Source organism: Podarcis cretensis (assembly GCF_951804945.1).
Source record: "Podarcis cretensis genome assembly, chromosome: 3".
NCBI classification, from domain to species: Eukaryota; Metazoa; Chordata; class Lepidosauria; order Squamata; family Lacertidae; genus Podarcis; species Podarcis cretensis.
The window spans coordinates 71132961-71251621 of record NC_137172.1 but is presented as its reverse complement, the minus strand read 5'-3'; the positions used below and the strand labels follow the sequence as shown (position 1 = coordinate 71251621).

Here is a 118661-nt window from a genome sequence, read left to right as displayed (position 1 = left end):
AACAACTATTTCACTTTTAAAAGTCAACTGAATGCAGCCCCTTTTAGGGAAGTTTTTTTTTTAAAAAAATAATAATAATAACAACAACAACTTTATTATTGCATTAGCCGTGTGGCCATAGCATAATATACATAGAAATAACAGCATAAAATAGGGGGGGAGGTAAAGGTAGATATCGTCCAAGGCGAATACGAGGATAACAAAAGTGACAGGGGATTTAAAACATTGAGTGACAGAGAATGCAAAAACAGGTTCGATTGTGCGGCATATCGACTACGGCTGTGGTGTTAAAGAAGAAGTTGGTGCCGCTTTCCTCTTCATCACACTAAGCAGGAAGTTAGCTGTCATCTCGGTAATCCAACAGTCAGAATCCTGCAGAAGAAGGGACACTATCCAGGGCTGGATTGGGAGATGAAGCTTGTTCACGAGAGGAATTAGAAATATTTATTACTTTGAAAGCTTACAAAAAAGAAAAAAGAGGGGAAAAACAAAAACAAAAAACAAAAAGCAATACAATACAATATACAAAACACAACCTTAACACAATAAACTAAACAGTACAAAACAAAAACGATTTAAAAACATACATCATACCTTTTCCATATTCTATCTTTCATTCCCTTGTTTCATCGACCTCCTCTCACTTCCCTCTTTGTATTCCACTTCCATTAATTGTTTCAGCAATTCCTTTCCATCTTTCTCTATTTTCTATCATATTTTCTATCATATTCTATCTATTTTCTAACATATTTTTGATCTTATTTCCATTAAAATTAATATACGTATTTAATTTTAACTCCTTATAGCATTTCTACTAAGGCCATAAAATTTCATTCCAACATTTTTCTATCACTCATTAATTTTAGAATATTTCTATATATAGACTAAGTTTTCCAATCTTCTTCCACCATCTCCTCTCCCCGGTCTCGGACTCTGCCAGTCACTTCCGTCAACTCCATACAGTCCATCAACCTGGAGATCTTATGTCCGAGGCTCTTAACTCTTTTCCAAGTCCCTTCTGCAGGTCTTCTTCATATTCTTTGATGCTATAGAGCAGATCTCGGGGAAACTCCGACCTATCAATACTTTTGTTCCTTCTCGACAGGTCAGCCAAATTTCCATAGTTGAAGCTAACGTCCATGAAGTATTTCAGAGCATGTTTCAAAATTCCTCCAAATCTAAAGGCCCCCAGAACTCCAGTCTCCTCCTGACCCAGATCCCTGTCCCAAAAGTCAGTTAATCCCTGCATGGGGGGATCTTTCCAACTTTCCTTCTCCAACCCAGGCTGGGCTTCGATCCTCAAAATCTGACTTTTTCTGGATTCACTCATAAAAGGCCTCAACTTATAGTCCTCAATTTGCCTCTGTAAGGCTACAACAACTTTCTCCTTCTCCTTTTCCACATTTTGTTCTGCTAAAGTAGATTCCTGCAGCAAGTCCTGAATAATTTCTGTATTGGTGCTCACTTTTTGTCCCAAATTAATCACTTTTTGTCCCAAATTATCAGTTTTAGTAGCCATAACGTCCGTCTTTTTGTGAAGCTGTTCCAACGAATAGCTTATCTTGCATAATGCAATCACTAAGGCTTCTCCTGTCGACATTCTTAAATGGTCCAAGGTCAATCCTTGATTCTCACAGCTCTTATCCTGCAGCTGGAGATTCCCCAGCTCCACTCTTGTAACAGTTTCAAAAGTTCCCTCTAGAGGGAAACAGTCTCCACTTGTATCAATCCTTTCAAGCACAGTTCCAAAAGTAAAGTTAGTTTCAATTTTAAGTTACTTTTCCTCCTTTTTAAACACAGAAGAGGACAATGGAAACAATATATTTCTCTTATTTAACTAACTGTCAACATACGTTTTATTCACAGTTAATGAACTCTCCCAAAACGTCAATCTACTGGCAGCCCGTTCCAGGTTCAGAGCAGTGGTAATTTAATTTTTATCACTCTCTCCTGCAGGTTTACACGATCCAAAATTTCTCCCCTCTTCTCCTGCTTCCAAGGGGGGTTTAATGATTTTAATTTGATGGAGGTTTAATCCTTTACATAAGGCTTTCCAAGACCTTAGCTTGCAGCTTCTTTGCTTCAATCTATTTACAAAAGGGGAAGGCGGACTTCCTGTTTGAAACCTTCCCGTTTCGGTACCAAATTACCAAATTAAGACATTTGTAAAATCCAATTTTCCGTTCTACTCATGGGTAGTTGTTTAGAGTCAAATTGTCCACAGGAAAAAGTCAGGGCTCTCCAGCAACAGCAATGCGCCTTCCCTCCATGAAAAAAGCAGTCAATTCGAAGCACCGCGCCACTCACCCCATGTCGCTCCAGATCCCCGAAACCGGGTCTCCCCGCAAGTAGGGGAGGTGCAAAAGGTGCCAGCCGAATCCCACGTTCAGAGGCTTCTCCCGCCTGTGATTTTACTGGGTCTCCGCCTTCGCCATGGTGGTCAGACCCTGATTTCCACGGAGCAAATTCCTCCCAATCGGAGGAACTCCGCCATTGGCGGAGGCGCCAACCCGGAAGTCCTTTTTAGGGAAGTTTTTAATGTCTGATGCTGTATTATTTTTAATATTCGTTTGGAAGCCGCCCAGAGTGGCTGGGGAAACCCAGCCAGATGGGCAGGATATAAATAAATTATTATTATTATTATTATTATTATTATTATTATTATTATTATTACTATTAGTATAAAACATACTAAATAATTAGCACTGGTTGTTTTAGAAATCTGTCCAAGAAAAGTAGCAACCTTTTTCATTTGCACACAGCATATCTGAGATCAAATATGACTCAAGCCCAAGAATAAACTTTCAAATCCAATATATTGGCAGCAATAATTCCCACCCTTCAAAGATTTTGAAGGATTTTCAGAGTCCACATCAAGATGGACAGCTCCCAGTCATTTTAGTCAGAAGTCCATGAAAGCTATGTCCCAGTAAACAATGCCTCACGCAGAAATGGCTCATTTTGTTTTTGTTTATCATCTAAAGCTAATGTTTTCAGGAATATCTTTGCATAGAAAATGCACTTGATGGCTTCCTATGTTCTCCTTGCTAAGCTGTCCAAATTTATTCTGCAAACCGCTTTCAATGTCTTGGGCTTGGGCAGCTCCACAATTTTGTCTACTTCCCATATCTCAGCTTTCCCCCCACAAACTCACAGGGTGGTTTTTTTATACAACACCCCTGAGGTTCTGAAAGTGCTGGGCTCTGTTAGGGGTGCCATGGAAGATGGCCGACAATACCATCTCTCCAGCTCACATGAGGTAATTAAGGGGCTGAGATGGGAGTCATCAGCCTCCCAGGTTTCTTCCCGGTGGAAGGGAAGATGCAGCCTCATCCGCAGCTGCCCACAAACCACCCCCGAGTTCGAAAAGAAGGAGGGGGTGAGGGCACTGGATGGAAAGCCCTTGAGTGAGCTCGGATCTCCTGGACACTGTCTCCTTGAGCGCTCCAAGTTCCATCTCTTAAGATAAAAGATTGGATAAGATTTATGGACATGCTTCGAGTGAAGAAAGGGTATTTTATCTGCTAATTAAGCCAGCCACTGAGATGCTAAGAGTGACGGATTGGAAGAAAGATAACATCAAAGAACAACAGCTAAGCCGGTATGTTGAAACGGAAAGGAAAGGAGGGGGAATAAAACTTTTTGTTTTCTTACTACAGTGGTGCCTCGCAAGACGAAATTAATCCGTTCCGCGAGTCTCTTCGTCTAGCGGTTTTTTCGTCTTGCGAAGCAAGCCCATTGACGGCTTAGCGGCTTAGCGCTATTAGCACTATTAGCGGCTTTTAGCGGCTTTTAGCGGCTTTTAGTGGCTTATCGGCTTATCAGATAAGCAGATAAGTGGCTTAGCGGCTTAGAAAAAGGGGGGGAAGAAAAAAAACCCGCAGGAACGCGCAAGACATTTTTGTCTTGCGAAGCAAGCCCATAGGAAATTCATTTTGCGAAGCACCTCCAAAACGGAAAACCCTTTCGTCTAGCGGGTTTTCCGTCTTGCGAGGCATTCGTCTTGCGGGGCACCACTGTACGATACTACCTAACAACCCCCCCCCCCCGAAGAACCGTCTTTTACTACTTATAGCAAGTGAGATTGGAAAACATAAACTGTGTGGAAATAATAATATTAAGTAAAGCCTTTGTTTTTTGAAATATTTGGAAGAAGATAAAAGACTTTCTTGTGACGCAGAACTTAATCGAGATCTGCCATTACGAGACAGACTGCGCTGCAGAGATTAATAGTCATAGGGGGAGGCGAGCTCTTACTTTGTTATTATATCTGCGTCTCAAGTTCGATTTGGCAAATCTTCCCTGGAAAGACTAATGTTTGCTGCAACCTGTCTGAGAAAATTAATAAGCAAACGCCTACATTCTATTTCATCAGAACTGAGATAAGATGGCGTCTGCCACCCGAGAAGGACTTTTGGATGGATTCGGCATAAATACTAGCACGTGAGGACATACTGCAAATAAAAGACTTACCAGCTGCAAAAAAAAAAAGGGGGTGGAGAGTCATACAAAGTTCACACAGAAGTATAATATTGATCATTTCAGCTCGCCTGTGGAAACAACTCAGAGGCTATGAAAGAAGAAGGATAATAACAAGAAGATTTAAAGAAGGGACTAGTGGACACTCAAAGAAGTAGAAATATGAGATGATTGGACCCTACTGAACTTGAAGCATGGGAACCCCCAACAAAAAAAATATAATTTGGCAAAATATTTGGACTTTATGATATATATTTGTATAATTTGGAATATTTAATGTGATTTGATTGGATTGTTAAAATGGAAAACTTAATAAAAATTTTTTTTTAAAAAAAGAGAGATTGTGAAAGTGCAGTTTATTTTATGGTTGCAGGGTTTTTTATTTGAAATGATGGCAAATCTCAGCTGTGTTTCCTGATAAATGATACTGACTTCATATGTTGGAGTGATAGATGTTTCAAAGCCCATAAAAACATTCCTGGCCGATAGATATTGGTTTCCTGATGTCCTTTATCCATCAGCTTTAGTTGCCAGGCAGACTGTAATAATACTCCAGAGCAGGCATGGGGAGTAATCTGCTTAATGCTTTCAGGCAAGTCCACCTAATTTCAACTTCCTGAAACGGTATGTGAACAGAAACACAGCTGCAGTTCATCCATCAAAATTCACACATCTTCAGATTACGTGATACACCTTTCCAACCAAATAATATGTGTATTTTATGGTAAACTGTTTATGATATTATGCCGATAATAGAATGTATATTTTACTGAAAATATCATGCAAAATTTAGTATATTAACAAAAATATTGTGTGTATATATTAATCTTTGTATTAAGCATTATTTGTATATCAACAGAAATGTACACTAAAATGCAGACAATTTTTCATGATTTTTTTCTCTTCTTCTGCACAAACTGGTACAGAAATATGGTGAACCAAAAAGAACACTGGAAATGTGAGAAACTAAGCGGAAACCCAAACGGATAAGATTCACTCATCCACACTCTTAAACATAGAAGAGGCAGAGACAGTTTTTATATTTCAAAGCGGAGATGGATCCTCCCACGCCTACTGCAGGGAAATTACTTCTTGCCTGATCACGAATGATCACGAATTCATATTGATTTTGTAGGACCATTACAAGGAAATTACTTCTTGCCTGTTGTTCTTCCACTCAGAATGCCTTCAAATAATCACAAACATCTGTTCCAACAATCACAGCTCTCAACCAATTATTTGCAACGCATGTGTCAGGGGCTCAGGAGCAGAGGCACAGGGAAGAGAGGAGATGGAGAGCGAAGGGGAAGAATCCGAGGGGAGCGTAGGAGAAGAGGACAGTGGACCGAGGGATTCCATGAGCCTCTCCAGCGAATCGGAAGATTCACAGAAGGGGGCGCCAGTGGCCGGGGGTAGGGGGTTCCCAAGGGGAACGCCCAGGAGCAAGGGGGCAGCAGGGACTCCCAGAGCAATAGTTGGAAATCAGGACCAGCTTCCCCACCAGAGCAGAGTGGGGGGGAAGAGTCCCAAGGATCGGGGCCAGTGCATTCCCCACCAGGGAGAGAAGATAAGGCAGGGCTGACCACACCTCCATCGGAGAGTCAGACAATGGAGGGGAGGTCAGATCCGGCCAGTATCCCGGAAGAGGGAAGCAGTGACAGAAGTAGTGTAACGGTCAGGAGGAAGGTCACTGGGTTGGCGCGAGAGGCAAGTTCAAATGTACAGGAGCGCGGGACAGCAGAGAATGAGGATTGGGAACCGGGTCCTAAAGCCCGCCGGAGGGAGGGGGAGGAGCTAAGCGACTCAGCGTCGGAAGAGTCCAGAAAGGGCAATGCCCCAGCGGGCAGGAGGACCCAGAGGAGGAGAGAGCAGCGTAAAAGGTGGAGCAGGGCTAGGATCTTAAACTGGTGTCATAGGGGAGGAGACTCAGACGGGACCGCCGGTCTAGGGTTTAAGACGTAGAGCTGCGCGCTGCGGCTTTGAAATGGAAACTGAACCTCAATAAAGACTTTTGTACATAACGACAGCCTCGCGTTGGTCCTCTGTGAGCTGGGACCTAGGGGCAGCTCTGACAGCATGGATTGACAGATACTACAACAAGTACAGTACAAATGTAATTTTATTGTGTGTGTTTTTTTAAAAAAATATTGCTCATATTCAAACATTAGGAAGCTATTAACCCATCCATATGATGGGTTTTTTTTAAAATTACAGCACATATTAGAACATTAGGAATCTATTAAGCCATATGAGATTTTGTTTTTTACTAACTCTTACAAATAGGGCTGGATTAAATGCATACAGTGCACTTTATTTCATCCTTCCAAGCTGAAGGCAGACTCATGATTCCTCATTGATGTCCCAGCAGAACTTGAAGGGCAGCTTTTCCATTCTCTTCTTAAAAACACTGTCAAACCTTTCACTTTGTGCGACTGTCATCATGTTCTTCCAGTCTCCAACAGTGCCTGGCCCAGGAAGCAGACAGAAAGAACGTGCATTGTGGTGGTCAAAAAAATATCCATAACTCCAGATATATTCTATCCCAAGCTGGGTATATGTCCCTCAGTGTGAAAAAAATTCCACACTCCAGATTGGAAAGACAAATATACCACCCTTAAATATACCGTATTTTTCGTCCTATAGGGCTCACCAGCCCATAGGACGCACCTCGTTTTTTTGGGGGGAAATGAATAAAAAATATATATATCCCCCCCCAGCCGCAGCTGCAGCCCCAAGCCTTGCACACACCCGCCCAAAGCACGCCCAAAGGCTGCCGCCCCAAGCCTCGCGCGCCCGGCGGGACCTCCCGCCAGGTGAGCAAGGCTTGCGGACACCCGCTCAAAGCACGGGGCGCCCTCCGGAGGGCACCCCATGCTTCGGGCTGCAGGCTGCCGCCCCAAGCCTCGCGCGCCCAGCAGGACCTCCCGCCAGGTGCGCAAGGCTTGCGGACACTCGCCCAAAGCACGGGGCGCCCTCCGGAGGGTGCCCCGTGCTTCGGGCTGCAGGCTGCTGCCCGCAAGCCTTGTGAGCCCGCGGGAACTCCTGCTGGGCTTGCAAGGCTTGCGGATAGCTTCCTGAAGCCTGGAGAGCTAGAGGCATCGGTGCGCACCGACCCCTTTCGCTCTCCAGGCTTCAGCGAAAGCCTGCATTCGCCCCATAGGATGCACACACATTTCCCCTTCATTTTTGGAGGGGGAAAAGTGCGTCCTATGGGGCGAAAAATATGGTACATATTTAGAACAAGGGAAAAACAACAGGGGAAGTACATAATAGAACAACTCTAAAATTAGGAAACACCAGAAACTGAGAGTTTCATGAAGACTGGGAAAATGAAATCACCATCTCTTGGTGCCTATCAAAGGTTTGAGATTTTGCAAGCACCACCAATTCAGTTCGACTGCCACTGACTTACCTTTGCGAAGAAAAGGTCCTTTGCTGTGGTCTAGGATATCCAGTGGCATGAACTCATAGTTTGCCCTGGGATCTGCTTTCATTTTATTAAATGTAGCCTGATCCACAACAGCATCCACCTCCTTTTCAGTCAGTCTCTTTCCTAGGAAGTTGCATAGTTTCAATACACAGCTTCTCAGGTCCTGAAATGGAACGTGGTTTTAATGCCAGGCCATTTACAATAGAGAAACCTGACAGCCTAGCGACTAAAACTCATGGAATAGGCAGGATAGCAAGGAAGGGAAACAAGCAGCCTGCATGTTTCTTTGCCTAGTTTGTAATAATTGTCATTGCATTATATTATATTATATTATATTATATTATATTATATTATATTATATTATACTCTCATTGTTGCTTTTATTCCATGAGCCATGCAGAATGCATTATATTCTGGGGCAGCTCTTTCAATTGACCCCACAAGTAAATAAATAAATGCCCCTGTTGCAGACACAAGGAAGGTTCTGCGACATCTCTCCTCAGCATCAGAGGGCCTGTGAAATGACATATCTTGCTTGGGATCACGACACTTTATTTATAGTGTGGGGAAATAGTTACAGAACAATATTCACAGTCTAGGGACTGAAAAGGTGCTCCTGATTCCATGGCCCACTAATCTTTTTTAAAAAAACTTTAGAAAGGAAATGAAACTAGCAAGGGGGCACTTGAACATCATATTGCTTCCTTCCTCCATTTTGTAAAGGAGAGTTCTGATGGATGCTTAATATCAGACTGGATAGCATTTTGATAACTTACCTTCTTCATTTCTTCATAGGTAAGAAACAGAATATTGAAGTCATCCTTATGAGAGTACCAGCCTTCCACATGGTCCAACCATGAACTTGCAAGTACTGATGAGAAAGAAGTTGAGTTGGCATAAAATGTAGATCAGGTGATTTTTTTTTGAAAAACATTCAGAGAGAAGCAGTACAAACGTATAAACACCATCAAAACAATTTAAAGGAATCCTATTAAGAACCAGCAGTGGTACAAACCATTAAACAGAAGCTGAACTAATACCACCCAACCTCACCAAACACTTTCTCAGAGAAAGAATTTGCAGAAGAGTTCTGCATTTTAAGGCTGTCTGAAGTGCTTCCCATCCCAATGCGATGAGAGAGTGATGGGTGGGCTGAGATCAGTCTAGCCTTCCTTCAGCCCCCTTCCTTCCCACACGGCCAGTTTCCTTATATGGTGTGGCAGTTAATACTTGCAACATTTAAGAGACCGTGTCAGGGTTTCTCAGTTATTACTTGACACAAATATCTACACTTGATTAAGGATTAGGGGCTCCACCTTGTAATGATTTGTAGCTGCTGCATCCTGATGCAAAGAGAATATAAATCCACCTGATTTTCTTTGGGAGTTGGCCAGATCTATACCCTACCTTCTGCATCAGTGGCATAAAATGGTGTAGTTGGAGTCTCAGTTGGAGACTCTTTGTGATGCATGGATGTGGAATTTCCTCAGAGTAACCTATAGCATCAGACATGGCATTGTGAAGAGAATTTCTTTAATATGTTGTCAAAGGAGGATAAAGATGAAGGGACAAGAGTGATTCATTTTAGAATAGCAAATCTTCCTTACCTTTTCCAGCCAAAAACCTCTCCATGAAAATTCCAAAATCTTCTACCTCTTCAAATTTGACTGCCATTTTGGAAAAATGGTAAAAGGAAACCGAGACATCCTTTGGGTTTCTGGCCACATAAACAACCTGCAGGAATAACAACCAATTCCATTCTATTGCTGATCTTATTGTTTCTACTGTCTCTTTTGTTTTGCTTCTGTACTTATTTATGTGGTTGTGAAATGTGTCTGGACCCAAGTTGTTGAAGAGGGATATATATGCCTAAAATAATAAATGGATGGATCTCAGATATCTCTTCTTGTGGATTCTTGGTGCTTCCCAGTTGCTTTATATCCCTGGCAGCCTCTTACTCTTTTGGAACATGCATGTCACACGCACAGAGCAATCCTATGGTGTTGAATGAACTTATTCTTATGTGTGTTGGATGGTATCCTCCAAGACTTTTACTAAGATGGAGCATAAAATCTTTTCTGTTTAGGAGTCATGGGAATTATTCTAAGCTCAGGGTGCACAGAGCATTATTCATTCATATGGAGAAAGGAATTACAGCTCGATGAACTGCCTTCAAAAATGGAGAAATGTTAACGGAAACTGAGGTGATCATTTAAATAAGCAAGTCAAACGTTTAATTTTATCAAATAATAAATGTGCCATTTCCTACTTTTGCTCTTCTGTTCCTTAATCCTTTGGGTACTAAATAGTAGGGAAGATGGGAAGCAAAGAGGCGAGGTGATGGACGACTGTCGTAATCCACATTGCGTATATTGTACTCCAGCCACGGAGCCCTGTCTAGTAAGTCGACTTTTTCGGTTCCATCTCGGTGACCTTCATGATAAATCAAGCTCAAAATATTTTGGGTCCATATTGTGCCTATAAATGAGAATAAGCCTATTTCATTCTTTCATTGTCATGAATGTACTTAGTACTTTGCAGGGTGAAATAACTGAGAACAACATGTCTCAGCATCGAGGAGCTTACTATTGAATTGCAACACTGTTAAAGAAAAGAAATGAGGGAGAGGAAGGAAGTCATGGGAAACACAGCAAGCAGAGGCAGATTCAGGGATCTGGCTGCACAGGTTGCCACCAATATGATATAAAATAGAAAGTGGGAAGTGGGGGGCACTAAAGTTTGGTGTCACACAGACCACCACTGCAATAAGGGCAGCAATTGGTGATTGAGGAAGATTGACCAAGGCTTCCTTACTATTTTGGATGAGAAAGGTGAAGTTCAGCTAAAGGCTTCATAGAATTTGAGGATTTGGGAAGATAGAACAAAACTGGCAAATAAGTTCTGTTAATTTTCAGAAAGCTACCAAAAGCTCTATTCCAGATTCTTTGCAGCACATTATACAAATGATTGTCAAAGTCCAGGGAATAATAAAAAAAAGGTTGTCTGGTTCTCCAAAATACTCCAAAGAAGAGTGAAGGAAGTTCTGGTGGGAAACTGGAAGTTATTGCATGTGGGACACAACTGCATTGGATACGGCCCCCCTGATACTGGCAAAGTTGTGACAGATAAATGCTGAAATAAAAAGTCATGGGATGAAAGCTTTTTAAAAATAGAATTTTACAAACACTATTTTACAACCACATACAAAATCCTGAAAGTCAGTAAATACAATAAACCCTTAGCAAACAAATTTGAATGTTTTTGATGTGTATTTATGTTGTTTTCAAAACCTCAAACAGGTTGACACCGGTGGAAAACACATTATTTCATATTTTTAAAAAACAAACAAACATGACCCGGTTCTCCTTTATATAACCGGGTAAGTTCTACACTACCCATATTCACCTCAATTTTGCATTTGGTTTTAAACTCGCCTTAGTATAATATGGATAATATTTACATATATGTGGGTATCCATCATGGTTGAATAGCAATCATAGTTCGTCCTATGAAAATGCACTCTTACCTGACTTTGGATAAGTGACTAAAAATACATCACTGTCTCTTATTTCAAAATCCTCCAGGGTATCCAAGTACTCCACTGAAACCAAATCTGGCTGGAAATAAAATCCTTTGTATGTGAAAACATATTTTTCATCTGGTTCCATGGCCTGTATAAGAATAAAGAGAAGAGAACAGTTACCTCTATTATGCAACAACGGGAAATCACAAAGAAATAGAGGTGTCATTTTGTGAAATCCTACTCTTTTTGCAGATCTCATAGCAGAATCCCATGCTTCTCTTCCATCACAGGTGAGCAACATAAAGGTTCATCATTTAGACCTTAGAACAGAGATTTGGCTCATCACTGAGGCAACAAAGCATTCTTTTCCTCCTACTTTATGTCTGTTTTTGTTTTTGTTAATGGTGCTGCTTTCAACTCAAAGCTGGCTTTCCCCTGCACAATAAAGCTTTTCTCTTTCACCCTGACACAGTTATTTCTCAAGTGCATGTGTGCAGCATGCAAAATAGCAGCCTTTGGCCTCACTTTATGCTGCCTGGCATCATAGTTTGATCAGTGCTGCCATCCTGACACTCATTCTTGTACTCAAGGGGAGGTGGGAAGGAAGCAAAAAACTGCTCCCTGGAAATGGATCAAGGGGAAATGAAAAACTGAAGTCTGTTGCCAATTCCTCCTGAGTTCTTGATCCGCTTCAAGAAATTGGGATGACATATTTTCTTGCCTGCCTGGGGCAAAACCAGTTTTCCTTTCAGTGTTAGCCTCTGACTGTTCCTGGGCTCATAGGAGAGATTGTTTCTGTTCTACTCTCTCGACGACAGACAGCGCATGCATGTGTGTTTGCAAAATGAGTGGATGCTGGATGAAGGGGACACATGGCTCTCTGTATGTTTGAGGTTGAATGGATGGCGAAGAGGGGAAAGAGAGACAGGGTGGTAAAGAGAAAGGTATTTTTCACTGCCCATCTGGCTTCCATTGCCAGCTCTGACTGAAACTGCTGCTGAAATGTGGTGCCCAAGGACATTCCATGGAGGGAATGCTGCCCTCAGCTTCATGTATGATAATACAGAGAGTTGGCTACACATTCAATGGGCCCTATTGGGCAGGCGTTCCAGTACTGAGACAACCACTGCCAAAATAGCCCTTTCTTTTTTTGTCTCTTCCCTGCGCCAATTTCTCTCCTCCCACGTAGCGTCTGACAAGGAAGGCACTTGCAAGGGTGGGCTCAGTGCATGATATAAGGAGGCGGGGAATTGTTATGGGAGAAAGTTCAAGGCTCCATTGGTGGCTGAGGAAACCAAAGTTGTCGCCAGTGTGTTGCTTGTCTTTTATACCTGTTGGAACATTTCAGTTCATAATATATAATATGATGCACCAAATCGAGATATAACACCTTGTGATATTTTAGATGAAAGGATGGCTTATAAAGTAAATAAAAGAAATAACAATAATCAGTTGCATATAACTGATAAAGAAATAAAGTGCCATGAAGCCTGAAAATCACTTTAATTCTCTATATAAGTCTTGTGTGTCATCGCTAAGAAATGCAACAATCTTTTAGTGGAAAACATTATATGTACAAAATAGTACCAAGAAAAATACTCTGGTTGATTTTCCAATATATACCGTAAATGAGCAGGGTTCTGCTTGCACAATTGGAGTTCACATTCAGTCCCCTCAAAATAACTATTAATCTCTGGTAGCACAAGTGGTGCACTCTGTGTGACACCAGAAAAGAATATGAAATGTGACAAGAGTTTTCATGCATCTTGTTACCCCTCGGGACTCATGCATGAAAGAGTAGATTAGTTGTTTGTCATTTAGTAGTCCAGCTTTTCCCTGGAAAGTTTAATTTACAAGAAAACTTACCTACCTTTTGTTTTTAGAGTCAAAAAGTGTGGGAGAGAGAGGGAGAAAGCGATCTCTTTTGCAGCTTGGAGTATTTCAGCTTTTCAAGGCTCAAGTTCAGAGCTCTGTAGGAGATTGCTTTATAGAATTATGTTAGATACTAAGGGTTCAATTAAGCCGATGGCTCCACCTTAGTAAATCATTCCTGGCATGTTATGTAAGAAAAGAAAGGTAACACAGGTCATAGAGGCAGATAATGTAAAGAATAACAGGGGGAGAACTTGTTTCTTTACACAAGCAACAGCCAATATCAACAGTGGTCTTCGTCCATTTAAGAAATAAAAGCAGTATTACGTCTGCTCAGGTCCACTAGTAGAAAATGGGCTCAAATGGTAAGAGAGACCTGAGATTCACCAATTGATGTCTATTTGTACACACATGCCTGCACTGACTTACACCCCAATAACACCTGGAGGAAACAGACCATTTGGATCCCTTCCAATTGGGATTCAGGCCTCACCATGGGACTGAAACTGCCTTGGTCGCGCTGGTTGATGATCTCCGGCGGGCTAGGGACAAAGGTGAGAGCTGTTTCCTAGTTCTGCTGGATCTCTCAGCGGCCTTTGACACCATCGACCATAACATCCTTCTGGACCGTCTAGAGGGGCTGGGAGCTGGGGGCACTGTTATACAGTGGGTTCGCTCCTTCCTCCTGGGCCGTGTTCAGAAAGTGGTGGTGGGGGATGAGTGTTCAGACCCTTGGGCCCTCACTTGTGGGGTACCTCAGGGTTCTGTCCTCTCCCCCATGCTTTTTAACATCTATATGAAGCCGCTGGGAGAGATCATCAGGGGGTTTGGACTGGGTGTTCATCAGTATGCAGATGACACCCAGCTCTACCTCTCCTTTAAATCAGAACTAGTGAAGGCGGTGAAGGTCCTGTGTGAGTGCCTGGAGGCGGTTGGAGGTTGGATGGCGGCTAACAGATTGAGGTTGAATCCTGACAAGACAGAAGTACTGTTTTTGAGGGACAGGAGGCAGGCAGGTGTGGAGGATTCCCTGGTCCTGAATGGGGTAACTGTGCCCCTGAAGGACCAGGTGCGCAGCCTGGGAGTCATTTTGGACTCACAGCTGTCCATGGAGGCACAGGTTAACTCTGTGTCCAGGGCAGCTGTCTACCAGCTCCACCTGGTACGCAGGCTAAGACCCTACCTCCCCGCGGACTGTCTCGCCAGAGTGGTGCATGCTCTAGTTATCTCACGCTTGGACTACTGCAACGCGCTCTACGTGGGGCTACCTTTGAAGGTGACCCGGAAACTGCAATTAATCCAGAATGCGGCAGCTAGACTGGTGACTGGGAGTGGCCGCCGGGACCACATAACACCGGTTCTGAGAGATCTGCACTGGCTCCCAGTACGTTTCCGAGCACGATTCAAAGTGTTGGTGCTGACCTTTAAAGCCCTAAACGGCCTCGGTCCTGTATACCTGAAGGAGCATCTCCACCCCCATCGTTCAGCCCGGACACTGAGATCCAGCGCCGAGGGCCTTCTGGCGGTTCCCTCATTGCGAGAAGTGAGGCTACAGGGAACCAGACAGAGGGCCTTCTCGGTAGTGGCGCCCGCCCTGTGGAACGCCCTCCCATCAGATGTCAAAGAGATAAAGAACTACCTGACATTCAGAAGACATCTTAAGGCAGCCCTGTTCAGGGAAGTTTTTAATATGTAATGCTGTACTGTTTTTAACACTGATTGGGAGCCCCCAGAGTGGCTGGGGAAACTCAGCCAGATGGGCGGGGTATAAATAATAAATTATTATTATTATTATTATTATTATTATTATTATTATCTGAAACTTAATAAAGTTGTGGCCAGTTTTAATCCCATGGCACGTTGTCTTGAGTCATTATTCCACTCGGGGGTCACCTGGGGTTGGGGGGACTCCGCCTGCCCACGCAAACCACTTCCAATGTCTTGGGCTTGGGCAGCTCCACAACTTTGTCTAACTCCCCCTACCTCAGCTCTTCCCCCACGAAACGACAGGGGGGGTTTTATACAGCACCCCTGAGATTGTGAAAGCGCAGTTTATTTTATCGTTGCAGGCTTTTTTTATTTCAAATGATGGCAAATCTCAGTTGTGTTTCCTAATAAATGATACTGACTTCATATGCTGGAGTGATAGATGTTTCAGTGTCCTTACAAGCCACTCCTGGCTGATAGATGTTGGTTTCCTGGGGTCCTTTATCCATCAGCTTTAGTTGCCAGGCAGACAGTAATAGTACTCCAGAGCAGGAATGGGGAGAAATCTGAATAATGTTTTAATGCAAGTCCACCTGATTTCAACTTCCCCAGTCTGTGAAGAGAAACACAGCTAAAGTTCATCCATCAAAATTCACACATCTTCAGATTTTGTGATACACCTTTCTACTCATCCATATCCTTAAGACTTAGAAGAGGCAGAGACAGTTTTTATTTTGAAAGCAGAGATGGATCCTGGCACACCTACTGCTTGCTGAGAATAGGACTGGGTGACTCAACCTGTACTAAATTATATTGTGATGGTTTATAAATATCAGAGTCTGGTTACAGTTTGAGATCCAAAGAATGGGTGCTGCTAAACTCTTGGAAGAGCACAAAGAACCATTCTTATTTACGTATTCTTATAAGCTGTAAATGATGGAATCTGTGATTTTTTCATGTGATCGTGTTTGCTCAGTGACGACAGGGAGGAGAATGTGTGTTAAACAATGCAAGGAATACATTCTGGGTGCACTTGTCTCTTATCAAACTTTGCTGCCTTGAACTGGCATGCAGTATGAAGGTGCAGCTTTTTTCCTATAGGCTGGCATGGGCTTGAATTCTGATTAATCATTGTCATTCACTAGGAATCGAATGCTTCCTCCATCTAAAATGTTTGTGAGGCAATTTTATATTGGAGTTCAAATAAGTTCTCCCATCAAACTACTTTTTCAAATCCGCTCAGGTCAGAGTTTTGGCACTCTTGCAAAGTTTATGACCCTTGGGGTAAGATGAGGTCCTCTGGAATAAGACTTTGTGAGTTGAGGACCCTCCACCCGCATAGGATTATAATAAGACACACAGACACATTATTTTAGGTTAATGGGCAAAATTAGGCCACAACTTTTATTGGTTACAGTATATGAGTAGTATTGGCTTAAGCACTGGATGAAACAGCAATACAAGACTCCACCCTGCACAGCCGGAAGTCATATCGGGGTTAACAACCAATAGGAGGAGCTTGTTGATGTAAATACAACTGGAAGCTCCCCCGTGACGTCACTGGGGTCATGCCATGGCCCTAGCCACTAGCAGGGCATCGGACAGGATCCACGTCCTCCAGATTCCTTTAACGGAATACCCAAAAGAGGAGGGGTAGATGATGGCGCATACCCAATCTTCCAACACAACACACATATTCCAATGCCTAACCACAACCTGAACCAAAAGGCTCCCCGCCAATACCCTCACTGCTGCAACTAATTCCTAATACTTCTGATGACGTCTGCCAACCACACATCATTTCCTTGATCGGAAAGATGGACGCCATTGTCACGAAACAGAAACACATCACTGAATCGGATGTCAGGATGTGCAATCACATGGCCATTCATATATAGCAGCTTGCGGGCCACCGCACGATTCAGAAGTTTCCTGGATTTGTCAGTGGCTATAGGGTTATGACTGCTACACCACACCCTTCTTTTTAGAAGGAAGGACCAAAACACAGTTGTTTCTGGGAATAATACAGCCAGTTCATCAAAGTCCTTCTTAATGTGGAAAAACAAGTCCACGCTCTTCCTGAAGGCAAGGTCATTCTTCCCTAGCTGGATAATCAAGATGTCGGGAGGACCAAAAGATGCTGCATTTGCCTTCACTACTGGCATAAACTCTTCCCAATGCATGCCACGTCTTAAAATCCAGGAAACACGAACACCTGATGGCAGACCAAGGTCATTGCCGATGCCACACTTGACCACGCACACACGGGCCCAATGAACAATGCTATGACCACAGATCCAAATTTGGAGACCTGGAGAAGCTGGAAAATAAGAAAATGAAAAGACAGATAAGGGTTGAGCACTATGGATTTTGAAAATACAGGTCAGCAGTTGAGAATTACTGATTCTTGCGAATGTATGCCTTATAAGCATTTGACTTCTAGCGACCTAGTTCCTTGATCCTATCTGTTGGGAGGCCTAAATGGGACGCCATAGTGGCCGCTCCAATCCTAAAAGAGTGTGCAGCATATTCATTGGCTGGGAAACCAATTGCCTTACGTAAGACACGCGGGAACTGGTGTCTCATCAAGCAGGAACCATCTTCATGTACGAATAAAGGGCCCACACAGGCAGATCTAAGCCTCAAATACCGCCTGATGTTTTTTACTGGGCAGGGGCCCTGATGTTTGGATGCTGCTAGCTTGATCAAGGCACCCCTGCTGCTCTGGTCCATTTTTGACCACTTCCTCTGTTTTTTGTCCTGTAATTTATCTTAACATATTATAACCTTGTTTTACCCTTTAATATATAATTGTCTTAACATATTTTAACTTTATTTTCCCTTTAATACTCTAATAATCTATTTGTACTTAATTCCTTGTAACATTTCTACTGAAGCCATATAGCTCCTTTCCAACATTTTTCTAACACTCATTAATTTTACAATATTTTAATAAATAGTCTTTAAACTTTTTCCAATCTTCTTCCACCGACTCTTCTCCCTGGTCCCGGATTCTGCCAGTCATATCCGCCAATTCCCTATAGTCCATCAACCTGGTGATCTTCTGTCCGATGCTCTTAACTCTTTTCCAAGTCCCTTCTGCGAGTCTTCTCTTCATATTTATACATGAACTTTACTTTGTCTTTTATATATATATAATATTTATTAAGATTTTGGAAATTACAAAAAGAAAAAAGAAAAAATGAACGTACAAAGACAGAAACAAAAACAAAAACACTACATAAAACATTAAATTAACAAAACAAAACAAAAACAATTAAAAACACTTCCAATATTTTCAAATCTTAACTTTCATACACTTGTTTCATTGACTTCCTCAAAGCCTCCCTTTTTGTATTCCACTTCAATTAACTATTTCAGCAAGTCCTTTCCATCTTCATCTATTTTCTATCTTAAAGTTAATTTTCCCTTTCAATGCATTAACAATCTATCTATACCTAGTTCCTTCTAACATTTCTGCCAAAGCCATATAGCTTCATTCCACCTTTTTTCTAACATTCATTAATTTTACAATATTTCCGTAGATAATCTTTAAACTTTTTCCAGTCTTCTTCCACCGACTCTTCTCCCTGGTCTCGGATTCTGCCAGTCATTTCTGCCAGTTCCATATAGTCCATCAACTTCATCTGCCATTCTTCCCTGGTGGGTAAATCTTGTGTCTTCCAATACTTCGCGATGAGTAATCTTGCTGCTGTTGTTGCATACATGAAAAATGTTCTGTCCTTCTTTGGCACCAATTGGCTGACCATGCCCAGGAGAAAGGCCTCTGGTTTCTTCAGAAAGGTATATTTAAATACCTTTTTCATTTCATTATAGATCATCTCCCAGAAAGTCTTAATCCTTGGGCATGTCCACCAAAGGTGAAAGAATGTACCTTCAGTCTCTTTACATTTCCAACATTTATTATCAGGCAAATGGTAAATTTTTGCAAGCTTGACTGGTGTCATGTACCACCTGTATATCATTTTAATTATATTCTCTCTTAAGGCATTACATGCTGTAAATTTCAAACCTGTGGTCCATAACTGTTCCCAGTCAGCCATCATAATGTTATGTCCAACATCTTGTGCCCATTTAATCATAGCAGATTTTACCGTTTCATCCTGAGTATTCCATTTCAACAGCAAGTTATACATTCTTGACAGATTCTTAATTTTAGGATCTAGCAATTCTGTTTCCAATTTTGATTTTTCCACCTGGAAGCCAACTTTTTTATCCAAATTATATGCCTCCATTATTTGATAATAATGGAGCCAATCTCGCACTTTATTTTTTAATTTTTCAAAGCTTTGCAGTTTTATTCTGTCTCCAGCTTGTTCCAAAATTTCCCAATATTTCGGCCAATTGGCCTCCATATTGAGTTTTTTCTGTGCCTTCGCTTCCATTGGTGACAACCATCTTGGGGTTTTGTTTTCTAACAAATCCTTATATCTTATCCAAACATTAAACAATGCTTTTCTAACAATATGATTTTTAAATGCTTTATGTGCTTTGACCTTATCATACCACAAATAAGCGTGCCAACCAAATACATTGTTGAACCCTTCCAAATCCAATACGTCAGTGTTTTCAAGAAGCAGCCATTCCTTCAGCCAACAAAATGCAACTGGTTCATAATAAAGTTTAATGTCTGGCAGGGCAAATCCACCTCTTTCTTTAGCATCAGTTAGTATCTTAAATTTTACTCGAGGCTTCTTGCCCTGCCAGACAAATCTAGAAATATCTCTCTGCCACTTCTTGAAACAGTCCATCTGTCCAACAGTCCAAAATCTGCAAAGTTTGAAACAAAAACAACATCCTTGGCAATACATTCATTTTTATCACAGCAATTCGGCCTAGCAATGATAGCTTCAAATTTGACCATATTTCTAAATCTTTTTTCACCTCAGTCCAACATTTTTCATAGTTATCTTTAAACAAGTTAACATTCTTAGCAGTCATATTAACCCCTAAATATTTCACTTCCTTAACCAATGTTAATCCTGTCTCTTCCTGGAACTTCTCTCTCTCATTCACAGTTAAATTTTTCTCTAGAACCTTAGTTTTTGTCTTGTTCAACTTAAAACCTGCTACCTGACCAAATTCTTGAATCAATTCTAGTACCCTTTTGGTACTAGATTCTGGCTCCTGCAAAGTCAATACTAAATCGTCAGCAAATGCTTTCAATTTGTACTGTTTAGCCCCCACTTGTATGCCTTTAACCAACTGGTCCTTTCTGATCATATTTAGCAAAACCTCCAGGACCGATATGAAAAGCAATGGAGAAATTGGGCAACCTTGTCGTGTTCCTTTCTCAATCTTAAACTCTTCTGTCACTACATTATTCACAATTAATTTTGCCTTTTGCTCTGAGTAAATTGCACCTATACCATTTTCAAAACCTTGACCTACCCCCATCCCCTGTAGATTCTTCTTCATAAAGCTCCAAGAGATATTGTCAAAGGCCTTCTCTGCATCCACAAAAATCGAAACTGCCTTAGTATTAATATTCACTTGTAATTTTTCTAAAATATTAATTATATTTCTCGTATTATCAGACAAATGCCTGCCCGGGAGAAAGCCGGCTTGGTCTTTATGAATTTCTTCTATTAACACCTTTTTTAATCATTTAGCCAAAATATCTGCAAAAATTTTGTAGTCCACGTTAAGCAGCGATATGGGGCGGTAGTTCTTAAGCTGTGTCTTTTCAGTCTCTGTTTTCGGTATAAGTGTAATATAGGCTTCCTTCCACGACTCTGGTGCCCTTTTCCCCTCCAATATTGCATTACAGACCTCCTTCAGTGGTTGTATTAACCATTCTTTCAGAGACCTGTAGTACCTTGAAGTCAGTCCATCCGGTCCTGGAGATTTACCTAATTGCATGTTCTGGATGGCCCCTTCCACTTCCTGATCTGTTATTTTGTAGTTCAACATTAACTGGTTTCCCTGAGAGATTTTATGTAATCCATTTATTTTCAGAAATCGATCAATATCCATTTCCTTCTCCTTCTGCTGTATATAAAGTTGTTTAAAATACCTCTGGAAACACTTCCTAATCTCCGCTGGGTTCTGAATATTCTTTCCTTCCACTTCCAAATTCGTAATAGTATTAAGTTTTTGTCTTTTTTTCATTTGCCAAGCCAGCAATTTCCCACATTTATTTGCCGATTCAAATGTCTTTTGTCTCATCTGTTTGATCTTCCATTCTATTTCCTGATTCGTCAATTTCATATATTGTACTTGATATAACTTAATCTCTTTCAGGATCTCCTGTGATTTTGGTTTTGCTCTCAACTTCTTCTCCCCTTCCTTTATTTTTTCCAAAATTTTATCCTTTTTTTCATTTTGGGTTCTCTTCTTAATTACATTCTGTTGTATCAGAAATCCTCTCATGACCGCCTTGCTTGCATTCCAAATTACTCTTTTTTCCACTGTTGTGCTCATATTTGTCTCAAAGTAGTCTCTCAAGTTTTTGGGGGCCTTCTTGATCACTTCTTCGCTCCTAAACAAAGTATCATTCATCCTCCATCTAAAGGAACCAATTGGTGTCAATCTCATTTCCATCTTCACTGCATTATGATCAGAGCACATCTTGGGGCAAATCTCCACTTTACTGGTCTTAGGAACCAATCCTCTGGTTAGCCAAATCTGGTCAATTCCTGTCCATGTCATTTTAGCCTCAGAGAAGAAAGTTCCCTCTCTTCCCAGAGGGTTCTTCATTCTCCAAATATCAGCTAAGTCCATATTTTCAGTCATGTCAAAAAAGGTTTTTGGTAGTCTACCATCTTTGGTGACTACCTGTCTCTGGGCCTTATCCATGTTTGTAGACACCACTCCATTCATATCTCCCATCAAAATCATATTATAGTCCATATAATCCAACAGGGTCTCATGTAGTTTCTTGAAAAATTCCGATTTTCCTTCATTTGGTGCATAGATGCCTACTATCAAGAATTTCTATCCTTGTGATTGAATTTCAATTGCAACAAATCTTCCTTGGTCGTCTTTAAATATAAATTTCGGTGATAGGCTCTCTTTTGCATAGAGGACTACTCCTCTTTTTTAAACTTTGTCTGATGAGATAAATTCATGTCCTAATCTTTTATTTATCAATATTTTCCTATGTAGCCTTATCACATGTGTTTCTTGTAGGCAGATCAAGTCCAATTGTTCTTTTTTTAATAAATGAAAGACTCTGTGCCTTTTTTTCGGGGGAGTTCATCCCATTAATATTCCAACTTAATATTTGCAATGCCATGATGTAATTACTCTAATTTTCATCCAACTGCCCCCAATGCTTGCTCTTCTTCTGTTGGTGGTGTCGACGGCAGGTTCACTAGGGGGTCCAGTCCATAAGATAATGCTGCTATCTCCACTATTCCTTTATTTGATGATCTTCTGTCCAATGCTCTTTGCTCAAGTCCTCTATCTGGCGACTTCCTGTTCGATGCTCTTGGCTCATTTCCAACTTCCTTCTGTAAGTCTTCTTCATATTTATCCAAAAACTTTACCTTGTCTTCTACCGATCTTATTTTAATTTTTCTTCCTTTGAAACTGAAGGATAAACCTTGGGGAAACTCCCACCTGAATTTGATTTCGTTCTTTCTCAGAAGGACAACCAAATCTCCATAGTCAAGCCTAAGATCCAGAAGATATTTTGGGACGTCTTTAAAAATTTCCACTCTTGACTGTTGAACTTCTAAATTCTTCCGATAGTGCCAACCCAAAATTTTATCTCTCTCTTCTTTATTTCGGAGGGTAATCAAGCAATCTCATATTCTATATTTCTCTTTTTTCCCTCCTCTTCCAAGTCTAAAAGCTCTCACAATTTTAAAGTCCTCTTGATCCAAATCCACATCCCAAAAATCAGCAAATTCCTGCATAAGAAAGTCTATCAAACTTTCCTTCTCCAATTCAGGCAAAGCCCTGATTCTCAAGTTCGTCTGTTTTTCTTTAAGTTCAATCATAGAAAGGGTCAATTTGTGTTCATCAAGTTGCCTCTGCAGGTCTGGAACTCTTTCACTCTCTAATTGTGTAACTTTGCATTCCACAGCGGCAGCTTTTTCCCTAGCTTCCTCCGCTGTCTGCCGTATCAAATTAGACTCCTGTACCAATTTCTGAATAGCCTCTGTATTGGTATTCACTTTTTGTCCCAACTTGTTTATACTTTCTGTATTTAAATTTATACTTTCTCTGTTTAAGTCAATTTTAGTAGTTGCCGTGTCAACTTTCTTATTAAGCTGATCCAAAGAGTCACTTATCTTACTTAGTGCCACCACTAAAGCATCTTCTGTTGTCATCGCTTTCAATTTAGAATGTACTGGCACAGCAGCAGCAGAGGAGGAAGGACCTGATGTTGAGGCTCTCCTTGGCTGCTGCAAAGTCTTTCCAGACCTTAATATTTTTTCAGAGGTTGACTGGTCTATTTTTTCCTTTCCATCTGCCATAACACTTAAAGATTCAAGGTCAGTCCACAGTCACACAATTTTATCTTGCAGTGGAAATTCCCTAGCCCAGCTCTTGTAACAATAACAGTGGAAATTCCCTAGCCCAGCTCTTGTCACAATAGCAGCTTCCTCTAGGGGGAAACAGTTTCTATTTGTATCAGTCTGTAGTTTCCAAATATCCAAATACAGCTCAAATAAGTAGACTTAGTTTCAATTTTCAACTTTTAGTCCTTATAACACAGACGGAAACAGTCGCAAGAATGTAGCTCAATGTATCTCTTCTTATTTATCTAGCTGTCAACGAACGTTCCAAAGCACGTCAATAAGAGCCCGTTCCCAGGATCAGAGCGGTAGTGCTTTTAACTCTCTTCCCACTCTCTCCTGCAGGCAAATTCAGTCCGAAACTCCCCCCCCTTCTCCTGCATCCAAGGGGGGTTCAATATTGATATTTTTCCCTGATGAAAGTTTAGATCTTTACAAATAGGCTTTCCAAGGCTTCAGCTTACAGCCTCCTTGCTTCAGTCTATTTACAAAAGGGGGAAGGCAGACTTCCTGTGTTGAACCTCCCCCGTTTTCGATGCCAAATTAATACTTTTAAAGATCCAATTCTCCTACTTCGTTCTACTCACGAGTAGTTGCTTTAATGTCCGAATAACCACAGGAAAAGGTCAGCGCTCTCCGGCAACGGCTATGCGGCTTCGCTCCGTGGAAAAAGCAGTCAATTCAAAGAACTGCGCTGCTCACCCCACGTCGCTCCGGATCCCCGAAATCGGGTTTCCCCACGAGTAGGGGAGGCGCAAAAGGTGCCAGCCGAATCCCCACGTTCGCAGGCTTCAGCGCCTGCGATTTTTAACGGGTCTCTGCCTTCACTGTGGCGGTCCCAACCCAGATTCCACGAGGCAAATTCCCCTTGGTCAGAGGAATTCCACCATTACCGATGGCGCTAAACCCGGAAGTCCGAACTTTACTTTGTCTTCCACTGATCTTATTTTCATTTTCCTTCCTTTGAGGCTAAAGAGTAGATCTCAGGGAAACTCCCACCAAAAGATGATTTTATTCCTTCTTGACAGGGCAACCAAATCTCCGTAGTTAAATCTAAGATCTGAAAGGTATTTCAGGACGTCTTTCAAAATTTCCACTCTTGACTGTTGTTCTTCTAAGTTCCTCTGGTAGTTCCAACAGTCTCTTATTTTGTTCTTCTCTTTTTTCCCTCCTCTTCCAAGTCCAAGAGCCCTCACAGTTTTAATCTCTTCTTGACCCAAGTCCCAGTCCCAAAAGTCATCAAATTCCTGTGTAAAGAAATCTATCAAACTTTCCTTCTCCAGTTCAGATAGGGCTCTGATCCTCAAAATCTGATTTTCTTTAAATTCAATCATAGCAGGCATCAACTTTTGGTCATCAAATTGCATCTGTAAGGCTGGGACTCTCTCTCTCTCCAATTGTGTTACTTTAGGTTCAACGGCAATAACTTTCTCCCTAGCCTTCTCCGCAGTTTGCCATGTCAAAGTGTATTCCTGTGTCAGTTTCTGAATAGTTTCTATATTGGTGTTCACTTTTGGTCCCAAATTGTGAATTTTGGTAGTTACCACATCCACCTTTTTGTGAAACTGTTCCAGTGAGTCACTTATCTTACATAATACAACCACTAAGGCCTCTTCTGTCAACATTCTTAACTGATTCAAGGTCCCCAGAATCTCACAGGTTTCTATCTTGCAGCTGGAAATTCCCCCAGCTCAACTCTTGTGACAGTTTCAAAAGCTTCCTCTAGAGGGAAACAGTTCCTCTAGAGGGAAAAAGTTTCTATTTGTATTAGTCCTTTTAAACTCAATTCAAACAATAAAGTTAGTTTCAATTTTCTGTTACTTTTGCTCCTTTTTAAACGCAGACGGAGACCATGGAAACAATGTAGTCCTCTTATTTAACTAACTGTCAGTGAACGTTCTAATCATGGTCAGTCCTGTTGGCAGCCCGTTTCCAGGATCGGAGCGGTGGTATATTAACTCTGTTCGCTCTCTCCTGCAGGTATACTCAGTCCAAAACTTTCCCCCCTCTTCTCCTGCCACCAAGGGGGATTTAGTATTTTTTACTGATGGAAATTTAGTCCTTTACAATAGGCTTTCCGATACTTCAGCTTGCATCCTCATTGCTTCAATCTATTTACAAAAGGGGAAGGTGGACTTCCTGTTTTAGACCTCCCCGTTTCGGCACCAAATTAAGACGTTTAAAAATCCAATTCTCCACTGCTTGATTGTCTGTCCTAAAGCACACCCGGCGATCATGAAATTCATTAGTCCAAAGGTGCACAGCCAACACTATGGGAAAAAAACTCAAGAAAGGTAAGGTCCCGAGTGATGGCCTCGCCCTGCCAGCTTTCAGGCCAACGCTGAGCACACCATCGCCCCCTAAAGTAAACTCCAAAGCCGAGGGACCCTGTGGCATCTGACTGGACCTGAAAGTCTGAAAACAGTTTAAGGTTGTCCTGCCATAGGGAGATCCCACTGTAATTTTCTAGAAACCTGAGCCAAATCTCCAAATCTGCCTTGACAGACTTGGACAGGTGGACCCTGTCATGTGGGGACCTAAGGCACACAGATAACCTAGCCAGGCGGGCACAGAAAGGTCGCCCTGGGGATGCTACCCTGCAGGCAAAGTTAAGGTGTCCCAGGAGAGACTGGATCTGCCTGAGGGTGACCTTCCTGAGGGGGAGAATTTACAAAATAAATTCCTTAAGGGCAACCAGCTTATCCAGGGGCAGATGGGACGATTGGGCAATGGTGTCTAATTGAATACCAAGAAAGGTGAGCGTTGTAACTGGGCCCTCTGTTTTGTCAGCTGCCAAGGGGACTCCCAGCTCCTGTGAGCGTTGTAACTGGGCCCTCTGTTTTGTCAGCTGCCAAGAGGACTCCCAGCTCCTGCGTCAAGAAAATAAAAGCCTCTAAAAGTGAAGCACATTCAGAATTATTTGATTTTCCAATCAATAAAAAATCATCTAGATAATGAAGAACCCCTAACAAACCAGTTCTATAACGTAAAGCCCAGTCCAGAAAGGTGCTAAATGTTTCGAACTCTGCACATGCAACCGAACAGCCCATGAGCATAGCTTTATCAATGTAAAATCCACCCTGAAAGCCAAGAAGATGGAAATTGCTAGGGTGAACTTGTGATAATCGGAAGGCTGATTCAATGTCACACTTTGCCAAAGGAGCCTCCTGCCCAAAACTGCGAATAAGTTTGACAGCCTGATCAAATGAGGTATATTTAATGGAGCAAAGTTCGGGGGGTATAGTATCATTAACTGAACCCCCTTTTGGATAGGACATGTTATGAATCAGCCTGAATTCCCCTGGGGTCTTTTTTGGCACGATGCCTAAAGGTGAAATGTGAAGGTTTTTGAGGGGGGAGTTAAAGAAGGGGCTGCCACCTGCCTGCCTTGACCTCTTTTTCTATCGTTTTTCCTGGCAAACTCTGGCATTTCCCTCACAGATTTTTGGTTTGGAGAATCTTTAGCTGTAAGAGTACCTGACAGTACTCTAAAGAGTATTCTAAAACCCTGAGAAAAACCATGCCACAAATAGGAGGCTGCTTCCTTATTAGGATAAATGTTTAAAATATGACACAGGGAGGAAAATTTGATGGGAGTGAAAGCCAAGCAAAGGAGGTTGCTATCCGCGGTTTGCTGCTGAGCCATTGTTGGGGCCAGGGTTTGTTTTTCTTGGTGTGTTTTTTTTTTTTTTGAGCCCTGCTGATAGTGCCCCTGGCCCCCCAAAAGGGCTGCCTCCATTTGAAACATGACGATACCAGGTGGGCACCACCACACACTCATGAGGATACTTAGAAACCTGCCTTTGGCATAACCCTTTGTTGTGCTCCCAGCAGAATTTGCATTTAAAATCCATCTTTGTGTCCAATTTACCTGAGCAGATGTGATTGTGTTTGCTCAGTGAATGACAGGGAGGAGAATGTGTGTCAAACAATGCAAGGAATACATTCTGGGTGCACTTGTCTCTTATCAAACTTCACTGCCTTGAATTGACATGCAGTATGAAGGTGCAGCTTTTTTCCTATAGGCTGGCATGGGCTTGAATTCTGATTAATCATTGCAAAGTTTATGACCCTTGGGGTAAGATGAGTTCCTCTGGAATCAGACTTTGTCACTCTTCTTGCACAACCTTTCTCCAGGGGAGTGAGGTGAGGGAGCGACAAGCAGCCCTGTCCTCTGAATTAAAGCCAAATGTGCTCAATAAGACTTTCCCTCATAATAAATTTGTTTAGGAATGAAGCTTTCAAAGAGATTATTCAGTACCATAAAAATAAATTTCTGTTCCAGCAATCACAGTTTCCCCCCAATTATTTGCAACACATGGATTGCTAATTGCACAAGCATTCTTCAAGGGCCAAAGGTGAGTAAATGACAAGCAGCATACAATAAAACTGCTCTTGTAATTTTTATGTTACTTTTTCTACAGTTCTGAAATTATACTATATCACACAGTTATGCATACCCAGAAATTTGGTGTAACCCACCAAAGTGACTTATCTTCATCAGGGAAATGATCAAGTATCCATAATGGTTTTGTAGGACCATTACAAGGAAATTACTTCTTGCCTGCAATAGTTCTACTCAAAATGCCTTCAAATAATCACAAGCATCTGTTCCAACAGTCACAGCTCTTGAGCAATTATTTGCAACACATGGATTGACAGATACTATAACACATGCACATCCTGTTCTAGAGGAGGACCTAAGCAAGGAACTCTATTGAGAATACTGCTTGCTTGGTTCCAACACAGCTATAGTGGGACAGCAGCAAATCTCTCAAGATCTGGACAATTGGTAAGGTAAAGGTAAAGGGACCCCTGACCATTAGGTCCAGTCGTGACCAACTCTGGGGTTGCGGCGCTCATTTCGCTTTATTGGCCAACGGAGCCGGCATACAGCTTCCGGGTCATGTGGCCAGCATGACTAAGTCGCTTCTGGCAAACCAGAGCAGCACACGGAAACGCCGTTTACCTTCCCGCCACAGTGGTACCTATTTATCTACTTGCGCTTTGACGTGCTTTCGAACTGCTAGGTTGGCAGGAGCAGGGACCGAGCAACGGGAGCTCACCCCATTGCGGGGATTCGAACTGCTGACCTGATTGGCAAGTCCTAGGCTCTGTGGTTTAACCCACAGTGCCACCCGCGTCCCTTGTGTGTACCAATGCATGTGTGTACCAATTGTGTGGACAATTGGTACACACATGCAAGACAGAGAAAAAGTTTGTATAAGTATTCTCAAGCTGGAAGTAGACTCAGTTCACCACTAATATTCCAGCAGAACCTGAAGAGGAGCCTTTCCATCTGCTCCTGAAAAACACTCTCAAAGCTTTCACTTTTTTGCAATGGCCATCATGTTTTCCCAGTCTCCAAGATGGCCTGGCACTGTGGTGGTCAAGTAGATAGTTGTAACACCAGGTTGTCACAAAATGCCATCCCTAGTTGCTGCACAGAATCCAGCACCTTTATTGGGAGGTTCCAAGATCAACATGCACCTTCTTTTAGTGTAATGTCTCCCAAACATGGAATAGTCACATACCCTTTTTGAGAGAAAGAGCACTTGGAACCCCGGGAATCTTGCACTGCTCAAAATTGGGGTGGCATGCAGCAAGATGGCATAAGAAGTCTTTCTTGACAATAGATTGCGGGGGTAGGAAGCAGAGGGCTTCTTCACTGCTTTGCTGTCAACTCCAGCCCAGTTTCTCAGAGATGGGCAGTGGGGTCAGGCTGGGACTAGTGATGTGCCCCTCTGAGCTCCTGAGACCTTGCCCAGGGCCTGATGTGTTTGATTGCTGCTCTCAGGCCTAGGTTGGACCCTGGGCTAAATTTTCCTAGACCTTCAGGACGTGGCAAAGTGCAGCCTTCTCCCTTCATATGTCCCGTGCTTGGGCCCTGTTCCAAGAATACCTGGGCCCTAAGCTCTCTAAGGAGACTATCAAGCAAACAGGCACCCTTCAAGTGGGTTGGGTCTGCAAGGATTTTTTGCACTGGCGCAGGCATCTTTGTGTCCTTGGAGGAGATGGCGGCAGTGTTGGCAATGGCTTAGCATTGAATTTACTCTAGTTTCCTCCCCTGAAGGAGAAGGCTTCTTGCTGACTGCAAGAGGCACCAAGGTTGTTCCACAGCAGGCGGTGTCTGGCTTGAGGTGTCCAATGTTTCAGGGCAGAACATTTCTCTACTACTGGCCTCTTCCCTGGACTCAGATGCTTCTTGGGGTCCTCATTTCACCTCCTCCATTCCCCAAAATTTGTTTTAACCCTTTCTCTCTGCTCCATGATCCCGATGGAATTTGCCCCTTTTCAACCTGACCCATGAAAGAAATTGCTATGGGCATCAAACATGCACTGTCCATTTTCCCCACTTGTCCTCCCCGCATATTCCTGACACACCCTCAGAAATGACTCTGTGGGGTTCAGGAGAACCCCAAGAACAGTGCAGAGGGAAAGGAAGGTGAGGGGGGAGGGATTGTGCCATCTGGCAAACTGAAATGTTTGTCCTGAGAGAACAACTGGAAGAGTGTGAAGTGGAATTCCACTAACAATAAATAAATAAATAAATGACTTGAATGACTCGTATGATTTCCATTTGCATCTGCAACACCAATAGTTAGTTAGGTTTTTTAAACAATAATTTTATTAATTTTCAATTACAATAATCCAGTAGTAGCTTCATTAAAACAGTGCCAAATTATAATACAGTTACTAATCCCAATAGTTAGTTTGGGATTCCTTGACTGTTGCACATGGAGTCAAAAATTAAGACATGTTGGAATGCAGAAAGAGAAGAGGCTTACAGTACAAATGTAATTGTATTGTAGTGTTGTTGTTTTTTAAAGAAATATTACACATATTCAAGCATTAAGACGCTATTAAGCCACATGAGATGTTTTTACCCCTAACTCTTACAAATAGGGCTGGATTACAAATTACAGCACATATTAGAACATTAGGAAGCTATTAAGCCATATGAGATTTTGTTTTTTACTAACTCTTACAAATAGGGCTGGATTAAATGCATACAGTGCACTTTATTTCATCCTTCCAAGCTGAAGGCAGACTCATGATTCCTCATGGATGTCCCAGCAGAACTTGAAGGGCAGCTTTTCCATTCTCTTCTTAAAAACGCTGTCAAACCTTTCACTTTGTGCGACTGTCATCATGTTCTTCCAGTCTCCAACAGTGCCTGGCCCAGGAAGCAGACAGAAAGAAAGTGCATTGTGGTGGTCAAATAAATATCCATAACTCCAGATATATTCCATCCCTAGCTGGGTATATGTCCCTCAGTGTGAAAAAAATTCCACACTCCAGATTGGAAAGACAACTATGCCACCCTTAAATATGCATATTTAGAAGAAGGAAAAAACAACAGAGAAAGTACATAATAGAACAACTATAAAATTAGGAAACACCAGAAACTGAGAGTTTCATGAATACTGGAAAAAATGAAATCACTATTACTTGGTAGCTATCAAATGTCATAGTAGGTGCCAAGTGAATCTGTCGGGAATTCTGCAAGCCGCACTAAGTCAGTTTGATCTGCCACTGACTTACCTTTGCGAAGAAAATGCCCTCTGCTGTGGTCTATTAAATCATTTGGCAAGAACTCATAGTTTGCCCTGGGATCTGCTTTCATTTTATTAAATGTAGCCTGATCCACAACAGCATCCACCTCCTTTTCCATCAGTCTCTTTCCCAGGAAGTTGCATAATTTCAATACACAGCTTCTCAGGTCCTGAAATGGAACGTGGTTTAAATGTCAAGCCATCCACAATAGAGAAACCTGACAGCCTAGTGACTAAAACTCATGGAACAGGCAGAATAATAATAATAATAATAATAATAATAATAATAATAATAATAATATTAACAATAACAACAACAACAACAACAACCTGCTCATCTGGCTGTGTTTTCCCAGCCACCCTGGGCATCTTCCAACAAAATATTAAAATACAATAATTAATCAAACATTAAAAGCTTCAGGGCTGCCTTCAGATGTTTTCTAAAAGTCAGATAGTTGTTTATTTCTTTGACATCTGATGGGAGGGCGTTCCACAGGGTGGGTGCCACTACCGAGAAGGCCTCTGCCTGGTTCCCTGTAACTTCGCTTCTTACGGTGAGGGAACCGCCAGAAGGTCCTTCGGGCTGGACCTCAGTGTCCGAGCAGAACGATGGGGGTGGAGATGCTCTTTCAGGTATACTGGGCCGAGACCGTTTAGGGCTTTAAAGATTAGCACCAACACTTTGAGTTGTGCCCAGAAACGTTCTGGGAGCCAATGTAGGTCTTTCAGAACCGGTGTTATGTGGTCTCGGCGGCCACTCCAAGTCACCAGTCTAGCTGCCGCATTCTGGATTAGTTGTAGTTTCCAGGTCACCTTCAAAGGTAGCCCCACGTAGAGCACATTGCAGTAGTCCAAGCAGAAGATAACCAGAGTATGCACCACTCTGGCAAGGCAGTCCAAGGGCAGGTAGGGTCTCAGCCCTGGACACAGAATTGGGCTGCACACCTTATCCTTCAGAGGCACAGTTACCCCATTCAAGACCAGGGAGCCCTCCACACCTACCCACCCCCTGTCCCCCCAAAACAGTACTTCTGTCTTGTCACAATTCAACCTCAATCTCTTAGCCGCCATGCATCCTCCAACCGCCTCCAGACACCCACACAGGACCTTCACTGGTTCCAATTTAAAAGAGAGCTAGAGCTGGGTATCATCCGCATACTGATGAACACCCAGCCCAAACCCCCTGATGATCTCTCCCATCGGCTTCATTAAAAAAGCATGGGGGAGAGGACAAAACCCTGAGGCACTCCACAAGTGAGAGCCCAAGGGTCTGAACACACATCCCCCAATACCACTTTCTGAATACGGCCCAGGAAGAAAGAGCGGAACCACTGTATAACAGTGCCCCCCAGCTCCCAGCCCCTCTAGACAGTCCAGAAGGATGCCGTGGTAGATGGTATCAAAGGCCACTGAGAGATCCAGCAGAACTAGGAAACAGCTTTCAACTTTGTCCCTAGCCCACTGGAGATCATTGACCAGTGTGACCAAGACAGTTTCAGTCCCATGATGAGGTCTGAATCCTGACTGGAAGGGATCCAAATGGTCCGCATCCTCCAGGTGTGCCTGGAGTTGTTCAGCAACCACCCGATCAATCACCTTGCCCAAGAATGGAAGATTTGAGACTGGGCGATAGTTGGCCATATTGACCGGGTCTAAAGATTTTTTTTTAAGAAGCAGTTTAATGACTGCCTCTTTCAGTGGGTCTGGGAAGGCTCCCTCACCGAGGGAAGCATTCATCACCCTGCAGAGCCCATTGCCCAGCCCTTCGCAGCTCGCTTTTATTAGCCAGGATGGGCAAGGATCAAGTAGACAGGTGGTTGGTTTCACTCATCCACATCCTTGTCCACATCCTTGGAGGTAACAGATTGGAATTGATCCCATACAACTTGACTAGACAGGACTCTAGCACTCTCCCACCCCGGCCCTGCTCCCACTGTGGCGTCTACCTCATTCTGAATCTGAGAGACTTTATCTGCAAAGTACTTTGCAAAGTCATTGCAGAAGATATTGGGGCCTTTACCGGACCCTGATGGCAGAGATGGTTCCATTAAATCGTGAACCACCTGAAAGAGTCTCCTGCTGCTGTTTTCTGCAGATGCAACAGAGACAGTGAAGAAGGGCCTCTTCGCCGTCGCTGTCACCACTTGGTAGACTCAATGTTGAGCTCTAACCTGTATCCGCTCAGATTCAGAGTGAGTTTTCTGCCACCAGTGCTCTAGCCATCTCAGTGATTGTTTCATCACCCTCAGCTCTGGGGAAAACCAAGGGGCTGTCCAGGCTCCATGCAATTGGAGAGGGCGCTTCAGAGCTAGACAGTCTTGAGCCTTGGTTAGCTCAACATTCCAGCGGGCCACCAGGGAATCAGCTGAAAGGCCATCAGCATGGGATAAAACATCCCCTACCACTCTCTGGAAACCATTTGGATCCATTAGGTGCAGGGGGCGGACTATCTGAATCGGTTCCACCTCCCTGCAGAGGTCACGGAGAAGTCCAGTTGCACCAGGAAGTGATCTGACAATGGCACTTCTTTTGTTTCGCTTTCACTTAGTGTCAGGTCACTCACATCCATAGAGGTGAACACCAGGTCTAAGGCATGTCCGCGACTATGAGTTGGGCCAAACTTATTTAAGGACAGCCCCATGGAGGCCATGCTTTCCACAAAGTCCTGAGCAGCCCCTTGTAAGGTCCTGTCAGTGTGGATGTTAAAATCCCCCAGGACAACCAAACCAGGTGTCTCCAGGAGAACATCCACCACAACCTGAAGCAGCTTGGGCAGCGAATCCTTGGTGCAGCAGGGAGGTCAGTACACCAAAAGGAATCCTGTACTGCCCCTATTGCCCAACTTCCAGAACATGCACTCAGAAAACTGAGTCTTCCCAATAGGACGCCTGGTGCAAGCTAATGACTTCCTAAAAATCACCACACCCCCCCCCCCAATGACCTGGGTTGCTGTGCGTAAGAGAAACCTGGTGGGCAAGCAGCGGCAAGAACAGGACCATTTGCTTCATCCAACCAAGTTTCTGTCACACATGTCAGATCAAGTTCTCCATCCACGATCAAGTCATGGATGGCAGTGGTCTTGTGAATCATTGACTTGGCATTGCACAGCTGCACCTTCAGGTCATGTGGGTATCCTTTGCTGATTCCAGTATCCATCTGGTCAAGAGCAGACCTGGAGGCGGGAATAGTCCTCAGACAGCAACTAAATCTGCCTCCTCTCTAATGACATGGTCTGGTCTTAGCGTAACTCCTCCTCCTACCCGTGATCACTGAGATCGGTTGTCCCAATACATCCCCCCCCCGCCCCCGTGGAACCTGCCCCAACCATTCTGTTGGCTGGGGCCCACTCCCAGGCAGCCTTGACCCTGCCCCTTAAAAACAAAATACAAACTAAACAAAAAACCAATAAAACAATAGAAACTAAAAATAATTATAATAAACGACACTCATACTAAATTTAAGCAAATCCCTAACCACAACCAAACATTTAAGCTAAAAAAAGAATTTAAAAGGATAAAAGAATAATTTTAAAACATTTTAAAAAGAACCCTCTGTGCTGTACAGAGGCCTGTCAGGCCCCATTCTCAGGATTACAAGCAGGGGAAACAAGCAGCCTGGATCTTTCTTTGCCTAGTTTGTAGTAATTGCCATTGCATTATATTGTACTTTCATTATTGCTTTTATTCCATGAGCCATGCAGAATGCATTATATTCTGGGGCAGCTCTTTCAACTGAGTCCACAAGTAAATAAATAAATGTCCCTGTTGAAGACACAAGGGAGGTTCTGTGACATCTCTCCTCAGCATCAGAGGGCCTGTGAAATGACATATCTTGCTTGGGATCAGGACACTTTATTTATCGCCCCGTAATCCCTCAGGGGAAATGGTTAAAGTGCACTTTTCGCAGTCTGGGGTCTGAAAAGCGGCTCCTGAGTCCATGGCCTGCTAGTCTTTTTAAAAAAAACCTTTAAAAAGGAGATGAGACTAGCAGGGGAAGCAGCAGCTGAGGGCACTTGAATAATCAAATTGCTTCCTTCCTCCATTTTGTAAAGGAGAGTTTTGAAGGATGCTTAATATCAGACTAGATAGCATTTTGATAACTTACCTTCTTCATTTCTTCATAGGTAAGAAATAGAATATTGAAGTCATCCTTGTGAGTGTACCAGCCTTCCACATGGTCCAGCCATGAACTTGCAAGTACTGATGGGAAAGATTGATTTGGCATAAAATGTAGATCGGGTGATTTTTTTGAAAAACATTCAGAGAAAAGCAGTACAAACATATAAATTCCATTAAAACAATTTAGAGGAATCATTTTAAGAACCAGCAGTGGTACAAACCATTAAAGAGAAGCTGAATTAATACCATCCACCCTCACCAAACACTTTCTCAGAGAAGGAATTTGCAGAAGAGTTCTGCATTTTAAGGCTCACTGCAGCTCTTCCCATCCCAATGCGATGAGAGAGTGATGGGTGGGCTGAGATCAGTCTAGCCTTCCTCCAGCCCCCTTCCTTCCCACACGGCCAGTTTCCTTATATGGTGTGGCAGTTAATACTTGCAACATTTAGGAGACATGGTCTGGTTTTCTGAGTTATAACTTGACACGAATCTCTACACTTGATTAAGGATTAGGAGCTCCACCTTGTAATGATTTGTAGCTGCTGCACCCTGATGCAAAGAGAATATAAATCCAACTGATTTCCTTTGGGAGTTGGCGAGATCTACACCCTTCCTTCTGCTTCAATGGGCACCATTCATCAGTGGCATAAAATGGTGTAGTTGGAGTCTGAGTTGGAGACTCTTTGTGATGAATGTGGAATTTCCTCAGAGTAACCTATGCATCAGACATGGCATTCTGAAAACGTTCCTTACCACACAGAGAATTTCTTTAATCTGTTGTCAAAGGAGATAAGGATGAAGGGACAAAAGAGATTCATTTTAAGCTTCCGGATTCTGTCTGCCTTGAAGCAGCTCTCAAGAGAGCGGGAGATCATTGCAGAGGGAAAAACAATGATGATTGAGGGTTATTATCCTTGCATATTCCCCAGGCTTCACTCGCAGTTCGTCTCGGTACCTGACTCCCGCTCTGGCATGGAATGCTAGAGGCAGGGATTTGTTGGGTGCAAAAGCACTTCACCTGCTGATAATCCTTCTATAACGCCATTAAGAAGCAGAGGTTCTCCTGTTAATGAGAGCTTAATTTGAACTAATGTATAGGCATGTGCTAGAAGAGATGAGATTACAAACTGCAGAACGGAATCAATTGCAAGATCATCAAGGTTTGAACTTGAGAGAAGACTTCATTCGGTGCAAAAGACAGTGGGAAGGAGCCTACATCTTCTTTATACAAAGTTTTTTATTTCTTTACATTTATGATATGGCAACCCTCCCTTGAATGCTAGTCCAATTTATATATGTGCAAGTGAGGAAGGAGGACACTGGATTGTTGATATGGAATACAAAATTAAATGGAACTGTGTGTGAAGAAGAAAAATGGAAAGAGAGAGGGAAGCTCTGTTTTGCAAAAGATTTACGATGGAAACTTAGAGCTGTCTTTTCCATATCCTTTATTATTTATGGGCTGAACTGGAAAATGCTAAAAGGACTTGGAATTTAATTTAATTTAATTGGAAGTACAACTTCGTAGTTATCTCCAGCTGAACAGAAAGATGAAAGGGATCTGTGTACTTGTCAAGGAACTGATAAGGTTCATTACTATTCAAACATGTATATGATAGAGAATACATTCACTTTTCAGACCGTTCTCAATCTGCCAGAAGAATTGACTTAATTTGGATCTCAGATGACTTAGTGCCAAAATCAAAATGGACAGAAATAAAACCAACGACTTTTTCAGACAATAACCCGGTTTATTTGGAATTAAGAGGTGAACAAAATCCAACAAGAAGATGGAGGTTATCAAAAGAAGGTGAGAGATGCGAAGAAAAAGATGTGAAGAAAAAAGATCCTAAGAAAGAAGAAATAAAACAAAATATAAAGAGATTAAAAACACAATTTTCTATGCTAGTGAACCAAGAAATAGAATGGAAAATAAAAAAATTAAGATAAATGAATTTTGAATTTGCAAATAAACCAGGGAAATAATTATCATGGTAGTTAAAGAGAAAACAAGAAATTAATGTTATATGAAGTCGATAGAAAAATAATAGATGACCTGAAGGATATAACAATTTGTAAAGTATTACTTGAATTTATACAGAGCCGGCAAAGAAAACAAATTTAAAATAGAGGAATATTTAAAGGAGAACAATTTACCAAAAATTTCAAAAGAAAAACGGATACATTTAAACACATCAATAGCAATGAATGAACTTCAACAAGCTATCAACCAAACTAATCGTCTGGACCTGATGGACTGACCACAAAATATTACAGAAAACTGCAAATGTATATCTCAGAGCCACTGAAAGAACTTATGAATAACATCCTGAGATCAAGGAAAGTCCCAGAATCCTGGAAAGAGGCATATATTAGCTGCCCTGCGCCCGGTTATGGCCGGGGAGGGCGGGGTACAAATAAAAATTTATTATTATTATTATTATTATTATTATTATTATTATTATTATTAAACAGGATACTGATTTAACAGCAGTAAAAAATTATAGACCAATTTCTCTGCTGAATAATGACTATAAACTGTTTGCCAGTATTATGGCAGAACATTTGTAAGTAATTTTGAAGGATTTGATACATAAGGATCAAGCTGGTTTTCTACCTGGCTGACAGATGAAAAATAACATAAGAAATATAATAGATGTGATTATCTAGAGGTCATGGATGAAAGACAGGCGGCACTGATGTTTGTTGATGCAGAGAAGGCTTTTGATAATGTCTCTTGAAGAAAATGATTGAAATGATGGACTTCAGTCAGACTTTCTTAGATGGTATAGAAGCAATTTATTTTGAACAACAGGCGATGTTAATTGTAAACAAGACAATAACAGAAAAATGTAAGGTAACAAAAGAAACAAGACAGGGTTACCCCCTGTCTCCATTATTATTTATATTAACCTTAGAAATCTGGCAAAGAATATAAGAATGGATGATAGCATTAAAGGAATAACAGTGGGTTGAAAATCATATAAATTAAAGCTTTTGCGGATGACCTGGTGATAACGGTAGAAGACCCCTTGGACAACATACCAGGGGTGCTGGAAAAAATTAAACAATTTGGACAAGTAGCAGGCTTTAGGCTAAATAAAAATAAAACAAAGGTTCTGTTAAAGAATGTTGGAACAACGGAAAAATGAATTTAGAGAAACAACAAAGTTGGTGGTAGAAAAGAAGGTAAAATACCTTGGTGTATGGCTAACAGCTAGAAATATAAACATTTTGAAAGATAATTATGTAAAGGAATGGAATGAAATGAAATGAAATAAAAAGAAATATGGAAGTGTAATATGGAAAATAAACCTGTCACTGTGGGGGAGAATCTCGGTGATCAAAGTGAATGTATTGATAAGAATGCTGTTTTTATTCCAAAAACTGGGCCAAGAGTTTATCGCGTCAGATTCGAACAAAAAGAGAGGCGTGGTAATATATGTAAAAGAGAAGCATGATCCAAAATTAATTTTTAAGGAGGATGAAGGAAGAATATTGATTGTACAAATTGGGTTTCAAGGGGGGAAATGGCTGATTGTGGGGATCTATGCACCAAACGATAAGAAAGCTGGATTTTATACAAAGTTGAATGAAATAATGTTAGAGTATTTAGATCAGAAATTGATACTACTGGGAGATTTCAATGGAGTGGTGGTACCGGATTTAGACAGATTAACAAAGAGGCGAAATACATGAAATACATGAAGGTAAACTGCCGAAGGCCTTCTTTGATATGGCCAATACATTGGGAGTTATTGATATTTGGAGATTAAGGAATCCAACAGTAAGACAATTTTCATTTCACTCTGAGCCAAACCAAAGCTTCAGCAGAATAGATCAGATCTGGGTTTCTAAGATTCTAACACTGAGAGTAACTAGAATTGAAATCCTCCCAAAAACCCTGTCAGATCATAATCCTCTATATATGGAATTAAAAGGAAATGACCCCTCTACACATAGATGGAGAATGAATGAGAGTTTATTTAATGACCAGAGAGTAGTGGAAACTGCAAAAGAGACAATAACAGATTATTTTAAATGGAATCTAAACAAAGAAACATGAATTGAAACAGTCTGGGAAGCGAGCAAAGCGGTGATAAGGGGTTTCCTGATTCAAAAAAACAGCTTCCAGAAAAGAGGGAGAGAGAAGAAGAAAGAAGAGATCCTGTCCCAGCTCATGGAGAACGAAAAACAGCTTATAACAAAACCTAAAGATGAAATAATAAAATGAAATATAAAAATGTTGCAGTCTCAGTTCTCCATGGTGGTGGGACAGGAGATTGAATGGAAAATAAAAGCCATGAGGCAAAAAAAATTCGAGTCGGCCAACAAAGTTGGGAGATTCCTGGCGTGGCAAATAAAAGAAAGACAAAAACAGAACACAAATTATAAAATAAAAGATGGGGATAAAATGATTGAGGACCCGAAAGAAATTAGAAAAGTATTTCAGAGATTCTATAGAGATGTTTATAGGAAAGATAAAGAAGACAATAAGAGAATAGAATAATAATAATAATAATAATAATAATAATAATAATAATAATAATAATAATTTATTATTTGTATCCCGCCCATCTGGCTGGGTTTCCCCAGCCACTCTGGGCGGCTTCCAACAAAGATGAAAAATACACTAAAATGTCACATATTAAAAACTTCCCTGAACAGGGCTGCCTTCAGATGTCTTCTGAATGTCAGGTAGTTGTTTATCGCTTTGACATCTGATGGGAGGGCGTTCCACAGGGCGGGCACCACTACCTGCGCCCTCTGCCTGGTTCCCTGTAACTTGGCCTCTCGCAGTGAGGGAACCGCCAGAAGGCCCTCGGTGCTGGACCTCAGTGTCCGGGCAGAACGATGGGGGAGGAGACACTCCTTCAGATATACTGGACTGAGGCCGTTTAGGGCTTTAAAGGTCAGCACCAACACTTTGAATTGTGCTTGGAAACGTACTGGGAGCCAATGTAGGTCTTTCAAGACCATAAATTGCATCAAATCTCAGAAGAAGAAAAAAGAATGCTTAACCAGGAGATAACAGAACAAGAGGTCACAAAGGCAATAAAAAGAATGAAAACAGGGAAGGCCCCAGGACCGGACGGTATCTCAGCAAAGTATTATAAAACACTATCGCAATACCTGACACCGGTTCTAAGTGAAGTAATGAATAAAGTCTTAAGAGAAGGAAGGATGCCAAACACCTGGAAAGAAGCCTATATTACACTGATCCCGAAGAAAGAGGTGGATATATTAGATGTAAAAAATTTCAGACCAATTTCGTTATTGAATAACGACCATAAGCTATTTGCAGATATACTAGCGAATAGACTAAAAATGGTGTTAAATAAGGTGATACACAAGGACCAAACAGGCTTTCTGCCGGGGAGGCATCTAAGGGACAACGTAAGAAACCTGATAAATATAATTGAATACCTTGAAGTCAGAAATGAGAAACAGGCAGTATTAATGTTCATAGATGCGGAAAAAGCGTTCGATAATGTTTCTTGGCATTTCATGAAAGAAAACTTAAAAGTATTAGGAATTGGTGAAAAATTTTTGAGAGGTATTGACACAATTTATTTGGACCAAAAAACAAAGTTAATAATTAATAACAACATATGAGATAATTTTGAGATAACTAAAGGTACTAGGCAGGGATGTCCTTTGTCTCCCTTGCTATTTATTACAGTCCTAGAGGTCTTGAACAAAAGGCTAAGAGAATCATCAGAAGTTAGAGGCATTAAGGTGGGACGAAAAGAATTTAAGTTAAGAGCCTTCACAGATGACTTAGTCTTAACGTTGGAAGAACCAAGACAAAGTGTGAAAGAGGCAATAAAAAGAATGGAAGAGTTTGGGAAGGTATCAGGGTTTAAACTCAACAAAAACAAGGCGAAAATGCTAGCAAAAAATCTGAAGAAAGAAGAGATGGAAGAATTACAAGTAGACTCAGGAATCGCGATAGCTAAAAAAATAAAATATTTAGGAATTTGGATGACAACAAAAAATATAAACCTGTACAAGGACAACTATGAGGTGGTATGGAAAGAAATTAAGAAAGATATGGACACATGGAACAGACTAAAATTGTCATTATTAGGAAGAATCTCTGTGATAAAAATGAATATATTACCTAGACTGTTATTTTTATTTCAAGCAATACCAGTGGTAAAAGGGATAAGACAATTTAAGGATTGGCAAAAAAAATTAGCGAAATTTGTCTGGCAGGGGAAAAGGCCAAGGATAAAAATGAAGATACTAGTAGATAAGAAAGAAAGAGGAGATTTTGATTTACCAGACCTGACTTTATATTATGAAGCTTCGTGCTTGGTATGGTTAAAAGATTGGCTGACTTTAGAAAATACTGACCTATTAGATCTAGAGGGCCATGACAATAGATACAGCTGGCATTCGTACCTATGGTACAACAAAGTAAAGGTACATAAAGGTTTTCTAAACCATGTGATCAGGAATTCTTTATATGAAGTATGGGATCGGAATAAAAACCTCCTGGAAAGAAAGACACCGTGGTGGATATCACCAATTGAGGTGCTGACAACAAAAAAAGTAAACATGGAAGGGGAAAGAGTAACATATGAGGATATTACTAGGAAAACAGACCAAGGGATAAAGCTCAAACCATATGACCAAATTGAAAAGATGTTAACAGGGTGGCTGCAGTACCACCAGATCAGTGACTTATTAAAGGAAGATAAAAAGAGAAATGGGTTCGAAGATAAAAAATCAAAATTCCAAATTGAGTTAATAGACTGTAAAGATAAAATTTTATCAAGAATGTATAGTTTATTACTAGAATGGTATACAAAAGATGAAGAAGTAAAAGAATCAATGATAAAATGGGCAATTGATATTGGGCATAACATTGAATTGGATGCATGAAAAAGATTATGGAAGGAGGGTTTGAGATTTACAGGATGTATGGCTTTAAAGGAAAACTTGCTGAAAATGATGTATAGATGGCATTTGACACCAGTAAAATTAGCTAAAATGTTTAGGAAAAAAGAAAGAAAATGTTGGAAATGTAAAAAGGAAGATGGTGACTATTTCCATATGTGGTGGACCTGCGATAAGGTAAAAAAAATTTGGGAATCAAGTTATAATGAACTCAAAAAAATATTTAGATATACCTTCCCCAAAAGACCGGAAGCGTGTCTATTAGGCTTAATAGGAACAGAAATTGAAATAGAAGATCAAAATTTGTTCATGTATGCTACAGCTGCCGCAAGGACCCTTCTGGCCCAAAGATGGAAAGTACAAGATATACCAACTATTCAGGAGTGACAGGCGAAGTTGACAGAATATGCAGAACTTGCCAAACTGTCAGGGAGGATCCGGGACCAGGGAGATCAAAGATACCAAAATAATTGGAGTAAATTTATTGAATATTTAAAGAAGAATTGTAAAGAGGTCAAGACACTAGCAGGATTGACATAATACCTCCAATGTATAACAGTAATAATATGAGAATGATGTGCGTGATGGAAAGAGGATAAATATACCAGTTGTGGGGAGGGAGGGGGGTCGCGACTCGGCAGAGTCAAAGGTAATGTATGGTGCTGTTACAATTTGTTGGAAAAGAATATATAAGGAAAACAATAAAAATTCACTTGGGAAAAAAAAGATAAGAATGCTGTTTTTATTTCAATCAGTACCTGTAGTCAGAGGTGCAGTATACTTCAAACAATGGCAAAAAGATCTTTCAAAATTTGTCTGGCAAGGCATGATGGAAAACAGCAACAACCGGGAAAGATAGACATAATGATTGGTATTAGTAATTGTATTATAATTTGGCATTGTTGTAATCAGTCTGTCATTGGGTTGTAATTGAAAACTAATCAAAATTATTATTAAAAAGTGGTTCATTTTAGAGTAGGAAATCATCCTTACCTTTTCCAGCCAAAAACCTCTCCATGAAAATTCCAAAATCTTCTACTTCTTCTAATTTGAGTGAAGTTTTGGAAAAATGGTAAAAGGAAACCAAGACATCCTTTGGGTTTCTGACCACATAAACAACCTGCAGAAATAACAACAAATTCTATTCTATTGCTGATCTTATTGTTCCTACTGTCTCTTCTGTTTTGCTTCTGTAGTTATTTCTGTGGCTCTGAAATGTGCCAGGAACCAGGTTGTTGAAGTGGGATATATATGCATAAAATATCTGAACTGCCCTCAGAAACTGAGAAATGTTAACAGAAACCCAGATGTTCATTTAAATAAGACAAGACAAATGTTTAATTTGATCAAATAATAAATGCGCCATTTCCTACTTTTGCTCTTCTGTTCCTTAATCCCTTGGGTGCTAAATAGTAGGGGAGATGGGAAGCAAAGAGGCGAGGTGATGGACGACTGATGTAATCCACATCGCGGAGCTTGTACTCCAGCCATGGAACTCTGTCTAGTAAATCCACTTTTTCAGTTCCATCTCGGTGACCTTCATGATAAATCAAGCTCAAAATATTTTGAGTCCATATTGTTCCTATAAACGAGAATAAGCCTATTTCATTCATTCATTGTCATGAATGTACTTAGTACTTTGCAGAGTGAAATAACTGTGAACAACATGTCTCTGCATCGGGGATTTGGGAAGACAGAACAATATTTGCTAATAAGTTCCTTTATTTTTTAGAAAGCTACCAAAAACGCTATTCCAGATTCTTCTCAGAACATTATACAAATGACAGTCAAAGATCAGGAAATTAAAAGAAAGTTGTCTGTTCTCCAAAGTACTTTAATTCAGTGGATTCAAACCATGATTTTTTATCAACGCCTTCTAGAAACAGGAATATTGACAAATGGCCAGTGGGACAAACATAATAGGCAAAAGGCAGTCGCAGAAGCCTTTCTTCATGTCACCCGAGTCCTAAATGCCTATACAATGCAGAACTTCCCCTCTCTCTCCTCTCCCACTCCCAGTTATTGTGTCCTCCCCACCCCACCAACCCTCCAAGGCAGATTTGGGGAACACTGGGGACACAAGGGGAGAGAAGAGTGAAGGAATCAGGTACTCTTACCTGATTTTGGATAAGTGACTATAAATACATCACTGTCTCTTATTTCAAAATCCTCCAAGGTATCCAAGTACTCCGCTGAAACCATGTCTGGCTGGAAATAGAATCCTTTGTATGTGAAAAGGTATTTCTCGTCTAGTTGCATTGCCTGCATAAGAATAAAGAGATGAGAACAGTTGCCTCTATTATGCGACAGCAGGAAATCAGAAAGAAATAGAGATGTCATTTTGTGAAATCCTACTCCTCTTGCAGACCCCATAGCAGAATCCCATGCTTCTCTTCCACCACAGGTGAGCAACATAAAGGCCCATCATTTAAAGAACAGAGGCTTGGTTCATCATTGAAGCAACTCACCTAGCCTTTGCACTTTTTTGTTGTTGTTAGGCTGAGGTGCCTTCCCGCTGCTCTTTAATTCTTCTTCATCTGACCCTTCCTCATTACTGAGAGAGCCTCTCTCCAGAGACAACTCACCTTGCTACTGCGCTGGCTTTGCCCTGCATAATAAGGCTTTCCTCTTTCACCCTGACACAGTTGTTTGTTCAGTGCATGTGTGCAGCATGCAAAATAGCAGCCCTTGGCCTCACTTTATGCTGCCTGGCATCATAGTTTGGTCAGTGCTGCCATCCTGACACTCATTCTTGTACTCAGGGGAGGTGGGAAGGAAGCAAAAAACTTCCCCCTGCAAATGGAACGCTTGCAAATTCCTCCTGGGTGCTTTATGAACTGCATGGATGGGGTAATAATATTAATGGTAATGATAATAATCATGATGATGATAATAATGATGATAATGAAGAAGATGATGATGATGATGATGATGATGATAAGCAACTGCGGCAAAGCCAGTTTTCCTTTCAGTGTTAGCCTCTGACTGTTCCTGACATCCTTGGAGAGATTTATTTCTGTTCTACTCCCCTTATGACATACAGTGCCATTAAGCCTGAAAATCACTTTAATTCTTGTGTTTCATTGCTAAGAAATGCAACAATCCTTTAGTGGAAAACATTGTATGTCCAAAATAGTAACAAGAAAAATACTCCGTTTGATTTTCCAATATATAAATTAAGGGTTGTTTCCCATGCCGAATGAGCAGGGTTCCACTTGCACAATGGGAGTTCACATTCAGTCCCCTCAAAATAACTATTAATCTCTGGTAGCACAAATGTTGCATTCTGTGTGACACCAGAAAAGAATATGAACTGTGACCAGAGTTTTTATGCATCTGATGAAATACCTTGTTGCCCCTCAGAACTCTTGCAAGAAAGAGTAGATTAGTTGTTTGTCATTCAGTAGTCCAGTTTTTCCCTGGAAAGTTTAATTTACAAGAAAACTTACCTACCTTTTGTTTTTAGAGTCAAAAGGTGTGGGAGAGAGAGGGAAAGAGTGATCTCTTTTGCAGCTTGAAGTATTTCAGCTTTTCAAGGCTCAAGTTCAGAGCTCTCCAGGAAACTGCTTTATAGAATTCCATTAGCTAATAAGAGTTTGATTAAATTGATGGCTCCTCCTTAGTAAATCATTCCTGGCATGTTATGCAAGAAAAGAAAGGTAGCACAGGTGCATAGAGGCAGATAATGTAAAGAACAACAGGGGAATAACTTGTTTCTTTACACAAGCAACAGCCTATATCAACAGTGGTCTTTGACCGTTTAAGAAATAAATGCAGTATTACGTCTGCTCAGGTCCACTAGTAGAAAATGGGCTCAAATGGTAAGAGAGACCTGAGATTCACCAATGGATATCTATTTGTACACACATGCCTGCACTGACTTACACCCCAATAACACCAACTTTAACTCCAAAATAATCCCTATTTGTTTTAATAAAACTTACTAAATAATTAGCATTGGTTGTTTTAGAAATCTATCTAAGAAAAGTAGCAACCTTTATGTCTTACTCTCCCAAATATTTTATGCTGTACTCTCCATCCCAAATATGTTGGACTGATATATGTTTTAGTGCCCTTACAAGTCATCTCTGATGGAAAGCTCAGAAAGACCAGAGTATGCAATGCTGCGGAATTCCCCCAGAGTACTGAGCTGTAACCCACTTCTCATAGGCTGTGGGCAGGTGCGCCAAGTTGCGCCAAACATTGGTGGAGTGCATCACGTATTCATGCTGTCACATGCATGACACACACCCCCAGCCCAGGCAGACCCACTCAGTCCACTATCCACCAGACACACTTTCTGGTGGGGATGACCGGGCCCCCCCCCCAACAGGCTCCCATCGGAACCTGGCTCCAGCATGTGAAGGAGCTGTCAAGACTGCCACTCTCCTCAACTGGGCTGTACCACGCGCATCTCCTCTTCAAGTGGGTCTGAGCCCTATACCCCCAAATATTGTGGGGGCTGAAGCCCCCTCCACCCCATATACTCAGTGTCCTGGACTGTGGGCACAGCTAGGCAGAGGTGGGTGGAGTCAGCAATTTGGACATCAAGAGAAAAAGCAATAGAGAGAATTAGAGGGCAGAGGGAAGAGTTTGGTTCTGGGGTTCAGCTGGCTAGGAGTGTAACTCCTGGGCTGTGTGTGTGTAAAATCCACTCTGAGGAAAAATATCTACAGGCACAGAAGGAAGACTCTGAGATTATATTGAAAGGCAGTGTCTTTAAAGAGTATTTACACAAGGTTTAATGTGTAAATACACATGTATTTACACATGGTTTAATGTGTCAACCAAATTTCAATTTCCTGAAACAGTATGTGAACAGAAATACAGCTACAGTTCATCCATCAAAATTCACACATATCCAAATTATGCAAAACAGCTTTCCAATGGAAAGGGACCATGTTTATTATACAAATAATATGATATAATGCTTATTTTAGCCAAATATCCTACAGAAAGTGTTATATTAAGAAAAACCATTGTGTGTGTGTGTGTGTGTGTGTGTGTGTGTGTGTATTAAACATGTTTGTCTATAAATTTGTATATCAAGAGAAATGCACACTAAAATGCTGGCACTAAAAATTTTCATGAACTTTTTTCTTCTAAAAAGCACAGACTGGTGCAGAAATATGGTGAACCAAAAAGAACAGTGGAAATGTGAGAAAGTGAGAGGAAACAAAAGAAATAAGTTTACTCATCCGTACTCTAAAGACTTCAAAGAAGCAGAGGATGGCGTAACCTGTAGTAAATCATATTATGGCAGTTTATAAATACCAGAGTCTGGCTAAAGTGTGAGATTCAATGAATGTGTGTGTTGCTAAGCTCTGGGAAGAGTGCAAAGAACCATTTTTATTCACGTATTCTTATAAGCTGCAAATGAGGGAATCTGTGCTTTTTCATGTGATCATGTTTGCTGTGTGAACTATAGAGTATGTGTGTCAAAGAATGCAAAGAATACTGGTACATTCTGGGTGCACTTGTCTCTTATCAAACTTGTCTCTTATCAAACTTTGCTGCCTTGAACTGGCATGCAGTATGAAGGTGCAGCTTTTTTCCTATAGGCTGGCATGGGCTTGAATTCTGATTAATCATTGCCATTCAGTAGGAATCGAGTGCTTTCTCCATCTAAAATGGTTGTGAGGCAATTTTATATTGAAGTTCAAATAAGTTCTCCCACTGAACCACTTGTTCAAATCCACTCAGGTCAAAGTTTTGGGCCCCTTGAAGTTTATCATCCTTGGGGCTTGGGGTCAGATGAGTTCCTCTGGAATCAGACTTTGTCACTCCAGTTACCTAACCATTCTTCAGGGGCCAAAGGTGAGAAAGCGACAAGCAGCAGAGTCCTCTGAATGTTTACTTGAAGTAAATCAAACTGTATTCATGAAGACTTACCCTCTTAATAAATTTGTTTATGAATGAAGCTTTTAAAGTGATTGTTCAGTGTCATAAAACACAAAACAGGGTTAGTCAATATTATGGACTATGTGCGTCACAAGTTCCTCACCTCTAGTGTTTTTTTCTCTAGGAGGGACACAGGGGTACGCATACCCCTAAACATTTTGTGAATCTTGTACTTTTGTCCATTTACTGTATTTTTCTCAATTTGCACTATAAAATGGTGACTTTCTTGAGTGAAAATGAGAGTACCCCTGAACATTTTTTTTAGAAAAAAGCACTACTCATCTCAAAGTACGGGCAACACATCATTCTTTCAGACCAAGGACTCAGCTACATTAGTAAAAAAAAAAAAAAAGCACCTTGAGTGCATTATAAATATGCAACACCAGATGGCGATGGAGAACAAAAATAATTCTTTGCTATTTTACATCACTTTCCCTTCCTTTTGCTATAACAATTAATTTCTGACTTATTTATAGTGCCCCCCCACCTGTGTGTAGATCCACCCCAAGTGAAATTGTGGAAGACTTCTAGTCAAAATGACTTGAAATACTCACCAACATGTGTTCCAACAATCACAGCTCTCCACCATTTATTTCCAACACATGGATTGGCAGATGCTGTAACAGATGACACACTGTTCTAGAGAAGGACCTTAGCAAACAACTCTATGAATAATATTTCTTGCTTGGTTCCAACACAGCTCTAGATGGACTCCTGCAATATTCTCAAGATCTGGACAATTGGTATACACATGCAAGACATAGAAAAAGTTCCTAGAAATATTCTCAAGTATAGTGTCCAATTTAGCCATGCTCCAGGAAGCCCACCTAAACCATTTACTCAGTAAAGAGACAGGGCTGCTCATCCAACCTTTGGCTTTTCCCGCTGCTTTCTCCTTCCTGTGAAAACCTGATCTTTACTGCTGAATTGGAGCAGACATCCATTGGGGTTTCCATGGATTTACACTGGCTCTGATTCAGGGCTGAAAAACGGGTTTCCCCAGAAACAGTATATTATCAGCATCTCATTGTGGAAGAAAGAAGGTACCAATGTAAATAGGAAAGTCATTTAATAAACATATTCAGCATATTTTAGAATGACGAGCATATTGTGATGCACAAAGAATGTTTTTATCCTCTCCATTGACAAAAGGTATGGATTAGTCGTGTACCACACTGTATACAATTTTCTTCTTTCAAGCTGGAAGGAGACTCATAATTTATCATGGATGTTCCAGCAGAACTTGATGGGCAGCTTTTCCATTCTCTCCTTAAAAACACTGTCAAACCTTTCACTTTGTGCGACTGTCATCATGTTCTTCCAGTCTCCAACAGTGCCTGGCCCAGGAAGCAGACAGAAAGAAAGTGCATTGTGGTGGACAAATACATATCCATACCGCCAGATATATTTGATCCCTAGATGCAATTGTCAGGTGAATATGTCAGGAATTCTGCAAACAGTACCAAGTCAGTGTGATCTACCATTAACTTACCTTTCAGAAGAAAATGTCCTTTGCTGTAGTCCATGAACTCTGGTGGCATGAAGTCATAGTTTGCCCTGGGATCTGCTTTCATTTTATTAAATGTAGCCTGATCCACAACAGCATCCACCTCCTTTTCCATCAGTCTCTTTCCCAGGAAGTTGCATAATTTCAATACACAGCTTCTCAGATCCTGAAATGGAACGTGGTTTTAATGTCAGGCCACCCACAGTAGAGAAACCTGACAGCCTAGTGACTAAAACTCATGGAATAGGCAGGATTACAAGCAGGGGAAACAAGCAGCCTGCATCTTTCTTTGCTTAGTTTGGAATAATTGCAATTGCATTATATTATACTTTCATTGTTGCTTTTATTCCATGAGCCATGCAGAATGCATTATATTATGGGGCAGCTCTTTCAATTGAGTCCACAAGTAAATAAATAAATGCCCCTGATGCAGACACAAGGAAGGTTCTGCGACATCTCTACTCATCATCAGAGGGCCTGTGAAATGACATATCTTGCTTGGGATCATAACACTATATTATCAGTCCCATAATTCCTCAGGGGAAATGCTTTCAGTGCACTATCTTCAGTCTAAGGCCTGAAAAGCTGCTCCTGAATCCATGGCCTCCTTGGCTTTTTAATCTTTTAGAAAGGAGGAGATACTAGGAGGGGACGCAGCAGCTAAATTGGGGTTTTGAACTGTTTGCATTGAACATTCAAGTAAAGCTTTAGTGGTTTCTAAGCAGGCTGTTGCTTATGGGTGGATCTAAACACAGGGGGGAAACCGCTATAAATAAGTCAGAAATTAGATCGTTTTAACTGAAGGGGGAGATCCTATGAGAAATGCCATTTCCAACAATTCCTGCTCACTGGCGCCATCTGGTATTGCATGTTTAAAATGCATTCAATTTGTTGTTTCTTTACGAATGTAGTTAAGTCCTAAGTCTCTACCAAAGTCAGAAGACATTGTTTTTCCCTGTGTCAGAAAGACTGTGTCAGAAATTATTGTTTCCATTAGCTTTGTTTGGAAAAATCATTGCATTCTTGTACATACAAAGATTGTGTGCCTTTTAAAAGGGTGCCTGGCTGGAAGAGCCCCATGCTGTCATTTATTTTATTTGGTACTTGTCAGAGGCTGAATGGACACTGAGGAGTGGTGGCTGGATTCTGATGGGTGGGCACACCAGGGGAAGGCAGCTTTGAGACTGAACTGGGGGGATCTGCAACAGATGGGAGACAAGAGTGAGAGGCATTAGAAACTGCAGGATTGGAGAGGGAAGACCAGGCGCAGGAGGAGGCAGAGGCAGGTCAGGCTGCTGGAATGTGAAGGGTTTTCATGCCTCCTCCTTCTGCTCCCACTTACCATGTTCTTCCAATCTCCAGGTCCAGAAGAGGACTGAAGTGGGAGGAGCAGAAGGTTACACACAAGCGGGGTCATTGCCTGCTTGGATACGGGAGATTCATAAACCAAGGTTGGGGACAGGGCCTCTCCATTCTGGCAACTGCCTCACCCGGCACACACCTAGAAGTAGCTGAGAGATGGAGGAGTGATAGATATGCTTTGCCTAACTTGTAAGCGTATTTTTGCCAATGAAGAGTAAATTCCTCACTCTGTTCATTCCTGACTGACAGCGCCATGGCAGTGCTTGATTTGTGAATCTGAGTCAACCAGGGCTAGGTCTGTTTTGAAATCAGTTAATAATAATGCGGGGCATTATGATACAGTGGTGCCCCGCAAGACGTATGCCTCGCAAGACGGAAAACTCGCTAGACGAAAGAGTTTTCCGTTTTGGAGGTGCTTCGCAAAACGAATTTCCTATGGGCTTGCTTCGCAAGACGAAAATGTCTTGCGAGTTCCTGCGGGGATTTTTTCCTTCCCCCCCCCTTTTTCTAAGCCGCAAAGCCGCTTATCCGCTAAGCCGATAAGCCGCTAAAAGCCTCTAAAAGCCGCTAAACCGCTAATAGCGCTAATCCGCTAAGCCGTCAATGGGCTTGCTTCGCAAGACGAAAAAACCGCTAGACGAAGAGACTCACGGAACGGATTCTTTTCGTCTTGCGAGGCACCACTGTATCTGGAGCTGTTTAAAACTGATTGTATGAATTCATGAAGGTTTCAATGCCACATGATCAGCTCACTCAGAGTGAGTGCTAATTGGCCAGAGATGAGGGGGACACAGAATCTCCTTCAGTCAGCGTACTTAAATCATCAGATTGCTTCCTTCCTCTGTTTTGTAAAGGTGGGTTTTGATGGTTGTTTAGTAACAGTTTGAATAACATTTTGACCCCTTACCTTACTCATTTCCCCATAGGTAAGAAATAGAATATTGAAGTCATCTCTGTGAGCGTACCAGCCTTCCAGGTGGTCCAGCCATGAACTTGCAAATACTGATAGGAGAGAAATTAATCTGTCATAAATGTAGAGCAAATTATTTTCTGAAAAACATCCAGAGAGCATCATAACAGTCATATAAACTCAATTAAAATAATTTAAAGGAATCAGTTTAAGAACCAGCAGTGGTATAAACCATTAAATCATAGTAAAAATTCACCCTTTAGTAGCTGCTTCAACCTGACACAGACAGGTTACAAATCAGTCTGGTTTGCTTTGGGAGTGGGCCCAATCCAGTGCACAGCTCTATGCTATCAGTGGCATAAACTTGTTTGCTGTAGTTTATTTAGTCGGAGACATTCTGTATTACTGAGGGATGTGGGAAATCAGTTATGACTTCCTCAGAGCAACTAACAGCATCAGACATTCCTTACCATACATACAATTTATTTTATCTGTTTTCAAAGGAGGACAGAGTTGAAGGGACAAAAATGAATTGTTGTAGAGTGGCAAATAATCCTTACCCTTTCCAGCCAAAAACCTCTCCATGAAAATCCCAAAGTCTTCTACTTTTTCTAGTGCGCATGCAGCTTTGGTAAAATGATAATAGGAAACCAAAACATCCTTTGGGTTTCTGGCCACATAAACAACCTGCAGGAATAATAACAAATTCTACTTGACTTAACTCTCCCAATAATGAGATAGATATTGCTAGCAATGAGATTGATCTCTTGAGCCTGACTATTCTCGCAATATTCTCTGGTTTATTTTTCTGTTACACACATCATCCTTTTGGGAAATTTTGGCACACTAACAGTTGCTGGACTACAACTCCCATGATTTCTGGCTAATTTGATGGGAGTAGAAGTCCAACCGTGTCTAGAGGACAATGAGCTAAATCAAAGAAAGGGCCTTTGCAGCGAAACTGCTTCCTCAAAGAGGCTGGCATGATCCTTCCTTTCCTATCGTGTCAGTTTGGAGCTTGAACCATTTTAATTTGCTGCTTATAATTGCCAGTCTTATTGCTTACTATTGTCTGTTTTGTTGTGCTTCTGTAGTTATTATATTATAGTTATATATAACTCCTGGAAATCTCATTGCAGCAACATATCCTATGCTGGTCCAGGGCAGACCTCTTCAACTCACTGCAGGGGTGTTTTAACCCATATAACTGGACGTAGATAGAAGATAGATGTCCATACTGTTTAGGAATCATTGGAATCAGTTCCAAGTCCAGTTTTCATTCATATTGACAAAGGAACTGAGGCTTGTTGAAACTAAGAAATATCAGTGGACCTGAGAAATGTGAATGGAAAATGAAGTTGTAGTGTAAAGTAAGGCAAAGCAACCATTTAATTTGATAATTAAGTGCCTACTTTTGCTCTTCCATTCCTTAATCCCTTCGGTACTAAGTAATATGGTAGATGGGAAGCAAAGAGACGAGGTGATGGGCAATTGATGTTATCTATATTGTGGTTCTTGTACTCCAGCCATGGAACTCTGGTTAGTGTTTTCACATTTTCAGTTCCATCTCGATGACCTTCATGAAAAATCAAGCTCAAAATATTTTGAGTCCATATTGTTCCTATGAACAAGAATAAGCTTGTTTAATTAGTTCACTACTATAAATGTACATACTACTTTACAGAATAAAATAATCAAAAACAACATGTCTCTGCCTCAAGTTCTTACTATCTGAATTGCAACAAAATCAATAATGGAGAGGAAGGAAGCCATGGGAAAAACAGATGCAGATTTGGGGATCTGGGTGAGGAGCCTTGGGGACGCTTCAGGGGATGCCTCAGCTTTGATGTAGAATTGAAGGCGAGAGGCAGTGAGGAAGCAATTTTTGGTGTTGCACAGGGCGCCACTGAAATTTAAGACCACAATGTCCACCCCTGTAGCAACAATGGGTGAAGGGAAAAAGTGAAGCGTGACCAAGTTTAGTCACCAAGTTTAATATCAAACTAGTGGAGTTTTATACCAAACTATTAAACTATTGTTCCAGTTACAGATAGGTAGCCGTGTTGGTCTGCCATAGTCAAAACAAAATAAAAAAATTCCTTCCAGTAGCACCTTAAAGACCAACTAAGTTAGTTGGTCTTTAAGGTGCTACTGGAAGGATTTTTTTTATTTTGTATTAAACTATTGGTTTAATACCAAACCATTAATGGAGTCTGGTAAATTCTGGTTCTTCCTATAAATATGTTTCCACTCTTACCTGACTTTGGATAAGTGAGTACAAATATGTCACTGTCTCTTATTTCAAAATCGTCCAGGGAATCTATGTACTCTGGTGAAGTAAAATCTGTCTGGAAATAATATTCTTTGTGTTTGAAAACGTATTTCTCAGCTGGTTGCAATGGCTGCCTGTATAAGAATAAAGAGGAGAGCACAGTTCCCATGTTACGCTAAAATGGGAAATCACAAGGAAATAGAGAAGTCATTTTGTGAAGTCCTTCTGCACAATCCTATGTCTCCCCTCCATTAGAGGTGAGTGACATAAAAGTCCATCATTTAAGGAATAGAAACTTGGCTCAGCATCAATGCAACAAAACATTTTCCCCCTTCTTATAATTCCATTTTTTAAATGGTGCTGCTTTCTACTCACCCCAGTCCTTTACTATTTTGCCCTCCCACTGTCCTTTAATTCTTCTTTGTCTGATCTTTCCTCATTCCTGAGAGAGCCTCTCTCCAGAGACAAGGATGGGGTTTCTAACCCACCTTGCTACTGTGCTTACTCTGCCCAGCAAGGGAAATGGAAAGGTAAGGTAAAGGGTCCCTAGACAGTTAAGTCCAGTCAAAGGTGACTATGGGGTTGTGGCGCTCATTTCACTTGCAGGCCAAGGGAGCTGGCATTTGTCCACAGACAGCTTTCTGGGTCATGTGGTCATCTGGTGTAACAGAACACTGTGACGGAAACCAGAGCACATGGAAACACCATTTACCTTCCTGCCACAGCGGTACCTATTTATCTACTTACACCGGTATGCTTTTGAACTGCTAGGTTGGCAGGAGCTGGGACAGAGCTCACTTCATTATGGGGATTCAAACCACTCACCTTCCAATTGGCAAGCCCAAGAGACTCAGTGGTTTAGACCATAGTGCCACCAGCATAATAAGGCAGGACTAGGCAACTCTCTCACCATGACTCCATTGTTTCCCTCTCCATAGTCTTCCCTTGTTGACTTCACTGTTTGCCTAGATTAAACAGCAGCTGTGGGAGCATGGAGACCCCAGGCTAATGGTCTCTGATGCATCCTCCAGCCTCCCCTTTGACTGCATTTCCCTCTAGTCCTGCCATCTAGTCACCAAGCTGCTTGCCAGACGCCCAGTCAGGTTTACATCCGGTTAGGCCAGCCGCAGTGTGGAGCCAGTCCCTTGGCCCCAAATGGTCCCTGACTGTCTCCGCATATTTTTATGTTGCCTTTCCTCCAAATAGACTCTGGGGTGAGTTACAGCTTTCATATTTCATACATTTTATTTTACTTATTTATGCCTAGCATCTCTAGTGCATGTGTGCAGCATGCAAAATAGCAGCCCTTGGCCTCACTTTATGCTGCCTGGCATCACAGTTTGGTCAGTGCTGCTGTCCTGACACTCATTCTTGTACTCAGGGGAGGTGGGAAGGAAGGAAAAACTGCTCCCTGGAAATGGATCCAGGGGACATGAAAGACTGTTCTCTGTTGGGAACTCTTGCCAATTCCTTCTCAGCTCTTGATCAATCCCACAAGGCTTCTTGTCAGTGCCTCCACTCATGTCCTATCTAGGCACAAAAATTGGCAACACAGCCCTTTTATCTGAGACTGAGCTCCCTAGACTTCCCCACTGTAATCATAAAGAAATCCCAAGATACCAGAGGAATGAGGCAGAAACAGGGAAATCTTCTCTGTGAGGGGGGAAAGGCTTCAAGAAATTGGTAGGACATATTCCATTTAACACACTAAATCAGGATATACCACCTTGTGATATATTAGGTGAAGGGGTGGTTTATAAATATTTCAGTAAATAAAAAAAAAGAAATAACAATAAAAGAGAGCATTTAATATGGATAAACAAACAAAGTGCCATTAAGCCTGAAAATCACTTCTAATTAATTCTCCATATGCTTCTTGGGTTGTATTGCTAGGAAATGCAACAAGTATGTGGCAGAAAACATTGTATGTGCAAAATAGTAACAAGAAAAATACGGCATTTTGCTTTTCCCATGAATAAATCAAGTTTTGCATCCAATACTGAATGAGCAGGATTCCATTTCCATGATAGGAATTCCCCTTCCCCTTCCCCTTCCCTCCCTGTTTCTACGTTGTGCTCCAGAAGGCCCTCCAGCCAGTGCCCAAGCAGAAGTTGGTTGCCTGAAAAGAAGAGCAGCTATGGATACAACCCAATGTTCATCTTAAAGGAGTTTCTTTCCTTGAAACTTGGACATTCAGTCCCCTCAAAATAGCTATTAATCTCTGGTGACACCAAAAAAGGTAATGAATGAATTATGACAAAAGGCAAGAAGGAGTAGACTTGTTTGTCATTTAATAGCCCTGTTTTAACCTGGAAAGATTTATTTACAACAAACCTACCTTTTCTTTTAAGAATCAAAGGGGGGGGGGAGGAAGATTTTTTCTGCAGCTTGGAGTATTTCAGCTTTTCATGGCTGATATTCAGAGCTCTCCAGGCAGCTATTTTATAGAATTCTGTCAGCTGATGAGAATTTGTTTAAATTCTCCCAATATTTGAACTGATGACTCTTCCTTAGCAAATCATTATTGACTTGTTATGCATGACTGGAAAGGTGGAACATGTGCATGGGCTTTGAAAAAGCCTAGAAGTAGATAATTTGAAGGACAAGATGTCTCTCTGCACTCCACCCAGAGCTCATTCCTCCTTTGGTCACTGCTATGGATGCACAAGCTGTCTGCCTCTAGTCTAGACACTGCAGTCATCTGCAAGGGATTTCCACACAGCAAGGTTGATGTTGCTAGCCTTCCTGTCCCACCTGCAGGCATCTTTTAAACACAGAGTTGGTCTGCCAGTGGGTAGATTGCAACAGTACAGAATACAGTTATACAAACAGATAAAACCAATACAATTTTAAAACAAGTCAGATGGTTACAAATGGAACAATGTAGTATAAATTCAGCAGAAGAGACGGATCCACCAAAATGAAATACCCTAGCTGCCGAAGGCCAGTATAGAGTGTGGGGGGTTGTGAGTATAGGGCCCTGCCTGCAGAGCCCCACAGAGTACAGTCCAACAGAAAGTACTGCCATTCCCAGCACTTCCTCCCAGGAATGAGTAAAGCCAACTGAACATATTGGTCCTTCTAGCCATTCCTGCCGATGGTGTCCTTTAGCTTATACCTCCTCAAAGAACGTATGCAGGGAGAGGGGAACGGTATTTGTGATAAATTGGAGGATTTCTCATTGGCATTGTTATGTACTGATGTTCTCACCCTGGGCCAGCAGGGGAATACTGTAGATAGTTATGCAAATGAAGGATCGAAAGTGACGTTCTGTGATTGGATAGTGTAATGGTTCTAGGGGTTGCTTGTGCGTAAACCGGTGCAACACCTGGCTGGGTTGCCTGAGTGAACCTTTTCTGTCCGGACAGCCACTCACCCGTGGCTGTCTCAATCGCTGGCAGAATCCGTCAGTGGGCGTTTCTTGAACTTCTTCCAGCAAAGAAGCTCTTTGACGCCTAGTCTCCTCCTACTCTCCCTTCGTGGAAGCCTTCTGCGCAAGGAGGGTGTAGGCAGCGGAGGACCCTTACTCTCCCCGCTGGTCCGTGGCAAGGAGTCATGGGACCGCCTCGCCGATTCCCCCATCTGCCCCCCTTCTTCACTGGTGCTACGCTGATTCTCTTCCCCAGAAGATGGGCTGCCTCTCCCCATCTCGGGACGCTCTCTGGGACCCCTCCAGAGCCCGCTCTCTCCCTCCGGCCGTGATGGCAGTTCCCTGACAGATAGTTTGTATGCAAATGAAGGATCGAAAAGTGACGTTCTGTGATTGGATAGTTTTAGAAAGTCGCAACAGTTACAATTGTTCTGGAGCTCTATATAAGCAGGCTGACTGAGCTCCTCAGTTAGTTCTGTTCTGGCATCTGAATAAAGAAGAGCTGTTTGAAGAATCGCTGTGTCGTCTGATATGTTCACCCACAACTTAACAGGCATGTTGTATTTTTCATTCCCTCCCCTTCTGCTATACTTATCCACAAGCAGTTGCTGGACCAGTGGGACCTTATCCACATTATTCACTCAGAATATGATGTTTTCCTTTTTGCTTGCAGCACATTTGAAATATGAAGTCTGCACATGAATATTATGTATTGCTTAATAATACAGAGAGCAAGATTGTGGCAGAAGGCTCCCAGACAAGGGTGGTCCAACATGTAGCCCTTAAGGCCTTTTTGGTGACCCTCAGTAATATTTGATGCCCCCCTCTCAGCCCCCGTGCTGCCTTCTCAAAACTTGGTAAGCAAGGTGCTGGTTTGGAGGCAGGAGGCAGGAGGTTTGTGACAGGGTCCCAGAGTCCTCTCTCCTCTTTCCCAAAGCCTAGCTAGTGCTTTGCCAGCTCTGGAAAGGAGGTTGGCGGGCTCTAGGACCTTTCCAGAGCTACACGCTTCCTTCCCAAAGCCCGACACCTCCAATAGGAATCGAATATTTCTCCATCTAAAATGTTTGTGAGGCAATTTTTAATGAGTTCAGAGAAATTCACTTGAATTGCACACAGGGGCGTACGAAGTGGCAGGTGGAAGGGGCTGGTTGCCCCGGGTGCTACTCTGGGGGGGGGGTGTGACAAGATGGCCCCTGCCTTCCCCCAGCTGTAGAGCGGCCGAGGGCATGAGCAGTCCACATGGACGCCACTCATGTGGCATCTGTACGGGCTGCCGCTATTGTGCGCTGTCCTTACAGGCGTCCACACGGGCTGCCTCTCACATGACAACTGTACGGGCTGCCATGTGTGCGCACTCCGTACAGGATGCCTCAAAGCCATTTCCGAGCTTGGGAGGAGAGGGGGTTGCGGGCTACCCCCTTCCACACATGCGGGGGCTGGCCTTTTGCCCCTGTGAGATCCAGGGAATCCCTGGGCGTGCCTTCGACCCGGCCCGCCAATTGGCGGGCTGGGGAGGCGTGGCCTAGCCTACTTAAGGCCAGGCACGCCCGGGGACCGCCCTCTTTCCCCTTTCCAGCTGAGCAGTTTTGGTCATCATCTTTGGCGTCTCTGCACCATCGTGGTCCACCGTTGCCTCGTAGCCAGTCACTGCCAATTTGAGCTGAAATCACTTCAGAGACTTCTTTGGGAGGGGTTCTCTATGGGGTTCAGAATCCTCGTGGCTTTCCCCCCTAACACTGGGGACCCACAAAATCAAAAATCAGTTAGGGAAAGGCCCGAGATAGTCAGAAAAAAGATAGAGAAAGAAATCAGGGCAGGTAGGGTAGCAGGCCCATTTGCCGAACCTCCCTTGGAAGGACTTCACCTATCCCCTCTGGGCATTGTACCAAAAAAGACCCCAGGGGAATTCGGCATGATCCACAACCTCTCTTACCCAAGGGGAGGCTCGGTCAATGACGCGATCCCCCAGGAACTTTGTACAGTGAAATACGCCTCCTTTGACCAAGCAGTTAAAATGATTCGCAGATTTGGGCAAGGGGCACTTCTAGCCAAATGTGACATTGAGTCGGCGCTCCACCTTCTTCCCGTCCATCCAGCTGACTTCCGTTGGTTGGGCTTTAGATTTGAGGGGGCATATTTCATTGACAAAGCAATGCCTATGGGCTGCTCCGTGGCTTGCTCAGCCTTTGAGTCATTCAGTACGTTTCTTGATTGGGCCCTACGCTTCAGGACAGGGTCGTTGGGCGTGTCACATTACCTGGACGACTTTATTTTGGTGGCAGATAACAGGTTAGGCATTGGCAGGGGTTAATTGTTATGCAAATAAATGGGGGGGAAGGAAGCACCATCACCTTCCCCCAAGGAAAAGGGTAGTCCGGTAGAGGACTCCGGGGGGCGTTGCCTTGTCCGAAACCTAGGGAAGTAAGGGGCTCCGGCACGCCCCCGAGCGGTGACACCTGTGGGATCCTAGTTGGCGTACTTCAACAGGACTCCCACGGCTTGTGGATAACCCTTCCTGGTCTCCATGTCGGGTAGTCGATAGGAGCCAATGCCTAAGGCCAATACCTTTCAATTCTGTAATCAATAAAGTTGTGGCCTTTTTATGCCCATTAACCTTAAATAACCTTAAATTTCACATGGGGGAGGGGACTTGCCACGCAAATGCATGGTCTGTACAGGCTGCCACACACGCACACTCTGTACAGGATGCCGCTCGTGTGCCAGCCCATATGGCCACCACGCCCACGCAGCAGCCCATAAGGAGTCCTGTACGGACTGCCCATGTGTGGCATCCTGTACAGAGTGCACATGCACGGCAGCCCGTACGGTCACTGCGTGTGCATATTCCGTGTGGCATGTGGCACATACACACTCTGTACAGGCTGCCCTGACCCAGGTGCCGGAGAGGGTTCTTCCACCACTGATTGCACAACCATTATTCAGGATTTGAATTCCCATACAGTCATGAAGCTCACTGCGTTACTTTGGCCCAGTCACCATCTCTTAGCTTAACCTACCTCAAAGAGTTTTTGTGAGGAAGAAATGGGGAGGAGAACCATGTACAGTGGTACCTCGGGTTAAGAACTTAATTCATTCTGGAGGTCTGTTCTTAACCTGAAACCATTCTTAACCTGAGGTACCACATTAGCTAATGGGGCCTCCCACTGCTGCTGTGCTGCCGCCACACAATTTCTGTTCTCATCCTGAAGTAAAGTTCTTAACCTGAGGTACCACTGTAGAATTTTAAAAAGTAAACTTTTTGCCATTCAGTCATCCTACTTGAACCTAGGAAGTTTTATTTATAAAAAACTTACCTTCTGAAATCTTTTTTTTGAAAAAAGAGTGGGCATAAGAGAGATATCTCTTATGTTGCTTGGAATACATCAGCTTTTCAAGGCTAAAGTTCCGGGCTCTCCAGGTAGCTATTTTATAGAATTTTGTTAGCTGATGAGAATTTATATGAATTGTCTCAGTTTTTAAAATGATGACTTTTTGTCCCAATATTGGCTCTCTCTGAATAAACGGAGAGGAGGTATGATAGCCATCTTCAAATATCTGAAGATCTTGTCACATGCAAGATGGAGCAAGCTTGTTTTCTCCTCTTCTGGAGGGTAGGGCCCAAACCAATGGATTCAAGTTACAAGAGAGGAAATTCCAATTAAACATCAGGAAGAACTTTCTGCCAGTAAGAGCTGTTTAACAGTCTAATGGACTCCATTGGGATGTAGTGGACTCTTCTTCCTTTGAGGTTTTTAAGCAGAGGCTGGATGGCTATCCAATGGCAGAACTTCATGCTCCGGCACCGGGGGGGGGGGCGGGCGGTGACTGGAGGCTCAACATAAGACAGAATTTGCCAGGGAAACCATAATTTGCCCATGAAGAAACCACTAGGGGCAAGCATGGTTCCCCTGTTGGTAAGTAGTGTCCCTTATTTTAGTATCTCCTAAACAATTTGCATCTGATGAAGGGACTCACCTCAGAAAACATTTGCTTTATTTAAGTAGGAAAAAATATATATATTTTTAAATATTTTAAAGTGTTTATCTCTTAAATATGCAGATACAGTGATGGAAATGAATACCAAGCTGCAGTCTCGAGAACTGCTTTACCTACCAAGTTTTCTGCAGCCACAAACAAGCAGCATCCCAAGTTTGGCTACAGGGAAAGAGGCCCACAGCTCTTTTGCAACTGCTATTGCAAAACTTTTGATCGCAGCATAAATATGTATCTCAATTGTGCTTGTGTTATCTTTCCGACCACTCCCTTTGGCAATAGGTGGGGCATAGTTTTGCACCGTCAGCTTCCGTGCAAACTATTTATGAAGAGTTGGCAGTCACTGGGCCCAGTGCTGCCAACAAATAAAATAGTGATTAAATAATGGGCAGCCGAGTCTAAGCCCAACCAGCTCCTGAGTGCCCATTTCAGAAAGGAACAAAAGCATTTCCAAACTGAACATGAGATTAAGCAGCCCGTGGTGAGAGCACAGTCCACATAAAATTTGCCACACAGAGACCAACTTACGGTAGCTACCATCTGGGTGGAGAGAGAGGAGGTGGACCCTCACTTAGCCCTGAGTGCTGCGCACCATGTGTACTGCATTAAGGGATGCGGGTGGCGCTGTGGTCTAAACCACTGAGCCTCTTGGGATTGCTGATCAGAAGGTCAGCAGTTCGAATCCCCACAACAGGGTGAGCTCCCGTTGCTCTGTCCCAGCTCCTGCCAACCTAGCAGTTAGAATGCACACCAGTGCAAGTAGATAAATAGGTACCGCTATGGCAGGAAGGCAAATAGTGTTTCCATATACTCTGGTTTTCCATTGTGCCAGAAGCGGTTTAGTCATGCTGGCCATGTGACCTGGAAAACTGCCTGGACAAATGCCAGCTCCCTCGGCCTGAAAGTGAGATGAGTGCCACAACCCCATAGTCTCCTTTGACTGGACTTAACCATCCAGGGGTCCTGTACCTTTTGTTTGTTTGTTTGTTTAAACTACATAATCAAAAGAGGGAAACCCAAAAAGAAAGAAAAAAGAGAAGAGATAAATGGGCTCAAGACTCACTTTCCTCAACCAGTGTGGCAAAATGGTTAGAGTGTTGGACTAGGACCTGGTAGGGCAGGGTTTGAATCCCCACACAGTCATGAAGCTCACTGCATTACTTTGGGCCAGTCACCATCTCTTAGCTTAACCTACCTCACAGGGTTGTTGTGAGGAAGAAATGGGGAGGAGAACCATGTACAGTGGTACCTCGGGTTAAGAACTTAATTCGTTCTGGAGGTCTGTTCTTAACCTGAAACCATTCTTAACCTGAGGTACCATGTTAGCTAATGGGGCCTCCCACTGCTGCTGCACTGTCGCCACACAATTTCTGTTCTCATCCTGAAGTAAAGTTCTTAACCTGAGGTACTATTTCTGGGTTAGCGGAGTCTGTAACCTGAAGCATCTGTAACCTGAGGTACCACTGTACACCACTTTGAGATCCTTGGAAGATAAAGGTAGTATATAAATGTAATTCATCATCAGTATCATCATCATCCTAACAACCTCCTTATCAATGTTGCTCTGGATAACAATTTCAGACCCTGACACTGATTTGAAGGCTGTTTACATCCCTAACAAAGAATACAGAAACTGGAAAAACCTTCAGGCAGAAACTTGGCACCAGCAATTAAAGCATAGTATAAAAGATGAAGACTGGAGAAAACTGAGCCTAATTGGGCTGGAGCCCTTCCTACCCCCCGAGGGATCCTTTGAGTCTCCCCAAAAGGTCTGCTACAGGGACAACTGTGCAGAAATGGTTTCCCCCAGAACAAAGCACTGGTGGGCAATTCATCCCTCTTTAAATTCTCTTTAAAATAAAATAAAATTCAGTGGCATTTCTTCAAGAAGCTTCTTCATATGCTGTAATTGCAGGACAAGGTGTGGTCAATGTTATTGTTTGAGACTCTGTCCTGCCATGGCATGTAACAGTTTGACTTCACCTGCAGAGGCACATTCCTCCATTGCCTCCAGAGACAGACAGATGCCAACAACAACAATTATTGTTATTATGTTAATATGTAACACTTAATATGTGGAAAGCACCTGGCAGTGATTATGTCTTTCATCCCTGCTAATATCCTGGGTTGTCATTATTAAAATGTACATCTTAGTTCTAAGCTGCAGTTACACGCCCAGTGCTTTGTTGTGGCTGTTATCAGATACAGCTGTATTTGTCATCTTTCTTTTTATTTAAAAATATATATATACTTCCACTTCCCTTTACAGTGCCATCACAGCACAAGTGCATTTTACTTGGAAACAGAGAAGCCACTCTGTTGTCACAAAATTGTCTTTATGCAAAAAGATCAACTCATTGTCATCTGCTAGGATCCTCAAAGCCAATTCTTGGGAAATGAGATTACCCAGATTTTGACTTCATGCTACGAAAATTGCTGCATTACCAACTGAGTATCCTTAGCTTGTTGGTGAAGCAATATCTGTGATGATACCATTTAGTAGTACATAAATCCTTGTGAGTCAGGATTTCCAGCAATGACTGTTATGGGGATGAAACTCAGTAGCAGGCTGTGTGTCAATAATTATCTGGGACTGACTACCATCAAAGTTCGTATTGACCTACTTGTTGACAAAATGCATATCCCTTTAAACACACCACCTCAAGAGGAGAGGGATGTTTTGCAAGTGAGAAACCAGGTCATTGAATCTACCTGAATGGTATGCATATAACCCAGAATGTAGATCCAAACCCAAACTAAAGCAAAGCTTTATTTTATTGTAAGAAAAAAGAGAGAGAGATTATCGGGCTGCATGGTAGCATTAATTATTAAAATTTACCCATTCGTAACTCTAAAGAGAGAAAAAGTTCCTATTGCTACAAGAAAGAGCATGTGTCAGAAGTTGCTTATCTTAGGCTCAAGGGTGTAAGGAATGGAATACAACTCCATCTGTGAAGCAGCTCTGACCAAAACGCAGGGATGGGATTTGTACAACTCTCTGGGGCAACAGAAATCCCCTTCAGGCCTGTGGTCTGAATCCAATATTGCATCATTGGGAGCGTAGGTACCTAGACGGATCTCAGATAGCCTTCTTTCTAACTAAAACCAAGCTCTTAAATGCCTTTTCTTCTCACCAAATTTATGTGAAATGTGGACTTTGGGTGATTGTGTGCTGGGTGCCTTTTTTGGTTGCCAAATCTCCAGCTCCCAGTGAAGCAGGGGCTGGTCTGCCACGGGCACACACCTTACAGAGGGTCACCAAACCAAAATGCAGGGGAACCACTACCTTACTGAGACTGTTTGCTTCCCTTCCAGGGAATGACTATAAAAGCAAGTGTCCTGTCATTTACAGGCAACTGGGGGAATGTTTGTTTTTATAATAATTTTTATTAAGTTTTCAATTTTACATTCTTAACTAGAGGTGGGGAACCTTTTTTATCCGATGGGCTGCATTCCTTTTTGGACAACTTTCTGAGGACTACAGGCCATAGGCAAAGGTGGGCAGAGCAGCCAATCTAAATTTAACTTGGATGCTAATTTTTGCCTTTGACACATACCTGTGTCCTCCATCCACCTTGACTTGAACAAGGTGTTCAAGCAAAGTATTGGATCCAAGTAGTAATTCATAAGTAGCCCATTATTTACACTGAAACTCTCCGCCTTTCTCACACTGCTGGTTGTTGCTATTTTTAAAAATTACATTTTTTATTAAAGATTTCTAGGTTTACAAAAGTATTGCAATGTCTCTTTTTTCAAGTTACATTTTCTACTGGAGAGCCAGTGTGGTGCAGTGGTTAGGAGCGGTGGACTCATAATCTGGTGAACTGGGTTCGCCTCTCCGCTCCTCCACATGCAGCTGCTGGGTGACCTTGGGCTAGTCCCACTTCTCTGAAGTCTCTTAGCCCCACTCACCTCACAGAGTGTTTGTTGTGGGGGAGGAGGGGAAAGGAGAATGTTAGCCACTTTGAGACTCCTTCGGGTAGTGATAAAGCGGGATATCAAATCGAAACTCCTCCTCCTCCTCCAGATCAGTTTCATTTGTTGAAACTGTTGAATATGCAGTGTCCCGTGCACAGCGGAATGATGAGGAATACATGCACATACTCTAAATTGCTTTATTTACATTTCAAAGCTGGTAGATTACAGAAAAACATCTTGCCTCTGCCGGAGCAGAGAAAGCGTCCTCTCTCCTCTGAAGCACGGAGAGAATACAACTGTGAACAGTGAAAAACAGGAAACCAGTGTACGTCACATCCCGTCTCCCTTTCCCGTGGGAAAACCCAACAGCAACTCTGTGGAATGTAAACACCTGTCTCGTGACAAGCACTTCGCTGCACAGTGAAGAGAGCAGAAACCAACATCCTCCCCCTTTCTGTGAACATCACTGGGCAGCGTGTTCGTACAATATCAGTACAAACCCAACTTCTGCACATAGGTACAGTGTTGATCCTTTGATACAATCTTGGACAATACATCAGCAGGAATTTCATTACCTGGCATATAGGACACCGTTACGAGTCCCTTCTGAATACGTTCCCTAGCATGTTGCAACTTCAATTGCAAGTGCTTCGTGCTTTGCTTACAACCTTCAGAATTCAGCAAAGCCAAACATGCTTTGTTGTCCTGGTAAACCTGGATTGGACATTTGACAGGAATTTTCATGTCTTTGCACAATTGTAACAACCATTCACAATCCTTAAGTGAATAAGACAGTGCATTCAGTTCAGCTTCACAAGTACTTAAGCTAACTGTTGTTTGCTTCTTGCACGACCAATCAAATAGACCCTGATTGTACATATAGCAAACTCCAGACGTACTTTTCCTGTCTGTAGTGTCACTTCCAAAACTTGCATCTGCAAATATCTCAAGACCACCAGACTTCTGATTGTTAAATCTCAGTCTGTAATGCATAGTGTTTCAGAGCTTTCAGAGCTTTCCAATCCTTAACAGTAGGATTGTTGACTTGTCTGCTTAGCAAATTACAGCTAACAGCAATGTCTGGTCTTGAACATCTGGCAATGAAGTTTAGCTTGCCTAGCACACTTCTGTACAGTGTAGTGTCAGAAAATGCTTCTTCAGTGTCATCTACCTGATAACCTGTTGTCATCGGTGTGTCTACAGGGTTAGCATCCATCAGGTTTAGTTTGCCTAACACATCAGCAATTTTCCGTGTACTAGAATGTTACCATCTTGATCTCTCTCTATTTCCAGAGATAGGTAGTTGTTTACCTCACCAAGATCTTTCATGTCAAAGTGTTCTTTCAGTTGAGCTAGGGCGTTATTGTACATTGTGACATCTTTCCAAAAGAATAATAAATCATCAACATAAAACAAACAATACAGTTTCTTTTGCCCCTCCTCTTTGACAAATACACATGGATCAGCTTTCCCTTGCTGAAAACCTAGAGAAAACAATACTTCAGTGAGTTTTGTGTGCCAACACTTTGTTTGAGACCATAAAGGGACTTTTTCAGAGCACAAACAAATCCGTTTTACCTGTACGCCATCAGGTGGAAGCATATAAAGTGATTCATCTAGAGATCCGTACAGAAAAGCTGTATTCACATCGTGGTGACTAATGTGTAAATTCTCCTCTGCAGCTAGCTTGAGCATAAGCCTAATGCTCTCATACCTCACTGTGGGTGAGTAGGTCTTGTGATAGTCTTCACCTGGTACCTGTGCAAAACCTCTGGCTACCAATCTGGCTTTGTGTCTGACTATCTTGCCATTTTGATCAGTCTTCGCTTTGAAGACCCATTTGCTTCCAAGCAGTTTCATTCCTGGAACTACTGGAACAAGTTCCCATGTTTTGTTCCTTTTCAAGGAATCAAGCTCAGCCTTCATGGCATTTAACCATGGCTCAGCTTCTTTTGAATCCAAATCCTGGATTTCTTGGAAACTTGAAGGTTCAAATACCTTCTTGGAGCTTTTAACAGCTGTTACTGCTATTTTAGCAAACTCATCAGCAAATCTCTTTGGAGGTCTGCCTTTTGTGGCTCTCTGTGACCTGCGAATTAGCCTTAGGTCTTCAACACTCTCCTCTTCCTTCTTAGGAGAAAAGTGACCTATTGTGAACAATGGTTCCTCCAATTCTTGATCAGAACTTTCAGAGAGTCGCATAGAGGCTTTCGCACTCTTGAAATCCTCTGAATCACCTGATTCAGTTTCAGACTCAGAATCAGAACCTTCATCAGTGGGTGTGGGTTGTTGCGGTTGCTTTTGACTATCCTCAGTCTCATCACTTACATCAGGATAACATTGGAAAATTCCCACATTCTCCCCCCACTTGGCATTGTACTCAACACTTCTTGTGAGCTTAATAGTCTTAGAGTCAGTCATCCTTATTCTGTAAGATCCTTTCTCATAACCTAGAAAGATACCATGCAAACCACGCTTGTCTAACTTGGAGTTTTGTGGTGAGTGAACCCACATGTCAGAACCAAAAATTTTCATGTGTTTGATGTATGGTTTCTTGCCAAACATCTTCTCATAGGGGGTACAACCAATCGCTGAAGATAACCTGCGATTATAACTGTAAGTGAAACATGAGAGAGCTTCGGCCCAATAACTCTCTGGAAGATTTGCATCATGTAGCAAGGTTTTTAACCCTTGAAGCAATGTCTGATTTGCTCGTTCCGCAAGTCCATTCTGCCATGGCGAGCGAGGACTAGACAAATCGTGTTGAATTCCTTTCTCAGTCAGAAAAGCTTCAAACCGCTGAGAAGTGAATTCTCCTCCGCGATCACTGAAAAGAGTCTTTACCTTCTTACCATGCACATTTTCCAACCAAGCACAGAATTCCTTGAACCTAGGAAAAGCCTGATTTCTGCTTGAGATTGTACACATAAATATACCTGGAAAATGCATCAATGAGAACCATGAAGTACCTATTTCCACCCAAAGAGGGCGCTAGTGGTCCAACCAAATCAGCATGAATAATTTGGTATGGTTCTGTAGCTTGCCTACTAGACACCTTACCTTTCGCAGCCATTTTCACCTTGTTTGCTGCGCATGCCTTGCACTTCATGTGGTACCTGCAGGGTTTAATAGTCATACCTTCAACCAAGGCAGGCATTTTAGATACTGCCTCAAAATGCAAATGACCAAATTTTCGGTGAAAATCATGAATACATTCTGCATGCAAACTTTTGTTAGAACCTGCAATGCAACAAGTGTCATCCTGCATAACATCATCATAATACAAAACATATAAACGATCAACATATTCAGCATACAATACATAATCATTTTTCTTTGTGATGATGCACCTTTTGTTCTTAAAGGAAACGTCAATTTTCCGCTCATTCAGCTGTCCAACGCTGAGCAGATTATGTTTGGTATCTGGCACATAAAGTACGTTCTGCGTCATCTCTGCTGCTTTAAACAAGCTGCTTTATATAAGCTGCGTCTCTGCTGCTTCAAGCCTCATTCCAAAGGCAAGTTCAAAAGTGCCTTCTCTCTGCTGCCTTAAATCAAGCTGCGTCACTGTTTTCTGCAGCTGCATTAGCCCAAAAGCACTTTTAAAAGTTACTTTCGATTTCCCCAGCATAGAAACTTGATCCTTTGATCCTTTGCCTGTGCCCGGCAAACGGACATAAAAGTTCAAAGTCCAGCCATAAAGCTATTAATTAGATGCTGGCAGGCTGCCCGGAGCAGTAGCACATACCTCATCAATCATTTTGACGCGCAGAGATAGCGTCCGATCCGTCCTTCTGCATTCCGATCCTTTTGCCGGCATTCAGATGACTGCGTCTTTCTGGGCCCGGAACCAAAAATGTTGAATATGCAGTGTCCCGTGCACAGCGGAATGATGAGGAATACGTGCACATACTCTAAATTGCTTTATTTACATTTCAAAGCTGGTAGATTACAGAAAAACATCTTGCCTCTGCCGGAGCAGAGAAAGCGTCCTCTCTCCTCTGAAGCACGGAGAGAATACAACTGTGAACAGTGAAAAACAGGAAACCAGTGTACGTCACATCCCGTCTCCCTTTCCCGTGGGAAAACCCAACAGCAACTCTGTGGAATGTAAACACCTGTCTCGTGACAAGCACTTCGCTGCACAGTGAAGAGAGCAGAAACCAACAGAAACATTAGTGTTACATTAGGAAGAAAAGGGGGAAAGAGGTGGAGGGGGGAATGAGGGCGGCAATGCTTCTGCAGTCATAGCTAGGGTTGAAGTCGCTTCAGGTTAAGCCTTTTTGGGTTGCGCTCCGTGGCGACCCAGAAGTAACTGAGCGCGTTACTGCACAAGGTTTTGCCGCTTGTGCAGACACTCAAAATGACGTCACGCACATACGCGGAAGTGGCGAATCGCGACCCGCGCACAAGTGGGTTGCGTTCGCTTCAGGATGCAAATTGGGCTCCAGAACGGATCCCGTTCACATCCAGAGGTCCCACTGTATTCTGCTTAGTGTATGTGTGGGGTTTTGTGTCAGTGCCACTTGTGTGGGTTCTCTTTACTATTCACTTGTGGTGGGAACAGGGCTGGATTTAGGTCTGATGAGACCCTAAGCTACTAAAGGTAATGGGGCCCTTCATATGTCCAGCTGTCCTTTGTCAACAACAAATTGTCACTGTTTTTTGTGTTGAATACAATTTATGGACCTTATAGTTATCTAAAGCCATTTGCACATGTTGCCCTGCAACCAGTCCATGCAGAATGTAGGCACCCTATATATACAAATGAGCAAACCAGTGATATTTTAGGGAGCAGGCTAGCAGGAGCTTACATCACAGAAGCCTACACAACACAAAACACTGTTGCTGTATGCAGCTTTTATTTTATTTCTTTTTTATTTTATATTTTGGAAATGTATATCCAGGTTTTTTTCCCCCCTTTTTTTTTGGCTTCCAAGAGTGGGGCCCTAAGCTATAGCTTGTTTAGCTTATGCATAAATCCGGCAGACCTGTCAGGAGTAAGCCCTGCGGGTTGTTTCAAGGCGGGTTGCTCCCCACGCTTTGGCAGGGAGGCTTGTCACCCATGCAAACATTGGGCAGCAGGCTTAGGTAAGCGGGTAGAGCGGTGGGTAGACCTCGCCCGGGCACCTGCCGACCCCTCCCGGTGAAGCAGCGAAGGCGGAGGGAGCGCCGCGTTGGGAAGGCGAAGTGCAGCTTCGCGGATGGCGCGCGCGCGCGTGCCTTCCCCACCGCCCGATCCCGCCCTGCCTGTTCGCGGGAGGAGCCGCGGGGAGGAGGAGGAGGAGGAGGGCCTTTAAGCCGAGCTCCCCAACCGCCCAGACCGGCACTGCAGCTCTGACAACCGCCGCCGCCGCTCCAGCCCGACTGCGGCCTGCACGCTCCTCATCCGCCTGGCAACGCTTCGCCTCGCCGCCATGGCCAAGCCTCTGTCGGGGCAGGTGTGCGTGGTGACGGGCGCCTCTCGGGGCATCGGCAAGGGCATCGCGCTGCAGCTGTCCGGGGCGGGCGCCACCGTGTACATCACAGCTCGGCACCGCGAGGCGCTGGAGGCGGCGGCGGCGGAGGTGCGGGCCCGCGGCGGGAAGTGCGTGCCGGTGGTGTGCGACTCGTCCCGGGAGGAAGACGTGGTGGCGCTGTTCGAGCGCGTCCGGCAGGAGCAGGCGGGCCGCCTGGACGTGCTGGTCAACAACGCCTTCTCCGGGGTGGGCTCCATCGTGGAGGGGTTCGGGCTGCCCTTCTGGGAGAGCTCGACGGCCCTGTGGGACCAGATCAACAACGCGGGCCTGCGGGGCCACTACATCTGCACCGTCTACGCCGCCCGGCTGATGGTGCCCGCCGGCAGGGGGCTGGTCGTCACCATCTCGTCGCCCGGAGGGCTGCGCTACATGTTCGACGTGCCCTACGGGATCGGCAAGGCCGCCTGCGACCGCCTGGCCGTCGACTGCGCCGTCGAGCTGCGCCCCTTCGGCGTGGCCTCGGTGGCGCTGTGGCCGGGCTTCGTGCGCACCGAGAGCCTGGCGAAGGAAGTGGAGCACAGGACGGGGCCCATGATGGCGAAGCTGAAGGAGAAGATGGCCTCCATGGGAGAGACCCCCGAAGTGAGCGGGAAGTGCGTGGTGAGCCTGGCGTCCGACCCGCGCGTCATGCGCCACAGCGGGAAGGTGCTCCTCAACCCGGACCTCGCCCGCCTTTACGGCTTCAAGGATGTGGACGGCAGGGAAGTCTTCAACTACCTCTCGGTGCGGGACATCCTCTCGGAGCTGATGCCCAAACTGGCCGGTTTATTCCGCCTCATACCTCGGTTCATCACCATCCCCAAGTGGGCTCTCGCTCTCTATTCTAGCAAGTTTTCCGTTTACCCACCCATCCAGCCGCCTCAACTTAAATCAAAAAAACAAGCCTAAGAGGTATATTGTGCATCTATGCCTTTAACCTTCTCCAATTGCTGAAAACTTCAATTTGACACTTAATTGGCTGGTGCGTTAACTATTTTATTATTACAGTTGTTTGCAATAGAAAGCACTTCCAAGTTTGAATTTGAAATCATTTTAAGAGGGTTTTCCAGCCTCTTAAAAGGAAGGGCTGATTTCTGCAATATCTTCTTTCTGTGCTTTATAGAAAGCTGTTAACCGGTTTCCTTATAATTCTGTATTCAATTATAAGCCCAAGTTCTGACACTTGGGGGTGCATCTTTCATCATTCCTGTATTTTGGATGTGACAGAAGTAGCTTAAAGAAGCTACTCTGCAATTAAATGCATTTGCTCTGAGAGACTTTGTCATAGCTGGCAATACTTTGCTCCTATTTTTTGCCCCTGTGAAACGCACCATTCCTGCCCGCCCCTAAATTTTCTACACGGGGCCTGGTGATATCACTGCATCTTTATTGAAGAGCAAGCAGTTTTAGATCTGGAAGATCATCCCACTGCAGGAAGGGAGGATAGTTTTGCGCTCTGGGAAATTGCACAAACTGCTCAGGTAATCCAGAGAGTACACACCCTATGCACCCTATGTTTTGCTCTAATATATGTATTGGTATGGGTTAAAAAACCCTTTGCGATGCCTTAAGCTTCATTTCAAAAAATGTGTGAAATTCTAGGCTTCTTGAGAAAAAAGATGTACTCTGGAACAGACAGAGGTGAGGCATTCTTAACTAGAGGTGAGGAATCTTTTTCATCCAGTGGGCCACATTCTCTTTCGGACAACTTTCTGAGGGCAACAGGCAATAGGCAAAGGTGGGCAAAGCAGCCAATATAAATTTAACTTGGATGTTAATTTTTGCCTTTTACACACAAACATACTCCTATCTCCTCCATCCATCCAGACAAGCATGAGCACATTGTCAGATTTGAATGACATATTCCAGCCCTGCAAATACAAAGAGATTCCTCCCACTTTTGTCATACGCTTACTCCACCTCAGTTCTGCTCTTTGCTTTTCATAGGAAAGGGGCTAAGGTATATCAAAAATTTTCTGCCTCAAACTTTTGAGGGTCTGCTGTGTTACTTTAAGAGATGAAGGAACAGAGAGGTGAGTTTGTTGGGGAAACTCCATTACATGCACCCTAAAGGGCCCATTAGAAAAAAATAAAAGCAACTTCAGGTAGAAGTCATTTTAATAGTGGTGAGAAACAAAACCTTTCCCACTCACCTTTCTTTATCTAGATTGTGTGTGCCCTCTGCTCTCCCCCACCCTTTGTTTTTCGGTTGGTGATATGTTTGCAATAATAAAAGTAAGTTACATCTAATCTCTCCAATACCAACTACTTTTGAAAATGATAAAAGTTTCAGTTAAATAGTAGACATGACACAGCTGCTGTGGACTTTACTCTCCCTTTATCTCTGATTTGATGCTGAGAAACTGGTTCCAACGATAGCTGGTCTACATCCAGGTTTGGTTTTGTAATAACTGCATTAGCAAAAAATGTTATGACATTTGTATCCCATCTAGAGAACCAATACTGATAAAACCAGTTAATATAAATCTCCTTCCACAATCCCCCTTGCTTGGCCTGCCAAGGCACTGACCTCAAACTGTCAGTTTTGGGAAGAAAGCAACTGACTGTAGTGGTAAGGGATAAAACTATCCCTTACCAACTGCAGATCTGGTTAATGCTTCACAATGATGCTACATGTACCCTACAGAGGTTTCTTTACCCAGTTGGCCAGTTTCTGAATATTTGCTTCCACTCTATACCAATCACTGTTGGAAGTTGTGTAATTCATGCCTGGCATCATCACCCGCTTGGAAGCTCATTTGTATTAGCACTTAAAACAGCAGCTGACTTGGAAAATGCAGAGGGATGGTGACAAGCAAGTTTAAGCCAGCCTTGGGTCTTCTAGCACTGCCATGCTGTTGCTGTCTCCCTCCAAGCGAAGGAAGAGAGGAGAGGGGTTGCATGTTGAGCATGTCCATCAAATAACAAATATGGTAAATTTAAGTACAGACAGCTGGGATACAAAAGGCTCAAGCAGTACAGCCTAAATGCTTATAGGCACATGTGTTAACCAGCACGTGCAAACAATAAAACATTTTAAGACACAGATGGGAAGTCATGGGCCTCCAGCTGTTGTCCCATCAACTTCAGCCAGCATGACCAGTGATTTAGGGAAGTTGTAGTTCATCAACATCTTCATAATCACAGGTTGCTTCTTCCTGCTCCAAAGGTAGCTAAGGAGGCATTACTTAATCTCCTGTAGATTCTTCCCATTTAATTATGGCTTTATTGCAGCTGAAACCTGCAGTTGACAAGATGTTCTCAAGAGTTTACTTGAATTACATTATAATTAGAGATGCAATCCTGAACACTTCCACCCAGACCAGTAATACAAGTTCTAGGCAGTCTTGAGTGGGATGCTAGATTATGCTGCAATTATTTTAATAGAATCTCTATGTCAGACATACGCAGCTTGGTTAAACATTCCAAAGAAAAGTACTTCAGATCTTTTTTAAAGGAATACTAAATGCAACTTATAGCCTGGCTGTTAAATCCCTGTACTTTCTGTTCTTGCCTGAAGTGGCTTGGAAAACTAAACACACTGTGCAGTCAAGTGAGTTGAGGAGTTGTAGGAATACTGGCTGCATCAACATGTTGACACCAACTTTTCAGCTGCACTGTGATAGTCCTTGATAGTCTTACTCTGCTTGCCTAGGTACTTACAGGATCCTAGAATACCAGAGGTAAAATGTACATTTAAGGGAAGTGGGGCAACTGTAATTCAAGCCAAAGTAAACTTTCTGTTGTGAGAGATCCCACTAAGCCAGAAATTTCATTATTTCTTTCTTTTATTCCCTTTGAGGACTTCCTGCTGCACCCCCTCTAGTATAAGGGCTGAGTTAGCCATTTTAGAATATGTCAAGTACTATAAGATACTGTAGTATGTGGCAGACTTTGGCTGGTTCTGTATTAGCACATAAATATTTCTTTTCTCTGAAACACTGAAAAGAGCAGCACAGTATTGTTGCCTGTCATACATATTTAAAAATAGTTTGCTATAATGACTTGGTAATTTAGGATTGCACCTTTCCTCAATCTGATACAACAAATCACATGCCAACAAGTCATTTCCCCCCAACGTTTATTTTTAAGTCTTAAAAAGTTTTATGTACATTGTTCAAGAACCTATGTGAATGCACCAGAATCTCTCCTGCAGCTTCCTTGATATTCTTCAGGATTCCTAATTTCAAGAAATCCGCTGAGCCATGAAGCGCTGAGAAGCCTGCCTACGAGTCTTAAGTGGGAGACAAACAAGAGTTAGCGTTGACACTTTTACTTACACCACAGTAGATCACTAAGATATTTAATCAGATGGGCTCTTATCTGTAATACTCACAACTTTTTCCTCTGCTGACAGTACACCGTCTATGGCCACAAGCTGATACTGTTTATGTTTTAAGCTGCCCACAAATCTTCGAAGCAATCTGAGACTGTTCCCATCTATGCCTTTTAAGAGTTTTTGCATCTCTTGTGAGGGGCAACCTGGATCGAACATCAGTAGGCACACGGTTTTGTTCTTCCTTTCTTCTATTCCAATAATAGTACGACTATGACCTATTTTTTTAAAAAAAAAAAAACACACCCATCAAGTATACATTTCTGCTAACACATGGTCTATGAACCCCTTAAGCAAAACCCCAAACTGCTGTACAGAATTGCAATATATAACTCAATGCTTACATAAAAGGTAAAGGTACCCCTGCCCATACGGGCCAGTCGTGTCCGACTCTGGGGTTGCGCTCCCATCTCACTTAAGAGGCCGGGGGCCAGCGCTGTCCGCAGACACTTCCGGGTCACGTGGCCAGCGTGACGAAGCTGCTCTGGCGAGCCAGCACCAGCGCAGCACACGGAAACGCTGTTTACCTTCCCGCTATAAAGCGGTACCTATTTATCTACTTGCACTTAGGGGTGCTTTCGAACTGCTAGGTGGGCAGGAGCTGGGACCGAAAGACGGGAGCTCACCCCGCCACAGGGATTCGAACCGCTGACCATACGATCCGCAAGTCCTAGGCACTGAGGTTTTACCCACAGCACCACCTGTGTCCCACAACAATGCTTACATAGATAATTGTAATTGTTACAAAAACAAACTATTTGTATAAATGTCTTTTTCAGGTAAGTTTTATTTTAAAAATCTACCATTTTCTCTCTGACTTTCAAAGCAGCTCATAACACAAACCATCCCCTCAAATCTGTTAATATACCAAAACACACACACACACACACACACACACACACAAACAAAACCCCACTAGTCTGATCCCCTGCAATGCAGGAATCTCAACTACAACATACATGACAAATGGCCATCCAACCTCTGCCTAAAATCTCCAAGTAAGGAGAGTCCACCACCTCTTGTGGGAGACAGTTCCACTGTCAAACAGCTTTTACTATCAGAAAGTTCTTTATGGTGTTTAGTTGGAATCTCCTTTCTTATAATTTGAATCCATTGGTTCAGGCTAGCAGGGGTTAGCAAACTTTTTCAGCAGGTGCCGGTCCACTGTCCCTCAGACCTCGTGGGGGGCTGGACCTCGTGGGGGGCTGGACCAGACCTCGTGGGGGCCTGGCGTGCTCTGGTCCATGGGGTCACGAAGAGTCGGACACGACTAAACGACTAAACAACAACATGATTTCCCTTGATTGGGACACTATAATTTTGTTGATACAGCATAGGATAGAATTTGCTTTCTTCCCACCCCTGCTACACCACACTGTTGACTCATGTTAAGCTTGTGGTCTACAATTACAATCTTTTTTGTAAACTACTTTGAGGAGGTTTTTTTGTTTTTGTTTTTACAAGTGAGCAGTGTATAAATTTTATGAAATAAATAATACAATTATATTTGAGAATTACAGTTAAGAAGACATTCCGCTGCTCTTCCAGGAAGCGTAATTCATAAAACAAAAAACTGGACATGGGGACACCAGTAATACATGAGTAACACAGCTTCGTGTTTAGAAAAAAGAGAAGGGGAAAGTTTCGCTGACCTTGGTGCTGAAGGTAGATTGGTGGCTTGGGAGTACACACCACCTTTGCACTGTTTTCCTTGTCTGCCGAGTAATAGTTGAAAACCCACTCCAACAAACGAGGATGTGTTCCCGCAGGGCCTGTTGGCTGGTGAAAATCAATGACCTGACACCTATAAGGCAGTTTAAATGAAGCCTTTATAAACTGTTAGTTTACAATGTCAGATAGCATCTTTTGTTTAGTGCATTAGTCACCAAGTTCTACCACTGTTATAATTTTTTTGCCTCGGCTGCAAGAACAATGGTCACATTTGTGAGTTTGTAGTAGCACATATTACTTCAAGTACACAGCTCCCCCTAGTGTGAGAATGATCCTTTACTTGATACTTAAAAAAAAAAAAAACCCTTCCTGCAATGGCTTTTTCCTTCTTTTTTTACTACCTAATTGTTACCTCCCCTTCATGGATCACTGCCTTGCCGTGGCGAAGGGGCTTGAAGAACTCAGAGAAGCTATGAACTATGCCGAGCAGGGCACCCAAGATGAACAGGTCATAGTGGAGAGTTTTGACCAAACGTGATCCACCTGGAGGAGGAACCGGCAAGCCACTCCAGTATCCCTGCCAAGAAAACTCCATGGACAAAGACAACAGGCATATAAAAGTTATGACGCTGGAAGATGAGCCCCTCAGGTCGGAAGGCGTCCAACATGCTACTGGGGAAGAGCGGAGGGCAAGTACAAGTAGATCCAGAGCTGATGAAGCGGCTGGGCCAAAGCCGAAAGGACGCTCAGTTGCGGATATGCCTGGAAGCGAAAGGAAAGTCCAATGCTGTAAAGAAAAATATTGCATAGGAACCTGGAATGTAAGAACCATGAACATGGGTAAGTTGGAGGTGGTCAAAAATGAGATGGCAAGAATAAATATTGACATCCTGGGCATCAGTGAGCTAAAATGGACGGGAATGGGCGAATTCAGTTCGGATGACCATCATATCTACTACTGTGGGCAAGAAACCCGTAAAAGAAATGGAGTGGCCCTCATAGTCAACAAAAGAGTTGCGAAAGCAGTACTGGGTTGCAATCTCAAAAATGATAGAATGATCTCGATACGAATCCAAGGCAGACCTTTTAACATAACAGTAATCCAAGTTTATGCACCAACTACTGGTGCTGAAGAAACTGAAATTGACCAATTCTATGAAGACTTACAACACCTTATAGAAGTGACACCAAAGAAGGATGTTCTTCTCATTATAGGAGATTGGAATGCTAAAGTAGGGAACCAAGAGATAAAAGGAACAACTGGCAAGTTTGGCCTTGGAGAGCAAATAGAAGCAGGGCAAAGGCTAATAGAGTTCTGTCAAGAGAACAAGCTGGTCATCACAAACACACTTTTCCAACAACACAAGAGACGACTCTACACGTGGACATCACCAGATGGGCAGCATCGAAATCAGATTGATTATATTCTCTGCAGCCAAAGATGGAGAAGCTCGATACAGTCAGCAAAAACAAGACCTGGAGCTGACTGTGGCTCAGATCATCAGCTTCTTATAGCAAAATTCAAGCTTAAACTGAAGAAAGTAGGAAAAACCACTGGGCCGGTAAGATACAATCTAAATCAAATCCCTTATGAATACACAGTGGAAGTGAGGAACAGGTTTAAGGATTTAGATCTGCTGGACAGAGTGCCTGAAGAACTATGGATGGAGGCTCGCAACATTATACAGGAGGCAGCAACGAAAACCATCCCAATGAAAAGGAAATGCAAGAAAGCAAAGTGGCTGTCCAACGAGGCCTTACAAATAGCGGGGGAGAGAAAGCAAGCAAAATGCGAGGGAGATAGAGAAAGATACAGGAAATTGAATGCAGATTTCCAAAAAATAGCAAGGAGAGATAAGAAGGCCTTCTTAAATGAGCAATGCAAAGAAATACAGGAAAACAACAGAATGGGAAGAACCAGAGATCTGTTCAAGAAAATTGGAGATATGAAAGGAAAATTTCGTTCAAAGATTACCATAATAAAGGACAAAAGTGGTAAGGACCTAACAGAAGCAGAAGACGTCAAGAAGAGGTGGCAAGAATACACAGAGGAATTATACCAGAAAGATATGGATGTCTCGTACACCCCAGGTAGTGGGGTTGCTGACCTTGAGCCAGACATCCTGCAGAGTGAAGTTAAATGGGCCTTAGAAAGCACTGCAAATAACAAGGCCAGTGGAAGTGATGGTATTCCAGCTGAACTATTTAAAATTTTAAAAGATGATGCTGTTAAGGTGCTACACTCAATATGCCAGCAAGTTTGGAAAACTCAGCAGTGGCCAGAGGATTGGAGAAGATCAGTCTACATCCCAATCCCAAAGAAGGGCAGTGCCAAAGAATGCTCCAACTACCGCACAATTTCACTCATTTCACACGCTAGCAAGGTTATGCTTAAAATTCTACAAGGAAGGCTCAAGCAGTATGTGGACCGAGAACTCCCAGAAGTGCAAGCTGGATTTAGAAGAGGCAGAGGAACCAGAGACCAAATTGCAAACATGCGCTGGATTATGGAGAAAGCTAGAGAGTTCCAGAAAGACATCTACTTCTGCTTCATTGACTATGCAAAAGCCTTTGACTGTGTCGACCACAGCAAACTATGGCAAGCTCTTAAAGAAATGGGAGTGCCTGATCACCTCATCTGTCTCCTGAGAAATCTCTATGTGGGACAAGAAGCTACAGTTAGAACTGGATATGGAACAACTGATTGGTTCAAAATTGGGAAAGGAGTACGACAAGGCTGTATATTGTCTCCCTGCTTATTTAACTTATATGCAGAATTCATCATGCGAAAGGCTGGGCTGGGTGAATCCGAAGCTGGAATTAAGATTGCCGGAAGAAATATCAACAACCTCAGATATGCAGATGACACAACCTTGATGGCAGAAAGTGAGGAGGAATTAAAGAAGCTTTTATTGAGGGTGAAAGAGGAGAGCGCAAAATATGGTCTGAAGCTCAACATCAAAAAAACGAAGATCATGGCCACTGGTCCCATCACCTCCTGGCAAATAGAAGGAGAAGAAATGGAGGGAGTGAGAGATTTTACTTTCTTGGGCTCCATGATCACTGCAGATGGTGACAGCAGCCACGAAATTAAGAGACGCCTGCTTCTTGGGAGGAAAGCAATGACAAACCTAGACAGCATCTTAAAAAGTAGAGACATCACCTTGCCAACAAAGGTCCGTATAGTAAAAGCTATGGTTTTCCCAGTAGTGATGTATGGAAGCGAGAGCTGGACCATAAAGAAGGCAGATCGCCGAAGAATTGATTCCTTTGAATTATGGTGCTGGAGGAGACTCTTGAGAGTCCCATGGACTGCAAGAAGAACAAACCGATCCATTCTTAAGGAAATCAGCCCTGAGTGCTCACTGGAAGGACAGATCGTGAAGCTGAGGCTCCAATACTTTGGCCACCTCATGAGAAGAGAAGACTCCCTGGAAAAGACCCTGATGTTGGGAAAGATGGAGGGCACAAGGAGAAGGGGACGACAGAGGACGAGATGGTTGGATAGTGTCTTCGAAGCTACAAACATGAGTCTGACCAAACTGCGGGAGGCAGTGGAAGACAGGAGGGCCTGGCGTGCTCTGGTCCATGGGGTCACGAAGAGTCAGACACGACTAAACGACTAAACAACAACAACAACAACAATTGTTACCTGCCCTGATTTGAAACACTAATGAACGGGATATATATTTTATAAATAAATATACAGCTTATACTTTTTCTTGGTATGAAACTCAAGCCATTGAAATGAAAGCATGCTCTAGCAAGCAATAACTTTCCACCATTTATACTTGGAAGAACTTTGGAAGTAGCAATCTTCTTTTAAAAAGAGAGTTGCAAGGAAAGATGCAAGGAGGAAGGTCCTAGGCAACTGATTGACCAATTGCCAGCACAATTTTCCCCTTAAGTATTTCATGTTCTTATTCTCCTGGAAATGCCATCTCTATATAGGACCAGTTCGAACTTGAATTTCTGTGATATTCACATAAAATCACTCTCATAATTGGTGTCATGTGCTTAGAACTAAAACCTTTTTACTTCCTTTAATAGGCAGCACTTACTTTATCCTGAGAGAAGTTAAAAGTGAATAAATTTCACATGCTCCTATCCATGCCTTAGTTCCATGTAATCTGCTGTTGAAGTGAGAAGCTCCTTGTGGGTCAAAGCCTTCTTTCCAAGCATCTTCAATCAATGACTGAATTTTTGGAATGCATGGAATTGATGAATTATCTAAAACAACAACAACAACGGGACAACATTCAAGTTGTAGCTATGAAAAGGCAAAACCAAAGTTACGATAGATTTCTAAGTGTCCTGAAGTGGGATGGCCTTTACTGTTGGGGAATTACTTCCTCTTGTTTGACATAAAAGATTTCCAGCAAAAAAATGACATCAGTGGGAAGGACTTCCCCTCAACTTGAGCCCGAGTAAGACCTAAAGACGGTATGATCTGGACAGGAAAATGTTCGTATTCTGCAGGCTCATTTTCAATCTATAAAATTGAAAAAACTGTTCTTGTATCCACCAATTTTTAACCTATATGATGCAGATATTGTAATATACGTCAGCATAGGAACACATTTTCAGCAAGCGCTCAGGCTGGCATATGTGCTACTGGCAGAACAATTCCATGCAAAAATACCCACCTTTCAAGCACTCTTCATAGGTACTGTTTCTCAAGAGGGAAGAAAGCAGCATTTGGAAGTTCCTATAACCGCAGCCCCAACCTCTGTCTCCTAAAGAACAATGGAAGTGATCTACTCCTGTAGAAAGCCATACACGCTTTATGTCTTTACATTCATTCTGATAGTACTGGCACAGTACTTCAGTAATTCCTGATTTTAAAAAGGGGAGACAGGGAGAGAAAGAGACTTAAGTTTATGCAAGTCTATTTACTGATGATACATCAACAACAGTCACACAATGTGCAAGATGCAACCAGTATGAAAAAAGTAATAATAATAACTGCCAAATTCTACATAACTGTACAAAGAGCAGGGAACAAGTACAGTGGTGCCCCGCAAGACGAACGCCTCGCAAGACAAAAAACCCACTAGACGAAAGGGTTTTCCGTTTTGGAGGCGCTTCACAAAACGAATTTCCCTATGGGCTTGCTTCGCAAGACGAAAATGTCTTGTGAGTTCCTGCAGGGTTTTTTCCCTTTTCCCCCCCTTTTCCTAAGCCCTAAGCCGCTTATCAGCTGATCCGCTAAAAGCCGCTAAACCGCTAATAGCACTAATCCGCTAAGCTGTCAGTGGGCTTGCTTCGCAAGACGAAAAAACCGCTATACGAAGAGCCTCACGGAACGGATTAATTTCGTCTTGCGAGGCACCACTGTAGTGAATAGTTTAACATGCTGACAGAAGACATGGCTCCAAGCCTGTTCCTCAGCTATAGATTTACTATCCTGTGTTAGGCAAGCTGTCCAAGGCCTTATGGTGAATGGAGAGAGACTAAGGCACATGCAACTAAGAGTGCAAAGTAAGTAACACACAGCACGAGTGAATTTAATGATTATCTCAATTTTGAAGCTAAATCAATGGTTAAAAGGTGAAAAATCTGGCAAAAACCACAAGGGTGGCAAAGTAGTCACGCAAGAAGAACTGCCTGAAGCCAAGAGTAAAGATATAATATGTGAAACCTGTGATCACCACTGTGCCGTCAGACAAGGAAGTTGCAAGCATGAAGGGCTGACAAGGCAAACAGCCAGTCAGCTTTATTTAATGAAGGTGTCAAATCATTACAGGAGACTAGGTGTAATATATTAAGATACTGCGAACCAAGCAGAAACAAGACAGCATTTGGTCATAATTACTGAGAAAGTTTTATGAAATCATTCACCCTTAGCTAGATAGCAAGCCTACCATATACACCAGAGAACTGCAGTATGTTTCCTGTTACTATTTGCGAAGGTTGGCAAAAACCATGATGACTGCCAGTTCTCTACTTTGAAATTTGTCATGGTATTTAGATAAAACATTTAGACAATTTATAACATATTTTTGAATCATGACTTTAAATCTACCTGAGCGCCATCATCTTTAATATGGATTGTAATATGAATTGCCATTCTTAGCTCCTGTCTAAAGGTCCATACTCTTATTTCTCTGCAGGCAGAAAAAAATTATTTTGCAATCTGTAGCACACTTATTGAAAAATGGCTTTTGGCAAAATGATTTTTAGACACCTCAGTCAGACCTTTGAAGAAACTCACACATTTTTAATTACTCACCCGAAGTCTTTGTCTTTCCATCATCAATACCGAAAGCCAGAGATTCCATCATGTCAGCTTTTCTCCTGTGATAGTCAGATGGAGTCATTCTCCCAAAAGCCACTTCCTTTTCCATATTTTTAAGTGACTGCTGTTTATATCCTCCGGAGCCATCCAAGCCGTATTGCCTCTGTTAAGGATATATTATACTTTTAAGCAATAAAAAGTCTTAGCAGTTCCTGGAGAAAGAAGAATTGTTAGTGCATGCAATCCTGCTTCAACCTTTCACAAAGGAGAGAATGCAAGAGAACCATGGAAGTTGATTCAGAACACGAAGCTGCCCATTTAAGAGTTAAGCGTAACCTTTGTAGTAACTATAACCAGAATACCCTTTTTCAGTGGTATGATGTATTTATGTATGTATTTTTCAATGTCATTGGGGACCTTTTAGAGAACAAGTGACTAATAAACTTAATTATATATATATATATATATATATATATATATATATATATATATGTTATATAGGGGACGCAGGTGGCGCTGTGGGTTAAAGCCTCAGCGCCTAGGGCTTGCCGATCGAAAGGTCGGCGGTTCGAATCCCTGCGGCGGGGTGCGCTCCCGCTGCTCGGTCCCAGCGCCTGCCAACCTAGCAGTTCGAAAGCACCTCCGGGTGCAAGTAGATAAATAGGGACCGCTTACCAGCGGGAAGGTAAACGGCGTTTCCGTGTGCGGCTCTGGCTCGCCAGAGCAGCGATGTCACGCTGGCCACGTGACCCGGAAGTGTCTCCGGACAGCGCTGGCCCCTGGCCTCTTAAGTGAGATGGGCGCACAACCCCAGAGTCTGTCAAGACTGGCCCGTACGGGCAGGGGTACCTTTACCTTTACCTATATATGTTATATATATCCACACACACACACACACATGCACTCTTTATGGTATTTCTCTAAAGAAATAAGAATAGATATTACAATTTGTACTGCTTCTGAACTAGGGTAGTACAGCTTGAAAAATCTAGGCACGAGATTCCATGATAATTAATAAGAAACAGCCAGTTATCTACAGAGTCACTCTTTGTGATAGATTCTCAGAAGAGAAATTACTCACATTTCTACTTATAACCTCTGAACACTGGAAGTCTCTGCACACTTGTCTCTATAGTTTTCCCTTTAAAGTTTGGGAACCTCTGACCTAGCTTATAAAATGCATCCTGACCAAAGGCATTAGGCTCTCTGCTCAACCAACTGCTACCAAGAGACACCTAACGATAAACATTAATTTTTTGTGCACAAAAGAAATACATAAATGTATCACACATTTACAAAACACTCCATATATTTACAAGCTATACCGAAGTACATTGCAACTAGAACACCGATACCACACCTGTAGCTTTTGGAAATCTTCTCTTTCTTGTTTTGCTGCTGCTGCTCTTCTTTGCCTGTCTTCCTCATTCTGGAGATGCTGTGCCAATTCTAGGTCAGTCAAGTTTCTTTCCACTGTCATGCAATATTATATAAAATAAAAGTCTAATGAATATTTTGGAGCTACAGCCACATAAGAATTGGTTATGTTGTACATTACGTTTGCCATAGAAGACCTGCCATATTTGATGATGTTGAATATTTCTGAAAATTCCAGGTTTTTATCAATAACCTGTATGTTTTAAATTTGCAGCACAATCCTATGTCCATTTACTGGGAAGCTAAGTCCCATTGTGCTTATATTGGGCTGACATCTAGCAGAGTGTACAGAATTGCAACTTCAATTACCTACATTCCTAGGCAGAATGTATTATTTAATACCATTCATAGTCACCTAGATCACAGATTTAAACCCAGCTTCTCACTTGTAGTTCAGATATAATGATACATACAAATTGGTTAAACACATTAATATGAATGCTCTATTTAGCTGTGAATGAACAAAATATATGTCTGTCTAACCTTGCAGCTTTCTGTTTCATTTCCTCTACACAGCATATCTGTAATGCCTTGCACCACACCCATCCCGAGCCCACAAATGAATAGTAGCTAATGCTGTGGAGATTTTGCTCATTGCAGTCCATTTGTACCTGTCTGTTTAGCTAAGGTCCCAGCATTTTTGAGAAGCGAGGACCAGTAAGTGAATTCCTTGGTAGAGCAATTTATTTTCCTAAGATGAAAGGTAAATTGTTATTGTTTGCTGGTTGTTCTTGTTTAGTCATTTAGTCGTGTCCGACTCTTTGTGACCCCATGAACCAGAGCACGCCAGGCACTCCTGTCTTCCACTGCCTCCCGCAGTTTGGTCAAACTCATGCTGGTAGCTTCGAGAACACTATCCAAACATCGCGTCCTCTGTTGTCCCCTTCTCCTTGTCCCCTTCTCCCCTTCTCTTTCCCAACATCAGGGTCTTTTCCAGGGAGTCTTCTCTTCTCATGAGGTGGCCAAAGTATTGGAGCTTCAGCTTCACAATCTGTCCTTCCAGTGAGCACTCAGCGCTGATTTCCTTCAGAATGGATAGGTTTGATCTTCTTGCAGTCCATAATATTGATAATTTGGGAACCGGTCAAGTTGCAGAGTCCACCAAAATGGGCTTAGGGGGTAATCCTCTCAATGAAATACAAACACGATTGTAGATCCAGGGCCTGGATCTCTGTGCCTGTGGTGACTAACCAATCCTTGGTTCCCAGTACCAAAACCATGATAAGTACCTCACTTGTGCCCAAAACAGTTATTTCTTTTAAGGCAGCCTTAACTCATTACATTTGATTGAAGGCCACTGATTCGGCTTTTAAGAAGTTGCTTATGCTTGTATTCAGATTTAACCGTGCTATGTTAAAAAACAAAAATAAGTGATTTGTGTTTTAATCGACTCCTCAAATGTCTTCTTTAATTCAGTTTTTTATCCACCCAGGGCACAGATATATGCTATTTAGGTGTCTCTACTAATACAGTCTCTAGCTTTAGAGGAAAGAGACATACAAAACAAACTTGCTACCAGTTCTGAAAGTGTTGTTGTTGTTATACTGCATTGTTTTCTACTTTTTAAGAATGATATATGAAGTTCCAAGTCATATGATTTCATGTTACCTTGCATTATTTGGATAATACCAGCTTCTCCTGAATGAAACATTACATCTTTCGTCAATACACAAAATATGTCTTTCCTATTTTGGAATCTTCCCCTTACCTTCTAAAAAGGTGCATTCCTCCAAGTGTAATTCAACATGTTCCTGCAGAATTGGGTAATCAGTACAAACAAGGTGACACATTGGGCATTCATACAGCTCCTGGCCATTTTCTGCATTAAAGCAAAGTATTAAGAGTAAATGATGAGGCCATTGCATATTCTTCTGTTGGAAAGAAACGCTTGCTTGCTAAGCTCATACCTAGAAGGCAGTTCCAAGTTTGGGGGAGTCCCTTGGTAGTGCCTGCTCTTGAGTGCTAGATGGCTTGGAGCTGCCATTGCCTTAAAATTGTAACTCTGTGAGGAATAAACTGCAATACTCAGACCAAGAGAAAGACTGTTTTTAGTGTGCTTTGAAGATATTGTGCATGGGCAAAGGAAAAACAAGAGTACAGTATATATTAATGAAAAGAGTTCGGAAATGAGGGCCAAGCTCCTTTTGCCTCTCACCCCATATATATGTATATATGAGCATGAGAGCTCATTGGCATATATATATATATATATATATATGAATGAGAGAGGCTCTGCTCTCATGCTCATAGGCAGCACGAGAGCACGGTGGATCCTGCTGCCCTACATACTATATAAGCGCCTGACGTTTATAAAGACAGACCCATATTCCGTCCAGAGACGGTTCCCACGTGCATATCAATCTAGCGGGCGACTCGCACGTGTGAATGTGTGGTCGCAGGTCTCTCTCGACACTCTGCACGCCAATGATTCATTCTCAAGCCAGACAGCTCCGAAATGTGAAGCGACATCCCTCCAGGTCTCACTCACCGCGGGCGGGAGAAGGCGGCGGTGCGCGGGCGCCAGCGGACGGGGCCCCCTGCAGAAGCCGCTGCTGTCCCTGCCGGGCTTTGCCGGAGAACTCCATCTCTGCGCCCTTCCCGGCGGGAGCCACGCCCCCTTGGCACGAGGCGGATATAAACACCTCGACACCTACCGCGGCTGCCAGGAGCCCAGCGCGAGCGGAGAAGAGCCCACCGCGTACGTCGCCCAGACGCGCGCGCGCGCTCTCCCGGCGCTATCTTCTCACGTGACTCCTAGACTTACTAAAAAAGGGAAACAAGCCTACACTTTCGTTTCACGGGCAGCCGTGGTGTAACCCGACCCTTGCGCACGCGCAGTTTACGCACGCTCCCCAGTAGAGTCTATGTTGGCCTACCCAAAGGAGGTGCCCTGGAGATGCTTTGGGCTACACCTCCCAATCCTACCAAGCCTGCGCGGACTTCCCGTAGGCATCATCTGGTTGCGGAGACAGGATGCTGTTTCCTACAGAATTCCACGAAGAGGAAACGAAGTATAAGAGAGCGAACTTCTAAACTAAACTTCTTTTAGTTTCCCGCAACCTGGTGCTATACTGGATATGATTTGGACTGAAAGTCGTGCAACAGTTGCAACCCAAAAATTTCCAGTAAGGTACCAGGTTGCGGAAAACTGACCTACAGAGTTCTCTTTCTTGCTTATTAGTTTCCTCTTTGAAGCTCTCAAAAGTATAATTAGGTGGGAGTGCCATGGAACACAAAAGGGCTTCTGAGTAGACATGGTTAGGACTGCACTGTTAGTCCTCCTTTACTAGTGTATATTTACAGGGCCGGGTTTGGGTTTGATGAGGCCCTAAGCTACTGAAAGTAATGGGGCCCTTTATATGTCCAGCTGTCCTTTGTCAACAACAAATTGTCGCTGTTTTTCGTGTTGAATATTTGCTATATGAATATATGCAACCAGTCCATGCATAATGTAGGCACCCTATATATAGAAATGCGCAAACCAGTGATATTTTAGGGAGCAGGCTAGCAGGCATAGCCCATTACTTACATTATAGAAGCCTACACAACACAAAACACAGTTGCTGTATGTAGGTTTTATATGTTTTTAATCTTATATTTTGGAAATGTACATCCAGTTTTTTCCCCTTTATATTTTTTAGGGGCCCCTAAACTATAGCTTGTTTAGCTTATATGTAAATCGGGCACTGCGAGCCAATTAATCGCTTCCCTGCAGCGATAGAAACCGACCGACCCCTTCTTCCACCCCTCTCACGAGAGCCCCTTTATCTCCCTCTTATCATGGGTAGCTGGGAAGGGGTTATTATGGTGGTTTCGATCACCAAACAGCCCGGTCCAGAGCTCTGCTGCATGATGCGCATTTTCCGCGTTCCGTCGCGCCTGTGCCTTGTTTCGCTCTGCTTTTTCCCCTCATGCGGAGCAAAACGTCACCTAGTCAACCCGCGCGCTGACAGCCGCGTGTCGCTCTTCCGCTGTTGCCTAGCTCTATGGGCGTGCCTTCCGTGGGCAGCGGGAAAACCGCGAGCCCCGTTTCTCGCCATTGGCGGCTTCGTTCCCCCTCCGCGCGCGCGCGTGCCGGCGCGCGGGTGGTGCTGGGCGGAGAGGAGGGACCGGCTTCTTCGGCGCGCCTGGAGCCGCCATCTTGGACGGCGAATCTGCCCGCTCTGCTGCTCTGCGGAGGGGAAAGCGGCGGGGGGCTGCCCGCAATGGGTGCGTGAGTGTGAAGCAAGGGGCGCGGGGCGAGCTCCTTCCTGCCACTGGATTCCGGGGGGCGGGAGGAAAGGAGGATGGCTCAAAATGCAAGGGACGCTTTGCTGCCTCCGCATCCCTATTTCTTTAAAGGACGCTGACGCTGCTGCCCTGTCACCTCCCGACCCACAGGCGTGCGGGACAGTGCTGCACCCCCCCCTCCCCACCCCCTTTTTGGGCTGTTGCTTTCTGGTGGAAACTCATGGCTGCGGTCCTGTGCGCGTAATCCACACTGACATCGGTGGGACTCATTTCCGAGCAAATATGTGTATATATAGGGCATATGCACGCGCGCGCACATATATATTTGTCTGTATTAATAACTGGTTTGCAAGTGTTATTCTTACCTTCGTTCCTTCACGCGATCTTCCCCTACTTGCTGGTCCTGATGCTCCACGAGGCGGGGACTCGGCCGTCTTGTTTTGACGGGGATTCCCCTGGCACGGGCTCCCCCCGCCCCCCGGAATCTGCCGGTTTGATTTTGGTGATTTGTACTTGCTGGTTGCCTTTGAGGCAGGACGTAGGGCAGGGGTAGATTTTTTTCCGGGAAACAACAAAAACGACACTCTTCACGTGCTCTAGAATTCTAAGAATTCTCGTCGCCTGTCAAGCGCCCCCGCGCCCCCCCCCAACCATTGGGGGGGGGGGGAGGCGGGAGGGTCCCTGGTGACTAAGACACCCCAGTAGCCTTCAGGCAGCAGCACCCAATGTGACCCTCTTTCCACATTTGCCAAGGGGACCACCTGCCACTTTGCACTCCTTCAGGGAGGAAATCAGGGACATGTCAGTAATCAGGGGCCCTGGGACTTATAGATCTGGCCCTGAATGACCAAGGCTGTGTTGGGTGATTTGGCCATGCAGCTGTCAAACAATTCCCAGCCTTCCTCCCAACTTTGGAGCTGGTGGTGTCATGGTGCAACAGTCCAGCAATCTCCACCCACCTCTGCAGTTTCAAAATGGGAAGACAGTGCTGCTGGTCACACTTGCCAGAGGGTGGCACCACACTTGCCGTGGCGAGCAGATTTATTCAAAAGCTGCCCGTAATTTTTAGACAGTATGGGGGTGCCAACATTTCATCCCCTTTCTGTAATTGTGTCTTGTTAACAGCAGCTTGAGGTGAGGACTTGAGCATGTGATGCACGCACTGTGACAAGCATCCTCCTGCTTACTGTATATCAAGCCACTGTTAAAGGCTAGTTTCTTCTAGTCCACTGGCAACCCTAACTATACATTTGGTGTCCAGCACCTGATTTTTTGAAGTGATTCAGTTGAAGATCCTTGTATCTGAGGTGTTCTGAGCATTTTATCTTTGAATTAGGTCTGTTATGTCAATTCATGTAAGAAACATTCACATCCACTTCCTGTAAATTGGAATACATTGTAATATCTTATTTAAGATCTTCTGCTCCATGCACCCTTTCTGTTTGAAGTATGCTTGGTGGCAACAGGTGGTAGTGCCCTCTCAGGAGTGGTGCCCTTTTTTGAAACTAAAAACCCCCACAAATGCTGCAATCTTTCCTCATAGGAGACTTGCTCCAGCTGCTTGTTCACATATTGTAAAGCTGTATCTGGTAGTAGCAGAAATTCCTGTGTTACATGCTGATGCTGCCTACACAGACATAATAATATGCAGAACAGTAAATATTCATATATTCTTTCTAGGGCCAGATTCACACCATATATTTAAAGCACATCCAGCACACACTTAAAGCACATGACTTGCCCCAAGGAATCCTGAGAAATGTAGTTTGCTAAGGGCACTTAGAACAGTAGCTCGGGGGGGGGGGGAACTACAGTTCCCAGGATCTTTAGTGGAAGCAGTATGTATTAAAAGTGCATTGAATGTTCTTTAAATGTGAGGTGTGGATTGGCTCTAGGTTATCGCCTCTTGTTACCTTGGCCTTGACTGGCAGTCCAGAGAAGAAAATGCAATCAATTCTCTTGCTCTTTATTGTAGATACCATGGCAAGCCCAGAAAAGGATCACTACAGAATGAAAAGTTATAAAAACAATGCCCTCAATCCCCAAGAGATGCGGCGACGAAGAGAAGAGGAAGGTATTCAGCTTCGTAAACAGAAAAGGGAAGAACAAGTAAGTCTTTGAAGATTATGGGAGGGATTCAGTCTCACGCTAAGGTGATCATTCTATCAGCACAAGCATTTTTGCTTGCCAGACAGAGCACGCTTCCTTTCCTCCCTTGTGCTTTTCGGGGGGAGGGGGTTCTCCTGACCCTCCCAAGCAGATTTGGGAGATGGTGGCAGGGGGAAAGCCTTGTTTTGCTAGGAGTAGTTATTGCACTAGCTTCCTCTATCACAACAACTTAGTTGAATCTGGCTCTATGCCTGCAATCCAAGTTACCTGGAAGTAAATCTCATTTAATTCAGCGGGACTTATTTCTGCATAGATGTGCATAGGATTTTGTTATTAAATTTGTGTCTTGTTTAGTGATTGCTTGTTGTTTAGTGATTGTCCTGTTTGTTAGCCACCTTTTTTTGGCTGACTTGCAATATAAAAGATCTATAGATAAATAAGTGACATTATTCAGTTTAGGAGTACTGTGCATCTATACATATGGAAGTTGCCATGGTCTGCTAAACCAAGAGGCATTAGGGAGCCGACGAAACCTCAGCTTTTGTGATGTACTGTCAGTTGTTTTTACTACCCAAAGAAAGTTAGCTTATTTGCTAACACACCACTGTGTTTTTATTTGTGGTATTGCTCTACTTGCATATAGACCCATGTTTACAGTAAGTGATTATTGTGCGAATATACTTTTAGAAAAGTAGTGTTAGTTTTTAAAGGTATTTTATTTTAACTGTAGAGGATATTGCCTTGCGGATCAGCCAAAGGGCAGCTGTTTTTCAGTAATCTGCCAGGTGCATTTGGACACAAATGGAACATGATGGTGTTTGCCATCTTCTGTTTGTTCTCAGCATCTGGTGTCAGAACTGTATTTGTTTGAAAAATGCAATAGGGCACATCAGGACAATAAGTTATTGGTCCACAGTAGATTTGCCCTCTTTTCCCTTCCCCCACCGAAATCTAACTCTCGAGACAGAGAATTATTAGCTACTAGATAAAATAGCTTTAGGTTTATAATGTTGAATTTTGGAGTTTGTGTAATACACCTAAACTGGAAACCTTCTACGGCCAGTTCAGATATGTGTGGAAGCCAAGACTGAGATCAGATTCAGGTTGTGGAATTGTATGTATTGTTTCCCCTCTTCTGCAAAATTTGATCCGGCTCTTCTCTTGCTGTTTCCAGCATTGCCTATGACCATTACCAAATCGAGTTAAAATGTAACTGGGTGTGTGCTTAAACTTTTATTGAAATCCCTGATTTTAAAGAGGCTGTCAGAGGAAGCGAATGATTTTCGTGTTTGAACAACTTGGAAATGGAGGTGGTTGGTCAAATGGGTTTTAAAATTGAGGGTTATTTATGTAAACAAATTTTAAATGCAGTTCTCTCCCTCCTCAATCTGAAAACAAACCTGATTTTTTTTTTCTTAGTTATTTAAACGCAGAAATGTTGCTCTACTGGGAAATGAAGAGTCAATGCAAGAAAGTCCAATCCAGGATCCTGATGTGAGCTCTACAGTGCCTATTCCTGAGGTAAATTACCCCCAACAGAGAGAGCATTTTGACAGTTGTAGCTGAAAGATGTCAGAGTGATAACGGCTTTTACTTTTTAGGAAGATGTCATTACCTATGATATGGTGCAGATGGTTTTCTCAGAAGATCCTGACCAACAACTTGCAGCTACTCAAAGATTTAGAAAACTGCTTTCTAAAGGTAAATTCTATTTTTTTCCATAGAAAATGGAAGTTGTGAGTGTTATTCCCACGGGTTCAAATTGCATGGGGGGGCAGATTTATTTTTAAAACACAGTTTGTTGGACTGTGGTCTGTGTTTTTCATCACATGAGTGCCTGTATTCATTCAGAAATGATGGCTGAATGCCAAAAGTCACTCTGTGAAAACAAAACAAAACGGTAGCAGGACAGCAACTGCACGCTTCACTTAATATCCCACTGTTCTTTGCAGCTCCAGTAATTCATCTAGTTTGTTGTATGGGACTTAAAATTAATTGTTTTTATTGGAGGTCCTGAAAGTTGAGTGTTCTGTTACTGCAGTAATGTTATTTGTATCAACTGTGTTGAAATTATTTCCATAAATTGAACTAGTGGCAAAAATAAATTTGGAACTCTGCTTGCGCATAAGCACACACATCCCAACCACAGGATTATGCTGCTGGGCCCCATGAGAGGTTCATTTTGGGCTTAGGAGCTGAGCACCCATGGCCACAAAGTAATCAAGCCCCTGCAATGGCTTGAGGGACAAAGAAAGATTGCTACTACTTCCCCCTCCCTTTTCACTTTCAACATTTATCACTGGAGCTTGTCTTGAGCTCAAGGGGCAAAGGCACTCTGTGTTCAATTGCCATGATGCGCTCTGGCCAAAAGGGTGGGTTAAGCTTGAACCTCCTACCTTCCTTGTAGCTATTATGGAGGTTTATGCTTGGCTTAAAGGAAGCATCTGGTGGGCAGCTTTTGTCCCTTGAGCCAACTGAATTTCCAATGCTAGCTGCCAAAAATATATACATGCTTATATAAGCCTGTGCTGGTTTTTGGGATTTGTGGAAGCTGTGTGAGCGAGCGTGATTTTGAGACTTTCCCCCACCTTGCCAGACTAGCCATTGATCCAAGAAAGGATAGGACGAATGAATTGTGGCTAAGTTTACCAATTGCTATGAGCTACAAACCTCCTGTGTTTAGTGGCACTATTAATATTAGAGTTGGAGGAGCAAAGAAAGGAGAAGAACTTATGGGCTTCTCGGACACATATGTCTCATAACTAGAAAACTGGACAAGCAGCAGCTTTGGTCAAATCCAGCTGGCCCCTTCATGTTTTAACTGTTTGCATCTGTGCTCACTCACTGAGGTTATACAATTATACACAGTACATGATTGGTCATCTTCCAGCTGATTTATCGTTTAATCAACTAGATTTTCTTGGTTAGCTTATTTTCCTTTGCTGACTTGGCAAAACATAGATCTGTTATATTTTTACTTTACCCTATCTCCAGGGAGATCTTAGCAACATTTTAACTTTATTATATCCCTATGAGTAACAGAGACAGTTATTTGGAATTCTTCATCCAAACCCAGCAGCCTAGCAGCTATATCTGCTGCTTACCTGTTTCCTTGGCTGAACTTTGGCCTAACATTTGTTTTAATCAGTCTAATTAACCTTTATTTTCAGAACCTAATCCTCCAATAGATGAAGTCATACAAAAACCAGGAGTTGTGCAGAGATTTGTGAAATTTCTAGAAAAGAATGACAATTGCACTCTTCAGGTGAGTTCACTTAATAATATACGTGCTAAGGCATTAGGAAAATGTCAACATTTGAAGAATTCAGATCCTTCTGCTGGGAGATGGTGGTTTTTTTTCCTCTGAGACGTACCAGACATGAAGAGACAAATACACACACACAATAAAAAATACAAATTAAAGGTAGCCATATTGACTTTCCTTGTAATTTTGTCTTTGGGTAGAGCCTGAAGGGCTTTTATTCCATTGTAGCATCCTACATTTGAAATTTCCTGCCTCTGGAGGTGCAACAAGTGCTTACAGTGGCTCAGTTTTGGTGCCAGTTGAAAGTGTGCCTGTTTTGTTTGGCTTTTGGGTCTCCATAAGCTGCATGGTTGACTTTTTTTCTGTAGTCATGAGGTTGTATGATAAGGTTTTCTCCCGCTGTATTGCTTTTCTCTGTGTTGAATATGTTTGTGGGTCTTAAATGTATATGTTAACTTGATTTCTCAAATTTAATGTTACATTGTGTCAACTGCCCTGGGATTATTATTTTTTTTAAAAAAAATGAAGAGCTGTATGGTATATAAAACAAATAATAATAAAGGAGGCAGCACCTGGCCTGATGCAGTCGTGCAACGAGCAATAGTGCTGCATTAGAGATCAGGAAATAAGGATTTGAATTCTGCTTTTTGCACATGCTTCTAATCCTCTCCTCTGTATTAGGGAGGGATACTGGTTGTGGGAGAGAGATTGCGATCTGTGCCCCGGTACATCTACGAGGCAGCTTTGCAGAATACTTCCATTGAGAGATATCCCAATGTTTCATTGCAAACATGTCAAAACATACATACACAAACACTGTAAAGTGGTATGTAAGTGGCGGCAACATTGGACTGGACCTCTGGCTGCTCATGCAGCTGCCATGGTCTTTCTTTGCTTCTTCCACAGAGCCTACTTGTGAAATAATTTTATTCTATTACATCTGCCTCCCACCATTCGGGAAAGGGTATCCACATATATCAGTATCATTTTAACAATCCTGTGAGGCTGAGAGAAAGTGATTTGCCCAAGACTAGCAGTGGGAGATTCGTGGCTGAGCAGGAATTTCAACCCATATTTCTCCAACATTACTTATTTTCAATAATATACTTTCAAAATAAAATGTTGGCTTATTTCATCACAAGAAATGGAAAATGTGGTTACAGAGTGTATTTTGTACCTAGGAAATAAAATGGAGAGAGGGCTGCTGTACTCCGGTTTTGCTTGCTGAATTTCCAAGGGCATCTAGTTGGCCACTGTCGTGAGCAGGCTATTCCTATGTTCTTAATCTTAATCCACATTTTATAGTTTTTTTATTTAACTGTATTTTTGTCTTTTAGTTTGAAGCAGCATGGGCTCTTACAAATATAGCATCTGGGACATTTCTGCACACCAAAGTGGTAATCGAGACTGGAGCTGTCCCAATTTTTATCAAGTTGCTGAACTCTGAACATGAAGATGTCCAGGAACAGGTAACTTCTGTGGTTTTTTATCACTTAAATTAGAAAACAATAGTAGTAAAGTGTTGGGCTTCAACGAACCTCAGGAGACAGGACCATGCAAACTTGGAAATGAGGCCCAGCGCCAACACATTGATCTAGTTTCGAAGTAATGTTAAACTGTGGCTTAGTGTTAATTTCCTGAGCCTGAGGCTTGTTCACAGAGTTTTGCTTAATGGGTTGATAGAAGCTGGGATTGTGGTTAAGGTTTCTCACCCTTAACCATGATCTGCAGCCGAGGTTGGTTCTGTGGTTACAAATCTTACTTAACCACAGCCTCTCGTGCAGAAATGAATTGTTTCAGGCAAAACAAATTTGTCTCTGCCTGATAGAGGAGACTTTTATGGAGCTTTGAGGAACGCGGGTGGTGCTATGGGTTAAACCACAGAGCCTAGGACTTGCCGATCAGAAGGTTGGCGGTTCAAATCCCACGATGGGGTGAGCTCCCGTTGCTCGGTCCCTTCTCCTGCCAACCTAGCAGTTCGAAAGTGCGTCAAAGTGCAAGTAGATAAATAGGTACCACTCCAGCGGGAAGGTAAACGGCGTTTACGTGCGCTGCTCTGGTTTGCCAGAAGCAGCTTCATCATGCTGGCCACATAACCCGGAAGCTGTACGCCGGCTCCCTCAGCCAATAAAGCGAGATGAGCGCTGCAACCCCAGAGTCGGCCACAACTGGACCTAATGGTCAGGGGTCCCTTTACCTTTACCTATGGAGCTTTAGCCACTCTCCATTGATAGTTGTCTCCAGTAAAATAGGCACATGTTGAACCACTTGAATAGCCCCTGGGATGCAATGTAGGTACCTGGACAATGCTGCCTATTATGAGATTTCCATTCCCTTGGCAAGCTAGTTATCCATGGTCATTATAAGCTTCTGATACATTCATTCTTTCAGTGACTGCTCCTTTGCTATTGGGATTGTGTTTGGTGCTGGCATATAGGTGCCGTTGTTGTGCTGGGACTGAACAGCCTGATTTATTATATTCTGTTGCAACTTTACAACAGATTAAGCTGCAGAGGTAAACTCAGGGTGGCGCTTTCCATTTTTTTATTGTAATAAGCTTAATTTAGGTCATAGCTTCTTGTCATATGTTCTTGAGTTTTATTTTATTTTATTTTTTAAAAATGCTAATTCTGTAATGTGAAGACAGCAGTGTACAAGAGTTGCAGTTAAATATTTTTTAAAATGTATTAATATTAATTTAACCCTTTGTTTCTAAGGCAGTGTGGGCTCTTGGTAATATTGCTGGCGACAATGCAGAATGTAGAGATTACGTGCTAAGCTGTGGAATACTTCCCCCTCTCTTACAGTAAGTACTGATAATCTCTGGCAATAAATATTAATTTTACACATGTTTAAACATTGGAAATAGCTAGGCTTAATTTCAGGTTTTAAAAGGTTAGCTTGAAAACTGTTATGAATAATTAAGGCTGTAATCCCATGCACATCTTCCTGTACAACCCATTGAACTCAGTGGCACTTACTGCTGAGCACACATGATTGTGCTATTATGTAATTTAGATGCTGTATTCTATTTCAAATTTGTTTGTTTTTCTTGACAGACTGCTAACACATTCAAACAGACTTACGACGACTAGAAATGCAGTCTGGGCACTTTCAAACCTCTGTAGGGGCAAGAACCCACCTCCTGATTTCAGCAAGGTAGAGTCCAATTTCTACTCTGTGAGGTGCTATAATGGTCAAAAGCATAAATTGCTTTAAAACAGTGTATTTCCTCATGCAAAGTCAATACAAACCAATCTTTCTTCAGTCTTAATTGGTGGGTCAATTTTTAGTCAGACTGTTTTGTTGTGGAATGAACTGAACTAATACCAAAGGAAGGGTTTCAGCTCTTTATAAAACTGCTTGCAACAGATATGAAATTTCTAAAAAGAGGACATTTCTGATAACGTGCATTTTCTTCTTCTTTTTACACTCCTGAAGGTTCGTCTTTGCTTAGGTGTTTTGTCAAGACTGTTGTTTAGCAGCGACCCAGATGTATTAGCAGATGCTTGCTGGGCCCTCTCTTACCTATCCGATGGACCAAACGATAAAATCCAAGCAGTTATTGACTCTGGAGTCTGCCGAAGATTAGTAGAACTTCTGATGTAAGTCCCTTTTTAATAGAAGAATTACGATACTAGGAATCTGCAGCCAAAGATATCAACAGTTGTGTTCTCAAACCAATGTGTCAAAAGTAATGTAGTCTTTTTGAACCCCACTGTAACACAACAGTTTTCCCTCTGTCCTTAGGACCTTTATGATTCCCTCACCCACCCAATACATCTGCAGTGATTGTCACAGCACCAACCTTTCCTCCTCTGCATTATCTTAAATATTCTGTGGCACATTTGAAACTCTGCCAGATGCTAAGAAAGAAACTTGTAAAGTGTAGGTATTTGAGAGGCATATAACCAGTCCAGTTTATTTTTATCTATTAGCAAAAATTGGATTTACGTTGTACAATATAAGCAATAGGACCTGAAGCAAAATGCTGCAGTGTGGAGGGCTATTTCCCCCCTTTCTAAGGTATACCATGTCTTCCCCCTCCACAAACAGTCAGCATTCTGTGTCCCCTAAGTATGCTTAATCCTCATTCAGCTTTTTTTGTGGATTTTCCAGCTTTATTCCCTCTCCCCCCCCACCCCGCAAAAAGTGTTCTTCTGTACTTCTACATACTTTGGAGTTCCCTGCCAGCCTGTTAACCCTTCACCCTTGTGTGTAGATAGTACTGTCTTGGCTATGGAAGAAATAGCACTGAATGAGTTTGTTATTTGTATGTACAAGTGGGACCTGAAAGGAACTGTTGCAGTGGGAACTCCTTCTGTGCCAGCCATGCAGACTGGATACTCCATTCCATTCCCCCTTCCTCCTGGTTTTCTCTTTCTCTCCTAACAGATCTTCAACATGTTTTCCATCCCACCTCCCCAGTAAATCCTGGGGTTCCCCCAAACATATCAGAACCTTTACCTCTTCTGGGCTAAAGAGCTGTCATAACTCAACATCGGAATTTAGTATAAAAATTGATAATAAGCCATAATCCAGACAGCTGCTGGTTTAGCTCATGTGTTCAGTCTTCCATTCTTGTCTGTGTCTGAGACTTGCATGCTGTGACATCTCCAAACAAATAACCGTATTTTTCCATGTGTAAGACGCACCCATGTATAAGACACCCCCTATTTTGGGGGACTACAAATTAAGAAAACACCCCTCAGCACTACCCGTGTATAAGGCGAGCCCCAATTTTAAACCAATTTTTTTGGTAAAAAAAACCCTAGTCTTATACACAGAAAAATACGGTAATCTATTTTAGGGTCTGAGAATAATTTAACCTGCTCTATGCACTTTTGTTTTCTCCAGGCACAATGACTACAAAGTGGTATCGCCTGCATTAAGAGCAGTAGGAAATATTGTTACGGGTGATGATATTCAAACACAGGTCAGTGGAGCTTTTTGAAAAACTTCAGTGACAATGTGTAATGGCTTAACTTTGTTTTTTGGGGGGGCGGTTTCAAGAGATTGCAACAGGATACTTTGTTAATATTTTGCAATGGATATAGATGGTGCAGATTGAACAGATGGAATGTTATCCAGACTTATGTATAGTCTAGGGGAAATCTGCCTGTCTTGCAGAAGAACTGCCCTTAAACTATCAAAAAGCCATATTCTTTGCAGCAACTGACATTATTTCACTGAAATGTGTATTTTCTTGCTTCACTAAGTTAGAAACTAAAGAATAGCAATAATTAATAGTAATGCAGTTATATGCTAAAGTTACTGTGGCTGAGGTCAGACTTTTGTCATTCTGAATGTTTTAAAGCAGGGCATCATAAAAAGCAGACCTTGGTGGTTTTATAGCAAAGTACAAATTAAGAAGGTGTTGGCACCTGAACAAGTGTACAAGATTATTAAACATAATTATGGTGCATGCTATAGCTTGGCCTGCTCCTCACCTCTCCACAGTCATACCTTTTTGAATCTTGAACACCATTTTTAAAACAATCTTCTTTTGTAAGGTGCCCAGTCTGTAATCAACCCCCTCCAAAAAAAAAAAAATTCAATTACATAGTCTGATTTTCTAGCACTTTGTAATTGCCCTCGGAATATAAAATTCCCACTTTCTCATATTTCTGCTTACATTTTGAATTGAAACTGGAGGCGACTTTTGACAAGTGGAAGATGTCTTCTGTTCACCAGAGGGCTGTTGTGTAATTTTCCACACTCATACAAGGAAAGCAAAACTAAATCCCAGGGTGATGATGCTCTTGTGTAACTGGAAGCATGAGAATGGCTATAGAACAGGGATGGAGAATCTCAGGCCTTGAGGCTTACAAGTGACCTGCTAGACCTTTCTGTCTGGCCCCAATGCTTCCCCAGGCCACACACACCCTTTCCTTCCTCTGTTGTCTCACTGCAGTGCACCCTTGAACTGTGACAATGCTGCTTGCTTGGCTGAATGGAAAGATGTAGGTGTGCGTGGAAGCCTCTGGCTTTTACATGGCAGTAATGTAGCCTACTTGACAAAGGTAAAATAAAAGTCACACCTGTTGATCTCCACACTTTCGTTTCTGGCCTCCCAGAAAGTTGCCCACAGGAGACTATGACCCTCAAACTGTAAAGCATTCCCCATCCCTGCCGTACAGCTTACCTGTTACAGCATTGTGCAAATTCTTATAGTGCTGGTGGAGAAGGGCTGCGAATTTATAATTCTTTTTCTGACAGTTAGATCCAACTCTTTGAATTTAGGTAGCAATGAGATTCTGTCAGATTTTCTGTTAGAGCTAAAACTCCCATTCTGTTTTTGTGCACCATTTCCGCTGTATTGCCTCTTGTGACTTTATTGGGATCTTAAATAGAACATTTTTTTCAAAAACATGTGATCGTAACTTATTCTGTAAATATACTGCATATGCCATTATAGTATTTAAAAATAACTCTGCAGTTGTAACTATACCTGTGACTATTTATTTCAACCATATGGGCTGTGTTTGGATATATGGACTACATTTGATTATACACTGCTTAGGCAGAACTTTTCATCTTTCAAATTATTTTAGGTAATTCTAAATTGCTCTGCATTACCCTGTCTCTTACATTTGCTGAGTAGTCCCAAGGAATCTATACGGAAAGAAGCTTGCTGGACAGTTTCTAATATTACTGCAGGAAACAGAGGCCAAATTCAGGTAATATATTTGGGTCTTTCTGACAGTGCTGACATAGCAGTGGACCATGTCATATTTGCCTTTACTTAACTACTTCTCCATTTGTTCCTGATGCAAATCTTTGTATCTTCCACATGCTGAATTATGCTGAATAGCTGGGATATATACCCCAGAACGTAGACTGAATATCTTAACAAACACTGCATCATAGCAAAAGAATGTGCTCATGATTGCCTTTAAATCAGGGGTGGCAAACCTTCTGAGATAGGAGAGGCTCCTATATGGGTATCTCTCTCTCTCTCTCTCTCTCTCTCTCTCTCTCTCTGTGTGTGTGTGTGTGTGTGTGTGTGTGTAGAGCCCTTGTAGGGGTTGGCAGTCTTCAGTAAGGCCCTCAGCCTGAAAAAAGATTAACCTCAAACGGTCATCTTGGCATAGCTCCAGTTCACGTCCTCATCTTTGTGAGAAGGGTTGATACTGCTACTCCAACTTGGGGCCAGTTTTCAAAGTCAGTTGTCTGTTAGATAAAAATGACAGCGGATAACATCCAGTTCACTGCTTGTCAAACAAACAGGAGTATTCTTGGGTAAGATACAATTTGCCAATTTCTCCAAAGAAACTAAAATTCCCATGGCATATTATCTGAATGAGATTTGTGTAAAGGCCATTCTGAACTTGCCAGTGTTCTGGGAAAAGTAAGCAAAGTGTTATGGACAACTTGCTAAGCATAAATTGCCAATTTTTCATAAAGTCCCTGGGGTCATTTTCTTTTTCCAGAAAAATTATCACTGTGTCTTTTCAAGGAATGCATTTAAAATGTACTTTTCAGTTAAGTTCACTGGTTAGTTTATCGACTTTAAGTTATACTTCAGTGTTCCACTATTCCTTTTTCTCCTAGGCTGTTATAGATGCAAATATATTTCCAGTATTGATTGAAATTCTTCAGAAAGCTGAATTTCGCACTATAAAAGAAGCAGCATGGGCCATCACTAATGCAACATCAGGAGGGACTCCTGAACAGATTAGGTAATGGATTGCAATTGATTCATAGGTGATGGGAGTGGATATTTTGACTTTCCCCCGATCATTTTCTAAACTATTGTATGATGCCATGAATACTTTTCTGTGTTTCTAGTACTTGAAATTATAATTTATTTCGATTTATGCAGAAAGGAGAGCTAAAATCAACATGGCTTTCATTGTAGAAGTATAGCTAATTGATATAATATGTGTATGTGTGCTTGTGCATGGGTGTGTGGGTGTGTATATTTCATGTATTAAAATGTGTGTGTACATACACAGGAATATGCTCTAAAAAGTCAAGTGTGTCCTCTATGTTGTTTGTGAAAGTGTCTTCATGCATCTATCCTGGGACAGTGTTGCATCAAATAAGTACTGATCCAAGCCTCTTTGCTCTTTCTGGTTTTTTGTTTGTTTGTTTGTTTTTTACCTACTGTACCAAAGTTATTTGGTGGCTTTAGGCTGTACCAAGCCTCTCTGTGATCTTCTGACTGTGATGGATTCTAAAATAGTTCAGGTGGCACTGAACGGACTTGAAAACATTCTGCGACATGGAGAGCAAGAATCTAAACAAAATGGGATTGGGGTTAATCCTTACTGTGCCCGTATAGAGGAAGCGTACGGTAAGAAATTGTGGTGTGAATGCTGCAAGCCTATTACCAGTATAAAATAATTCCACTGAATAGTTGGGTTACTGTTGTTCTGCTGAAATCTTTGTTTAGAAATTAGAGCAGCAGCCCTATGCAGTTTTATCTGAGACTGTTCCCCATTTAACACCGAGACATAGTCCTGAGTAAACATGCATAGGAGTGGGCAAGAGGACTCTGATTTCTGTAGTGAAGGCAGGTCCCACACGTTGGCCAGAAGTGTATTTTATATAAATGAAGAAAATTTCTGAAGTTATTTAAGTAAGCAAGCAGTAAGCAGTAGAATTGAGCTAGTGAGCAATAGAATCACAGGCAGAACCAAATCTTCCAAATTTGGAATCATTCGTAATATTACATGTCCCAACGTAATCTACCCTTCTTTATAAATCTTTGGGAGAGGATTGCAAATTTCTTAACAAGGCCCTGAAGGGAGTTCTTGTATATTTGAGCTCGCTGTTAAAAAGATGTAACAACTGAAGGTCATTAATCTTGGCTGGCTTTTCTGCCAAAGCCAGTTGTGGTTGCTAAGGCCTATTTTATCCCAGCGCATGCTAGTGCTCCATCTGCTTTTCCTGTAGGTTGCTTGCTGGTTTGGCTGCTCCAGGGCAAGGTGTGCTAGTGCATCAACTTGGAGCAACCTGGGAAGCAGCCCATCAGCCTTCCCAGCAGGAAGATTGGCATGGAGTCTGCTGGCCTGGCAGGTGTATAACCAAGGCACTAAGCAGATGGGCAGGCAAAGAACCCCAGGCTTTCCTCTCCTGTCTTCGAGCTGGAAAGAGGTGGAGAATACCCAGGCAGCTCTGTGGTTGGTCGGCAGGCTAGTTGCTTCTCACACTGGCCAGAGAGCAGCAGTGATGTACAAAAATATGGAAGCCTGATTATAATGCACTGAGTGCAGTAACATTTCAAACTGAGGATTTTGTTTAGTGGGTTATGCTGTGTTAGTCATACTCTAGAGTAGACCCATTGAGATTGAAGGCTTTGAGGGCTCCACTCTGAGTATGATTTCATTGGATATCATCCACTGGGTGTAACTGTACATTGTTTTCTCTATGTAAGCAACCACTGATCTGTGTATTTCTCACTTCTTGTCTACTAGGTAGATATTTGAAGAGAAATACTATTTTGAATGTAGGGGGCATGCATGCTGCCTGCAGTCTGTAACAAGCACATTTCGAGTAGTCCGTCTAAATTAGTGAGATTATTTTGGAGTAACTCTATTGTAGATTGAAGCCTTAGGTTCAGTAAATATTACAGATGCATTTAGAATTTAGTGTTTCCTCTTTGCCGCCTACTCACATGATCCTCACGTATTATGGCCAGTTTATTTAGCTGTTTAAGAAAGTATGTACATCTTAAACCACATGTGCGCTCTCGCTCTCTCAAATTTAGGACTAGATAAAATTGAAATTCTTCAAAGTCATGAAAACCAGGAGATCTACCAAAAAGCTTTTGATCTTATTGAACATTACTTTGGTGTGGAAGAAGAGGATGCCAATATTGTACCACCAGTGGATGAAAATGAACAGCAGTTTTTGTTCCAGCAGCAGGAAGCTCCAATGGAGGGATTCCAGTTGTAACCATTCAGTTTAAAGCAAAATCAGTAGCTTATCATGGTAGCCTCCATTTGTGGGCCAAAGACAGGAAAGGTGGAAATGTTTTGCTGGAGACGGATGAAGAAGCAAACTCATGCGTTTATGTGTTTTTGTGTCAGACACAAGTATTGGTTCATTCTTTTTTATATGTGTATGTTTCCATTGTCTTACGTGCAGAAAAACCGACTAATCACAACTGAAAGTTTAGAATAAGGCTTGAATAGTGACCTCAGTAAGACATTGGAAACTGATGCTGAGTTTTCAAGCAGTTGTTAAAAGGCAAAATGGCGCATAAACAGCTGTTGATATTTTAAATTTTGGCTGTAGGGTTCACGTGCCCATTCTACACTAAATCTACCTCTTTGCGTTGGAGCAAGAAAGATGTTTCAGAACTGACGTATATATGAGCTCCTAGTAAAAGCTAAGCTTAAAATGTGAACATTATTTATTTAAATAGTGGGAAATATAGTTTTATGTGTGATACTTTGTGATAAACTGATGAAATATATTTATATTTAAAAGCATAACACTTACTGGGGTGCACTGCTGGTTACATGACATAACCTTACAATGTAGGGAAAAAATGGTTTTTCTGCTATGTGAAAAGGGATGGTAGCTTTGTAATTTATATAGCCCTTACCTAGCCATGTCAGCAAAATTCCCTCTTCCTCTTATTTCTTCAGTGGTATTGCAAATAGGTTTGCCAAGTGTTCAGCTGGCTCCTTCAACAGCAGCTAGATGGGCAGTGGGATAATGTTTGCCTCCATGCTGTGAAATGTATTACCTGCTGATTTTTGTGCATCAAGTTGCTGTTAAAAGGCATGAGAGCAGGCTAGGCTGTTTTTGGTCAGTTGGCAACCTGATTACAAAATGGTTAAAAATTAGTTTGCCTTGCAATGACCTCTGTGTTCTTGTGAGGATGAGGGAAGGTTTCTCTGTATAGAAGACTCCATGTTGTAACTTAAATGCTACCAAAGTGTGTGAAACTGCAATATTCTCTTTTCTTGAAACAATGATTACATGCTTTATTTACACACAGTCCATGTATTACATTGACCCAAATACACTAATGCATCTCATACGACTTCTTCGGGAAGTTTTTTTTAAAAAAAAACCAACAACAACAGACCGGTCAGAGTATTTCCGGTTTGCAGCAGTGCTATATTGGGAGAACATATTTTTCAGTTAATTGAAATAAAGATCGGTTTCACTGTAAATATGATAGTAGGTGTTTTGAGTATGCAAATTTCTCTGACAATTTATGCAAAGTGTTTAAATGATATGATGCCAGGCAATTTAAAAAATAACCTAAATTCAGACCCAGAGACCATTTTGTCGCTAGCTTTGAATCCACATGGGTGGTTATTTATTTATTTATTTATTTGGTAGCACAATTAAAGGACTCCGATTAATTTTGCTTACCACAAATGTATTGATCTGCGTGACGTATATAAAACAACTTGTATATAATTGCAGTTGATTGCCTTTTTTCATAGTATTGTGTAATGTTAAACAAAAGCAAAAATAGATGCACTCCAAAATCTAAGGGAGCTCTTTATATTGTACCTGCAAACAAATCCATATGTTAAAAGTTTAAATCTTGATCTTTCCGTCTTTTGTTCCAGTCCTATGAGCGTGATCAGTGCAAGGACCTGCCATAGCCAGGCTGGGTTTAGACAAAGCAGCTGTGTTGCTTATGCATCTTGCATAGCTGTTGAAAAATTATCCTTCAGTGGCAGATGCGTATTGTGAGGAATTTCTGTGTGAAGCAGCTCAGAGTACCGGTCGGCTCTTAGACACTTCAGTATCTCACATACATCTTGCTCCATCCCCTGGGAGACTTTTGCTCTCCATAGTTGTGAGACCTGGAAATGCAGTAACAGATACATGCCTAGCCTTCTGTGATGCGCACAGGTCTCTGTAGCCAGGTTCACAAAGGCATTGTAGCAGCAATGTCCACTTCTAAAGGGTTATGGAGTTGATGTTTGCCAGTGGAGGTGCTGTAATATTAATAGCTGTAGCTTATGTAAAGATAGTGAGGTACAACTAGGGGGAAAATGCAGGAATGCTTGCTGGAAATCAAATGTATCGTGGGGAGAAGAATTGTGCAGCTAGCTATGAATTCTGTTTGTAGCTTTGAACAGGTAACACTTGATATAAGGGTGAATTTGTCCCCTTTTTTAATAGTTTTAATTGGAAATGTTGGTCCTGAGTGTCTTATATCATTCATTCCAAATATAGGTTAATGAAAGTGGTCAGTAAAAAAGATAAATTTATCAGAATTGCTCTAGTATGTTAAATAAATGTTCAGGGTTGACAGGGTATCCCATTGTTTTGCTATATTACAAAAATTGCCAGTTGTGCCTGCTCTTAATTGGAGAATTCAGTAGATACTATCATCAAAACATTTACATCTGAGCCAAACTCAAGACTTTATACAAACTGTAGAAGAAATAGACATATTAGAGAAAAATGAATTTAATGTGTAATTTGGAAGTATGTCTCTTTGAGTCTAGTCTATAACATGAATTTGGAAACTTCCGAGAATCATTGCTGAAGCTGTACGATTTTATATGGTTAATTTGGATCTTTTAAATACCAGTATTTGATTTGACTTCAAAATCACTCTTATGCATGAAACTGAGAAGTCTTGATGCTTAATAGAGGGATGTTGGAGGTGAAACCTTTTATCAAAACATGTGTGAGTGGCAACTGTAGTCTCCTGGATTTAGTAGTCAATCCAAAATGGTTTGGGGTTTTTGAATTTGTATAATTAAACCATTCTGGTGTTTCCCTGGTGCAGGTTGTGTGATTCTCACATGACCTCAGTCTATGCAACCATGCCAAGTATTTATTTCAGATACAAAACCATATCTGAGTTTTGTTTTATGTTTGGGTCCCTGCACTTTTATCATTGAATAATTTACTCATTTTGCTATTACATTTATAGTATTGCCTTTTTAAAAGTGTGGTAAAGAAATAATGGGCGTTCATTCAATGATTGGTTTACATTTAGAAAATGATTATTAGTTGGATTGTTTAACAGAAAATAATTATTACTTTTACATTGGATTCCAGATTGATTTATTTGCTTGAACCTTATTAACTTATTAACCTGCAGATTTATTTGAAAAAATACAGATTATGAAACTGCTACAAAGATTCACATCTCCAATAAGAGTTGCCCTTGGTCATTATTGTTACTGTGTTTTTGAACATTCATTTGTAATTTGATTGATACTGCATCTTTGAAGACACACTAGAGGCTGAATAAACTTACAAATAAGAACAGTATGCAATATTAGGGAATGTTACTACTATAAATGCTACAATACAAAACTAATAAAGGTATTTTGCAAAGGCAGTGTGTGTCTTCTGAATTTAGAACTTGCAGTATTCCTTCATAAGTTATAACTTTTCAGACCAGAAGCATGTACTGCACTGTTAGAAATCTCTACTGGAAGGCTTACAGTCAAACCCAATGCATGGTTATTCAGAAGTGTATGTAGAGCCATTACGGTTTTAATTTACTAAGTTTTTAACTATACCACTTGGGATTGGGAAAATCAGATGGAACAGGAGAAAATTTTGCAAAATTCATTTGGACCAAATCCTATAAAGTCCTTATTCTTCAACTGCCATAATGATTCAAAATGGCAGGTGGTGTCAAACATGAATGAAGAGTGCCACCCCCACCCTGGCAGTCCTCATGCTAAGTTTGGCAATGATATCTCAAGAGGCATCAAGATGTACAGTGGTACCTCGGGTTAAGAACTTAATTCGTTCTGGAGGTCTGTTCTTAACCTGAAACTGTTCTTAACCTGAGGTACCACTTTAGCTAATGGGGCCTCCCGCTGCCACTGCACAATTTCTGTTCTCATCCTGAAGCAAAGTTCTTAACCCGAGGTACTATTTCTGGGTTAGCGGAGTCTGTAACCTGAAGCATCTGTAACCCAAGGTACCACTGTATAGGGAACAAACAGACAAAGACGACAACATCAGGACAAATTTTGTTGAGTAACAAATTTTAGTCAGAAAAGCCACTGTTACACTTGATGGAATTCTGTGTTTTCAGTTTTAACTACAAAGACCTTAAAAGTTCAAATAGAAGCAAAATAGCAGGTGAAGCCTTTCAGAGCCAACTTTCGACTGAACTTGATTTATTTATTCACTTGTGACAGAAAAAAATAATTATCTCTCTCCCAGTATTTGTTACACAAGTGGAAATGAAAGTTGTTAGTAGTAAGTTGTGTTCAACTTCAGCATTTTCCCTGGAGGGTATATCTTTTGCTAACTTGCCAATTTTGTTTGTGTTCTTCGTTCCCAGCACAGCTCCAGTTTCAAGAGCAGATGACTCTTATTTTGCCTTTTCCTCTGCTCTTGTTGCAGCCTCTTCACGCCACTTGGCTTTCTTTGCTAAGTTCCAGCTTGTGAGGGATTCATGGCGTTCAACAGCCTGCAAAAGTAGAGCATCCGCTTTATCATAGTGACACAGCGAAAGGAACAGCTGAAAGATAGACATTATTCCACATAGGGTGCCCCATGTGCTGGCACTGCAAGTGTAGCATCCTCAGAAATTTGACCTGTAAGAGTGCAGAGTGTTGGACAAGGGAGATCTGGGTTCAAAACAGTAGGAAGCTCCCTTTGAGCAATCACTCTACCCAATCCCTTGTAGGAGTGGAGTTTGCATGCTACTCTAAGCTCCTTGGAGGAAGAATTGGGTATGAACGTAATACATGAAAACCAAGTGGTGGCCCCAATAACCTAGAACAACCCTGTGCCTTCAAGATGATGTTCCAATACTCATCAGTCACACAGTATGGCCAACAGTGAAGGGGTATGAGAGCTGGAGTACAGCAACATCTGAAAGCAGCAGGGGTGCCTTGTGCCCATTGGGACTAGTAGGGTGGAAGGCTGGGAGCCCAACAGTAGGTGGCGCTAGAGCAAGAGAGGGGCAGAGCTAACAAATTCTAGTTTTGCCTCCATCCCACCTGCTGAATTCTACAAGGGGCAACACTGAGACACAAGTAAGGAGGCAGGCAGGCAGGTGGGGACAGGAAGAGAGTAGACCGAGGTTGATGGGCCAGTGCCCCTTTTGCCCAAATGAACCAATCTCCACTGTCCTCACTCCTGACGTGACGGCAGATGAATCCTTTGCCCAGCAATATATCTCATTTGAGCACTGCTGTTGACTGCCCAGCCTAAGTAGTGTTGACATACCTCGTGCCAAAACATAATGCAATGGCTTGGAAACACTGCTGAGGCAGTTGGCCTTTGTTCCGAACAAACGTGCAGGAGTAATAAGTCTGATGGTCACACTGGCCCAAATAGTAAACAGAATCAGGCTAGATATTTCACAGAATCAAAGCATTGTGGAGTTGGAAGGGTCATCTTGTCTAATCCCCTGCAATGGAGGAATCACAGCTAAATAATTCCTGACAGATCTCTGTTTCATCCAGCCAGCCTCTGTTTTCCATCCAGTCAGCCTCTGTTTTCCATCTGTTTCATTCCATCCAGCCTCTGTTTTAAAACACCCAGTGAAGGGAGAGACCACCACCTAACATTTAGTTGGAATCTCTCTTCTTGTAATTTGAATCCACTGACATGGGACCTACTCTCTGGAGCTTGCTCCATCTTTCATGTATCAGCCCTTCAGATATTTGAAGATGGCTATCATATCACAGTCATCTCTAGGCTAAACATACCCAGCTCCCTCACCCGTTCCTCATACGGCTTGGTTTCCAGACCCTTGATCATCTTGGTCATTCTCCTCCACACACATTCCAGCTCATCAATATTAAATTTTGGTGCCCAGAACTGAACACAGTATTTCAGATGTGGTCTGACCAAGGCAGAAGAGAGCAGTGCTATTACTTCTCTTGATCTTTATTTCTAGTTTATTTAAAGGTGTGTTTTGCTTAGTGTGAAGCCGTTGTAACATTAGGCAGAAATCAATTTAACAATTGCTATTTTAAAAAGAAAATTGTATCAAAATCCAGAAGTTTCCTATGGAACAATACATACCCTTTTAGCAGAGGCAATCACAGCAAAGCAAGCCATGATTGTCAGGGCAATCATAATGTAACAGGCCTTTACTCGGGCTTTGTTCCTTGCAGCATCCAGCATCTCGGGCCTGCAAAAGAAATTGGGTTGGAACAAATTAGAGCAGTGTTCTTCAACAACCTTGGGCACCCAAATTTGGCAAGCAATTGTGGGAATTGTCTTCCAACTTCTGGGGACGAGCACCCAAGGCTAAGGAATACTAAATTAATGTGTGACATACTGAAATGTTTTTAATTGCTTTGTTTATACTACAAAAGATACAGAAGGACTAAATTTGGGGGGTCTTTTTTAGTAATTTGTAATTAAAGCCATATTTGGTTATGTGGGTGAGAGCAAATATGGGGGGGAGGGCAGGGAAAATTCTCAAAATTGCCTTCCTCATTCCACCTGTTGGATATCATCTGCTGAGCTGTGAACCCTAACCATTTCTACCTGAAAGTAGATCCTATTGAATTCAATGGAGCTTACTCTCAAGTAAGTTTGGTTAGGATTGCTGCCTTACTTGGGAGTGAACACCACTGACTTCTGTGCTTTCACTGAATTTCTCCTGTGAATAATTATTATCAGTAGTAGTATTTATGTATTTTTGTCACATTATACAAAGAAGTCTCAAAGTGGCTTAATTGATTGAAATCAATGTGGATGTGGTTTTATGTATGCTGAATTCCCAATAAAGTTTTTGGAACTGCTGCGTCCCTTAGGGATGGACAGATCTGTTCATTTCAGATTCTCATTTTTCCAATCTTAAGTTTAGTTGTTCACATTTCCATATTAGTGTACTTTTTTTTTTTAGTTCTTGTGAAAATTTATCAGCATCTTGGAGAGAATTTCTCTTGGCATACAGATTTTTAAAATGCAATTTTACCTAACATGCATTTTTACAGATCAGTTCTCCCAAATATATTGCATTTTTGTAGGTGGTTGTCAGTAATATATGCATTTATATGCATATTTAATCCTAGGTTATACCTTTCAGTACACATTACTGCACTTGGCTGGAGAACTGGATTTCAAAATTAAGAGAAATGCAAATTTTTGAAGCATGTTTCTATGTATTTTGGTACACGTATTGCTTTGAAAAACTCTAATTAGGTAGGTTTGGCTTTAAATACAAACCTAATCCAATTTTTCCCAATTCCTCTGTGAATGCATCACAAACAAAATATGTTTGTTATTATAATACCTCACACACACACACAAAAAAAAAAACACTTGCAAAAGCAGCCTTGAATATTGGGAAAGAAGCTTCAGAGCTCCTCTCTTCTCAGTGTGGGGAGACAAGACTGTAGATAAACCTGCGGGCAGATGGATTTCATAGTATTAAGGACTAAATGCATTTAGAATTGAACAAATCAAAAACAGGCCAGCCCATTAAACCCATTAATCTCTAAGTCACTTGCCACGAGAGGAGCAAAGCACAAACTTGTTGGGTTAAATCAACTAATTGTTATTTCATGGCCCACTAATTGGAACTGTTTTGAAGCGACAGATCAGTGCCTTAAACCAGAGGCATAAAAAAAGCAAGAGAGACAGACATTATTACGATTCCCTGTAATCTTTCCCTAAATGCAGGATCTAACAGTTTCAGCCCCCCCCCCCAATTGTTTGGGAGGGGGGGCTCAAAGTGGTCCAATATTAAATTAAAAATTAAATTCAAACAGGATCCCAACTAGTGAAATGTCACAGCTTATGAATATTATAGAATGGTAGGAGCACTGGAAATGGAGGGCTGTAGCCAATGTTTGCCCTATTCAGAGTAAACCCTAATTTGCATCTCACTGCCCTGATGTGCCTGGAAAAAAGGGACACTTATAGAGTGTGTAAATAAATTAAGATTGCCATACGTCCTGATTTTCCCAGATATTACTGGGATTTCAAAGGTGGAATTGACACCTGGTGCCTTGTCCTGGATGTTAGGCAAGTCAATTGAAAAATCCTGGGGTTTGTTTGTTTTTTGGCGTTTTTGTAAAAAACAAACAAAAAACTTTGGGTTTTGTCTAAAAATCTCAACAATTTTGGGGTCTTCCTAAAAATTGCAACCCTAAAATAAATGTTGTAATTTTGAGTAATACTGTTAGTACATAAGACCCATTTGTCATCGCAAAAGTATTTGCCTGCTTTCATAAAAACAGCCATGGGAAGCTGCACACTACAACAATCCTTTGCTATTAAAGGTCAGAAAGTTACAGCTGATGATCTCTTCATGCAAACAGGAACGCAAACAGATAAAAAGCACAGCGCTTTTCTGTGGTGACAGGGATGAACAGCCAGCAGAAAATGTTACATTTAGCTTATCAAATGCTTGTATTTCAACAGGATAGAAACAATGATTTTTTCAAGGAAATGAATGTGGGAGTAGATGAGTGTACACGAAAAAATGCCTAGAAATGTTATTTCATCCTCGGTCTTCTCGGCCACATGTAGCACAGGGAAATGCAAGCCTTTGAGTTGTTTGCCTAGCATTGGCCATTGCTGTTATGATTCTGCAAGCAGGCCACATCTTTTGCTGCTGTGGCTGCGGCTGCTCTGAAGCGATGGTAACAGAGAAAGCTTGTAGCCTTAAATTCTATCTGAGTAGGGGCTGAAGGGCCATGTATTCCCATCCTGCCACCCACCAGGCCCATCCTTGATGCCCTGAGTGAAGTCTGAAAGGGGACTGTAAATGCATTCAGCTGAAGACACTTGTAGTGCTTCCCAGAAATCAAGAACACATGGATAAAATTTAAGAAGGGCTGAGTCAGCACTTAGGTAGTACCTTGCTTTGCATAACCTAGGAGTTGCAGGAATATGGGAAAGTCCTGCCACTGCTCATGAAATTGTACAGACACCAGGACAGTTATTGCAAGAAATATCTCATCGTTCTGTGGCTCAATGAGGGATGGCTGAACCAGTTTCTCTCCATTTTTAACTTCTCAAATCTTCAGTTCTCCACATTTCTACATTGGTTTACTTTTCAAATTTAAAAAAAAAAGTTCTCTTGAAAATCCATCTGCATTTTACTGCAAATTTCTCCTAATAAACACACTTCTAATACAATTTTGTGCACAGTTTTCCAAGCAATAGAAGACATTTTTTGTATGTTATTTTGGCTAATATATAATATGCATTTTTATGCACACTTTCCTCACATAGGTGCATTTTGGTACCTATTGCTGAGCTGGAGACCTGCATTGAAGAATTGGAAGAAATTTGGATATGAAAGATGGCTTGTTTTGGTCCACAAGTTGTTTGCGAAGTGAGAAATAAGTAGGTTCTCTTTTAAATGCAACAAGAATCAAATTTCACCCCCATCCCTGTGCTCAAGGTCAACCTAGACACTATGCTAAGCATATAGTAAAGGTAAAGGGACCCCTGACCATTAGGTCCAGTCGTGGCCGACTCTGGGGTTGCTGCGCTCATCTCGCTTTACTGGCCGAGGGAGCCGGTGTACAGCTTCCAGGTCATGTGGCCAGCATGAACCAGAGCAGCGCACGGAAACGCCGTTTACCTTCCCGCCGGAGCAGTGCCTATTTATCTACTTGCACTTTGACGTGCTTTCGAACTGCTAGGTTGGCAGGAGTTGGGACTGAGCAACGGGACCTCACCCCATTGCGGGGATTCGAACCGCCAACCTTCTGATCGGCAAGTCCTAGGCTTTGTGGTTTAACCCACAGAGCCACCCGCGTCCCCAATGATAAGCATATAGCTGGCACTAAAAATGGCCACCATGCATCCAATACCTACTCCATGACGTCCAGTAGAACTTACTTTGTGTCATAATGGCGCAGGGAAACACAGAAATTTGTAACATCATGCAAGAAGTACAGAGCCTAGAGAGGAAAGTGAGACATGCAATAGCCATTTTGGGCGACAGCAGTAATCCACTGCAACATCTAGTCTGGCCCTTAGTTGCATGTCAGGCATGTAAACAATGTAGAAATCAGGCTCGGGGGGGGGGGGGAGTTGACTGTGTAGTTCAGCTGTGCATTGGTGCATGTCTGATGCTAAACTGCCCCATACCCATATCTTACTTGCATATATTGCTTAAGCCTGCTGGTATGCAAAGCCATCTCAGCATGATTATTATTTTTTATTAGGGCGTGTGTGTTTGTGTGTGTGTGTCACAGTCAACGTGCATGGTTCTTGACAGAGTACAAACCATGAGTTAGTAAGCCTAAACATTCACATAAGTGTGTGTTTGTGATCAAAGTTGTCATTTTTACAGAGGGCAATAAAACATGTTCTGACACACATTCCTCCTCATTTCCTTTCCGACCTTTAAGTGGAATATGAACCTTGCAGTCCAATGTGGAGTTGACAAGAACACATTGTTCATGCAGTTTATAAACAAATACGGACACCATCCACCTTTGATCACAGTTTGCGTTTCAGATTTCCCCCATGCCCCTAATCACAATAAAAATGTCATCTGGTACGTGCAATAAGCTAAGCTTCAAAATCCTTAAGGCCATATCCTGGTTTTCTTCAACTAAAATTTAAATTTTCCTAATGGGAAATATCGGTAGGATTAAGCCTATTTGTAGATCTCTAGCATCTCACATCCCATCGCTCCAACCGGCATGGCCAGTAATCAGGGATGAAGGGAGTAAGATGCGGATAGAGTGGTGCAGTGGAACTAGGCACACAATTGCCTGCTGAGGAGGGCACCTTCTCAAAGCCAGGTAAACACTTGCCCAGCCTCAGGAAGGAGGTGTGAGGGCTCTGACAGGATCCTAGAGTCCTCCTATATCCTTCCCAAAGCCAGAGAAGCATTGGGAAGGAGGTGGGAGGGCTGTAGGACCCTTTCAGAGCCCTTTCGCCTCCTTCCCCAAACCCCAGCACAATGAGGACTGGAGAGAAGGCATCAAATGTTGGCCTTGCACAGGGAGGCATATTACTAAGGTCCGCCCTGATGGGAGTTGCTCTGTAGAGCACTAGTTTAGCAAACCATGAGATAGTCACGTGTCACACTCCCATTGCCTGACTTTTGCAGTAAGAACATAGGCTGGAAAGCTGGATTGACCATAGTTTCTTATCGCACATAAATAAAGCAAAATATAAATACATGAGTGCATATCTGTGAAAGTTTAGTGCAACTCAATGATGGAAGCCAGCAATTAATTTTGATCTACACGGTGTATGTTTTGATTGCAAGGTTCATCTTACAGAACAAGGAGAACAGGGGTAGGGAACATGTGACCTTCCAGATGTTGTTGGACTCCCACTGCCATCAGTCCCAGCAGCATGGCCAATGGTCAGGGATGATGGAAGTTGTAGTCCAGCAACATCTGGATAAAACCATGTTGACTATTCCTGAGCTAGATGGATAGCTTTATTTTTTCAAAAGTTTTCCATTCTCCCCTGTCCTCCCTTCCACTAAAGGATTGTGACTACTTCTAAAATATGGCAGTAGTTTTTCCTCAGCATAGTGTTTCTAGTGGTTGAATAAAATGAAGTACATACGGGATCCTTGGAGGAATTTCATCTTCCTTTCTGAAGCGTCCCGTCCACAGGAGGATTTTCTTGTCAAATGTTGAGGGTTTGTGTCCGCCAGGCACTTTGTACACCTTCTCGGCTTCAAGATCCAGTAGACAGAACATCATGTCAAATCACAGCCATGAAAAGGGTAAGGAAATAAATGTCTATGCTCAGACAGACAGACAGACTTCAGCCGCTTCCAAACAACCTCTGTGTGGAGCATTCATTCTGACTTCTTTGCAGCGTCCTTTCCCCATCACTTTCCTTATTGCAAAAAGTCTGATTTATTTTGGGCCAAATCAAGCCTCACTTTCTACTTGATGCTTTTAATTGGAAAAGTCAGGAAGGAACCTGAGAGCTCCTGTATGCATGAGCTCTGCTTCTGTGTTATGGTCTCCCTTCCTCCCTCTCTAGAGGCCTGTTCTGAATGTCCCCAAGGCTTTGAAATCTATTCCTAGAGCAGGCATGTCCAAAGTCTGTTTCGGGGGCCTAATCCAGCCCCCCCATGGCAGTTTATTTCCTGGGGTAAAGGTAAAGGTAAAGGTACCCCTGCCCGTACGGGCCAGTCTTGACAGACTCTGGGGTCGTGCGCCCATCTCACTTAAGAGGCCAGGGGCCAGCGCTGTCCGGAGACACTTCCGGGTCACGTGGCCAGCGTGACATCGCTGCTCTGGCGAGCCAGAGCCGCACACGGAAACGCCGTTTACCTTCCCGCTGGTAAGCGGTCCCTATTTATCTACTTGCACCCGGAGGTGCTTTCGAACTGCTAGGTTGGCAGGCGCTGGGACCGAGCAGCGGGAGCGCACCCCGCCGCAGGGATTCGAACCGCTGACCTTTCGATCGGCAAGTCCTAGGCGCTGAGGCTTTAACCCACAGCGCCACTTTTCTGGGGTAAAATCCTTAAAAAGCCTCAAAAACTCCAAAAGCTCAACAACTTCGGGATAAAATCATAAACTCATAAACAAATCAATCAATCATAAACAAATCAATAACTTTGGTTGGCCCCATGGCCCTTCCCTTCATCAAATCTGGCCCTCTTTGAAAAAAGTTTGGACACCATTGTCCTAGAGGAATATCATCCTTTTCCCCTTGTCTTCACTACAAGTAAGGGTAATCATTTTTAAAAAATGGTATTGGGCCCTCTGAGCTTGAAACCAGCACAAGACATTTTGCTGCCTAGAACAAAGGATAAAATGACACCTTTCCTCCATTCAGTTACAAAAGCCAGCTGGACTGGCAGCTGAATCGTACTTCAGCACTGTAAATGGGGCAGTGCCCTCCACTGTATCTGAAACCAGCAGGTTAGCATAGGGCAAGCTGCTCTGGCCTATAACGTCTCCCCCACTGCTTGCTACCCCTTTTGTGCCAGAGGCACCTGCTTCACTCTGCCTAATGGTAGGGTCGGACATGTTGAACAAATGCCCTTCCCAGCTTGCTCTGCCAGATCATTCCCCTCCCCCTGCTGCTGGTTTCTTTGTTGTTCCTACTGCTTCCTGTTCAATCATTTTGAAGTAGCCCAGATTAGTTATTTCATTATGCATTTGGTATAAAACACACACACACACACACACACACACACACACACACACACACACACAAATGAGTTAGATGCTTTGTAGATGTTTTGGATCAAAAACAAGATCCAAATATTCCCTTGCATATATATGAATAAGGCATGAATGTAAAATTCAATCCACTCTAGATTCTATTTTTCTGTATTGTTATTGGTCTTTGCAGGTTGGTTTTAGAAATGTGTGTGTGTGTGTGTGTTGTAAGTCACCTTGAATTGTTTTTGGGAAAAGGCAGGATATATATATATATATATATATATATATATATATATATATGAAATTTTAAAAACCCCAGATATACTCTGTATGCTTATAGTGGGTTGCTGCTTATGCCAGGTCAAAACAGTAACAGAAGCAAAGCTTTTCAAGTCAACAAATACAAAAAACTCTAATTCAGATGTAATAAATACAGTGGTACCTCGGGTTAAGAACTTAATTCGTTCTGGAGGTCCATTCTTAACCTGAAACTGCTCTTAACCTGAGGTACCACTTTAGCTAATGGGGCCTCTCACTGCTGCCATGCGGCCGCCACGCGATTTCTGTTCTCATCCTGAAGCAAAGTTCTTAACCCAAGGTACTATTTCTGGGTTAGCAGAGTCTGTAACCTGAAGCGTCTGTAACCCGAGGTACCACTGTAGTGAAAACAACTATAACTCCCTCTCTCTCTCTCTCTCTCTCTCTCTCTCTCTCTCTCTCTCTCTGTGTGTGTGTGTGTGTGTGTGTTAATCTGCAACTGCACACAGAGAATTCCCACAGGGATCAATAGAATCCTGTCTCCCTCTTTCTTCCAGTGAACTTTTAGGCAACACATCCAGGCCTCACTGCCATTAGACAAGATGAAGGAGCCACCTTGAGCAGCAGATACTGGAGAGTGTTGCTAGCAGACTTCCCTCTCCTCAGGGCCGCCATTAAGGTCAGAGCCTAAAATTGTCTAACTGCACCACTAATGGGATCTCAAAATCAAACTACAGGGTGGTGCGTTAACAGTCCTTGCCAGCTACTCACTTGAACCCGTTGCCCCCGAGCTTCTGTTCTGATCCGTGCAGGACAATGCCGTGGAGCCCAGGAGCCCCGGTCCTAGAGGCCGGCGCACAGGAGCACTGAGTTGCCCTGCTTCCACCAGGAGCCGCCCAAACTGGACGCGGATGCGGGTCCCGCTTGCAGCCAGCATGGCGAGGGCAGCCGTTTGAGTGAAGAAGGAAATCAAGCAAACCCTTTGCTTCCCACGAGTAGTGTCCAAGCTGCAAAAAAACAACAACCCAGAAATGACATCCAACTCCTCAGCATCTGCCTTTATCATCTCTGGAACCGCCTCTCCATGCCTGGGAACAGCAGAAGCGATTTCCAGTCTCCTTGATCATTTGCCAACCTTTCCTCCCCTCCTCCTCCTCCTCCTCTTTTCCTGTGTTTCTCCATGTTCCAAATGAAAATTAAAAAGGGATCCCTTTCCAGGTTTCCCTAACCTTCGCTAGAAAGCAAAGTTGATGCTGCATTTTATTGTCTTTGTTGCATTTAAATTAGTGGGGTTGTTTTGTATTTTAATACAGTATTTTGG

At 42.4% G+C, this 118661-nt stretch overlaps 7 protein-coding genes across 11 annotated transcripts; 2 read left to right on the top strand and 5 right to left on the bottom strand.

The window, feature by feature from the left end:
* Positions 1–6769: 6769 nt before the first annotated feature.
* On the bottom strand, positions 6770–45599 carry LOC307213390 (amine sulfotransferase-like). 3 transcript variants are annotated; one of them, XM_079971253.1, is made up of 7 exons: positions 45534–45599; positions 11436–11580; positions 10179–10387; positions 9517–9643; positions 8686–8780; positions 7892–8072; positions 6770–6944 (listed from the first exon to the last, which is right to left on the bottom strand). In XM_079971253.1, exons 2-7 carry the CDS (start codon positions 11575–11577, stop codon positions 6820–6822), a joined length of 879 nt encoding a protein of 292 aa, XP_079827379.1. In that variant the 5' UTR covers positions 11578–11580; positions 45534–45599; the 3' UTR covers positions 6770–6819. The 3 variants fall into 3 exon arrangements, with proteins under 3 accessions (XP_079827379.1, XP_079827377.1, XP_079827378.1); XM_079971251.1 differs by lacking the exon at positions 45534–45599 and adding an exon at positions 13303–13452; XM_079971252.1 differs by lacking the exon at positions 45534–45599 and adding an exon at positions 13299–13417.
* On the bottom strand, positions 30414–44348 carry LOC307213388 (amine sulfotransferase-like; the record flags this gene model as incomplete). The annotated part of the gene is made up of 6 exons (XM_079971250.1): positions 30414–30677; positions 31046–31226; positions 35161–35255; positions 43074–43200; positions 43454–43662; positions 44198–44348. The coding sequence occupies 6 exons, from the start codon at positions 44346–44348 to the stop codon at positions 30553–30555; spliced, it is 888 nt and encodes a 295-aa protein (XP_079827376.1). The 3' UTR covers positions 30414–30552.
* A 3491-nt stretch (positions 45600–49090) lies between the features above and the next one.
* LOC307213427 (amine sulfotransferase-like) lies at positions 49091–55555 on the bottom strand (the record flags this gene model as incomplete). The annotated part of the gene is made up of 7 exons (XM_079971303.1): positions 49091–49318; positions 49474–49654; positions 51758–51852; positions 52321–52447; positions 53173–53381; positions 54018–54166; positions 55350–55555. The coding sequence occupies 7 exons, from the start codon at positions 55553–55555 to the stop codon at positions 49194–49196; spliced, it is 1092 nt and encodes a 363-aa protein (XP_079827429.1). The 3' UTR covers positions 49091–49193.
* Positions 55556–70545: 14990 nt separating this feature from the next.
* Positions 70546–72086, top strand: DHRS1 (dehydrogenase/reductase 1). The gene has a single exon (XM_079971973.1). It carries the CDS (start codon positions 70731–70733, stop codon positions 71718–71720), a length of 990 nt encoding a protein of 329 aa, XP_079828099.1. The 5' UTR covers positions 70546–70730; the 3' UTR covers positions 71721–72086.
* A 2789-nt stretch (positions 72087–74875) lies between these two features.
* Positions 74876–89190, bottom strand: ZUP1 (zinc finger containing ubiquitin peptidase 1). 3 transcript variants are annotated; one of them, XM_079971971.1, is made up of 9 exons: positions 89089–89190; positions 86202–86312; positions 84417–84529; positions 83051–83219; positions 81465–81653; positions 80880–81048; positions 76800–76951; positions 75148–75365; positions 74876–75045 (listed from the first exon to the last, which is right to left on the bottom strand). In XM_079971971.1, exons 2-9 carry the CDS (start codon positions 86281–86283, stop codon positions 74998–75000), a joined length of 1140 nt encoding a protein of 379 aa, XP_079828097.1. In that variant the 5' UTR covers positions 86284–86312; positions 89089–89190; the 3' UTR covers positions 74876–74997. The 3 variants fall into 3 exon arrangements, with proteins under 3 accessions (XP_079828097.1, XP_079828096.1, XP_079828098.1); XM_079971970.1 differs by lacking the exon at positions 89089–89190 and adding an exon at positions 86982–87234; XM_079971972.1 differs by lacking the exon at positions 89089–89190 and adding an exon at positions 86401–86501.
* KPNA5 (karyopherin subunit alpha 5) lies at positions 88574–107379 on the top strand. Its single transcript, XM_079971969.1, has 14 exons — positions 88574–88702; positions 90699–90832; positions 92252–92353; positions 92434–92533; positions 94003–94097; positions 95435–95566; positions 96815–96903; positions 97157–97256; positions 97539–97702; positions 98955–99033; positions 100652–100777; positions 101652–101779; positions 102218–102396; positions 103813–107379. The coding sequence occupies exons 1-14, from the start codon at positions 88699–88701 to the stop codon at positions 103998–104000; spliced, it is 1620 nt and encodes a 539-aa protein (XP_079828095.1). The 5' UTR covers positions 88574–88698; the 3' UTR covers positions 104001–107379.
* A 779-nt stretch (positions 107380–108158) lies between these two features.
* Positions 108159–118410, bottom strand: FAM162B (family with sequence similarity 162 member B). Its single transcript, XM_079971974.1, has 4 exons — positions 118112–118410; positions 115521–115632; positions 110040–110148; positions 108159–108471 (listed from the first exon to the last, which is right to left on the bottom strand). Exons 1-4 carry the CDS (start codon positions 118404–118406, stop codon positions 108373–108375), a joined length of 615 nt encoding a protein of 204 aa, XP_079828100.1. The 5' UTR covers positions 118407–118410; the 3' UTR covers positions 108159–108372.
* Positions 118411–118661: the final 251 nt, after the last annotated feature.

Coding starts and splice junctions, on each gene's coding strand:
- DHRS1 (XM_079971973.1), top strand. CDS start 70,731: ATGGCCAAGCCTCTGTCGGGGCAGGTGTGCGTGGTGACGGGCGCCTCT.
- KPNA5 (XM_079971969.1), top strand. Junction 92,354..92,433: donor CTACAGTGCCTATTCCTGAG/GTAAATTACCCC, acceptor TTTACTTTTTAG/GAAGATGTCATTACCTATGA. Junction 101,780..102,217: donor GGGACTCCTGAACAGATTAG/GTAATGGATTGC, acceptor ACTGTACCAAAG/TTATTTGGTGGCTTTAGGCT.
- ZUP1 (XM_079971970.1), bottom strand. CDS start 87,078: ATGGAGTTCTCCGGCAAAGCCCGGCAGGGACAGCAGCGGCTTCTGCAG. Junction 75,366..76,799: donor AATCTACCTTCAGCACCAAG/GTCAGCGAAACT, acceptor TTAAAAAAATAG/GTCATAGTCGTACTATTATT. Junction 75,046..75,147: donor TGTCAGCAGAGGAAAAAGTT/GTGAGTATTACA, acceptor CTCCCACTTAAG/ACTCGTAGGCAGGCTTCTCA.
- FAM162B (XM_079971974.1), bottom strand. CDS start 118,406: ATGATAAAGGCAGATGCTGAGGAGTTGGATGTCATTTCTGGGTTGTTG. Junction 115,633..118,111: donor CTCGGGGGCAACGGGTTCAA/GTGAGTAGCTGG, acceptor TGGATCTTGAAG/CCGAGAAGGTGTACAAAGTG. Junction 110,149..115,520: donor GAAATTCCTCCAAGGATCCC/GTATGTACTTCA, acceptor TTTCTTTTGCAG/GCCCGAGATGCTGGATGCTG.
- LOC307213390 (XM_079971253.1), bottom strand. CDS start 11,577: ATGGAACCAGATGAAAAATATGTTTTCACATACAAAGGATTTTATTTC. Junction 9,644..10,178: donor TAAGGAACAGAAGAGCAAAA/GTAGGAAATGGC, acceptor TTATTCCTGCAG/GTTGTTTATGTGGCCAGAAA. Junction 8,073..8,685: donor CCTATGAAGAAATGAAGAAG/GTAAGTTATCAA, acceptor GTTCCATTTCAG/GACCTGAGAAGCTGTGTATT.